We start from the raw sequence: 144179 nt of genomic DNA on the forward strand, positions 1-144179 counted from the left end.
CTCCATGATACACAGGTGGAAGTATTCTTTAAAAAAAGGGGGGAAACAAAGGTAATTTAATGAAGCACCTCCCTAGCTATAGGAGTGATTAGGGACGTTTAGATTCGCACGAAGACAATGGGGATTGCTACGATCGACGTCCTTTTAACGCACTGCCTTGAATGGACGTCACACGTATCAGTTCACGCAAATCTAAAAGTCCCCATAATTTCAAAATTTACAACGTGGGACCTCTTCATGTTTTGAAGGTGGGGATATTAGGGGTCATTTCGGACATGACTGTGCTGACTGGTCTATTGATCACTCTGTCGTAATCGAAAGAGCGCCCTCTATTGATTGTGTCTTCCATTCGTGCTACGCATTGAATTTCTCTTTCATTTTTTTTTACAATTAAATAAAGGTCTATAATTCCTACAAGTGGAATGACCTTAATCTATCAATATGATTGATCTATGGTAAGTGGCGAAGTATGGTTCCAGCCACTGAGGGACACTAGCCATTACAGGGGGTGGGTACACGTTTCTCATGAGGAAGTCCAGGGGCGGTTCCAGGGGGGGGGGGCATAATGTTCAGTTTACGCATGCATTCAGAAATGCCTCAGGATGTACCATTAGAGCAACTTAAGGTTCAACATTTTCCGGACCCTATGCCGTAAAGAATTCGCGCTCGCAATTTCGTCCATTTCTCGCCCCACCCCTTTTAGGAACACCCTGGATCCGCCCCTTAATTGTAGATGGAATGTGAGCAAGCAAGGTGAGCAAGCGGATCGAGATGGAGAGAACCAAGATGTCATAGGCCTATCTCATTTTCTCACTTTTATACCCACCGTCTTATTATAATTTATCCCCCCCCCCCTCCCCCCTCTCTCTCCCCCCTTCTCTCTTCCCCCTCTCTTTCTCTCCCTCCCTCCCTCACTAGCTCTCTCCCTGTTGTTTGGTCGATTATTACTCCGACTGCAACTTATAGGCTACGTCTTCTACTGGTGCTGTTGAGAGTGCTGTTGCTTCTACTGTTATGGTTATGCTAAAAAAACAACTATTGCAATAGGCATAATTATATACCTTTTGTACCTAAACAAGAAGAGTGTAAATAATTTGAAATTTATGATTGAGTAATAATGTAATCAGCAACCACAACCACAACAACAACAATGATAACGACGGTGACATAGTCCTCCACGTGTTATTTCTATATATAGTTGGGAGACTAAATTAGGTCTATAATTATCTCCAGCAACAGGATAACAGATACAAACATCTTGAGACAACAACGATAACTAGGCCTATTTTTGTTTTGTGGCAAATCCATGAGCTTGTCATTTCATGATCAAGTGATCGGTTTGTGTCCACGTGTAAAGCTGTCTACGCGGCAGTTAAGATGGACAATAGATAGAGCCCCCTCTCTCATCAAAGAGCATTAAAGGATACTTAATTCTTTAACAATGGCAAAGTTTTCTCTTACCTCACAACTCACAAGTATACTTGCAGTTGCAAATGTGCAAATAATGGACCCCACCCCCCCCCCCATAAGTGATCGGTTTGTGTCCACGTGTAAAGCTGTCTACGCGGCAGTTAAGATGGACAATAGATAGAGCCCCCTCTCTCATCAAAGAGCATTAAAGGATACTTAATTCTTTAACAATGGCAAAGTTTTCTCTTACCTCACAACTCACAAGTATACTTGCAGTTGCAAATGTGCAAATAATGGACCCCCACCCCCCCCCCATTACAACTTTCAATGGACTATTGTTGGATGACGGCGTTGTTGTTGATGTTGTCCTTTTCGTTATGATAGTTGAAAACGTCGCCCTATTTTCTCATAGTTATACTATACTAAATTGACATTCAAAACAATTTATTGGTCAATGGGCATAATGAGCCACAACGCAAATTTGGTAAATATGGTTGTGATATATATGTTTTTAAGAAGAAGATAATTTTATCAAAACCAGAGATTTACAGAAAGAATGAAACATTTTAATAAAAGAGTATCATTTTTAAAATAAATGTCGGAAATATCCGTGAAAATTATGTGACTACACTGGATTTGAATGTTGTATCAACATTTCAAAGCCCCTCTCTCATTTCTTACTATTTTTATTAATTATATTTTCGACACATTTGGGTATTGCCTTATAAGCGTAATAACGAAAAATTTACTACTTCTGCTACTATATTACTACTTCTACTACTACTACTACTACTACTACTACTACTACTATACTACTACTACTACTACTACTACTATTACTACTACTACTATTATGATGGAAATAATGATAATAATTGTAATAATAATAATAATAACAACAACAATAATAAAAACAATAATTTGTAATAATGATGATGATAATAATAACAGTAATAATCGGGCTTGTACACAAGTAACATTATGCACTTTCTCCAATCCCTTGGGAGGATATCCCAGCTAGGTGCCATTAGACGCTCACATAGTATGAGCAAACTGCAATGGCTGCTTGGGTGGAGATGAAAGAGAAGCAACCGGGGACCTGAACCCGCGACCTTTCCAGTCAAGTGTTTAAACCACTCGACTACAACACCTTTTCATGTGGCGGATCCAGTGGCCTTTAACTGCACAGCAAAGTTGTTTTCATGTTTGTTTTCAACACTTTCTGACCCCCCCCCCCCCCCCCCTCTACCCAGCCAGAGCCTGAATTCAACACCGCATGAGTTAGGATGTGTTTGGGCTTACTATCGGCTGATAAAACCGGGGGGGGGGGGGAACTCAGATTTGATTTAGATGGGGTGTAATGCTCAAGCCTCGAAACCCTTATACCCATTTTTAAGGGTCATCTTGGAAGATTTTTCTAGAAATATTATAGGATTTAATGTTATTTTGTACACATCAAAAGGTGATGGTAAATTTCGTAATCTGCTCCAAACTTCGGTTCCATCGCCTGTAGTTTTGTACGATTGACATTTACGTAGTATTTACATTTCTTTATCTTCCTTAAAGAGGTTCACCTGATTGGCAGTAATTCTTTATCTTATCAACGGAAATAAACCAAAACATTAACCATTAACTAATTCAGCAAAGAGGGTGCGGAGGCCTACTGTACTATAATGTGATATGAAACTCATTTGATGCATAGGCCCTATTGATATTCTTTTTATTAACAAAGTTCATCTTTGCATGTATGTAGCCCGGCCCCCCCACTCAGGTTTCGAAATGACCGCATGCGTGTTGCCAAAATGTCCGGTAAAGGGGTACTTTTCGTGCGACAAAGTCCGGCCCGAGAATTGTAAAAAAAGGGGTGTATTTGACTTTTTACCCGGAGATTTCTTTAAAAAGGGGGTGTTTTTTCTTTTTTTTCTCTCATCTCTTTGGACTCCTGAGAAATTATTCCGAATTTAGGGGGGTACATTGAGCATTTTTCCTGATTTAGGGGGGTCTCCAAGGCAGGAAAAGCCCGCGAAAAGCCCGCGAAAGGGGGGTTCGGAAATGTTGGCAGTCCTCAGATAGGGGGTGCTTTCAAAAAGAGGGAACGAGCATATGCGTACCCTAAATAACACTGAGTGGGGGGGCCGGGGTATGTAGGCCCTAACCCTTTTTAGATAGTCGCGGCACCATTTTGAGAAATAAAAAGTTTCGCGTCACCCCAAACCAAATTTATCATAAACGTTAGGATCTGGGCAAAATGCAATTAATTGTTTATAATTGGTTGCATTTTCTTTGTTTTTGGTATCATGTGGGGGCGGCGACGTACCCTAGCCCCCACTGCGTATAGTCACGATTCAGTGGCTATGCAATGGCCTCGTTACTGTGACGCCACAGGATCAAAACAGTGCCCGATCAGCTATATTAGTGCCCTTTTGTGAGGCATCAATCCTCATTAAAATGTCAGTTATGACTTATGGACGTAGCCGCAGGGGCGGCGATCCCAGGGGGGGGGGGGGGGGGGGGGGGGACACGCCCCCCCTCGATTTTTTTTTTTAGGAGGGGATCGTCCCCCCCCCCCCTCAAAATTTGAAAAAGTGCACACACAAAAATGTATAGCAAATACTGACTAAAGACTACAACACACTTTTAGGCTCTGGAGGGCCCAAGAGTGCAGCGTTTAAACAAATAAAAATGCAAAAATCTTCTCACTGGGTAGCTACGCTCCCTCGCATAATATCCTTCAAAATGAACAAGTAAATACCGAGAAAATTGAAGAGTGAAAAATGGTACATTGCTAACGTTTATACTATAGTTTTGCTAAGGAATGTAATTTTGTTATACAACAAAACTTCAAAAACATGTGAGGGGGTAGTCACTTCCGTCACCTTCACCCCTCTCATTCACTATGCTACCTCGCATTTGCGTACTGATGGGGGCGGGGGGGGGGGGGGGTTGGGGGCAGTTCCCCCAAAATGAAATTCAAACGTGGTTTATTTCTAATTCGATACCAGTGATTTACAAATGTTGTAGAAATGGCATGATTTTCCCCTGACATTCCGGGTGCCCTGCCCCCTGGACCCCACCAAGGGCACTAAGGCGGCCCCTTGATGCTCATCTGATCGTAATTTAATGCCTAAAACCCCTGAGCTTTTGGGGGCTCCGCCCCCTGGACTCCACCCCAATAAGTGACCTGCATGCCAGTGTCACAAATAAGGTATCAAAATATGCTCATCTGACCGTAATTAAATGCCTAAAACCCCTGAGCCTCGATCCGGGGGCTCCGCCCCCAGGATGTTTGTCTAACCTTAATAAATGCATTTAACCCCTGAGCTTCATTAGGCTCCGCCCCTTGACACCAGCCGGGGCTTTGCCCCTGGACCCACGCCAATGTACGCTCCGCTTTGCTTTACTTTGCTCTACCTGATCGTAAATACTTTAGCCCCCCCCCACTTTGAAAAACGTTCCCAGGGCCTGCGTAACATGTCAGAGTGGTGGTGATGCAGATTTTTTTTCTGCCCCCCCCCCCAAAACCCATTTTGGCACTGCTCCCTTGTCCCTCGCATTTCGTCCCCCCCCCCCCCCCCGGTCATCATGAAAAGAAATCGCCGCCCCTGGGCGTAGGTCCCCTAGTTGATTAGCATAGTAGCACAAACATGCTTTAGCAGTCACGAAAAACAAACACTCGCAGATTATTATTCAATAAAATATGAAAGTTTATACTATTATCTAGATCTATTAGGAACAAATCATTGTCAAAATCACTCCATAAATTGGGGTAAAAATAATTATTCCACCTTTATGACCAACAGTGTACATAACACGACATTTTTGTAAGTATAAATTACTTCTTTGTGCAAAGCCATCAAAGTTTGTTATATAGGGTAGTGAAGTTAATTCAGATAAATGTACAAAATTGCTAAAAAGGAAAATCAAAATGAAAACAAAGAACAAAGGTGAATTTTTGTTTGCTTGGCCTTATATGGATGGTCCTATTCAGACACAATTCACAGTCCCTCTTTCGCGTTCCATAGATGTTATTGCAAGCGTTCCCAATTTTCTTGTGCCGCGAAAGGTGGAGGATCTCTCTTTCACGACTTTTTATAATAATCACTTGTATTATATTGTCAGAAGTCGATGTGTCAATAAACCTGCAGTGACTTCAAACTGTACAATTATTGCTGGTAAGTGTATTGAAACTCATATACCGGTATATCGTATAATCGTAGTGTAATGATGTTTGTTTTTTGCACTTCTCTTCGGATCGTCTTCACTTCAAAATCATATTGGCCTTCACAACTCGTCTTGGAATCTTGGATCTTCGATCGCGACTTCGCTTCTTCGCTTTAAAAGTTTTAGTATTTTTACTGGGCCGTAGCCTTTGGCTTGGCTATTGCTCGCTGCTGCTGTCAGCTAGCGCGCAGCGGAGCTGAGCTGAGAAGTAGAACTATTTATGCTTTTTAATTTCAGCCCTTGCTTTCCAAATGACACATTGACAGTCATTGTAAATAAAACACAACATAATCTCACAGTGTTGGAGGATCGATGCTCTCACTCACTGTCTCAGACAGTCTCAAGACTCGGACTCAGTCTCAACAGAGTCAAGTCTCAGTTTTACAAATCTTAATTCTTACTTTTTAACTTAGATTAGAGTCTAGATCTAGATGATAAATCTAGCCTAGACTAGACATTACTAAGAAATAAGAAATGTGGAAATTTGTTAATACTGGAGTAAAAACTAATAAAATAAGCTTTGCCACCGTTTCTGATGATAAACTGATGTGATGTGTGCTTATTATTATGTGACAAAGACATTGACGTCTGCCAAGAGTTTGTGATGTCGATTCTGACCGGAAAATGCATAAAAAATGTAACATTCTGTGTACGAAAAAGGCTGACATCGTATTGCAAATTTAATGCCAATTTTTTTACAATAGAGATTACAAGTGTAACTACATTACAGGCGCAGGGAGTTCATTTTATTAAGTAACACTTAGTCTAGAGGTGGTATTCCGGTAGCGGTTAAAAGTTAGCACACACTAAGTTAGTCCACACTTTTATGGAGTGCCTGTTGCCAACTCATTTACCCTGTACAGATTATTTTAATCCTTCAATGAAAAGTGTCCAAAAAATTAATTTTGCAATGAAATGGGAAGAAAAAGCTAATATGAGTATGAACTTAATTTCAACAAAGTCTTTTGTAGATTATCTTTGTCATGAATATTGAAGGAGGAAGATGACACCTAGCATTCCATAGAAGTGTGAACTAAAATTCTAGTTTAGTCTGGACTTAGTCCCGGCTTAACTTATGAGAATATCACCCAAAGGATTCACCTTAAACACCCTTCAATATTGTTATAAATTTTGCATCAAATTAAAGACTGAATCTCCCAATATCTTCCTGGATTTGTTTGTAATAAATGATAATGCATGTTTTGTTTAAGCATTGTGGGTTCATGCATACATTACATGATGTAGTGTGCATTCATGTGGCTTTGCATTACAATTTTAAGGGTGAAAGCGAAAAAATCTCACCCCTTCTCCCTTACAAAAAAAGAAGACTTTTTGCTCTTGAAGTGAAATTTCTTTCGATCATTTAAAGCCTGTTTTTGTTGGTTCTTTCTACTTGTACAATTCAATCCTTTCATGCAAAGGAAAAATGCCTATAATGTTTACAAAGCCTTTGTATGGGAATGTTTCTTCCATCCACCTTTTGAATAGTTTTTATTAAAGTTTGTGAGCTTGTCAAAGGGCTAGTATTTCCTGTAGATCTAGTTCCTCTTTATCATTGCATCGGCACCAGGAGTGTTTGATGTGTGGTCATGTGTCTGTACAACAAAAAGATCTGTCAATGCCGAGCTACAATGTGTAAGACTAGGAGAGTTTTAAAATATTTTTTGTTTAAATACTCATGAATTTCAATTACAAAAAGGAAGTAGATCTATATCTCGCACAACTTGTATAATATACGCACTATGCACTAATCAATCGTGACCACTACGAGAGACACCACACCACAATATCCTTGTTTAGTTGCTGGAAAGGCTTTTGACGAGTACCAGCATAGACGTAGACTTAGATGGACTCTTAGTGTAATATGATATACACTGTATATTATGGGAAATTGTTGTAATTCAAGTTTTATTGTTGGGCTTACATTTACATTCATTAAACAGGTGTAACAAGTGAAAGAAAATGTTGTGTTAATAATGTACATGAAGACATACATGTACCAGTACATCATGAACATGCCACATAATTTGTATCATATGCATTCAACAAAATATTTTATGTACTGTAATACATCTTATTTTATATTATGTGACATTGGTTGCTGACAGACATGTAGGCCAGGTACATGTATGTATAATATATCTATCCTCCATATCTTCTGCAATATGTTGAATTTTATGCCTTTTAAAACCATATTTATCAACAATCATGAGAATACACATGCAACATCAATAGCCTTAACTGTTTCCACAACATTGGCTCTTGTTATGGTGGTAGTAACAGTACCACTTGTTCCTCGTTCGTTCATTCATTCACTCAGTCATGATACACACACAAACACAAACACACACCCCTTTTATGTGTGTCTCCTATCCCAAAGACTTTGTGTACATGTCATTGTAAAGCTGGTGATAAAATTAAAAACGAGGTCGAAGTGTGGGCTGTGGCCAGATGCCGGTCTCTGATTGGTCAGTCAATATGGGCCCACTCTATAATCTCTTGACACACCTCCACAACAAACCCATCAAAGTTACGGAGTGTCTTTTATGTCAAGATGAGTGTATTGTGTTGTCAATCTACTCACTGTGAAGCTATTCATCCATGCCAATAGTAATAGCTCTCTTCGCTAGAAGTAGGGCAAAATTGTATTCTCGCTGAAGAAGAATTACATGAAGTTTGTACATTTGTATGTACATCAAATAATTTCATTCCTAGAGAAATAAGTCACAATCGACATATATGAGAAAATGAATACAATATAAAACATAGATTTTGTTCCATTAAAATTCCATAATTTCTACATGTACATCCATAAGGAATATATCAAAGGTATTTAGGTATGGAGCGTTTTCAATACTATTTACTAGGAATCTAAGCATTCATACATACTTATAAGGCGATGTTCATGAGCACTCAGGCAGAATTGTAATTTTATAATTCAGGGAATTGCATTCCTATAGAAATGAAAGTCACGAATACGAGGAAATGAATTAATACAAAACTTAGATCCTGTTCAACTAAAAATTCCACAATTTTATGCAGTTATTTGCCAGTTTAATTCCTTAGGGATGTTTGGGAGAATTTTCATTTTGAAGCATTTTTAATGAAGTAGTGGTCTGTAGAGGCAGGTCTACTTGTACTTGTATTTCAAACCTATCAAACTGATGTCATTTGTAGTTATTTATTATTATTAATCAAATGGAACTGGATTACTGGAATTAATGTTTTGTCTTTTTTTTCTGGTTAAGGGGAAAGCACCAGAATAGTATGACTGCTATCGTGTCTACAACAATGTACACATAGTAAATTGTTATGATTTTAGTGATAACAGGTTTGTTCAAATCCATTGAGGAACATGGTAAGACTGCATTTGGCATTTCAAAACAAGCACTAAATAGTGTAACTCTGGGGGATTGGCTTTCAGTATCAGAAGTTGCCTATTCCTTGACTAAAATACCAATTGCAACAAAAGGTCAATGAGAGTTTGTATTTGTTTTCTTCTTCATAGTAAAATAAAGAATAGAGCTGTTTTTCTTTCAGTAGTCTCGATCCTACCCTGGAAAAGAAGGTACTGAAATGATAATATTTGGCTCATCACGTGGACATCCAGGAACACTGGATTCAGGGTTAAGTAACAGACCTAGTGTGATATGGTTACATAACATCATATACTGTAAGGTGAAGGCTTGCAACAAGATACATGAATAGTCTTGAGTTGTCAGACCCAAAAGATATTCATAATGTACCTGGGCTGGAATGTAATGTCATATATATATTTGAATTGTATGCCTGAGTTGTGGGGAAAATAGGCTGAGGATTACAAGACTACCGTATGCTAGACTATAGTATCAAATTGAAAGAATTTGTATCGATCAATATGCCTATACCAAGGCCCTAGGGTATTGATCTGTGTACATGTGGGTCAATTTGATAGACTGCTCTTTAGTCCAGACTAGGTCCTGGTCAAGGAGGCCATGTAAGTCCTTTGCTTGACTTCATTGGTCAGATTATTGACCATTGTCCATGGGTAGGGACCATTTCTCTCCAGGGTCAGCACTGACGTCTTAGCACCCAGGTGTCTAATACCCTTTCCCGCGCTTAGATGTCCGGTTGTTATGAATTGATTATTGACTTTTCAGTGGCACCTTTGATGTGTGTCTGAGCAGCATTTTGTTCATTTGGGCTTCTTGATCAATCTGCATTTGTTATTGTTTGGAGGGAGTCAAAAGGAAAGGTGAGTTGTATGTTTTTGTGGACTGAGGTAAACTTCCCATCGTTTGAAGTTTCTAGGTAATTTTTCATATTTTATCTTATTCACTTCTTTGACCTTTGCACTATACAACAAAATTGCAATTCCATTGATCAGTTGATATTATAGGCGTTTCTATATCCAACACAAGGCATTTGTGTGTATTATGTATGTAGCCACTTGCATATATTTTTCAGTTTTTATAAAAGTGTGCACATTAAAGTAATCTAGTCTCTCTACAAAGATTCCAACAATGTCTAATCAAAATATCAGATTTGCACCCGAAAGTACTCTTGACATCAGTTCAGATGCTTACCACTACAAATGTCTGCAATACTACTGTGATTTTGACCGTAGTAAAAATCTCACTAATTCTGAAGATTATTGGATTTAGTGAGATCCTGAACATGCTCCAAACAACAATGTTTAAATCTTATTGTTTTTAATTTTTTAAATAATTTTAAATTTTGTACATGGTTATATTTGACTTCATATCTTTAATATGGGGATAAAGTTTGACAACATACTGTGAGCCAAACTCGGCTATTAAATACGATATCTTTTAAACTTTGATGAAAACACAAAGATATTGCGGAAGTTCAAAGGTGTAATTGCAGAAGCTATTAGCAATGGAAGCATTGATCAACAATATCAGTTGTTCATCGATCCGTTGCTGATGATAAAGCATTAATATTTGGCTCTAACCCAAGAATCTAACATTCTTCAGAGTAATACTTCCTTGACATACCATGTAACCAGCCGTTTTTGTGTTCTGTATACTTGACTGATTGTAAAGTTTATTGATATGAGAGAGCTCTCTTCACAGTGTATAGGCTACTCTCCGGAAGGTATGTTTTTGAAAAGAACATTCTCTCATATGTATGTTGTATGTGTCCAAGGACTCGACTAAAGAGAAGGGAGAGGGGTGGTTGACATTGATTGATTGATTCATCGATTGTCTGTTTCTTGTTTAATTTCACAGAATCATAAAGCAGAGAAACATTTCCATGAATTCTGAAGGCTTACCTGTAAATGCAGGTCATAAAACTTGTATTCTACATGTACCTTTTTGAAGAATGATTGTTATGTCTTATTTTGAAAACCGACAGAGGAACAAAATTTATTAAAAGTATGTTGAATATATATTTTATGATGACTTACAGTAATCAACTACATGTAAATTATTCATAACCTTACCACCAAGTTTTTGTAATTTTTTAAGTACTAGAGTAGAATGTGAAAAAAAAGGATTTCCCTCAATATATGCTTCTTGAGAATGTGACATATTAAAGCTTATACCATACATCTAAAAGTATTCAACAAAGGCCCTAATTTAATCAGCCCACCTTTGATTCTTGAGCTACGAAAAACAAAAAAGAAACTTAAAATTGATAAGGGGTATGAAAACTATGAATACTTCATTTATTAACTGTACATGAAAAACATGACTTACTTGAGGCACATGTAGCAGTATTCTTGTTATTTTATTTTGCTTTATTAAAACTGTTATATTAGCGTAGTTCTACTGTTATTTCAGGGCAATCCTACACGTGTAATAAGCTCATTTGTGTGAGGAGAAAGTTATATATGTTTTAAATATAAGATCACTTATTCTACACATACATGCATCTGAATCGCAAACTGGAATTTGATCGGTAGATTGTGATATACATGTACATGTATATATTCACGGTCTACTCTCCAATATATCATTATTCTTTGTTTTTCTACTAAAAAGACCGGTAGTGCCTTCTCGACCCTTTGGAAGTTTTCGCACTGTTCTCAATTTATTGATAGCATAACTTTATAAGCCTGACGAAAATAAATAAAACTCTGAATAATATATTTCTCTTATCACAAAAATATCAACTGCAACACAGATATAGCCATCATTCTACTAATCCTTTATGCAAACCCCTGTTTGTCAAATGAATCAATCCAGCTCATCACATGATATTGGCATGGTGTCCTGATGCTTTGGAGTTAGTCTCACACCTAGACCCTGCAGTTCTTGTTTGCCTTTTATAACATGACATTTTCCTCCTATTTATCTTGTTTCCTGAAAGACAATCAAGATTTTGCAGTTTTAAGGTGATTTGTGATATTTGGAATACATAATGAGACTTAAGTTTAATATAAATTCAAATATGAGTGGTTCAGTTATGTTGGGCAAAGAAAGGACTTTGACATAGACTAGTGAGTGTGTATGATGATGGTTGTATGATCAGCTGATAGTGTGGTGGTGCCATATTAGAATGCACATTGAACAGGCTATTATGATGCCATGGTAGTGTGCACTCAATACTATAAATCAGCACTACAATACAACTCGTTCGGTTCAACTATTGTTATTATTGGGCTTTAATCTCTATGTGCATGCCATGTACAATTTATTGCTGTTCTGAAGCAGATGAACTCGTCAAAATTTGAGAAGTGGACATCAGTTTTTAACTTGGACTTCAAATCATTTGGCTTTGCTGCATTGCACTGCATTCAAATGTGCCGAAACTAGTTACCGGTCTACATCCATTAGGAATAAAATATAGTCAAAAAGTCAGCTGATTGCTTGTCGTGTACATTACCATCTTTGATCTGGTGCACTGCACTGCACTGTAAAACTTGTCTTTTGTGGGGTAAGTTATACTTAACTTTGGAAGCTGGAATTTGTGATAACATTTTTGATAATTGTTGATGTAGGTCCTACAGGAGAGTTGTATTTACTATTCTAACTTGTTACAGTTTAACTTGATGATTTTATTAAACAATTTTATTTACATCATAGATACTAGGCAAAGCTACATAACGTCGCTGTTTTCACGAAGTGACGGTAGTGAAACAAAATTGCATTCACTTTGCGTGACAATTTTCCTCACTTCGTGAAAACAAGGACGATATTAGTAACAGAAAACTGTTTAAAGTTATCTCTTGCTTATTCTTTTTATTATTGTTATACCGGTATTCTGTTTCGATCATACTTTTAGTTACCTCTCCCCTTTTTGTGCTTCTCATTTTATGTTTGCCCAAGATCTCGGCAGCGTTTCACAAAGCTGTCATGCATGATACAGTATACTGGCTTTAAGTACAATTTCTCTGACATGTGATTGAAACGTGCATGAAAATTTTCACACGTTTGAATGGGATGTCGGTGAACTTGTACCTAAATGACTGTTTTGTGAAACGATACCCTAGTTTTTTATAGAGTAACTGAGCTAGGTACAACTGCAAGTATGATAGGGGTCAGGACGTTTAACAAAAAATTATGCCAACACTTTTGCCTTTGGATTTAAATGAAATGTATGCAGTAAATTGCATGAATTTTTATCCTTTATGATATTGTCTATTAAATATAAGTCTTAAAACTTATAAGATTTATGAAATGTTGCTTGTGAACTTCTTCAAATCACCGTTTTAAGTTGAATGTCCGGATACGGAACCTGTCCAAAAAAACAAAAAAAAATCCCCACAAATAACATACCCTTTACATTCACCCTAAATGTGAGTATTGTAATTCTTTATACTATTCCGTCATCAATAACTAAGAAGATGAAAGTTTATGAATTTTCTGTACAGACCAAATCAGAGAGGACCTAGGTTTCTCTGATGCATAATGATGCAAAAATGCATACCCGTAACTTTCCTATCTTCAGTGGGATATTGTTCAAACTTTCACTAATTTGTTTCTCTCATTTTTCTGCTTTTAATTAAAACCAACGTAATATCAGAGTAGGCTCTACATGTATTGTACACATCACTAGCCCAACCATCCGCGAGTGGAGCTGTATCAATTTCTGTGGCGGTTGGCCTCTAAAGTTGAAGAAACCAATAACAAAAAGGATGATGGGGAAAAATCCCTGAAAAATACTACCTGTATTTACTATGTACATTGTAAAATATTTTATTTCCATACATTTCCTTCAATTGAATCTGTATCACATTGGTCAGGTGACATTTTCAGTCTGTTTTGGCTGGCAATCTTGTTCCAATGGAATCGTCAAACACTCAAATGAGAATAGTAATGAGAACACACATTTGCCTATTGTGGGCAACCTCGGCAGTACTACAGACGTAAGGTTGACTACTGTATGCGTGAGTGCGTTTTAACCTTGCATAAGTGACTGAGTGGTTACATGTCTGAATTTCTGACATTGGTTGCTAATTGATTCAATTAGCAACTGATCACAACAAAATCTGATTTTTCTTAATTCAATAATTGTTTGGGAAGACAGCTGTTACATTTTGGCACTAAACAGCCATCCTAGTAAATGACAACTTGAAATATACATCTGTAGTTTCAAAAAAATTGTTTGAAGTGGGCTATTTTGTTGAAATTCGACTCTTGAATGTTACTGTAACTTACAGGTGCAGGTAGAACTTGTGAAAATTAAGCCACTGTCAAATTTATCTTTCTTTTTGTTGTTTGAGCTCTTTTGGGGCTTTGTGTAGAGAAGAGGACATCCAACATTTTGTTTCAACTTGCTTACAAAATGTACATCACTGAAAGCCAGAAGGGTGTTAAATCCAATCGGTCTGAGTTAATGTCCTTTTGACTCTAAGCAGATAACTACATGTACATTACATGTTGCTTGTACATGGAATAACGATACGTTACTGAATTAATTAGTGACCTCGGCATTATTGACAAGTGGCATTCCATAGCAGTGTCATCACCTTTTGGAAGGTTGACATACATTTGAGGGGCATTCACACATACAGAAAAAAAGGTGAGATTTAAAATCGATTTTTGCATCGAGATCCAATTTTATTTTTTTTGCGTGTGTGGACAGAATAATTTCACTAATCTTCACGAATCGCACTAAGTCTTGCATAATTTTTTAGAATAATCGCAATAGTTTGCCGGGCGCTGTGTGTGAATGGTATTGAGAATCAAAAATCTATTCATTTAGTCCCAGGATTCCAAGCGCGCATACACCATTTGAGATTCACGCACGTGCAGTTCGAACATTCTTGCCGTTGAGCGAGAATTCTCCTTGTGTTGTGAATGGTCGCCAAAATAAAAAAATAAAAATATATTTGCATCGCGATCTAACTCGCACTAAATTGACATGTGTGAACGGTCTCTAACAAAAATAAATCAATCTTTGCATCGCGATCCAAATTGCACAAGTTGTTATGTGTGAACGGGCCTAATAATGGAGTTGGAACCAATCCAATAGAAAATGTCAAGCTGGCTAGGCATGTGATGTAGATTACACAGGGAGTTCAAATACGTGGGTGGGTTTGTGTACATGGGATGGGAGGGATGTTGGCATGGTGCCAAGGAGAGAGACAGAGACAGAGACACATGCAGAGAGAGAGAGACAGAGACGGAGGCTTTTGAAAATTACAGTTTGAGTTCAAGTGCATACTGTAGACCTGTGCATTACTAATTCATTATAGAGAGGGAGATCGTGCAAAGCAATGGTTTGTTGTCATATTGCGTAGTATGCTGTGCACTGGTGCATGAATTTAATTGATTCCATTCATTCAACAGAATCCTGAAGGATATACAGTGGGTAAGCTTGTACGAGCATGATTGATGATCTCCTTTCTAGTAATTATTTTTTATTTGTTTACAAGTCAGATTCTAGTTTCTACATAATTATATACACGTTTACACATGTACATGCATATTGTGAAGTACATAATTGTAATTGATGAATGCCTGATATTACATGTAACTGCTGTAGGCAGAGCAGGAAATGTTTGTATTTGGTAGGACCTTTACAAGCTTAGATTTTGGAGGATTCAGAGGGGGAGGGGCAGGGGATGGAGGAGTGGGAGGGGCAGGGGAAGGGAGAGGGGGAGGAGATGGGGAGGGGATGGGATAGGGATGGGATGGGGAGAAGGAGAAGGAGCTAGAAGAGAAGGAGAAGGAGAGGAAAATAAAAAACAAAAAGAAGCAGGGGGAAGAGGAGGTTTATATAACGTAAAAATAAATTGACAATATCTCTTTAAGCTAGGCGATATAAATTGCAAGTGTCTTCACATCACAGAAATTCTATAATATTCTATGACTCATAGACACATGATCAATACACACTTGAATGAAGCGATTGATTGCAACACAGGATGTTACACCACTGACTTCATGTCCTCACACCAAACGGCTTCTATTCTTATTTCCTGTCCGCGTCACTCTGAGCAATGCTGATCTTACATCGGATAGTAGTTTGTTGGAAGATACACATTGCTGACCAAGAAGGAGATTCCCCATAGAAATTTTGTGTAGATTTACTGTAGAGTCGCAACTCGCAAGGGTGTTTTACTGTAAGGATGAGTTTCTGAATGATGTTCTATGTTTCAAACAACCAATTGTCATCTCTTTGTTTCACCTAGTACAGGTGTAGATAATGTACTTCTTGGTTCTTAAGTATATTTTAAGTTTTTGCAGTTTGAATTTGTGTTCATGACAGGGCTCAACACTAACCTGTATGTATTGAAGGGGGTCTGATTTCCATTTTCAGGGGGTTCAAGTGCAATGGGCCCCCGTTAAAATTTGTCAATTGTTGGAGTTCGGATGAACTATTGGGGCCAGTGCTTACCAGACTCTTGTTAATGTTTATCCACAGTCACTCTAGAACATTGACGACATGCATTTTACAAAGTTCAAAGGCCTGCTACATGTACCTGAACATGTTCTCAACAATTTGTTTTTCTTTCATGTGTACAGTATCTGTATGTGGAATTTTTTATGTTGAGTTCATTTACGATTTAGTGAGAGGAAACTTTGGGTTTCTGCTGACATCCTATATTCAGTGTATTATGAAGCTTAGAAGATAATAATGATAATAGTAATAATGTCAACTTATAAAGCGCACATATCCTTTCTAAAAGACTGCTGAAGGCGCTCAGATCTAAAATGTTTCAACTCTAAATCTGTTCTTTACTCCATTTCCCTCTTTCTCCAGATCATTCAAGTCAAGTCTGGTTTAATACAATCAGTAGAATGAGCGGACTGTAGCCAACTGAAAATTGGCCACCATGAATTACGTGGGTCGCTTGATATCGGGTGTGAAGACCTTCTACAGTGAGATCAATCCAGCGACGCTGACAGGTGCCATCGATGTCATCGTGGTACAGCAGCCTGATGGCTCCCTCGTCTGTTCTCCGTTCCACGTTCGCTTCGGCAAGATGGGCGTCCTTAGGAGCAGGGAGAAGATTGTAAGTTTACAAAAAAATTATCTAAAAATCACCAGATTTGTAGCATAATTTTGTTGATGTACTGTACTGTTGTTATTATACAGTCAGAAATATTTTGAAAAGTCAGACAAGTTTGAGAAGTCAAATCAGAAACTTTGAGATGTGAAACAGACTCAGGACACATTTACATGTATGTGTGTATTTTAGGGTTTGTTTTCAATAATTTGTTGGTAATTTTGTCTGTGAATCTTGACCTCTTAAAAAAATTGTGAGAATTTGCATGTTCACAGTTTACATGTATTGTTGGCTTCCCGTATACTTAATCCCTGCAAGAAAATCCACACCCTTCAAGTTGCTCTTTTTTGCACATTCATTAAAAACAAATAGCAAGTGGTCAGCACAATTTTCATATCTTTATCCTAAGTGATGACGTCAGTATTAAACCTGGTATCTCCCTATCTCAATGGCTTTTATCAAGAAAATAATCACAAACATGAAGGTTGCTACAGGGACATCGTGTACAGGAAATCAAAGGCACAATGTTGCAATAGCTCTGTACAAAGTCCATGATTATAATGACAAGTGAATCATTCTTGTTAAACATGAAGTCATATCATTAGATAAAGATTGATTGCACAAATCAGCAAATACATGTTTAAGTTCCCCCCCCCCCCCCAAAAAAAAAAAAAAAAGAAAAAAAAAAATATAAATCAATATAGAAATGAAATAATTTATTTTGAACAAACATGAAATATAAACAACTTAATTTAAAAAAGCAGTCCCGTGTACATGTAATGTAATACACTGTCTGCATCGCGACAAAAAAGTGCAAGGAAAGATTTGATCAACTTCAAAATTCAACCCTTTTATAATTAATGTCTGGAAACTGAAACATTGTGACATTTTAGATTACCAGTAGCATGTTCAGAGGAAATTTCTAAATGTAATTACAGACACAAGTGTATTATAATTTTATTTAACCAGTAATTCCTTATCGAATAAAGAAACTGAGTATTTGAGAGTGAAATTAAGAGAGAGAGGAAATGGCGTCTCCTCGTAATTGAGACATAGCCAGGAAGTAAATAACCCAATTAAGGGATTTAATGGATTATTCTAAATCCATGTATGACATGCTTATTCAGTTCATAACTTCATGCATACTAATGTACAAATGTAGGCTACACTGTACGATAGATCTACATTTGGTACTAACTCTATTTGAAGTGATATGAGTTAATGACCTTTTGGCTCTAAACAGATGACATAATGTCGGCTTAGAGCTAAAAGGGTGTTAACTTGATGTTGTATGATATGACTCTCAGCAGATGATACAGTGTATGTAACATTTAGTAGGAAAAGATGTAAGGAAAGGAGGGAATACCCCAAGTTTTTGCAAATTGAAATGCATTTCTCTCCACAGTAATTCTATTTATCTAGAGTATTGCACTACATTCATGGCATTTTAAACAAACTCTTGTTAAAATGTTTTTTATTTCTTTCTTTACTTTATCTGCAGGTTGATATTCAGATCAATGGGGAACCCGTCGATCTGTACATGAAGCTGGGAGAGAGCGGTGAAGCTTTCTTTGTGGAAGAAATAGAGGAAGAGGTATATTCAAACTAAAAATAATGTAATTTCTGTTAAAAGCAACAGCTGATGATAATGAAGGCAATGCTAACAATGTAGATTTCATCATTGATAGCTGTAATCTATTCTGTCCGTCATCTGTACAGCTGATTATTTTCTGGATTTAGATTAAGTGGGCGTTATGGATTTTCATTGATGAATTTGTGAAACCAATAAAAGGAAATCATAGTCGATCTAGCCTTGCTAAAACCATAAAGGTTAAAAAGGACAAGGAATTTCCTGCTTTGTAGTTTAGATTGCATTACCACAATGCCAATGGTTAATTTCTAAACTAGTTTTGTTTTTGATATTATAACACGTATACACATACCCGCACCCCAGTTTTCAGACAGACTAAACCTATCTATATTTGATGGAAACAATCAGGATTACATACTGTTTATGTTACAGTTATGCTTATCATTATTTTCTTATGGCCAATGACAACCATTCTCCTTAATTTCTATGACTACTGATGAAATCTATTTGTGAAACAAAAAAGTCTACCAAGAAGTACTTTTTATATGTCATGGCATCATTTAAGCTTACCACTGCAGCTTGGTTTTTACTTGCACTGGAATTTATAGCATATTGCACTGTAAATTAACAAGTGCCTTGTCCACACACCATTCCAGCACTTCCTAGTATAGCTTCCTGAGTGAGCTGCCAAAGGGATTACCCAACCAAGTACCAAGTATCCCTTTAAATGAAATGCAGTGTTGTAGGATGAAAAACATGCATGTATGTAAACACTAAATATGTATTTATGGGTTTGAAAATCTATTAATAATATTTCTTTTTTCTTTTGTTTTGTTTTTTCTGCAGGATAATGTCCCAGACCACCTTGCTACATCCCCTATCCCCACCTCGGGGAACCTCTTTAAAGAAGGTATGAAAGAGCTTCACAGCCAAAGGCTGGGACGCCACTCCCGCTCCGAGACAGAGAGCAGTCGGGAATCAGAACCACCCAGCAAGACGATGAGTTCATCCAGTCTCCGGAGCAGCAGTTCTCAGGCCCTCGGTAAAGAAACGGGAGTGGACATGCAGTCGGTGGGAGAAAAACTTCGCGATATCAGCATGGAAGCCTCAGGGTCGGGCAAAGCGAAAGAAAAGAAGTTGACAAAGACAAAGAACTCGTTGAAGACACTACAGGATGTGGAAGACGTGGAAGCAGGGTCGAGCCAAGAGGAGGATGTGTCCTCCAAGCTTGAACAGAGACTCTCAGGGTCAAGCCCTCTCACCACAGAAAGCATCACGATCGAAAGCGAATCTAAAGCCAACAACTCCAGAAGCAGGATACGTGCCAAAAGACGGAGGAGGAGAAGCGGGAAGGGTGGCAAGGTCGAAAAGACGCTGCCACAGAACAGTAATGTCAGAAGAGTGGCTTCCATGTCAGAATCCAGCACCTCGTCTTCTCAGCATTCCGATGAGGAGTTGGAAGGCATCTTCCCCATCGATGATGTGGAGGGTGATGAGGGGAACGAAGAGGAAGACGAGCATCAGGTAGATCGTCCAGTCAGCCTGGTGGCCGATGAATTTGTGTCTCAGGAGTGGAACAATCTCACAACGCCAACTCAAAGACCTTTCCATGTCTTCTCTGATGGAGACTACACACCAATTGTCAGGTTTGTTTTAAAGCCACACTGTCCTACTTGTAGCTACTTGCTCCCTCTATATAGAAAACAATGCATAATCGGTGACCATTGGTTCCCATGGTCCCCTTTTTCTCATGTTAATAACCACCTGTCAGTGACCATGTAGGGAGGTCTAATTTCTCCTTTTCAAACTAGTGCAGATAGGCTTCATCATGAATGCATTTCTTCTTTAATATTGGGGTGGTACAGTGTGTTATAATTGCCATTCATTTTCAGCTTGATGTGGGAATGATTTACAGCAGCAAATGTTTGGTATCAAGCTGCTACTTTATATTCTTCCAAATTCTTAAGCGTAACATATCTCAGTGAACTATGTAGGAAAAAATGGCATACTTGAGGTCACATCCATGGATTATGCAAAGGTAATTTAAAGGAAATTAAATACATGTTCCATGTTACAAATGGTTACAGATGCTAGTTTTCATTCCCTGTTGAATTTTGAGCACTGATACCTTTCCATTCTGGCCTTTTGCCCTGGCCTTATTTTGTCACCATTGGGCTTCATCATGAATGCATTTCTTCTTTAATATTGGGGTGGTACAGTGTGTTATAATTGCCATTCATTTTCAGCTTGATGTGGGAATGATTTACAGCAGCAAATGTTTGGTATCAAGCTGCTACTTTATATTCTTCCAAATTCTTAAGCGTAACATATCTCAGTGAACTATGTAGGAAAAAATGGCATACTTGAGGTCACATCCATGGATTATGCAAAGGTAATTTAAAGGAAATTAAATACATGTTCCATATTACAAATGGTTACAGATGCTAGTTTTCATTCCCTGTTGAATTTTGAGCACTGATACTTTACCATTCTGGCCTTTTGCCCTGGCCTTATTTTGTCACCATTGGGCTCCAACTTAACTGGCTATCTTGGCAGGCTCATTGGGTAAATTCAACTTAGATCTAGATGTCTTTGTTGTCAGATTACTTGGAGGAATACATGATATACATGTAGTACATGTAGCTCTGTAATTGACCTCCGAATATGCTTGGTTCTCTTTTATACCCCAGCCCCCAAGCAACCCGTCCATCCACGCCAAAGAGTGACACTGAAGCTGATCATCTACGTCAGTCAAACCTCAGGCAAGCCAACAAGGCAGCTGGCATTGACAAGTTTGAGTGGAACTGGGGAGAACTGCCAGAGGTGAGTCAGCATATATTTCTCTTTCTCTTTCTTTCTCTCTCTCTTCCCTCCTTCTCCCCCTCTCCTCCCTCTCTCCCTCTATCATGTAAAGTATAAATGCACAAATAGCCAATAATGCAATTTTCAGGCACAGCTCTGTATCCACGACTATGGCATTGGTGATATTGCTTGTGGTACAATGATAATGGTGATGGTGTGGAGATGGATGAGCTGTTGGTGCTGGCAGTGTCTGACGAGGTGTGGATAATGTCTACATGTAATTGAAACGGGTGAAGTGAAAGTGGAAATGATAATGCTTCTTGTAGTCATGGCACTGGCCATGTTACTAGTTGGGGAGGTGATGGTAATTGAGAATGAGGGATACAGTGTAGGTGAATTTCTGGTAATAGCTGAAGTTCTGGTAATAGCTATGTCACTATAATTAATTGGAACAACTACATGTGTACATTGTACGGTGTACATTGTAGATGATGGAAGTAAAGGAGAAGTGTAATCAATAAATTACAGAGGGGGAAAACATGAAGATATTGAGGAAAAATAGAATTATTTATTTCAATTGTGAACATGTAGAGTTTGTTTGCAATTTTGTCATCATCACAATTTCTCATCCCATGCTTCTAATATCTAATGCTTAAATAAAATTTGGGACCATTACAGCTACCAAATTACAACTCCAGTGAACAAGGATCATGGGTTCATACAGTTTGAACTGGAGGTTTTGTTTTTGTTAGTTTGTTTATGGCATCATCTGTGAATGCTCTATTTTAGGGTTTTATTTGAATTTTATTTTATTGATAAACATCTGTTATACATGTATTATTTAATGTAAATTATTTAAGAGTGTGGGATTGGAAGGTTAACCTGCTATTTTTCAATGCATAACAGTCACCTCCACATACGCATGATATTTCATTCTCTCACCCATACGGCATAACTCTGAAATATATATCCATTTCACTCTCATCGTGTGTATAATGTTATATAGCGAACGGTCTCGCAACCAACCATAAGTATTCAGATATCTGCTGCCGAATCCATCTCTAAGGTACATATTCATTCAGCCTTGATGTCTTGTCGCTTGCTACATTCATGCTTGCTGCATTTGATCTGCATTTGTTTGAGTTTTTACAGAGGAAATCTTGAGTTCTGAGTACAAAACTATCAAAAATACATGTACCTGTATGAAGACATTGAACTTGATTAAAAAAATAAGTTGTACAAAATATAAAACCCTTGTTTATTAACGGTTACTTTGTTTTAAAAAAAGTAATAAGAATATGACAACAAGAATTTTATGATATTTGAAAGAAGGCCCTTGCATTAATATGCATAATTGAAACCAGATATACCTGCTTTTAGATGCTTATTTCTCAGCTGATTTTATTTTTTGTTCACTATCGGAACTCAAGATTTTTATTAGGTCTCTTGTTTGAGCCTGCTTATTGCTTTTGCCAACTTTGGTGATGTGCATGAATGTGATTCATAATGTGAAAATATAGTTTCAACTTTTTATTTCCTAATGCAATGATTCTTTTTCAGTTTTGTTTCTTAAAATCTTTGTTTTTGTTTGTTTGTTTTTTGTTTTTGTTTAAAGGTTTTTAGTTTTTATTTTCTCTCACTGGCCATGATTTTCTTATTCAGTTGCATTTTGATCTCGATTTAAGATAAAATCATGTCCATTTGTATGCTATCTTGTTCTGCCATGACAAATGCATGCATATTCATTTGCCAAAGAGAGTTTACAACATATGCATATGTATTCATACTGATCTGCATTTTTAAAATTGCCATTGATAGTAAATTGTCTTTACTTTCACAAGAAAACAATTTTGTGACCCTTATGTTCATTTAGTTGAGCAAATTAGCTTTCATAGATGTGATTAGAATCAATGTTTGGTTTTGTTGATGCATGTTTGATCAATATTCTTTGAGACTATTATTTATTAAATGTGAAGGAAAGGAATGGTTGATTTTTGTATTACAAAAGGATATTAACACTTGACTGCCAATTTTAATACAATTCTCTAGTCCTGTCTCCTGTGATTGATTCATATAATGAAATTAATAATTAATGAAAGTGGAAGTAATCTATGATAGTATTAGTTTCTACGTATCTGACTATCTGTGTTTCAACATAGTACTCTTGCTGTGTACAAGGTACATGTACATGTACCGGCAAGAAATACAAAAAGGAGCATCCTGGAAAAGGAAAGTTGGAGATATATCACAGAAAGATTTAATTTACCTATTTAATGGGTATGTTAGAGAATTGCTGGCAAAGTATTGTATAGAAACTACTAATTACATGTAGCAGTACCATTGTGTTGAAGGAAAGTCTGTTATACTAGCGTTGTACATATAACGGACATGTCATTTTGAGTCTGTCAGAAGGTCCACCAAGTAGAAATATAGTGAACCTGTCTATAAAGACCACATTTTTGGTCTCCCTTGGACAAGAAAAGACAAGAAAAGTGGTCTTTATGTGCAGGTGGCCTAAATGTACAGGTTCCTTTAGTACATGTTTCAATAAGAAACCATTTTCAAAGGAAACGAAAATGTCGTCTCTGTAGACAGGTGGTCGCTAAAGCAGGTTTGACTGTATCATCATGCACTTCTGTGTGGTCTGCCAATATGTTCACGCGTTGACTCTATGTTCTTTCTCAATCTTATCCATGTAGCAACCATTGGACGGCAAAAGCAGAAGCGACTCCCAGCCCTCCACCTCCCCCTCCTCCTCGTCCACCTCTCAGGGCAAAGCCGGGGAGGAGAAGAAGTCCTCCATCTGGAGTAAGATCTTCAGCAGTAAGAATGAGGGTCCACGAGAGGAAGGGATGTACCTCCAGGACTTGGCCTCAGAGGAGGTGGACCCAGAGGTTTATGCACTCTACTTCCCAGAGAGGTAGGTATCGCAGCAAAGGATGGTGTTTTAGTTCTTTCATTTTGAGGTGTATTAAAAGATAAAGTTGTGTTCTGGTCATGCAATTGTATTGTGAAAGAAACGTTGTGGAATCGATCAGAAAAGGTTGATCATCTAGCATATAAGTATTGGTGTGTACTGCAAGGTTCTGGCATCATCAAAATGATACAAAATATGGCCCAGTCTTGGTAAAGTAACAAGCACTGTACACAGAAAGATGTATATGGGACTACACAAGCATTTGGCATAAAAATCTGTCCCAATTTTGATGATGTTACACGCCATATTTAGAATATTAAGGCATCCACTCTTGCATAATACAATGATAACGCTCACAAATCAATTTTCACCTCTTCCCAGAACTCAACCTTTGCTCAGTCTCAACCTTCTCTTTAATTATCATCGCAAATCTAAACTATGACTAGCCATTTGTCATAGTTTTTGTCAGTTTCATACCTGGAGGAACCTATGCAAATCTTGTCGAAAAATTGCACTTCAATTTGTTATGTCAATTAAAGTTTCTTCACTTTGGTAAAAGATGACAAATAGAATAACACTACAGGCCTCTAATTCATTAGCATTAAATGTCCTGGTGAGATGCAGCGAGTACGATATACTTGAAGCAAAACTAAATTGTAAATGTGGTTTTCAGGCTGGTTGTAATATATTTTGACAAATAACTTGCCCAAGTGCTTCAAAAAGCATTCTCTGTTGAATCCTGTTCAATTCAATTCAGTTCCAACAAACCATTACAAATCAATTATAAGTATTCACAACAAATGTCAAAATACATGTTGGAAACAGAGGGGTCCACTAAAAAGCAAGATGTAAAGATGTTTTGAAGTTTGAACCCTACACAGTGAAATATAATGTACATATAAATGCCTTCAATTTATGCCTTTCCATATTAAACCAGTGACCCTATGACCTTTGTCCCACCAGCTCTCAAGTCCCTGCAAACCGCATCAAGGCTATCCAGGAAGCCAAAGACGAGGACAAGTCGTCCGATCTCGGCAACTCACTACCTCAGTCGCCCAACACCGTCATGGTGAGCGACTCTGAATCACACCACAGCACGACCGACTCGCATCACAGTGCATCAGATCTCCAACAGAGTATGGACTCAGGGCAGGGATGCCTTGATACACAGTAAGTTCAGCATTTGCATCTTCTTTATTTTTGATATTGGCTGAATTTCTATTGAAACTTAAAGGGGGTGTAGCATGGCAAATACTGGTTAACGCCACCTACGACTTCTTTTGGACAACTGCACATAAACAAGTGGACTTGATTAACGTTCAGCGCGAGCTAGCGTTTACGAAACGAAAGTTTACCTCATGCTTTGGTTTCGCGTATGCTGCACGCACGTAAATACTCCTCTGTAGTATTATACCCGATTGGCCCAGAGTCAGGCCAGGGAAAAGACACGTAATCTCGTCCTGCTACACTCCCTTTAAGAAAGTAAGCAGATGATTGTATAGTTGTAGGGTAGGCTTATTAGACATACTGTGGGTCTGGGATGTTTGAGAGCACAAGTCAGTGTGCACTTGGTAAGCATTTTTGCACAGTATTATATTCTGGAGCTTCTATATGTGCTCTCTTGTCACTCCTGTAAATTAAACAACACTTAAATAGCAGAAATTTGCAGGAAACATACAACTCTAGTTTCTATCCAAAGGACTTGTGTATCGAGGTTTGGCACCTTTCACAGTCTGGGGCCCTGTACAGTTCTGTACAGACTTGTCAGTTTCCCTTGTCAGATAACGCTTATTAAGAGCTGTTTTAAATCAAGTGCAAAAAGGATTTCTTTTCTTCTTCAATATTCCACAAAGCTTTTTGTTCCGCTGGAAATTTGATTAGAATGCCAACATATTCTTGTATTCAGGATTTGGCTCCTAATTGCATTATATGTTTTATATGAGATTGTTTTTACCAGGGTCTTCCTTTACTCATAATGCCTCATGTTTTGTGTATTCAGTGAGAATCTTCGAGAGATGCAGCTTTCTTTGTGCGGGGGACTCAAGGAAGATGAGGACACGATAGAAATAGGTAAGTGCTCTCTAAAAGGAGAGTTATTATACAGTTATTAGATGTTATGGATTTGAATACTATCAAATGATCTTTTCTCTCTATTGATGGGATGGTACTGATTGGTTAGTTCTGTATGTATTGCACAAGATTTTCCTCCTCTAAAGCTAGCCAATATTTCAAAGCTACAATATGTGGTTAATATAAAGTATATTGCAGTGGGCTGCTGAGAAATATGTAACAAAATGTTTACCTCTACTTCATTGTTGTATGCTATTCCATGTAGGAAATATTTTGAACTCAAATGATTAGCAGTATCACAAATAATTGTCAAGGAATGAGCTGTCTGACATGAAAGGCTTGAGTCATGTTTTCTAGTTCATAATGAAAACATTTCCAACCTTATAAACCTGTCACTAATTTAACATCAATGATATTGTTTGGTTGTAAGCAACAAGGGGACCGACGGTTTTAAGTCCTCTCCGAGGGATTTGGTAATGAGGATTGATGCCTTACCAAAGGGCACTAGCGCATTGACGTGTTTTCGTACTGGGGACCACTGCTCTACCACTGAGCCATCATGCCAATTGTGTATTTTTTCATTCTACCAACAGATCATTTCAAGAAGCACCTGATAACCTACGAGGAGTTCATCAAGGACCCGAGCATGTTAACCAACCCTAAGCTGGTGATCAGAATCAATAACAAGTTCTTCAACTGGCAGATGGCTGGACCGGTCATCATCTCACAGCTTGCCTTCCAGAAACCTCTACCAGTAAGTTTCTAAATTGGCCATGTTTTGTAATGTTATCAAATCTAATGCATAAGTCTTTGGTATTGTGCCATGTAAATTATTTCATTCACCTGTTATGAATGATTGTATTTCAATAGTCAGAATGTGAATTGCACACGTTCTGTTTTGCTAGGTAGGACAAGCCATAATGTTTGTCCTACTAGTAACAACTAATGTATACTATTGGCATTCTGACCAAATACAATTATTCATAACAGGTGCATGAAATCATTTGAAATGAAGCACTTATCAAAGATTTGTGCATCAAATTTGATTACATTACAAAAATGGCCTATTGATTTCACTTTCATTTTTACCAAGATAAAGGACTTAAAGGTACTACGTCCCATTTGCAAAAAGGACATAGTATCTTTAACACCATATCTCCCCTGGTATAAATCAACCTATTCAAAAATTGGATTGATAGAATCACATTTGACCTCTATAATCCATGAACTACTTTAATTTGTGAAGCCCCCTAACACAGAGGTCATGACTTGAGAAGTATGTAACAAACTACTCTTCCTGTAATGAACATCCCTTCCTGTAATCAACAACATCCATCCCTCATCCCACATTCCAAATCAATAAGATTGTAGATTACACCTCCACACCTGTCATTCATAATGTCAATTTCACTCCTGTATTTCTAATTAAAATTCCAATGTTCAGATTGCTTGTTAATATCCATCAATCATAGTATATTACAAGATTGAATTTCTCCCCATATCACTTTCAATCATTTTATTGCCAATGGTTTGTACTGTGCTTCAATATTTTCACAGCATGAAACTTTAGGGAATGAGGACCCCTTTGCATACACAATTTTTCTCGTTTTGTAAAATAGGATTTGTTTGTTTAGTCCCTCGGTGGTCAATTCTATGGTCGATACGTGTAATGTAGCATATTTGTATTAATACAAGTTTGTGGTAGTCCAAGTTTTAAGAACTGTCTCCTTTTTGTTTCTCAGGATGTTGCCAGCAACTTGATGAAGGAGAATCTACCTAAAGGAAGGAAGAGTTTGACCTCATGGTTCTGGGGAAGCTCACCCAAGCCATCGACACCAAAGAAGGTATGGTAAACCATGAAGCTGGACTGGACCCTTAGAGGGGCTCAGAGCATGAAAGTCACAATGACTCGCACATTTTTAAAATTATGTCATTAAGAGCTAAAGTACACCACATGACTCCTTGATGTCCATAATATCCTTGAAAATGACCTCAATACTCTGTTTTATACATGTACTATATTATGTATGTAAGATAAAAATAAAAATGAAGATACTATACAATTTACAATAATTCAGATGTTTCTTTTATTATGGGTGAAATTGCCCTTTGTGCATATTTGGTATCACACATCAATTTGTTTGTGGTTGGTTGATTGTGGAATATATCTGCTGAGTTTTCTGTATCCCCAACTTTTAAATGATTCAGTCAATTTTATTTTTATTTTAATAATATGTGTTGTTTTTTATTTGTACAGGAGCTCCCAGCAGGGTCATATCAGGATGATCTCTTGATACAGCAAATTGATGATGAAAGGTAAACTTCATTTACACTGTATCACGATCTCCTGTGAATTTTATATTCTCATGAACACATTTAATACTAAGCCCAAGAGTACTCGGCAGGAATCTATATATAATACTAAATCTATTTACATCCAAGAGTTAGAAAGTAACTCTTGTTGAGCACATCACTTGTAATTTTCCTATCTTTTAGGATACCATGATTAGTTGGAAGTACTCAACTTGTACATTTTGTTAAATTTGTCTTGTTGGTTTTTGTGTTGGTGTTGCATGAGCTTTTTAAAATGTCCAGGATGTACCCATTTCACTGAAATATAGTTGAAGGCAGAACATCTTTGTCTTTGGAATGTCTTGCCTAATTTATACCTCCATAATTATCCATGTTTCAGCATGATATACATGTATGTGTGAAAGATGGGAATATCATGCATTTTCTTGCAAAAGACACTAAGCAATCATGAGTAATGGTCTGGAAAAAATACTCTCCCTCCTGAAGTCAAGAAAAAGTTGAAAATATATATATTTTTTAGCACCATGAACAACTTTCTGAGTGTAGGGTGTTTAATTCTGATTTCAGGATGATGCGGAGAAAGAACTCGATGGAATCTGGTCCAAACTCTGCAGATGAGATGGAGATGACAGGAGGAGAGAAATCACAAAGGATGAGACGAGGGACGGAGAGGTATAAGAAGGCAATCAGACTCTCATCTGAACAACTGGTAAGTTTACTCGCAGAACCCTTTCTCGCCAACAACTTTGATCTATCCCCGGTACTATGATTTATTCTCCTGTGATAATTCTACTACTCTTTTAATGCCAGTTGTGCACCCTACTTCTCTTTCTAATACTCCTGTTACTTGTACGTGTATATGAGAAAAGAGAGAGAGAAGACAAGAAAGAAAGAAATGAGAGAACGATAAGGATAAATGTGTAAGAAACAGACAGAAACATAAGAGAGAGCAAGAGAGAGAGAGAGAGAGAGAGAGGTAGAGGTAGATTACACAAAAGGAAAGAAAGAAAATAACTCAAGAAAGAAACATAGAAAAGAGGAAATAAATATACATAATAAAAGAGGAGAGAATGGAAGAAAGAAAACAGATTGAAATGGGGAGAAGGATGATAGTATGACAGAAATGAGAAAAAAGGTATTAAAAAAAAAGAAGGAAGATAAAAGGTTAATACCAAGTATCATTTGATTTATATTGCTCATAACATATCTTGTTTCCTGTAGGCTAAATTGAACCTCCAGCCCGGACCGAATGAGATTCGCTATTCAGTGACAACTCGCTACCAGGGTACAAGTGTGTGTGAATGTACCATATACTACTGGAACTACAATACCAAGATCATCATCTCAGACATCGACGGTACCATCACCAAGTAAGCTCGTCTAAAGTTTTAACTGATTTTTCTGACAGTACCAAAAGAGCACAATTCCATCAGCAAGTTCTTAAAATAGTATCCACTGTCGTACATTTCTTTTGCTGAAATTCTTGAAGAGCTTTACATTGACAGGCCTTAAATTAATCGACGGCCATCGACGGCCAGGCCGTCGATGCCCCTATGACTGGCCGCGGTGCCCTCCCAAAAAAAGATATATTCACGGCCAAAAAGGCCGTGCCCTTTTTTTCAAACTGGCCGACGTGCCTTTTTTTCCAACTGGACGTGCCCTTTTTATTTTAAATTTGCGCACATAAAACCACCAATTGCGCCCATAATCATCTAAAACTAGACGGCAAGGCGCAAGTGTTTTCCGTGAAAATGCGCCCATAAATTATTAGAACAGTAAAAATACACGAATCACGAACAGTTTGCCGCCCACGAGCTCTCTTCTAGCTTCGTATTTTATTAATATAGGCAATGCGCTAGCGCACGCACGTACGTACGTATTATGCGATCGCATGATATGCATATGGTGCATGCTGTTGACGCACGCACGTACGTACAAATCGAAGGCCAGGATCAAGAAAACAAATCGTCAAATGGAGAAATAAACAAGCATTCAAATAGTCATTAGAGATCTGTCGAGGTTTGTTTGTAGGCCTAGTTTATTATTTTATCTCAAATAGAATTTAGAATTATCTTATTAATAAGTTAAGAACACCTACGATGTTCTCGATCGTAGTTACTCTCATTTTGCCACCAGCCGACCTCGCTTCAAAAAGCTACCCCGCCAGCTTCCCAAGACGAACGTTTCGAGTCCCGGTAAAATTCCGAGGGTGCATCGGTTTCGCTGGCAAACTTCCAGCCCGACAGCTTCCCACCAAAAGTGGCGAGAGTGTGTGTGCGAGGAACGATTTTGGTTTCGTGAATGCACGTTACGCAACTGAGCTGAGCGTGTCACTTTCAGCTGTCGAATGTCTATAAGGACATTTTTACATCTTATTTCATTAGTTAGGCCTATGTAGACCTTTCTATACAACAGTTAAAAAGATAATTTCTTCAAATTTGCTCCTACATGTACTACCGAGAGAGTGGCGGAAGGTTTGTGTGTGAGGTGCGATTTTGATTTGGAATACCCGGCCCGGTAAACTTGCCAATTAAGTCCTTCTGACTTTCGATGTTTGTGAAATTGACAATTTATTTATTCATTTGCTCATCAATATTTTTAGTTACTTTAAAATACTGTTTAATGTGCAAGTTTGATGTTCTTAATCAATCTTTCCTGTTCATATTGTTAAGATTAAAAAGTTATTAAATTGATCGTTCGATCTATTCACATTGTGAAATTAACATTTGTAGACTCTCTTTGAACTTATGATTAGATAAGCGGCCTATCTGTTTTTGGAAAATTGCCCCTTGCTCTGGTAAATTCCCGTGGCAAAGGGCAACTTAAAAAAAAAATTGCCCCTTGCTCCTGGCTGCTAAATCTAAGGCTTGCGGGCCGCCACCTTGTTTGCAGGCGCGTAGCCAGAGTTTGGTGTTTGGGGGGGCACATACATGTAATCGATCGAGGTCAAAAAAAGGGGTCTACAAAATTTCAACCGATCCTGGAAATTTTAGGGGGGGCATGTGCCCCCCCCCCCCCCCCCCCCCCCCCCCCCCCCCCGTGGCTACGCGCCTGCTTGTTTGTATGTACCGTAGACCTCTATACATTCTGTGAAGAAGCTGGTGCTAAAAGTCATGGGAAATTGATCCTGCACAAGTTTCATAAAATACACATGACATCTAACAAAAATAGAATCAATTTTTTGGCCTCATACTCGATGCCCTTTTTGTAAAATATTTTGGCCTCGATGCCCTTTTTGTAAAAATATTTTGGCCTTGGTGCCCTTAAAAATATGAGGTACTCGAGGCCAAACTGGCCTTGCCCTAAAAATGACGAAATTTAAGGCCTGCATTGATCAACATTGTTATCATAGCAGTAAAGTTGAATTATGAAAAAGTTAACTAGCGTATATATGTAACCGATTTGATTAAGATATGCATGTATTGACATTATCATTAACATTTAGTGCTGGACATTAACTTTTATGTTACTTTGTTATTTTGAGGAAAGGATCATGTCTTTAATCTTTGAATAATGGAACAATTAATCAAAATGTCATGACCCTTGTTACTTTCAGAAGGGCCTCTACTCTTGGAATCATATGAATGTGAAAAATGAAATGCACTAAAACTAAAGATGATATTTTGTGGAACTGATTAATGCATATCGATAAAGTAACGTCAATGCTTATCAGTAAAAATATCATTTTTTTGTTTCCTTTCAGATCGGATGTCTTCGGTCAGATCCTGCCGATGGTGGGTAAGGACTGGACGCACATCGGCGTGGCACAGCTCTACTCCAACATCAAGCTCAATGGCTACAACTTCCTCTACCTGTCGTCCAGGGCCATCGGTCAAGCCAGACTGACCAAGGGCTACCTCAACAGTATTCAGCAGGACAAGGCTTCCTTACCGGACGGCCCTCTGCTTCTCAACCCCAGCTCTCTCTTCCAAGCATTCCATAGGTAAGCATGGCATGTATAAATATTTGGTTGCCTGGCAGAAAGACCCTGGTGACAGATCTTGGTGACAGAACGTATTGACAGATCCTGGGCCACTTTTTTCTAGTGGTGATGTGGGGATGAAATAAATCATGAAACCCAATGGACAGTACTGAAATGTGCCATTCATACGGCAAAATCTTGAATTTCCTCAATAATTGTTGCACTAAACATAGATATATTCTCACTTTGAGCCCTTCAAACTGACATTTAAAGCCTAGCCACACTAGTTTGACCAGGAGGGATTAGACCTCCCTGCATGGTCACTGACAGGTAGTTATCTCATTAAATCAGCTCTCAATTAACATAAGAAAAAGGGGACCATGGGGGACCAATGGTCACCGATTAGGCATTGTTGTCTGAATAGAGGGCGCAAGTAACTATAAGTAGTGTAGTGGGGCTTTAAGTCTAAACACCCTCTGTACTTATATCTTATATCCGGTGATATCATCTTCATCATACTCTCTGATAAATTTAACAAAAATGTTGTCATAGAGAGTATTCATACTTGTTCATTATAATATGCTTAGTGAATTGCACGCTCTAAACCGTGGCTGAATTCTCTCCATCTTTTTACACAGTGAGGTGATTATCAGAAAGCCAGAGGAATTCAAGATCAAATGTCTGAAGGATATTGAGTCTCTCTTCCCAGCCAACAACAAGCCATTCTATGCAGGCTATGGCAACAGAATCAATGTGAGTATGGTGATGTAATATGTCTGAAATATTGAATTGTTTCTTCATTAGAAATTGTGAATAGTGACCAGGGGTGTGTTTCACAAAACTTGTCATCAGTTGCAAATGACAGTTTTTGTTATAAGCTACTGAGATCCTTGCTTCTGATTGGTAATGAGCAGATTTGTCACTGATATTTGTCACTTGTCATTTAAAAAAGGCTTTGTGAAACGGGTCCCCGGACCTGTATTGCTCATGTAACATTCATATAAATATGAAATAGTTATTTGGCAAATCCATACCTGTGACAGTTTTGATGTGTATGGGAAATAGCTCACACATTTTCAGATGTTAATTCAAACCCAAGGAAGGTGTCTTCACTCTTGTCAAATAGTTGTCAGATGTCAGTCGACATGAGTGATTCTTTATACTGTTTCTTCACTATTTTCCTGCAGATGTCACCAATATACTTTTTACTTATCTATTTGACTACAATTAATATGATTGCACAGAATTTTTTCTAAATTCAGCCTTCAGGTTACAAAATAATAATTAATACTAAATTTACCTTATATGGTTTGTGTACAAAGGACACTTGGGCTAACTAGTCATTCCAATCATTGCGTTTCTATGTTTACTCTTGATTTAAGTTTGTTTATTGTTTGTTTTGGTTGTTTGTTTGTTTACAGGATACATGGGCGTACCGAGCTGTAGGTATCCCGGTCTCGCGTATCTTCACAATCAACCCTCAGGGAAAGATCACCCACGAAATGACCAAGTCATTCCAATCATCGTAAGTATCCAGAAATTAGAATTGTCCAGCTTTTGATCAAAAGTAGAAAGTCTTATAAATATGATACCTACTACTGCATATGTAAAAGAAAAACAAACAAGATTAGAAAATGCAAATAGTGGAAAGGGAGAATAAATACAAAGATTACATGATGTATTATCAGTATGGTAAATTTATGCAATTGATCAGAAGGATGGAACTTTTTTCTAAATAAAATTCTTCGTGAGTTTCAGTTTGCTATATAAATTTATTAAATTGTACCAAATTTAGTATTTTCTCTAACGAGATAAAGAGATGATAAGTATTCCACAATCAAAGAATAGCTTTGAATGAAAGGACTAAAGCTTTTTTGTATACTCATCAGAATAAAAAGCAATAATTGGGAAAAATTGTCATTAAAAAAGGTTATACTTTGTCTGGTGAGTGCTAGTGATCAGGTTGGGGATATATACAACATTATGTTGCAACAATAGATATGCAATTCTTCCCAGCATTAACAAAGAATTCCATTGAATTATTTGACCTCCAGGTACCCCAGGATGAAAGACTTGGCGGACCACGTGTTTCCTCCTCTCCACCGACAGACCAGAATGGCCTTTGATGCCCCCGCTGAGTACAGCGGCTTCACCTACTGGCGTAGCCCCCTGCCCAACCTAGCACCAGATGATGACCTTCTCTCACCACCCTGAAGCAACAGGCTGTCATTTTGTACTTACAAAGATGGCTACCAAGTTTGGCTAAACCTGGGACCGGTTTCACAAAGCATTTTTTCAATGACAAATTACAAACATTAGTGACAAATCTGCTGATAACCAATCAGAAGCAAGGATTTCAGTAGCTTATAACAACAACAACAACTGTCATTTGTCACTGATGACAAGTTTTATGAAACGCCCCCTGGTGTAGAAAGACTGCTCAGGGTACAAGGCACCAGCTGCCTCTGTGTTTGTAATGGCTGTTGAGAGGTTACAGACAGCTATCACTAAGATATGATTATATACATCTGGGACGGACATTTAATGTCGCAATCAGGAAGATTCAGAGTGGAAGTTTTGAACTACGGACCCTCGTATTTGATTAGCAAGTGAAGACAAAGAGTTGGCGACTAGACGTACACACATCTCTCTAAATTGTTAGTCTATATGAACAGAGGAAAAAATGATGGTCTAGGTAGACGGATCGTCTTTATATACAGGTGGATAAATCTGGAGTACTACTGCGACAAGCATCCATGTGCAGCTCCATAAAGGATGGACTGTTTAAAGAGGGTTTCAAGCCATCTATAAAACACCAAGATAAGTGTTAAAGCATAGCGTCAAAGATATCTATATGTTCATCTCTGTGAGACAAGTTGTTACAACTCATGTTGAATGCTTTCAGAAACAGAAATGGTGAGACGTATAACCGGAATAAAGAAGACATCGTATGTTAACATCCAGAACGGCATTGATTCTTTAAAATGATACAAGATAAAGCTAGGCTCTGAACATATGATATGAATACTGCTTGAGTTCTTTCAGATGATAAAAGGGAAGCCTTTGCGTGTACAGCTGTGAAATAATACGACTCCACACTGCTGCATATGTACCCTGCTGCATCTGTCCGACAGACATTGCCTACTGCATGTCTTTGAAGGAGCCATTCATGTATTCAAAATCTGTGGATGTTTCTTCATCAACCGTGGAATAACGGATCGTCCCATTGGTGTTTGCTGTAGGTCTCTTCAGTGCAAGTACAGATGTTGCCAAATGTTGTTAATGTCTCAGGAAAACATTTTTTTGTCTGTTGTCTGTCTGAAGAACGATTGCAATTTACACATTTATGCAGGAGGTGGAATTTGCTTGTAAGCTGTTTTTAATTGATGTAATTTTGCAATCAAACATGCAATCGGAACTTGTTCCTAATAGGCAAAACATCTCAACTTGATATCCAATGTGAACCCACAAACACATTCACAGAGTGTTTGTATGGCTTCCATGACTAGATTCTGAAGAGGCGATTTGGGGTTTGGATATCATATTTTATTCACTTCACTTACAGCAGTATATCATTAAAGGCAGCTGTTCAATACAGAGGGTTATGTGTATTTGTAATATTGGACTTGACAAAACATTTGCGTTTCTCATTGCAGTATTTCATTGGAAGCAACTGGCTTCCAGCAAGATTTCTATATGTTAATGGTATTATAAATGAATATGCTGCCTATAGATTAATTATATCTATACATGTATGGACATTTATACATATGAATTTTACATGTGCTGCATTTATGTTGGCCATCTATTCATCTCAAAAAAATGCAGGCAAGTTTTGTCAGCTTCTTAGTACAAATTCTATGTTTTCTGCATATTTATTGTACGCTACTTAACATTTCATCAGTTTACCTCATCAATTTCAACTACAACTGCCCATCTAAAGCTCAATATATGCAGATGTACAACTACATGTATGTGCTGTGTGATTTGACAGTAGATTGTGTAGGTTGGGGGAAGGTATCATTAATATGGTAGCTTAGTATAAAGAACTTCAAGGAAAAGATACCGCTGCTGCTGCAAGTTCACGTCTTGACATCCTTTCATCTTCCAGTCATCCAACTTCCCATTTTAAAAAACTTGAGCGAAGTTGCTGCTTGAAAATGCTGCAAAGCCATGCAAGAGATGTGCACAGTAACCATAACCAAGCTGTCCAAGTCTCATGACTAGCCCTGATGAAAGCAAAATGCTTATAGCATTGTGAGGGTATAGTTTGATAATTTAAAAAAAAAACTTGATGCAAGCTGTGAGAAGCACTTCTTCCAGGGAAGTACAGTTGATCGATAATAGTTGGAATAATTACTCAATTTTTGTTCTTCCTCATTTGTTCTGGTCAGAAGAGTAGATAAAGGATTTGTCAAATTACAGAAGTTTGATGCTCAGTTTGAATGATGGATTTTCATTGTTCATTTGTAAATCAAGCATGATAAGGTGAGAGTTTTATTTGTGTTGGAGGAAAGCATGAAAGTTTAAGTAAATCTTTTGCTTGATTTTGTTGTTTTGTCGTAAAATGTGTGTGGAACATAACAGTCCATAATGTTGAGGTAGATATCATGGATTATCTTTATAAGAAAAGAAAGTACTATTCGTCTTTTAGTTAATACCGTTCCATATTTTACTATCACTATTTTGCGTGTGTCGGAGTTTCTATCAAGAACTAGAAAAGCATATGAGAACGTGATTTATTTTGCTTGCTTGCTTTGAATGACGGGCATTTACATTAGGAGGGATTCATTTATCTTTTCCCTCACTTTGCAAAGATTCCTTGTACATTTATCTAGCATAGTACATGGTTTATAGTTTATTTTGATAGATTATGCTTGTGCTTTCTATTATGTTTCTGTATTGGACATCATTACTTTCACAAAGTGTGTTTCTGCATATGTTTTTTGTAAGGAATATTCTTATTATGTGCAAATTATTTTTTGAGCTTCCACAATATCTTTTATTAGATTTTATCATGGATATTTGCCATTCTATAATTTGCAATATCATTTTTTTTATTTCAGCAAATATAAATATATAGATTTTGATTTTGGTGAGAGCTTGAACTGTATTCACAATTTTTCACTCTCCATCATACCTGACTATAATGTAGAGAGAGCAGAAAAAACATATTTCTATCAGATGTTTATTGAACTGGTACCAAGTACAGCAAAGACAAGATTTGAATTTAATACATGGTATGCTTTTCAAGTTACAGAAATCACATCACATGCAATTTTCATGTTGAAAATCAGTATTCTTAAACATGTTTTTTTCTTCATTCTATTTTTACTGTAAAGTATCTGTATAGTATCAATGTATTAGTGACTTCTTTTCAGTTCTCACTGTATATATATATTGATATTTGATGTATGAAAGTGAGAAAAGACGAGGGAATGTTTTGTTCACGGGCAAAGAGAATTAAGGTATTGGCGAATTGATATTTGATGATTTAAAAAGTATTATGTCAGATTTCTGGCTATAATCTTGATTCATTGGATGAAGGAGTGATGTTAAGCGAAGGGCATGGCTGCGTTCGAGAGATATCTTTATTCACATAGACTTCCAATGTAGAAAAAAAGCGAGAGCAATTTAATTTACAGCAATGATAGTCAAACTCCACTTTCCCTAATGCTTGTTTTCTGGGGATGAACTCTTGAAAAGGCACAAAATAAAAGTGACCATTATTCTTTATGTACGTGTGGCTTGTCTATTTAGCCTCAGATATGCTGCAATGATTTTGTTTTGAGGAAGGTTTGGAATAACTTATAAAGGCTATAAATTGCTCACAAGACAAGGTCGCTCTTCAATAGAGATAAGGCAATGCTCTTTATGACTTATTTGCGGTCTTATTGATATTATAGACCTGATGATTGTGGCTTTCAAATTGTAAGGTTATAGATTCAAAGCATCTTTCTTGGCGGATAAAGTTATGACTGTCTTGTCGTTGGTTTTGTGAAACAGGCCCCAGGTGCTTGGTGGCCTTTGGGTAGTCCTCTTTGCTTTCATGTAAAGAAAACTATGAATATCACTGTCGTCCCTCCCTGATTATATGTATATATGTGCAATTTGATTGTAAAATTATGTTTGTGATGTTGGAAAGTCCAAGAAAAATAGTGTTTATTTTGATCTGCTGGTACTACAGCATTGTCCAGTTGTGTAATTTACTATTTTATACAAATTTATGTGTATATGCTTTTGTTATTGTTATTTTGTATGAATCTGTATGATAGGTTGTATGGTGATCGGATAAAAGCGTTTATTGATTGGGACTGAGAAAAGATGATGATGAGAAGATGAAATCTTTGTACAAAATGATATTTTTTGTAATGAATAAAAGAAAATCAATATTGAATACTATTGTTTTGTTGTATTGGATTAGTAGTCAACCTGTTGTTACTATGTTGTATGGGGAATGAGGTAACGTATGTGTTATGGTTTGATGAGACTTTGACCCTGTATGATAGGTTGTATGGTGATCGGATAAAAGCGTTCATTGATTGGGACTGAGAAGAGATGATAAGAAGATGAAATCTTTGTACAAAAATTTTATTTTTTATAAAGAATTATTGAAGACTATAGTTTTGTTGTATTGGATTAGTAGTCGACTTGTTGTCACTGTGTGGTGTGGTTAAGTCAGGAATACATTTTGTTTCGATGAGAAATATGGGGGTGCATTAAAGGTAAAGACCAGTATTGGTAACGCCCCAATTTCAAAAAATGAAATGGAAGCTCTCATTACCAATCATGTGAAAGAATATGTTTTGACTAATACATGATGATAAAAAATTTGCCGGGAAACCGCCTACTAATTCATATATTTGGTAAATTTATTTCTCTCATGGTCGTGTGAGAGAGATAGGGTAGTCCCATATACATCTTTCTGTGTATAGTGCTTGTAACTTTACGAAGAATGGGCCAAATTTCTTATCATTTTGATGATTCCAGAACCTTGCAGATGCTAGATGCTAGATGATCAACCTTTTCTGATCGATTCCACAACGTTTCTTTCACAATGCAATCGCATGACCATTACTGGTCTTTACCTTTAATGGACTGGCTTAGCTGTCGCATCTTTGTTGAATATGTGTCTGTGAGACGACTGTGAAGCCACATATTGAGGTAGAAAAGATATATTTTATCATCTCATTTAAAAATACTATGAACACTGCAGTGAACATAACAATCGTATATCAAGCTATGATGTACATGTACACGTTTGTTCCTGTTTGTTAAGCACATTTTATAATAAGGCTTAAATAGGGCCATTCTTAATTCACATCCCTCTCTTTCTCACATCCCCTCTCATCTCTCCGTCTCTTGGGAACTGTTCAGGACTTTCCTAGCACCAAGAATCACACAAGCTTCCGACAACCATCATCGCCAACTAGTATTGAAACACCTATAGAAGTATAACTTTTGACTCAAACATATGAAAGAATGATAGTGTATTTAATCTACTACGACAATACAAATACAGAACATCACACAATGATATTGTACAATGACATTAATGATAATTATAAGCACTCCTAATCAAAGCTGCAAAGAAATAATCCGAAAAACGGTTGGTCTGATTCACTCATCTGATGTACATAATTGGAACCATTACATACTGTGGAGTGGTCTGTACATAAATCATAAAATCATCAAGAAAACCAACATGGGTTGACCCAGAATGGCTCCACAGGGTGCTTACATCAAATGTGTAACAGAAACGGGTTTGAATTTTAAAATTACATGTTTGAAAATTGGCTGCAGTGTTTGAATTTCGGCATTACATGTTTGAAAATCAGTAATGGGTTAAAATTCATTCATAACCAAAATTATTTCTGAAAAATTATATCTAAAATACAGCTCCGATTGCACCAGAGAGCACACAAGAACCCTAGAGCCCTTATGCGAGCCCTGGACCCTGGCAACGAGAGACTTTGAGGGAGTGGAGAATGTGCATACATTGTGTGCGGGTAAGCCTGAATCCTATGACCGGGGTTATAATATATATATCTGTAAAGCGCTTTGAAGGGCCTTCGGTCCTAAAAAGCGCTATATAAGAACTAGCTATTATTATTACATTAATCTCACATCAGTTCAGTTCAAGTTTCAACTTGACAGGTTTGTATTTGTGTTGGTGGACCACCCTGGTTGATTGTGGTGTGGACAAACATGAAGCCTATCTTTCTTTTCTTCACTCAGCTATTTTTTATAAATATTTATGTCAGGTTAGTATCATTTGTGGTTGTTTATATTTAGTTTATATTTCACTTTAAGATCAAAATTGTTCTTTTATTCTAAGAACTATCGACTCATGCAAGATGAGCTTTCATAGGCCATTTTTGTAGCGTGGAGATGAAATATAAAATTGCAAATAACAAAGTCTACATGTTTTTTGATCAATCAATTTTTTCTTTTACACATTTTTTACAATTCACCTCTTTACAGCCAGAAGGGCGTTAATTCCTCTTTTTCACACAGGGTTATTGCCATTCTGGCTCAAAATAGATGATCGAAAAACAATCTGACCTTAACATTACAGAAAAAAGGGCACACACATGATAGGTATATACATGAAAAGATTGTACACAGCAAGCAAGCAACCTGAAAAATGATTAGAGAACTGAGGTGTAATAAGAAAATTTGATGTGTTTCAGATGCAATAGTGAGTAATTACTGTGAATATAAAATGATCAACGCTACAGAGACTTAACATAAAATTAAAAGATTTCATCAAAAAAGTTTACAAAATTGTTCATTCTTATAAACAAGTTATGTAATAATCCTCAAAATTTGCATTAAAGGCATAATTATAATTTCATTGTTCCATATAAGGCTCAGAAATCAAGGTGGTCAGAATGCATGGACGGCTGTTTTGCATACAAATGCATATACATTATACAGTATTTACACTATTATATGACTGATATAGTTTGTTTTAATCACAAGCACTTAGTACAGCACAGATGTGCAAACAGTGCATGAAGATAAATATGTCTACTAAAAGGATGTCTATGTACACAAAATATTGATCTTTAAGCTCACAATATAGAGAATTACACACGATTCAAGTATCAGTTATCAAAATAAAATCTCTACAATATATAGTTCATCAGTATTATATACAATTCAGGAAAGACATAGAACCACTCCATATATGGACGGAATTTATAGCAAAATATATACAAAGATAAATTTGTCCGAAATCTGAAAGACTAGTTGATTAGATACCAGTATTTATTTATTACAGTGTACATTATTAATCACTTTTTATCTCCCACTCTCGGGTATTTAAAAGAGTTGAAAAAGATCGCACTTCTTCTACCACATGTCTCACAGAAATTTTGCTCTGTCTATCTCTCTCTTTATGTCTGTCAGTCTCTCTCTCTCTCTCCATCTCTCTCTCTCTCTCTCTCTTTCTCTCTCGCTCTCTCTTTCTCTTGTTCTTCTCTCTCACAAACACACAGATTGTATTAAGACAACACTAATTTAAAAAAAATGAGATGTCATACCGGTAGAATATTAAAATCAATACATACAATGTACAGATTATGTAACATTTTTGTACAAAATGGGTGAAAAGGTTAAAAAATTGAATACCGGTAATAGAATGAGTGCGTATTCTCTGAGAAGCGGTCAACCTCAATAGGTGGTAAGTATGAAAAAAAAGGTCAACTCTGATTAGATTGCAGGCACAGACCTTTGTCAGTTGTATTGTTTTATAAAGTGTCTGAACTAAGAGACTATGCCTGCGGTCTAGTGAGCCCCATAGGCTCTATACTTGAGCTGCTCCTGACAAAGACACAGTAAAAGACTGACAGATCTATGCTCTTCCCTGACTGCCTTTGAAGCCTGACTGCGCTACTTGCGCCCTCTATATAGCAAACAATGCCTAAACGGTGACCGTTGTACCCCCATGGTCCCGTTTCTTATGTTAATTGAGAGCTGAGTTGACGAGATAGCCACCTGTCAGTGACCTCACTGCGGGGTCTAATCCCTCCTGGCCAAACTAATGCAGATAGGCTTTAAGACTTTATAGAATTGTGTTTCAGTAACAGATGAGAGTCTGTGCGTGCGGACTAGACTCTGATCACATTCTTACATCTCCTCTACGTCACTGTTGGTGGGCGACGCCCCTCCAAGGTTACGAGGCACATGCAGCGAAGGCTGGGAGGTCATCTTGGATCCCCCTCCCAGTGACCCCATCCCCATTGCCTCCCCCTTCCTCCGGAGGGAAGGGGAAGGGGTCCCAGGGATGTTGAGTAGGTCCTGGGATCCAATGCCTCCTTGTGTCTTGGGGCGGAGGTGGTTGATCCCCGCCCGGTCCAGGGAAAGCAGGTGGATGCTTTCGGCCGACCCCGCCCATTTCTCGTGACCAGAGGCCTGGTTTTGGAGGGCAGCACGGAGGTCTTTGTCTAGTCCCACCACGCCCATTTCACCAAACACCTGTTAGATAAAATTGAAATTAAAATGGATGATTAAAGCCCATTTTTAGTTTAAGGTGAGCCAAAAACATCCATTCATCTGGTTTCTTTGATTTAGAAGATAAAGAAATGGAAAAATGCTAGTAATTCTAAGATGGTATTCCAAATGTTTCCATAGGAGGAATATTAAATCAAAGCACAAAAAAAGATTTGTACCCTAGCCAGGATGTAATTTCCAATAAACTATAGATACATCAGAACACAGCTCTAAACTAAAAAATATGTGCATTTACATCAAACATGAACAGAAGAATATATCTTGTCTGGTGTTTATCACTGTGTCTTATCCAAACAAATTATTACATTACAGTAAAATGAAATGAATAATGTACACGGTTGCAGATGAAGTAGGCTAAAATTTCTGCTGTACTGGAATAATGGGTGGTTCACAAAATAAAAGACATCACAAAATAGGCAAAGCCACAAGCGATTTGCTCATCCTTCACATATTTCCCTCCTTCGCTTTAAAGGGATTAGGAATCTTAATTTGCCTCAGATTCGAAACAAAATCATGGATTTAGCTGATGCTACAATCATAATCATAAAAACCTTCAGGTCAGAAATAAATCCCATGACTTTTACAAGCCAGTCGCATGTCAGATTATCAAGATATTTATGATTGGAATTAGAAATTTCAAAAAACATTTTCCTAATGGTTTTTATAACGCTACAGTCTATTGGGGAAAATGAGTATGGTAAAACCGGTCACTCAAAGATTTTTACTAAGTTCTTTGAAGCACTTCATGATATTTTGAAGCGCAATTTTTTTAGGGCTTCAATATTACACCCTACCCATGAATCTCAGATTTTTGAAACTGGAAACATTGTTAAACAATGTCTTTAATACATGCTAATGTGTCTAATAGATGTATTTACCTCAACAATGGAGCCATCTGGGAGTCGTAAGAAGTGTCGGAAGAGCTCTCGCAAGCCATCCAAGTGAAGAGTGTGGACTGAGACATGAGTGGTGATCTCTCGCTTGCCATCCTGCTTTTCTGAATCCTTTCCAGGCCTCTCCTCAAGATTATCTTCCTCCTACAAAGAACAAACACAACAAATTATTGAATGTAGTATCTTATGATAAGTTTATAAAGCATTAGTCTGCTTGAAAATCCTCTGAACAGAAAAGGTCACTTGTCTCATACAAACAATCCACATACTACTGTATATCGGGGCCCTGTCTTACAAAGAGTTGATATCAATCACAAATTTTTGGTTGCTGTGTTTTCTTATGTAAGAAAACACAGATAGGAGAATGCAAACTTGCAATTGATTTAGATCAATCGTAACTTTTTGTAAGACGGGGCCCTGATCTCTATAAAATCTGGAAAACTCCAGTTCGCAATGTCAGGAATGGGGTTAGGTGTTGGAAATGTGATTTTTAAAGTTTTATACCTTTACGGAATGTGTGATAATTATTATTCTTTTGACTGATTTGGAGATTGTATGACAATTAGCCAAAGTCACTATATACGTAGAAGCATCTTCTCTCATAGTGCATACAAAAAATTGCTCTTTGATCTGGGGAGTGTGATTTTGCTTCTACATGTACCTACTTCACCTTACTGCGCATTTCGAAATGTGCCTGGTCCAAACACACCCAGTAACCTACCAATGCAGCAACCAACATTTTCTTTATGAATTCAATTAACCCACCTTGTAAAGACCAATCAATTGTTCTATCAATCTATCAATACAAATATTAATCAATCAATCTATTCCCATTGAATTAATCACTAAACCACCAAATTAATAAATCAATCAATTAATCAATCAAAGTGATATAATTATCATTTGTTATAATATGATGACATACATCTTAATCCAATGATTGGTTGAAAGCGTACACGTGACCAGGCATTTATTTTGACTAACGCGTAATTTGGATAATAACCGGTCATTATCCAATGGTAAATGACCGGTCATTATCAAAATCATGTTATAAAACATTAATTTATAAAACAAATAAAACATAATCTTATATAACAAATAATACACATTTTGTTCAGGCATCAGTAAGATTACCCACACTCGGTACCTTAAAAAAAGTCCAAATGTACCTCGTGTGGGCAATTCTTACTAATACTCTCACTGACGTGTATTATTTGTATAATACTCACGTCTTCCTCCTCCCATATGTAATCATAGACAGCGACCTTGCGTCTCTCTCCCTCCTCACCCCTCCACTGCTCTGCCTTGTTACAGATGTAAGCCAGCTCCTGGTTACTGATCTCGAGGTCAAAGGGCATGAAGAAATCATCCTCCGCAGCATGGAGACGGTGAAAGATGTCCAGCATGCGACCGTTGTTGTGCAGCCTGTACTCATACATGAGAAATTAAATTAATAAATATTTTTTTGTTATTTACAGAGCTCAAAAGGTTCTCAACAAATCAGCTTTTACTCTTCAAATTGGCAATAGTAATATTCATTCTAATTGTCCAACATACGACCCTTGTTGTGCAGCCTGTCATGCATGAGAAAATTAAGAAATATTTTTTTGTCATTTTTACAGAGCTCAAAAGGTTCTCAACAAATCACCTTTTCATCTTCAAATTGGCAATATCTACTAATATTCATTCCACTTGCATTAATACACAAAAAATGAAAATATTAAAAAAAAAAAAACATAGGAACTAAATTCATGGGAGATGACTGAGTTACTTTCTTCTCTCCATTTTGGCCACTTTTAAAATATGTTTCTTCTGCAAATTAAAAACAGGATAATTTAGACAAAATGTTGTTAGTACTGTTGTAAATTACATATCTTGTTTCCATTGTTTTTGTTTAAAGTTGTCTGGTCTGTCGTAAATCACAGTAAAAAAAAGGAAGAATTACATTGTGATGTTGACAGAGTTACAATAATCGAACATGATCATTCAACTACCTAGACTAGTTCTTACCAAACTGTGTTAAAATAATTGCATGGAAGTATGGGGTAAGTACAGCTACACCTTTTCTTTCTTCTCCTGTCTTTCTAAAAGACTGATAAGTACAAGTCTTACCGCAAGAAGTACATGTAGAAGATGACACAGGTCAAGAAGGAGAGGAAGAGGATGATGGGAACCGTCAACAGAATACCCATCAAGCCGTTGTCATGGATACGGTAGAAATGGTAGTACAGCTTGGCAGCATCTGCTATGGGCACGTCGCTGTTGGTGTTGGCATAACGCTGTTTGGAGATAAGGTGAATAGAAATGTCGCATGTTTATTCAATAGTGATGGCTTAGGAGACAGACGGAGGTGGAAGAGGTCTTTAGGACAGTAATAAAGAGTAAAAATTTGGCACAGATCCTTTCTTTTACTCCATTAACAACCCTTTATCATTCACACAATTTCACTAATAGCAGCAAAAGTATGAGGTTCACTGTCGATGATAACAAGATACTGCCTTGATTTTCAAGAGTAAAATGATTTCATTTCTCTGTAAACACGCAGGAAGTTTTGCAATTTTGTCTGATGAACAGCAAATGAATGAGCAATCAAAATTATAAAACTCTATGACTTTCTCATCTTGTATAATACATGTATATTGCTCAAATATTTAATGCTTTTATTCTCAGATATCATATTCCAAAACATGATCAGAAACTATGCCATAAAGCAGAGAGTTAGGATCTTAATAAATGTTTAATAAGGACTCTTAATCTTATCCCAAGTGGTGCAACCAAGACTATGATTTTCACCATTGAATCAATGAATGACTAAGTCATGTATGCACAGGATGAAAATATCTAATAAACTATCCAATCTCATTCTAAAATATCACAGCCCAATGCTTAGATTCTTAACTAAGACTTCAGATGTTGATACTTTTCAGGGACTCGCTTTCTCACCCCAAGTGGTGCATCGATGATGGCGATGAGGAAGGGGTCGAGCAGGGTCATGATGGCGAAGACGATGACAAACTTGCAGAAGAGGTCCGGGAAGTTTCCCACCACCTTCTGGAAGAGCCAGCAGATGAAGACGAGGAGAGACAGGAACACGACGTTGGTCAGCGGTCCTAGGATGACCACTGCCACCTCTTCCTTGGTCTGCAGGAGAGAGGCCTGATAGTTGAGACTGACCGTGTAAGGCAGGAACTGGAATCTGCATCAGAAGGAGAATGTAATAGCAGCATTTATTTCATATTCAAAATAGACAAGGGTACAGATTGATCATAGTAACACAGAGTCTGAGATATATCACAGGCCCAGCACAATTGATTTGCCAAAGCAGGATATTACATATAGACATGAAGCAGTTGTACAGATATATGTCTGATATAAGGTTCAATGTAATTTAACATTTCAGAAATTTCAATTAAATGGAAATGAATCATATATAAGTGCTGTTTTTATCTTATGTGAATGATGTGATAATTATAGTAATCATAATTTACATATCTCTTTTCATTATGTACATGCTGATATTCCACCTTTCATTCTTGTGTTACGAAAAACAAAAACATAAAATTTACAAAGAGTAACAATTAGTTATTACCCTTTTTTTTTAGCATGATTGATTTAATGTTGAAGTTAAAATTACCGATGGGGGCCCCAAGGGCAATCCCTGAAAGTCGATTTATCATTTTAAAGCCTGTCTGCACTAGTTTGGCTAGGGGGGATTAGACATTCCTGCAAGGTCACTGGCAGGTGGCTATCTCATCAAATCAGCTCTTAATTAACATAGGAAAAAGAGGATCATGGGGGACCAACATGCACCGATAAGGCATTGTTTGCTATATAGAGGGCGCAAGCTAGTATAGCTATACATGTAAGTAGTGCAGTGGGGCTTCAAGGGAACTCACGTGCTGATGGGGACCGCAATGATGTTGAGGAAGGCCCACTGGCCAAGGTAATGGAGGTACATTCTGACGAAGAAGATGACACAGAGGAGGAGGATCAGGGTCCAGAACTCCCTGGACCTCCACTGGGAGAGACCCAGCTCCGAGAAGAGCTGACGACTGATGTACTGCACCTTCTCGTGACCCTGACGAGCCGTGTGGCCCTTTGTAGAGAACGGTTTTCTAAAGAGAGGAAACCAAAGATTATGCAGTCAGAAGGCAACGATACATGGAAGTATATATGGTGAGAGAGATAAAAGTAATAGCCCATTGCATTTTTCTCTGCACTTTCACAAACTTTTCCACAGCCTATTGTGGTAGAGCTGTCAATATCTGTCAATATTTCTGATCTCTTTTGTAACAAAAAATAAAAAAAACAGTTCATCAATATTAAGTTACAACAACTGATGTCTTTACTGATATCATTGATATGAAACAGATCCCTGCATGTATTGTTTTTACAAAAGCGTTTACTATAGTTTTGTTAAACTTCACTGAACCTGAGCATATCATGAGTTTTTAACCTCATACTTTGAAAATCTCTTAATATATACCACATGCAAGGGGGTAAACAAAACAAAATCACAGTTCAGATTTTAGCCGCTGTGCATCTATTAAAGTTGGTTGGTTACCTACAATATAGGTGCAAACAGACACTTCATTTTGAAATGCCTAAAATTTGCCGCTGTAAATAAAACCATTATACTTGTAAATGCATTGCAAGTTGGGTAAAATGGGCCCCTAAAGGGGCTTTCACACCGGGCCTCGCGTAGAGTTGCGTAGAGTTGCGTAGCGACTACGCCGATCGCACGCAACCCTACGCCGATCGTACGCAACCCTACGCAACTGTACGCGGAGGGACGCGAATGGGTACGCGAGATGAACGCAAAAAATTAAACATGTTTAATTTTTTTCGCGTACCTTCGGCGTAGACTTTACTACGCAACTGTACGCCAAGCCTACGCAACTGTACGCCAAGCCTACGCAAATGTACGCCAAGCCTACGCAAGCCTACGCTACCCTACGCCATTCCGACGAAGCATTAAAAACGTATGGTATGAAGATTTTTTTGGTATATACCTGGATGTAAACTTGGCAGGTATTGATCATTGATAATTCTTTCTTGTAATTCTGTTTGTACTACTACAAGGTATTTCAGACTGACATGTTTTGTTTTGTTATGGTTTATTAAATTTGTGATAATTGACATCTAAGGCTGTTGATATAATAAACAGAGATAAGATTCATAAACTGATGCCTCACGCGAAATGTTATTATGTTTTGTGGAAATCTGTATGTATTTGTGTCGGTTTGTTTGCTTGTGTGTACGTTTGTGGTCCTGTTTGAATGTTTGTAATATAATTTTGTTTAATTGAAATGAGCAAAGAAATAATTTTGTCTCACTCTGTTAGTGAGACTGAGTGAGTGTGTATGTCAGAAGTATTTCTTTAAATCTAATAAATGACTAACATTTATATCATTACATTGTCACACACAAATACGCTACGGACCAAGGACAACAGATATCGTCTTCAAACTTTCAGGAAACTGTTATGGAATGATATTGTACAAATGAGTGAAAAAAGGGATATAGTCAACAAATATCAGACTTCTGTCCACATTTATTCACAAATCAAAATAAGCGCTCTCTTTTGTTGGCGTTTTGAGGTATCAAATCACATCACGTGACCTTGCAATGTTCATCAAATGAAAGTTCATGTATTACCTTTTTGAATGATACATAGTACAATAATGTAGTACATCAACAAAAATGTCTGCATTTTTTTGGAAAATAAAATCTTGAACAAATTAACATTACTGCAAAATAACCTCAGCAGTTGCTAAAACCTACTAAAAAACTGAAAATTTAACGGTCAAAAACGTGTACCAAATGGCACTTTTTACTATTAAAACTTATGGCAGGTTTATAAATGTTATTTTCTACACTCACTATTTTACGCAAATTGGCCTTTCAGCCCTATTTCACGCATGCAAAAGAGACCCACTGCCCCTTGGATGTCACAGTTTGTCAGAATGTTATTATTATACTAAGATCAAGTTATGTTCACATGTAATAACATGAACAATTCTTTGTACACTGCACAATTCATATTGAACTGTCTTTTTAACATATTTTTTTTATTATATATGTTTATAAAGCACCAATGGCTATACTCGCAGCTCCTACAAAGCGTCTATTGCATTTTTACATGGCATTTTAGCACATAGTAAGCAACCGTACGCAACCGTAAGCAACCCTACGCCTGGCCTACGCAAGCGTACGTAACCCTACGCCAGGCCTACGCAAGCGTACGTAACCCTACGCCAATTGCCTACGCCGTAGGTACGCGGTGCCTACGCCGATCGTACGCAACCCTACGCCGATCGTACGCAAGCCTACGCAGGGACTACGCCGAAGCATCAATTTATTCATGAGTACGCAGCTTAACTTCGGCGTAGTCGGTACGCAACACTACGCAACTCTACGCAGATCCGGTGTGAAAGGGGCTTTAGTTGACAAATTTACTTGTTACTGAAATATGACATTACCCTACATGTCATTGCACTGCAGCATTTCGTAGCAGTTTACCGCATCATAGGTCTGTATTCATCAGCTCAATTTGGCCAAATAACCCGCTATTTTAACTATCCCCATCGCAAATTAACCAGTTGATCGGCGCTTTTATCGGCCCGCAGTTGCAATTAGCGGGATATTTGGTCTAGAAAATATCCCAAGAAATATTGGTCTTGTTACCAAAATATCCCGCTATTTGGGAAATAGCAGGCTCATTTGCGCTGGTCAGAGCTAGTTTGCGATGAGGGTATCGGTCTGGTGAAAACACAATTTTGAGCTTTAAGATAATTTTCTGAGTCTGAAAATAGCGGGTTGTTTGGCAAACTAAAGCTGATGGGGACAGGCCTCATGAGGATGAAAACTTCAATAGGGTAGAGGAGAGGTAGAAGACTTACTGCACAGCACAGCCATGAGTGGCTAGCTCCTCGAGATGGGTCAGCTTCTTGCGTTTCTTGCGCTGGTTGAGCAGAGTTGTCTTGGGGATCATGGTGTACATGCGACGGATGTAGTCGGTCTGTGGCGGGTTCAGATGTTGCTGTGTGGGTAGAATATACATAGTATTGCAATTTTAAACATCAGTAGTTAAGTTAATTCATATATACATACATGTATACTGTGATGATCACAATGTCTACTAAATAAGAGATAAATAGAACAAATGTAGGAGAAATTTACGGAAGAAGAAAAAAACATGAATAGACAGGGTAAGAAATATGAAGAGCAGGGGAAAGAAAGATAAGAGAGAGAGAGAGAGAGATAAAGAGAGAGGGAAAAAAAGGGGGGGGGGGGAAACATGGGTGAAACAATTTTTATTTCTTATTTGATAGCTCTACAAGGTTCTCAATGAATAAGAAACAATTAAAATTATTTAAAAAAAATAAAAATAAAATTTGCAACAAAATAAGATCACACCTATTCAAATTGGCTATTGAACTCACATTTCCCTCCTTTTAAGGTAGCCTAATTTAAAAAAGAGCTTTTTTGAGCATACACAGAATTCTCACAACATCAGGGCCCTGTTTCACAAAACATGTCATCAGTGACAAATGACAGTTTTTGTTATAAGCTACTGAAATCCTTGCTCCTGATCGGTTATCAGCAGATTTGTCACTGATATTTGTCATTTGTCATTGAAAAAAGGCTTTGTGAAACACCCTCCAGTTAACAAACCTTGTAGAAGAGGCCAGGCTCTCCCTTGACCGCCCGGAACCCATCTTCCTTCTTCTTGATGTAGTCCTCGTCATCATCATCGGACTCCGAGTCTGTGTCGAGGTAAGCCTTCTCGTACTTGCCCAGGAGCTTCCTGGATCCCACGGTGGTCGGAGGCGGATCCTCATCCTTCTGCTTGGTGCCACGGAAACGGACGCCGGCCTCCGATGATTCCAGGGTCTTGGTGGAGGCCTCACTCTCCTGAAATGGGAGGGAGGTTGATCATTATATTCATAATTCTGCTAGCGTAAATGTATTCATATGTAGGTATAACAAATTTCTTTTGGGTAGATTGCAATAATCATTTGAATTCAAGACATATTTTATTTGTTTGTTTGTGTATGTCGGTTGTCTTAATTTGTGTATTGTATAATGTTTAGTAACGATTATACTTCATATTTTTTATTATCAAAAAAGGGTCAACCTTTATAAGATTTATGTTTCCTTTCAGGTTGCAATCTATTCAGTTGATTTCATGTCCTTGTCCAATATGTTCTCAATGTGTACTTTATGTTATATAGCTGATTGTTATAATGAAATGTTGTCTTTTTAACTGAATGAAATAAATTGAATTGAATTGAATTGAATAATGAGGTCAATGGTTCATACACAGTGGAGTTGTTGAGAATGGGAAGAGAAGTAATGTTGAGAATGGCAGAGAGGTTGCAAGTCATTTGAATTCTTGATCCTAAGAGAGATGGGGGATCATCTTAAAAATCAAATCTTTCTTCTTTTCCATACCCTTACCCACCCCTTTAAACACCACCCCAACCCCTTCCAGTAATATCATTTTTTCCTGGCTAGAACTCTTCCTTACCAGTTTAATGCTGTCATTATCTTCCATACTCTCTTTACTGTTTGTGAGGTCAGCCTTGATACTTGCCATTTTGAGTCCACCTCCTCCCAATCTGCAAAATTGCTGCAACATTCCATCAAAGACTAGTACCTTACACTCAACGCTTCCTACACCTACTCTTAAACAACTAACCTGATTATAAGGCTGTCATTATCTTTCATACTGCCCTCACTAGGCCATCCTTGATACTACCAGGACCACTATAATACCACATGCTCTAGGAAATGACTCCATTACCCCCTCTCCTCCCCCCTTTACCCACCCCTTTAAGTATTACTATTTTATTTATCTGGATCTGCCTCCTCCTTACCAGTTTAAGGCTGTCGTTATCTTTCATACTCCCCTCACTGCTAGTGAGGCCAGCCTTGATGCTCCCTGAACCAACGCTGCTGCTACCTTCTCTCGGAGTTGATGACTCTCCTTCCTCACTGCCCAGGCCAAAGCTGACCTTTGACCCCTTCACGTCGGCAGCTGATTGGTTATCAACTGGAAGACATGAACAGATAGAATGATTACAAAACTGAATGCTCATAGGCTTTAATACTAATTATTACCTGTATCAGACATCTGAGCAGTGGTTTTACAAATTCATATTACACTTCTTGTAATCCTAAAAGAGCTAATCAGTAAATATGAGACCATATTACCCTTTTATGAAAAGCCTATGGACTTTACGTGTTAAAAAAGCAGGAAATAAAGTCTCATATTCACCGCACCGTATTTTGTCATTTTCGTTGCGCATCTATTATGCGTACGAGAACCTGCGCACTTTGCGCACACTCTATTGTGACGTAATAATCACAACAAATTAGGTACACTGTTCAATTCAATTCAATTCACTGTTTGCAGTGTATCGAAAATTTTGTCGAGTACTGGATGCACAGTGCTGGTTTGACAAAGTTTTTTCAGTTCTATGAGATTGTCATGGTTGATTTATGTATTTGCTCTAGATGTCTGATTTGGATAACAATAACAATATTGACTAGCTTAACTTTCGGGAGATACCACATATATTGCCCTCACAAGACCCATATTGCCCTCGTCTTTGACTCGGGGCAATATGAGTCTAGTTTGGGAAATATGTGTTGTATCTCCCTCAAGGCTAGTTCCATATAATATAAATGTTTTCATTATTCTCATTATTTACAAAAACTTTGAATGCACATAAAAGTTTTGATTAAAAAAATTCATTAAAGCAAAATGGAAGATGACAACTCTATTGGTGACATGAATGCGTAACAGCATCGATCGGCCCAAAAAACATGATCTCTCTCAATCTTGAAACCCCAACTTCAAACACTTTCCTCAAAATACTGTTTTAGGCCAATATTCAGTCTATATATATCCACATTTTTTAAAGTTTAAGACATTGAGTGGTTGCTAAAAATCTTCACCCAACTACTAGTGTTTATTTGTTTCCATGAAAAAGGAACAACTCCATACAAATAACTGGAATGTTAGAATAATTATTCATTGGAGTGGGCTTATGTTACCATTGGTTGAAGCAATGTCGACCTGTGATCCAGGAATGGGTTCTTCTCCATCAATGGCTTCTTCGGCTCTTTTGATTCTATCGGGATAACCAATCAGGTTGGAGGAGAACTGCAGCTCCACCTCGTATTCCTTCTGACCGGCAAGGTACCTGGTAAAGGTCAAAGGTCAAATCAATTATCTACACGTAGGTGGGTGTTGTGACAGTTGCACTTAAATACGTTATCACCCAAGTCATTTGTTTTTTGTATTATTGATGCATGTCAAGAATACACATATATTTGTAATAGCACTTCCTCAGGCAAGGTGCCTAGTATAGCGCCACCTATTGATAATCACTTGATATCAAACTCTCAGAAGGCTACATTAACATGGTTGTGCTGAAGTCCAAGAATCCCTTTTTTGCCAGCGCATCATGGGGATTTCAGTCATAGTTTTGTCATTATGTCAGGCAAAGAGGTTAGTTTTGTTGTATATTGAATCTATTTCTATGAATGCTGAAACATAAAGGGTAAATTAGTGTGTGTATTTTGTACTTCATACTGAGAGATGTTGATGTTAGTATGTAGTGTAAGACATGCAAGTCCATGCTGGTTTAATATGTACATTTGATTTGATATGAAGAACAATGATGATAGTGAAGATATTGTTAAATACTTTGAAGATATATTATGAGAGTGCTGAAGCACTAAGTAGAAATTCAGAATTTATAATTGTTTAGTAAATTGTTTAAACATGCTATAGTGAAGTCTAGTTGTGATACTTGTAGTGTGAGTTTGTATTTTTGTAAACCCATTTAATGCAGATGGACTAGAATAGAGACTGTGTTATTGCTATATTGATTATGCTATGATGTACTTGTACTTATGATTGTTTATCTGTGATTTATCCACAGTTTTCACGGAATGAATTGGAACGACATGATTACTCCAATTAAAGCAAAGAATTCCCGTAGAAGCCTTTGTTCAGACTTTTGATTTAGTATCGACCTCGCTGCAGCCACAGTGAAAACTCTTTTGTGTGATGACATCAGATCGAGCAGAGTGGTTCATTCCAAGAAGTGAATCTTCCATCACTAGCTAGAGACCGTCATCATGTCTGAAGGAGAAGAAGAGAGCAAAAGGGATAGAAGACCCACAGAGAAGGGTATCAAGCACCAAGTGGATGTCGCAGTGAAGTCATGGAAAGTCGCCAATCGACTTTGGAGTAGAATGGCAAATAAGCATCGTCAGCTTATTGTAGAAGACGACATCCAAGCTGAGGTGATCAAGGAATCCCGCAACAAAGTACAGGAAGCTATGGACAAAGCCATTGTTGTACAACAAGAGCTCGCTGATTTAGATCCTTCAGCAAATCTCGAAGATGATGGCGAAGATAAGCTTGATGAGATGGAAGAGGACCACTCATCCTTGATGAGAGAGACCATGCGAGTCATTATACAGTTAAAAGGCGGAACTCACGCTTCAAAGTCTGGTTCCCGCTCAGCAAAACCAAGAGTTCGAGACTGGGTCAACGAACAAGCACCCGTCTCTCCCATGGAGCCTGCAACCAAGAAAGATGATGAAGTTATTCATCAGCCAGCAGAAAAGCCCAGCAACGAAGATGTTCTTGCCAACAGTTTAAAGGAGCTGCTCTGCTTGAATAGACTACCTCTTCCGGAGCCCGGACATTTCTCAGGCAATCCGCTTGAGTATACATCATGGAAGAGAAGCTACGACGCCTTAATCGAGCATCGAGGAATTCCCATCGAAGAAAGGTTTTACTTTCTTTTAAAGTACCTTACTGGTGAGCCGAGATCCCTGGTTCAAGGTTATTCCATGATTGGAGATGCTGCGGGATACAACGAGGCAAAGAAGGTATTGGACCAGAGATATGGAGATCCATTTGTGGTATCCAATGCCTATCGTGATAAGCTAGACTCCTGGCCAAGAGTGGGTTCCAGAGATGCGTTTGGTCTAAGGAGACTTGGAGACTTTTTGAAGCAGTGTGACACAGCTTCAAAGTATGTTCATCACTTAAGTCATCTTGATGATGAAAGAGAAAACCGGAAGCTACTGATGAAACTCCCAGATTGGTTGGTCGTGAAATGGAGCAGGAAGGTCGTGCAGTGGAGGCGAGAGTGGGGGACATTCCCACCCTTTTCTGTTTTCACCGACTTCATTGAAGAAGAAGCTATAGTAGCTTGTGACCCTGTAACATCTCTTCAATCTCTGCAGACCTCGAATGAAAGGAAGAAATCAGCTACTTCCAGCTTTATGCAAACAGAAACTAATCATCAGAATCAGAGAGATGGCTCTGCTGAGAGAGAGACTTTTTCATGCATCTTCTGCAAGGGTCGACATCACCTCACTGAATGTTCTTCCTTCAACTCAGAGACGATGCAGAAGAAGAGAAAGATTGTTATGGATAATGGACTCTGTTTCGGCTGCCTTCAGAAGGGACATATTTCAAGGAGATGTACGAAGAGAAATACATGCTCTTCATGCAGAGGGAAGCATCCCACTGTTCTACATGATGATGAGTGGAAAGAAAGACGACATGATGCTACAAACAGAGAAAGGGATAACATTGAAACTTTGGAGTCAACATCCTATGCATCGAATTCTGATTCCAGTCACTCTACAAAGTCAACGATGATCGTTCCTGTGTGGCTGTCTCACGAGTCCTGCGACAAGGATAAATTAGTGTATGCCTTGCTGGACACTCAATCTGACACATCTTTTATTCTCACAAAAACTAAGGAGGCGATGGGAATTAAAGGAACAGAGGTAAACCTGCTACTCTCTACCATGACCAAAGCGAATAAGAGAATTGCAAGTGAAAAGGTGACTGGTCTTCAGGTGAAAGCATTCAACGACTCCATCAAGATCATCAGCCTCCCTCCTACCTTCACGAGAGACATCATGCCAGCAGATCGACATAACATACCTACTCCTGACATGACAAGATCCTTCAAACATCTGTCCAGGATTGCTGACATGATAGCTCCTCTTCAAGATGTTGAGATTGGGCTCCTGATCGGCTACGACTGTGCCAAGGCTCTTGCTCCACGTGCTGTTATCCACTCTCCTGATGATAGAGGTCCATACGCAATCCAGACGGTTCTAGGATGGAGCATTGTTGGCACAGTAAAGGCAGGGCATGCCGATGATCACAACGATCCTTTGGGTGTGAGCCATCACACAACAGTACGATTTGTGCCTGATGAGGTACAGCTACATGTAAATGGACATCGATCAGAAATGAACTTCACTCATTCAACGACCATGAAGGAAAAGAAAGCACCTCTTCATGTTGATCGACTTCTAGAGGCCGACTTCACTCCAGATGAGGGAAAGCCAGAAGCTGTAGATCTTTCTAAAGATCCTGAAGTGAAAAGTCGGACCCATGTGCAGAAAGTAGACAAGCTCGAGTTGGAACGATTTGATCATCTCTCTAATTGGTGTCGAGCGAAGAAAGCTGTGGCAAACTGTCTACGCCTCAGATCTTACTTACCGAGACGTTGCTATGCAAGATGGGACAAGAGAGAAGAGAAAGGTGGTGTCAAGAATGTTGTGATGGAACCTCTATCTGCTGAACTACACATGCAAGCTGAAAGGGAGAGCATAAAGTTGACTCAAAGGAAGACCTTTAATGATGTAATGACAGCAGTAGATGGTGATAGACGCCACAATGAAAGAGAAAGAAGACATCAATGTGAGACCACCAGTCACCTGCATCATCTTGACCCCTTCATAGACAATAGTGGCATCTTAAGAGTGAAGGACTTTCTTCTGAGAGAGGAGTGTGACTTCATTGCCTTCAAATGCAATGTACCTACTTTGAGCCACATGGGTGGAGTGAGGGAGAGACAGAGTACCTCAAGTTACCTTGATCGCCCTATTCATGCTAGTTCTTCTTGTTCCGAACGTAGACCAGGAAGAATTCCCGGCCAAGGAGCCACAGGACTGAAGACCGATACTCTTATTCACGAACTTTAACTTAAATGATCAAACTTCAGACATTGCCTTTAATTTGAACTTTAATTCACGAAGAAAATGATTCAGTGAATGTGCAAAGTAAAGACTCAAGTCAAGAATACTGATATCTAATTTATGCATTTGTTTGTTTTTTTCAGGGTCCGAGAGACTACGGATTACTGTTTGAAGAATATGATGTATAATCTAAGATTCGGCATTTAAATGCTTCTTTTTGATTATATGTACTTAATTCCAATTTTGGACAGTGTATTATATATAACATGAGTACTTTGTTCGTACTTGTGTGATTTTGAATTTAAGCGACAGATATTATGCTATTCAAGTTTTAAGCTTTACAATTGTATTCTGATGCTTTAGATTTAGCCGAGGCTGTCGACCATTTTGTTTATTTGTAATGGCGTTCTTAGGGTAAATTAATTCTTAATTTAAAGGAGCCATGTTGTGACAGTTGCACTTAAATACGTTATCACCCAAGTCATTTGTTTTTTGTATTATTGATGCATGTCAAGAATACACATATATTTGTAATAGCACTTCCTCAGGCAAGGTGCCTAGTATAGCGCCACCTATTGATAATCACTTGATATCAAACTCTCAGAAGGCTACATTAACATGGTTGTGCTGAAGTCCAAGAATCCCTTTTTTGCCAGCGCATCATGGGGATTTCAGTCATAGTTTTGTCATTATGTCAGGCAAAGAGGTTAGTTTTGTTGTATATTGAATCTATTTCTATGAATGCTGAAACATAAAGGGTAAATTAGTGTGTGTATTTTGTACTTCATACTGAGAGATGTTGATGTTAGTATGTAGTGTAAGACATGCAAGTCCATGCTGGTTTAATATGTACATTTGATTTGATATGAAGAACAATGATGATAGTGAAGATATTGTTAAATACTTTGAAGATATATTATGAGAGTGCTGAAGCACTAAGTAGAAATTCAGAATTTATAATTGTTTAGTAAATTGTTTAAACATGCTATAGTGAAGTCTAGTTGTGATACTTGTAGTGTGAGTTTGTATTTTTGTAAACCCATTTAATGCAGATGGACTAGAATAGAGACTGTGTTATTGCTATATTGATTATGCTATGATGTACTTGTACTTATGATTGTTTATCTGTGATTTATCCACAGTTTTCACGGAATGAATTGGAACGACATGATTACTCCAATTAAAGCAAAGAATTCCCGTAGAAGCCTTTGTTCAGACTTTTGATTTAGTATCGACCTCGCTGCAGCCACAGTGGGTATTCAGTCAAACGATTGAGAACATTGATCTACATTTGCCACACTCAACCCAGGTGATGGAAATGGGTACCTGGCAGGAATTAATTAATGGACGCCTTGCTAATTAAAGCCATGGTAATAATCGGGCAGCGCCAGGAGTTTCACGACGTGGCGGACATGTGCCCTATATAAGAAGCCATTATTACTATCATTATTATATGAAACGTAATGTATTTTCAATAGTAAGACATGTCATCTTGCTATTTGTGATCTGCTGTAGCTATATCAGGAAGTTGCAATACTCTTTACACCAATCCGTCGGCTAGAGACAGAAGGCAATCTTCACAATTACAAACCAGGATTACAAGTGATATCCTGATTCATTATGCAAAATTAATTTGTAAATTAAAAGTAATCATCATCATCATTACTTCCTCATTATCAATATCGGAAAGGACCTAAAGCTGTCGGTCCTCTGGTTGCTTACTAACAAGCATTTATGTTTTCTTAGCAGTCAGGTAAAATAACCCCCCCCCCCAAAAAAAAAAAAAAAAAAAAACTACTACATCTAACTATCATCATCTTCATCTTTATCACCATCACCATCCTCCTCCTCCTCCTCATCATTATCTCATCAGGCTCACCTTGGTAATCTGACAATCTCAAAGTAGATGTTACAAAGCCAGTGATCCAGATCAGAAGCCATCAGTTTCTCAACTGTCTCATGACGATCGATGCGGGTATCAACCTCCCCTCTCAGCATGGGAGTTATATACCTTCACAAAACAAAAGCAAAGATCAACGTTTAAAAAAAAACTCTTTCTGATTAGAAATTCCTGCATAAATTTAAGGTGAGATGTATATTCACCAAGTCTTTTATATCCACATTTCTGGATGATTATTATTCTAAATATTCTTAAAATGCACTGAAGCTGAACATTTGATTGTTTGGGATGACTATGGGGTAAATTTATGTCTGTAGCATATCAAATGCCAATGGTATATACCTGTTATAAAATTTACTGGTAGTTCTGTCCTTGACTTTCATTAACAGAAAAATGAATGGGTTTACATGCCAAGGGTGTGGATGCTAAATCTAAAGTACCTTTTGTGAAGTTAAAATAAAAAGGGGGTGTTACATTACCACAGGGATGCCATTTAGATTTGATCAGAGGGCCCGAAAATCACCCAGAATGAGCTTTTTAACCAAAAAACCCCTAAACTATGGACTGAAAATACCTCGCCAGGGCCTGAATTCAGGATATTCCCTGAAAATTACTGGCATCCCTGATTACAATTCCAAGGCAATATAAAGTGGATTTTTTTTTCAAGATCACTTTTCGCTTGCTCCTGATCAAACTTACTTTCCCTGAAGGACCTCAAACTGGCCGTCACAGATGGGGAAGACGCCCCAGGCCACCACCTTATCGACTGGTAGGAGGGTACCACGAAGCAGAAAGAGCTCAAACACCAGGACCATGCCAGGACGGATGTCCGGTTTGGATGGACAAACGGTGAACTGGCTCTGATCAATCTGTGTGGTAAAGACGGCAGGGAACAATCTAGAAATTGCCTTGGATGTACGATTGAATGTAATTAAAGCTATTAAAGCCTGTCTGCACTAGTTTGGCAAGGAGAGATTAGACTTCCCTGCATGGTAACTGACAGGCGGTTATCTCATCAGATCAGTTATCAATTAACATAAGAAAAAGTCGATCATGGGAGACCAACAAGTAACACTTAGGCATTGTTTGCTATATAGAGGGCGCAAGTTGCTATAGGAAGTGTAGTTCTGCTTTAAACAAACTTCATCTTAATGATTATGGATGTTAAAGATTACCAAGGTATAAACCAAGAGTTCAAAGTCTGTAAAGTTTCCACAAAAGAGAAAACAAATGTAAGGAATACTTTAGTATGACTAATAAATACAAATCAAAATATCACAATATACATTGTATACTATTTTACCTTACTCTACACCATATCTCTACATTTGCTTAAGGTAATGATTATAAATATGTAATAATGTGTGCAAAAAAGTTGTTTTGCTTTTAGTCTCTCGATCACAATCTGCACATTGTAAATGTGTCTTTCATGATTGAGGCACAGTGTATATATGCAGCCCACTCCTTTAAATTTCAAGTACACAACCAATAAGATCAGCTCCCTCCACCCCTCGCGCTCTCTCTCTCTCTCTCTCTTGCTCTCTCCCTCTTATATCTCCTCACCGGAATCTCTACATTGTAGAAATGTCCATCGTGATTGAGGGGCAGTGTAGACCCAGCCCACTCCTGACCGCGTAGGTTTGACCAGCGCAAGACGTGTCCACCCAGACGGTCATACAGGGACGTCATCAAGATGAATCGTCCAGCTGAGTACAAGAATAAGAAGGAAATTAAGTTTAACTAAAACCTAATGAAAATATTAATCATAAATAATCAAAGCAGTGATCATAGGTGGGGAGAGAACAGTAATATATCAACTATGTGCATTTCATTACCATTGTAGTCCTAGAAATTGGGGTGGAATGACCTATGAGAGTATAAAAACATCACTAAAGTATTACTAACATTGTCAATACTTTAAAGGGGACATCCACACAGGCATCAAATGGCTTTTAATAAACATAAAACAAATGAGGAAATTACATTGGAGAAGTTTGATAATAAAAGGTATAAAAGAGTCTATACAAAGTTGAAATCTAAATAAAAAAATAAAAAATAATAACTATTCTGTAATTTTCCCTTCTGAGTGATTTCATTCGTTTGTGGGAAGAACAAAAAACTATTTATCCCATAAAAAATAATATTCTAGTTTGATAAGCTTAGTAATTTCTTACCAGGTAGCTTATCCTTGACTCCTCTGAGACACTTGAGCTTGATCTGTATTGGCTGTGGAGCTCGATTCCAGTCCACTTTCCAACGACGACCCTTTGACCCGCCGTATTGACCATCAGCCATCATCAGGTCACCATACATAGTCTGGAAACAAGGAGGGAGTATTCACATTAAAAAAAAAAAAAAAAATCTGCTTTTAGAATTAAACAATTACAACATAAACTAAACAGTCATCACCACCATGAGTCCATTTACATGTATAAAAGAGTTATAACATGAATGCTCATTTGCTTTTGAAGCAAAATGGTGCTCTATTTTTTTAAAATAATATATTTTGATGTTTATCACACTTAAAATAGAAGTTGAGTAATAGTGGAAACAAAATGACCCTCCAGGTAAATGGGTTGTTGTAACTCCTCTACAAATGGACCCCAGCAGTGTCCAAACAACAGCAACATCATCAATACAAACAATAAAACCAATAATTTCAACACAAAACCATTTTAAAACCAATTACCACATCCACATATGCGACCATCATCATCATCATCATCATCAACACCATCTCACTATCATCGACACTCTAACCATCGATCCCCTTTAATTATAATAATACTTCAATAACATAACTGAGACCCAAACCAGACAAAAAATAGTCTGTACAAAAATGACATTACCCTAAATGGAAAAGAATTGGTCCGTTTGGATCAATTGATGTGACTAAGGCGTTGATTTTCATGTTTAGCCCTTACTCACCTTGACTTCTCCCTTGCGTATTTCCAGAGATCGTTTGAGGAGATTCTCCGCCTTCTTGAAGCTCTTATGGAGCTGATCTTGGAGCAGACGCTCCCTCTGGAGGCTAAGCTCCTGACGAGGAGAAGAACCAAAGAAAAAACGTTATCTTCCATTCATACATGTATGCCTCGATTGACATTATTTCTACCTGTATGAAGAACTCAATAGTTTTCTTTGTGTTTCTCATATTGTTTTTCTTGATCCATCAATGTGGTGTCATGACTGTAGGCTGCAATGCTATTTTAAAAAGCTCTCTCTTGTTAACTGAAGTTCAAAGATATAACTATGTTGCTATAAGTTGCAGTGATCTTGGATGTTACATGTTTTTTGTCCGTTGCCTCGTAATTGTCAAATTTATTGAGCACAATAAATCAATAAATATATAAATATATAAAGGTGGAAAAAACGTAACAGGCACTTATCTTTTGATGTGAGGGATTTTAATAAACAAGTTGAGACTCACATAAGCTTGTTTTTTTTGCAGAATCTATTTCTCCAGTGTCAAGCAGTAGTGAGTAGAGAAATGAGGAACACCTTTCTACCAGGTGCATAACAAAAGTGTTTTTTGTTTGTACTCGCACATACCTCTCTCAGGGAGAGCTCCTTGCGTTTCTTCTTCATGACATCAGTGACATGCTTCTTGGAGCGCTCTTCCTTGAGCAGAATATTCTCCTGTCTGTTCCTAGCAAGCTGCGCCTCCTGCTGCTGATAGGCAATGTGCTCATCTCTCAAACGCCGTTCCTCTTCCTATAGGAGAAAAATTGTAAATGACACTATTGATATGCTTCTGTTCGGAGGGCTTTAAAACTGAGTTAATGTGAGCAAGCCATTGCTTCGCTGCCTTGCGCATGCTTGCACGCATTCGTAATAACAGTTTTTGTTCATGCCCATTGCACTGTGCTTTGTGTTTCGCACGCGCTATTCACGTTAATCAGATTATCTCAAAATAAACTTGGCACAATGGGGATTAGCCCTGTGGCATGATAAGAGTTAAAATATATGAGTTCATGCCCTTCTGGCTCTAAAGGACGATTTGTTCAATGATTGCTTTTCTTTGAGTAGGATAACCTCCTGCCTGGTCCTAGTAAGCTGTGCCTCTTTCTGTTGAAAGGCAGAGTGATCATCCCTTACAAGAAACTTGTCTTCCTAAAATAACAAACTTTTGGATCTATATTAGATGCCTGTCCTTAGGATGTCATCTTGTCTATTCCTACATATATGTTTATATATCTATCTATTCATATTAATATTATATTATCATAACCAAATTATGAAAACAATAATATGGTAAAAAGCACCTGGCTATATCTAGCAACCCTGATAATTTCCATAAAATCCAGGTTTTCTTATTACTAAACTTCCCACAAGGTACAAAAGGTGCTGTCAAATATGAAGGCTGTTTTGACAACAAAAAGACCTAGAGCATGAGAAGTTGGGTAATTGATGTCATATGCCACAAGGTAGAGCAGTAAGTGTTTTTCCACTGTCTAGCGTGAACATAATTTTTTTTTTGTATTATGAGCGAATATTCCACATTTCAAAATCTGAAGAAAGATATTTTTATTTATTTATTTATTTATTTATTTATTTCGCATCTTTATACAGAGTAACATGTTCAGCTAAAAATCATTACAAAACATTGTTAAAAACATTAAAATAGGCTGGTTTACAACAGGGCTCTGTTACTCTTACTCTGTTATTAATGCCATGACGAAAACTCGTTTAAAATTGAAACCCCCATTTGACTATCACAACTTCTAGAGCTAAGCCTAAAGTAAACACTAGCGCTATACAATGTATCCCCCCTTCCGAGAACTTCGTTCGAACTTTCATTGAGGTCTTCATCTAAATTATGAATGACTTTTGGACATGAACATCTCTTAAAACAAGTAAAATATTTATTTCCTACTTATCATTACCTTTCAGGCAGAGCCCCATGCAGTAAGAGTTTGTTTACACTATTACGTAAGATGATGAAGAGTACAGCTGCAATCCAATATCATAATCTCTCACAGAGCTGCAAGGCTCTGTCCAAGTTTTAACAAGAGAAATGAAACGGGGGTCGTGATACCCCACCTGAATTACATTGGTTCCTGTGTTAGTGGTGGGGTATAGTGGCTCTGTCCAAGTTTTAACGAGAGAAACGAAAGTGGGGTCCTGATACCCCACCTGATTTACATTGGTTCCTGTGTTATAGTGGTGGGGTATAGTTTTAACGAGAGCTTTTCGTAATGATTCTGTTTCTCTGTTATTAATTTTTGATAAGAGCAATCCAGCAAATCTTGACATACCTGGACTTCCTCCAGGGAGATGTTCCCTATCATGAGGACATCATCCCTAACGTTGTCCTCGAAGCGATCGATGTAAGGGTCGATCTTCTCCTCCTCCAGCTCCTGGCGTAGGTGGGAGATTTGGCGGTAGCTGGGCTCGTGCTCCGGTCGGTTGAAGAGGGTCGGTGGCTCCCGCTCCGTGTGGAGCTCACTGTCTCCCTCCTCCAGGGTGCCTATCAGGTTCTCCAGGTTGGGCAGGTCGTCGTTGCTTGGTGGGACTATCAAAGAATAATGTAAATAGTACAGTGAACCTAATTATACAGGGATGCCAGTTAGAATTGATCAGAGGGCCTGAAAATTACCTAGAATTTTTTATTTTGTACAAAAAAAACCCTAAACTATGGCCTGAAAATAAATCACCAGGTCCTGAATTCAGGCTTTTGCCTGAAAACTAGCATCCCTGATTATAGCACCCAGCTGTGTTGCGAGAATACCTGTCTGTAAATAAACACACTATTTCCCCTTGAGCAATGTTTCACATGCACTGTTTCCTGTAAATATGCAAAGACCAACTCTATGCAAAGATTGAGGTATACAGATCTCCTTTGAATGGTCTTTATACACAAGTTTAACGGTGTAAGTTTATCTCACTACACAACATATCATTTGCAGATGGTGTTTCATAGTCAGTCTGTGTGAATCTTTCAAAAATGTGTGAGACAGCCTTTTCACTTAGGGTTTATCATTTCAATTATCAATGTAATCCACCTGTGTGCAACAAGATAAGAAGACCAATTCTCATCTTCATGTCACAAGATCTTGCTTCCCATCTCCTGCAGAGGGCCAAAGGGGGTATGTCTAATAGAGCTCATGCCTTTATGGGTCTCAGCTGATGAAATCTAATATTCATTTATTTGAATCCATCATTTACCTGAACTCGGTTTTCACATACCTTAATTACCATTCCATTCTTTCCAATATCAAAGTCCAATATCTCAAATAAAGTAAAATAGAGTAAAATGTGTAACCAAATTTAGCTGAAGGAGGGGAAAGGACACTTACGATATTTGTACTCATCATCTGATTCCACCTCTATTCCAAAGTCCTTGGGGTCAGCATCGTCATACTCCTCTAGGTTCACACGGCCGAGCGTCTTCTCCTCCGTATCCAGCTTCACGACCATCATCTCAGCCGCATCATCATCATCCGACTTCTTCACCTCCTCTCCGTCCCCCTCTCCATCATCGGTGATGCCTTCCATCATGGGATGCGTGTCTGCCACTGGTATATCTTGACTAGGAGCATGATGAGTATCTTCTCCTTGAAGTGGTAGAGATATAAAGCTTGTCATGAGCACAGAAATGGTCATTAATTCACATTTGCCACTCTTTACCCAGGAGACTGGGGAGAGAACAGAACCTAGCTGTTCTGTGTGGATGCTGTGTATACCAAAGGCCTGTATGCAAATGTGTACACCGTGTGTATAATTCGTCCCTATTTTCACGAAGTGACGGTAGTGAGGAAAATCGTAACGCAAAGTGAATGCAATTTTTTTTCACTACCGTCACTTCGTGAAAACAGCGACGAATTGCATGATAATGCAGTCCTATAGGAATGGAGATTGTGTAGATACTATGATCTGGCTAAAAGAGTATTAATGAAGATAATCATGTTCATGGAAAGCTCTTGGAAATGACAGCAGTGACATTCAAACTAATACAATATTGGTTGTATATTCTGTATAAAAATACATTCCCATTTGGAAGAAATTAAACTGCATTTAAAAAAAAAAAACTCTGTATCAGTATTTCTCATAACTTGCATGGCTGCCCATTTCGCAGTGAAAAGCCAAATCAATTTGACATATTAACAGTATCTCTTACGCCCCTCAATGATTGATCCTAAAACACATAAAGGCAGACTTATTTTACTCCAGAAATTGAGCCTAAAAAGTACATGTGGATTATTAAACCTAGTCTCCTGATGTCTTCAGGCTCCCCCTATCCCAAGGAGCCACAGCAGGACAGAAGCAGTTTGGTCTACAACCAGTTTGTCTGATACCCAATTGGTCTATTCGTATATATGGTCTAAAAACCAGCCTGTCTACTATCCACATGGTCTAATAATCATTTTGTCTACTTTTTTTTTGGTCTAATGACCATTTAGGCTAATAGTCATTTGGTTTAGTTTCTATTTGGTATAATATTCAATAAGTCTACTATGCATTTGGTCTATTGCTCATTTAGTATAATTCCCAGTTTGTCCAATGCTCATTTTGTCTATCCAATTGGTCTAATAATCATTTAATCATGAATAATATTGCATCAAATGATTACTAGACCTTAAGGATGATAGCAGAAATGGGCATTAAACAAACTGGTTATTAGACTATGAACAATAGACCAAACGGGGAGTAGACTAATTGGAGATTGGACCAAATGACTACTTCCCTAACTGGTCATTAGACCAAATGATAAGTAGACAAAATGGTTATTAGACCATGTGGATAGTAGAGGAACTGGTTGTAGACGAAACGACAATTCACCGACAGTACTAGTACTGATCGATGTCCTGATCAATTGGAGTATTTCATATTTCCCCAAATCCCCGCGAGATTAAATACTTACCACCGTCAGGACTAGGATCATTTTGATCTTGAGGTTCATCAGCTCCAGGACCATCCCCATGAGCAGAAGCAGAGGAGTAGTGTTGACGCTGCTTGCTCTCAAGGTCTGGAGCTTCTGTGAATATAAGAAGCATAAAAATGTTTGATTTAGTTAACATTTTGTAATTTAAGTTGGAAAGGAAATAACCATAGAAGGGGAGATATGATAAGATTCAAGAGAGCTAGACAGTGCACATATACTTTGCCACATTTGACGTACCGGTATGTATAAAAATGTACATGACTTTAATATCAAGAGTATGTTGTCAAGAATGAAATAGATCCAGATTATGTAAAAAAACACAGAAAAACAAAATAATATGAATGAGACCGCATCTCAAATATGCCTCTGGCACCTTCAATGGGCGGAAGGCGTAAAAGAAAACACGGTGAGGGAATTTCTTTAAAAAGGTGATGAAATGAGTCGTGACAAAGTTCCAACGTCTCTCTACTTTCATACTCTACCCTTTGGGAAAATAATTGCCTTTTATTTAAAGGTCAACTACATGTATCTCAAACTTAAAATTAAAACTTGGCAATTTCTTAGCGGTATGAATAAAAGAGGGCATAAATGTGTCCATGCTTACCAGTTTCTTCTGCTTCTTTTGTGGCCTTTTCTGCTTCCATCTCTGGGGATTTGACCCTTACTACGTCATCCATCTTTTCCTCTTCTAGTACTGGAATATCACACAGTAATAATGATAGGAGTACAATGTACATGCATGTAAAAGAAGGTGAGCTAAAAAGAATTTTCCTAAATTTTGGAATCACTCTATATTCAGTTTACAAACTATATTCAAAATTTGTTTTTAATAAAGCTATTCAAGTGAAAGACAAAAGAGTCACAAAATATATATATTTTTTGTGAGAAAAACGGATATCACTTTTTATTTTCAAATACATGTAGTTATCAATTTGGGTAAACATTTTGCTGTATACATGTATGTAACACAATCTAGAGCCTTCACAGAAACATTTAACATTATCAGATATGTGAAAGAACTGACTAAATGAACATGTTAAAATGGATACTATGAGATTTTCCCCATGTCCCTCAATTATATCTCATCAACTTCAACCTACATGTACATGTACATGTATAACTGTATCTGATGGAAGTACAGTTTTATATCAATAAAAAGCTGAATGAACGTATAATACAAATATAAAGGAATACAAATTATTTTCCCTCTCAATATTGCACATAAGCCAAAATTAAAACCTCATTTTCCGCACCCCTCCAAATAACAGTTCAACTAGGATTGAATTTGTTGCACATAGATCAAGTCAATAGCTACATGTAGTTTATAGGTCGACAACTTCTTATTCTCAAAGCTTTAGAATTCAAGTTTTCAGAGCACTTTTACTCCTCTGACAGACACTAAAATAGCATATGATTGACAGTATAGTAATCTATGGCTTAAAGCTTTCTGCTGATATATAATTTTGACAGGGTCCTTAACAACCAGTCAGATTCATACATGTGGGGGTTGGGAACTACAGGACAGGGGAACATACACTTAAAGGTAATACAAAGTTTTGGGAAATTTTGAAAATTGGGTGGATAGTGAATCTTTACAATTTTGTTATATTTGGATGCCCCTGTGGATGTATTATAAGCACCAAAAAAATTACCCCCTAAAACACTTCTATTTTCGAGAAAAATTGAATATAAAAATTTACCGGTGCTCCCGGTAAATCTTGATGAATTTCAAATAGCGCCTACGGCCGTACAATGGTAGCTGCGACCATGAAAATCTCAGAACATGTAGTTGTGATATATAATTTCCAATTGGGAATAGCTAATCGGTTGATTTTAGTCAAGAAACATTGTTTAATAGCTAAATTAATATCTTGGCCTTGAGAGGGAACTATACAACATAAAGAGTTTATTTTTTATAATTTCATAACTTTAGACTCGATTTCAACCGGGACAACGACCAATGTATATTGTAGGAACGCATAAGCTTCCAATATGTTCATTTGAACCAAATTCATGACCCCATACCAAAACTTTGTAATACCTTTAAGGACTCGATGCAATATCTTGCTTTGGGGCATATCTGTAAGCAAAATACACAGGACTGGGAAGTGCTTTATAGTTTTCAAAATGTTCCAAAAATCTCTGAAAAGCTCAAAAGAACACTCCAAATTTAAGAAAATTGGTATACAGATTTTCAACTGGGCATTATCATTTTTCCATACACATACGTAAACAATCTAGAGAGAGAGCTCCTAAGAAATGAAAAGTAAAATTTAAACTGCGATATACAATGTACAATGCAGACAATCCTTGAAATTTAACACTTACCAGCGTCCTCTTGCGGCTCTTCAAAGAGCTCATCAGCTTGTACTTCTGGAGCCTCTTCTCCCGCTCCTGATTAAAAAAGAAGAGTGACTTTGAGTAATGACAATCTTCACTTATAATGTACAAGGAATACGTTAAGAGTTATAATAGGACATCTTAGTAATGTAACACAATTTAATGCATGTTTTTGTGAAGTACCTCAATATTCCCCTCGCCTGTTAACAATAGTCTGAATGCAAAATACAGATATTACACAAGCTATAATGTTTGTCCTACCTGGCAATAACTAATTAATGTATGCAGTTCACATTCCGACTACTGACACACAATTATACGTAACAGGGGAATGAAATAATTTGTATTAAGGCACTTCACAAAGACGTGTGCATTTATTAAAGTTGATTACATTACAAAAATGGTCTATTGATTGCTACAGCTATTAAACCTTATCGTCGGTGGGGTGATAAAACCTTGTATCTCAATTTTGTGAGATTTTGATTTTTTTGCATAATTTTGTACCTAATGGCCTACAACACCACTTGATAAATCCATGGAACGCCTCCTGTCTCGGTTTTTTCACAAATTCCACACAAAGGATGGTGTCACAGTACTAAATCCGTTGAGACAGAAAAGTTTTTTCGCTCTCCTGAAAATTCATGATTTTGGAGATACAAGGTTTTGTCAACCCACCGACGTTATGGTCTTTAGGATGATTCCAAGTCAAATATCCTATAACTTTTATTTTAAAGATAATGATTCTTTCAGTATTACCACCAGTAGTCAATGATCACATCAAGAATTTTTAATGAATAACAGTCATATAGTAATTGGACACCCTGCAGGGAACCGCATTATTTTAGTGGTGGTTATTTTACCTGACTGCTAAGAAATCATAAATGCTTGTTAGTAAGCATTACTGTTATTACAAGAGCCAAACAAAGGAAAATCAAAATTATTATATTTGTAAAATTCAGGAAAGTTCCTGGATAACAGTGCATTAACAATGTACATTCATCACATCAAATACATTTCATGTCCCTGTCCTCTTAAATTGCCCACACATATTCATACATATAGAAAAACAAACACAATCAGACATCACTCATTATTTTCTTGACATGCAATTCTGAGACAGGGTTTGGGAATCGAGGCAAAGCTTATTATTTTAATTTGATGGATTTTTTTTAAGCATTGCAACTTACCTGTCCTCAATGATTGCATTGCAAAGGTTAATATTGACATGGTGATACATTTTGAGGTAATGAATTCAAGTAGGGGAGAGAAATGAAAGATGACATCTGTGCTTTCTTTCAATAAATGCAGACTTACGTTTACAAACTACATGTAGCAGCAAACCGATAAGTGTTTTCAAACATTGCTGGACCATCCATAATTTTGAAATAATTAAAACTAAGCAAATAAAATATGATTTTCTCTTTCTTTGTAACTACTTTGTATTTTGTTTATCTGCTGCCAGTGGAGGCCAATTTTTCTATGTTTTAAATATGGATCAATAAAATTATCTATCTATGTATCTATCTATTATACATTACATTTAAAGCACTAAATAAATTAAAATAAAACATTGCATGTGCAGAATTATCTAAAAACAGGGATACCACTGCTACAAATATATGTATGTAACTGCTCACAGTAATTTTATCTTCCATTGCATAACAAAAAAGTGCTGGCATTATTCTTTTGATGAATAGTGGAATGAAAAAATTCTTACAATGTACACATGTACATGTACGAGTCTCAGTGTACTTAATTTTGTTTTGTTTACAAAGCCTGTCTTAACAACATGCATCATCCAGCTATAGACATGTACAGATAGAGTTGTTGGCAATCACACAGAGGGAGGAACAAATGACACGTTTAATACATAAGTGTAAAGGAACCTTACATCTTACATGCATGTACAGCTAAAGCCTGGGTAATAATCTCCAAGTTTGGAAGCGCTTAGTGATTCTAATAAGTGCTTTGTATGATCTACATGTAGGCAAGAAGGGAAGGAGTGGGTGGGGGTCAGGGGGTCAGCATGTACAGTAGGTGTCGTTTTCTTTTAATAATCCAATTCACCAGTACAAGTGTCAAAGCCATGAATATGTTATTTCAAAAAAGCAAACAACAACAAAAAATATTTTCATTAAATAATCTTGGTTGGTAACTTTGTTTGACAAAAATTTCAAACAGTGTATCTTCTGTAAAATGTTTTGTGCTTTAATAATGCCATGCAATTTGAATAACATCACAGAGATATTCATCTGGGCATACATGAAGGGTTAGATGGCTGGGTGCAACTGCAAATCAATTCCAAACAAAACAAATGTGAACTAAAAGCAGTGCAGTGACAGTTAGTGTCCAAGCAAACTAATCCACTGGAACACACATTGTACCTCTGCCTAGTGTCTTAAGCACTGGCCGTGCTCTCGCCTTCTTTCCCTTCCCTTTTTCCTTTTTTCTCACAGTTCTAACTTCATCCTGCTCATCATCTATTCACAAAGACATGATCACAAACATTTATTGGTATATATATATTTGACTATATTTGTTGTCATTTCAAAATTCATTCCTAAATTATTACTGTTTCATAAATTCCCTAACTTTTAGGCATACATGCCTTTAGTCATCAGGGCAGGGTCTCACGAAACCGTCATAAATACAAGTTCGCCGACATCCCATTGAAATGTGTGTTAAACTTAATACACAAATTCAATGGGATGTCGTTGGACTTGTACTTATGACGGTTTCGTGAGACGCTGCCCAGCTGCTCAAAGAAGGCTGTAAGAGCTGTGTATTGCATTGCCAATGACAGTAACTACCTTCTCGTGGAAACCTGACGATTGATGAAGACGTACTTCATTAGCATGATACAGTAGTTTTCTTCACTTACTTGTCATTTTGTCTAGTCAACACCAATCGATTTAGATCTTGTACTGTATTTGATTGGTATATGTACATGTATGGCATATTAAAATGTGAAAAGATGTTGACAAACTTTATATCTATGTCTAAAACATAAATGGAATTAAAAAAATAAATAATTATAAACTGTACATGTATCTAGGGTAGAGTGCCCAGAATTCGGTCACTTAAGGGGAAATCACTAATATTTTGAATTCTTACCTCTTTTATTTGGCAATCTACCCATCAAAAGAAAAGAAATTTATTCCCCTAACAGGATTTTATAGTCACTTAAAATATAGAATAATGATAAGCAAAATACTTCCGAAAGAAGACAGAGCATTTTTCTGCCCAGAATTCGGTCGAAAAACTGCACAAAAAATACCTTCTGAAACTGGTTCTGCAGGGGGAGCGGCCTTCTTCTTCTTTCCCTTCTTTGGCGGCATTTTGTTTTACTCTTAGGCTCTAAACTGTTCAAACTTCAAAGTTATCCTGGTTGAAAACATCAGAGACATACGACCATAGGTTAGTAATAGTTGACAGTATGATTTCAGACAGAGTTCTAAACAATGCACAATGGGCAAGTAATTAAATCTTATGTTCTGTGTTTGTTTTGGAAGAAAAGAGTTAGGCCTAGATCTAGAGTAAATTTCATCATCATCATACATGATTTATTGCAATGAAAGCTAGGTCTGCAAATATAATAAAATGGTTACAAAATATTCCACACAGCAAGACAAAAATAATTCCAGATGAACATGATGAAACATCAAAGAATCTAGGCCTACTTTATTACTTACGAATACGAGTTTCAATTTATAAACAAAACTTAAAAAAAGGGTGAACATTCCAACTGATCAATAATATCTTGATTGATAACATTAACATTAGATCTACTTACATGTAGGTCTAGATCGTAGTAGGCCTAGGCCTAGTAGTAGTAGAAGTCTATGCCAGGCTAGATCTATGATCTACATTTGCTGATTTATTCTTTTTAAAACATCCTACATTGTTTTTATAGTGTTTTTATAGATACTGTACATGTTCTATTATTGTATTGTATCATGTATGTAGGCGCATAGACAACGACCACAACTCCTTCATACAATCCACAACAACCCCGAAAACAGGAAGGTTCTTTCCGGGTACAAAGCGAAGGTGATTCCGATTCCGTGAGCTGCATAAATCCTGAGCTGAGCGGTGACGGAACTGATCGACACGCACGCGATCGACACTGGCATTGCTTTGGAAACCCATTTCATTTAAAAATAAATCCATCCCCAATGTTAAACATGAATCAAAAGTACTCACCTCTCCGAACAGAGGTCTTCAAGGAGATTTCAGGAAGACAACAGCCGTGTAGAACAAGTGATACCGGATCCTTTTCACACGATTCGTAACTCCTCGGCGGCCATGTTGTATACCATTGCCCAGTAACGTTGACGTCATTATGTAAACTAATTGATTGTGTTTACAGAGATTAGTTTGTCCGTTCAGACCCATTTATACATTAGTAAATTAATTCAGCTATGAAATATTATGGAATATAGTGTTTGACCATACAAAAATCTTGAATTTCGAAATTGATACAAAACATTATTACTTTAAATAGTTTTTCAACCATTCAGTCAATAAAAAATAGTTTTATGACTCGTTGCTGGTGCAAAAAAAAGTTAAAACTGTGATATGAAATGAGACTATATGGTATGGGAATTGTGTGTTTTTCCTCATTCCTTTTTTAATGTTAAAAAGAGATCCAAATGAAGATAAAGATCCAGAAATCAATATATTTCCAAAATATTCTATACCCCCCCCAAAAAAAAATATATCTGGTTAAAATGGCGGAAGCCGTAGGCCTATCTATGCCTAGGCTAAACGAAAACAAGGTAGGGGCATAACTGGCAGGATTGGGGTCGTAGGTCTAGACTATAGACCTATATATATTTTTATGAGTTGATCACGGATTGTATATTTTCACATTTTCATTTTTGTCTTCAAACCCCCTACACTGGACTGATATCTGCCAAGGCTTAACGAAAACAAAAAAAGTAGGGGCATAAATGGCAGGTTGGGGTCGTATATTTATTTGTTTATGAGTTGTTTACGGATTATTATTTTCACATTTTTAACATTTGTTTTTCAAACCCCTACCCAGCATTGATTCTGTCAGTCACAGTGGAATATATATTGAAGAGGCTTTATGGCTTGGCTATACAGGCTGACAGTAAAGGACACCACAAGAAAACTAATAATCTTTCTGCAGTTTCACTCTCTCAGCTCTCTCTCTCTCTCTCTCTCCCTATCTCTTTCTCTCTTGCTCTATCTCTCTCTCCTCGCCGAGTCTGAGATGGAACCCCCTGACAATGTCCAGGGGGCGTTATTTTCTTCTGCGGCACAGAGTTGGGGCTTGATTTAACCCTAACCCTAACCCTAAACTTCTCCATAGGCTCAACACGCACCTAACCCCAATCTGTGCCGCCGAAAAAAATAACGCGTCCCGGGGTAATTTTTCTAGGCATAGTTATTCGATGGGTATACATGTTTTTATCCAAAATTATCAAAGGGTAGTGATCCGGGATGGTAGTCGGGTGGGGGGGGGGGGGGGGGGAGTTTTCTGGATACTCATCATTATTGATAGAGGTAGGCCTATACTGTAAATGATGGCGTGGTATGATTTTTTATCCTGAGGGGAAGGTCGACATAATTATTTTTTCATTGCCATTCCTGAATTCTCTATGTGAATCGCTGAATCTTTCCCCCTCCTATTTCTTTTTATCTATCACGCATGGTCAAATACGTACATTTATTTTTTATTATTTATTTATTATAGTTTTATTTTAACAGGGTGGTCTCATTCAAGTTCATTTCTGAGCCTGCTCTCCCAGAGAGCCCTGTATTCACATAAAAAACATGTACAATAATAACATGAATTCAAAACATACATACAAAGGTAAAATATACATGGTATATACAATAATTAAACATGGGTAACGAAAAACACGCATTAACAATAAATTATAAGGAAAAAAAAATACAACTATCAAATTGAAAAAACTAGATGAATGAAATGTAATAAATAAAGGTCAAATTAACGTGAAAATATGTTTACTTGGTACTTGGTACTTGGTACTTGGTAGGATTCCTCCAAAAGACGCCGTAAAGGTGTTTAAACTGGAGGTGTGTCGTTGTGTGCGGTCACCAACTTAAGGTGCTGGTTTTAAGTTGGTTTTAAGCGCAGATTTCATAGTATTTAAGGAAGGTTGGGCTACAATTGAGGGAGAAAGACTGTTCCAGTCCCTAACTGTCCTTGGGAAGAATGAGTAGGCGTATGCGTCCGTCCTGAAAGTTTACAAGGGAAACTGAAAGGCACTGGCGTACTGGTGGGGGAGCTAGGGGGGGCGCCAGCCCCCCCAAATAAAATTGAACCATGACTTATTTTCAATTCCATATAGATCTACAAGTCATGTATAAATGTTGGTGATATCACATGATTTTCAACAAAATGCCCGTTTCTCCATTTCTGTTGCAAACTGACACATTCACAAATGGCCAGGAAAAGCATATGTTTTTTACAGTCACTAAGGGGCCGTGGCCACTAACAGTAACACTAGAAGAAGAAAAAAATCCTTTACAGAAGCAACTGTGACAAGCACTGCCGGGCGTTCCATACTGACATATCATGTAACACTGCATTATGTACCGTTAATAGGGCCCAGTGGGGAAATTGAATTCAGACAAGATTAAGAGTTGGTACAACGAATCGTCTTCTTTAATAATTTAATGAAACGGCAAAGCTTCCGTGCTTCGGGGGGAGGGGGGGGGGGGGTGGGGGAGGAGGGAGCAACTGAATTCAGACTAGGATTAAGAGTCGAGATGGGTACAACGAATCGTCTTCCTTCTTTAATAATTTAATGAAGTGCCAAAGCTTCCTCACTTTACGCGTGAGGGGGGTGGGAAACTGAATTCAGACAAGAACACGATACAACGAATTGTCTTCTTTCTCTGATAATTTAATGCAACGTGAAAGCTACCGCGCTTCGCGCGGAATGGGAGAATATGAATGCAGACAAGGATTAAGAGTAATAGTTTAATGAAACGTCAGAGTTTTCGCGCTTTACGCGAGATGGGCGAAAATCAATTCAGACAAGGATTAATAGTGGAAACCGGTACAATGAATCGTCTTCTTTCTCTAATAATTTAATGAAGTGCCAAAGCTTCCGCGCTGCGCGCGGGAGGGGGGGGGGGGGGGGGAACTGAATTCAGACAAAAACACGATACAACGAATCGTCTTCTTTCTCTAATAATTTAATGAAACGTGAAAGCTTCCGCGCTTTGCGCGGGATGGGCGAAAACGAATTCAGACAAGGATTGAGAGTAATGATTTATTAAAACGTCAAAGCTTCCGCGCTTCGGCTGGGAGGGGGGTGGGGGAACTGGATCCAAACAAGAATTCAGAGTCGAGAACGGTACAACAGGTCGTCTTCTTTCTCTAATAATTTAATGAAGTGTCAAAGTTTCCGCGCTTCGCGTGAGAGGATGGAGACCGAAAATTAACTTAGTTCCTGGCCCCGGGTGTATAGGGTTAAATTTGTAGACATTTGGACATTAGCATTAATATATTTGTCGGTAATTGGGTGCTCGTTTTGTCGGTTATCGGTGGCCTCTACACCCTCCCCACTCCCCCGCTGACAAAGATCTAGCGACGCCCCTGATAACGACACAGTTTATACACTCGAGAACATGTATGCAAGTACTTCACTGATGAAGTACCGGACCACCGACTTTGTGCATTGTGCGGCATCAAAGCATATACAACGTCTCAAGACGTGACAGATCACTTTTCTCTAACTTGTAACCAATCAAAAGGCCTCGTTTTTTTCCAGGAAGTGCAGGTGGACATTAATGCGCCAAATGTGGTTCTCATATTGCAAAAGATCCCTACTCTTGGAAGGGGTAGGAGAAAGCAATTTTACGTCATATTACTCCAGGAAGTGACTGAAAATGCGTCTAATTTGGTTCTGAAATTGCAAATGCTTCTTACTCTGGGAGGGGGCCAGAACCCCCTCCCAGACCCACCCCGCTTGGTCGCTCCGCTCCCTCGCCGCTAAAGCCCCGTTCTGTCGCTTCATCGTTTTACATAATATTTAACGCCATGCCATTTTGTGCCCCCCCCCCCCCGGTAAGAAATTCCTGGATCCGCCACTGATGCCCATACCCCTTGAGCTTTGGGGGCTCCACTCCTTGACCCCCGCCGGTGCTTTGCCCCTAGACCCCACTTTGCGAAACGTTCACCGGGGCCTGCATGTTAGAGTAGGGTGCTGCGGATTTTTTTTGTCAGCACCCCCAAACGTTTTTGCTCATTACGCCACTGCTGAAAGGTTTTGACATTCTTTTTAAAACTTTGCAGCGACTTACAATTTTTAATATGATAGGGTAATTTATTGTATATTTTAGCTCCTGAAACCGCTAAGGTTTTCGTTTTAAAATTTGTTTTACACTTTGGAATGAATAATGGACTGTTTAAAGCATAACGAGTAGAATATAATATCGGTCTTTTACTTATACATGGATTAAGATATGGTGGTGATAGGTCGTTTATGATTTTAAAAATCAAGATGCATTTCTGATATTTGATTCTTTCCTCTAATGACCGCCATTTCAATTTACTCATTAAAACATTTTGGGGTGTAAAATATTCGGCACGAAGAACTAATCGTGCATATCTATTTTGTAATTTTTGCAACTTTGTTAGATTTTGTTTCGAAGTATTCCCCCATACTGAATTACAGTAGTTTAAATGCGGTAGGATAAGAGAATAGTATAATGTAATAAGATTCTTACGGGAAATATAATTGCGTATACGTCTAATGCAGGCAATCGTACCCGATACTTTCTTAACAACTTCTTTTACATGTAACGACCATGTTAAGGTTTTGTCTAGTGTTACACCTAGATATTTCATACTTTCGACTGAGTCGAGTACATTGTCACTGTAACGAATACAAATATTATTATTTTGAATTTTTCTTTTGGAACCAAATAGTATTGTTTTGGTTTTATTTGCATTTAAAAACAGTCCATTGTATTTTAGCCATTTCAAGATACGGGTAAAATCTTTTGGAGATTGTATTCACAAACTTTATAATCCTTTCCATGATGAAATACTGCCGTGTCATCTGCATATAAGGAAATCTTTGTCTTAGAATGGAGTTGCAGGTTACAAATATCATTCACATAGAGGCAGAAAATTAATGGCCCCAGTATTGATCCTTGTGGAATTCCTGATTTCACAGTTAGAAAATTACTCTTAGTCCCTTGCAAGAATACACATTGTTGCCTATTAGATAGATAGGATTCGAACCACTCAAGTTCGACTCCCCCAATACCATACAATAACATTTTCTTAATAATCAATGGGTGTGGTATAACGTCGAACGCCTTTTTCAGGTCAAGAAAAATGGCTCCAGTGACCAGACCTTTGTCCATATTGTCAAGTATACCTTCGACTATTTCAGTCAAGCATGTTAGAGTTGAATGCCCTGGTCTAAAACCTGATTGCCGTTCACTTAACAAAGAATGTTTGTTTAAGTAAGAGTATATCTGATTGTGAACTGCTTTTTCAAATATCTTTGACATTGTGGGGAGAATGGAAATAGGTCGGTAGTTAGTTAATTCCATTTTGTTTCCACCTTTATGAATAGGGGTTATTTTAGCAACTTTAAAGTCATGAGGAACGTACCCTTTCGACAATGAACAATTGAACAATACTGTTAAGACTCTAACAATATGTGGGGCAGCTATTTTAAGTAGCTTTGGAGGAAGATCATCAATACCAACTGCTTTTGAAACATCAAGCTTGAGTAGTTCTTTTAATACAAAACATTCCTCGATCTCTGTAAATTTGAATTCATGTGCTGTTTGCGGTAATGTTTGCAATGCATTTATATTGAGATGAGAATCATTCGCTCCTGTTAGTTGGCTTTGAATATTATTGAAACTTTCATTAAACAATTCTGCTACTTTTTCTTTGTCTACTACAATTTGGTCATTTACAAGAATTTTATGGTCAGAATTGGCATCTTTCTTTGGGAGTAAGTCTTTGAGTACTTTCCAGGATTTTTTCATATCATTACCATTTTCAATGCAAAGATTCTTATAATATTGTTTCTTTAACTTCTTGTTCAGTACATTTGCCCTATTTCTGAATTCTTTAAACTTTTCCCAGTAGTCTGTAGTTTTGTGTTTATCAAATTTGCATTTAAAATAATTCCTATCTCTTGCAATACATAAATATTCGTTGGTAATCCAAGGTGACCCCCTAGAACGTTTTCTTACTGTGACATACGGTGCATGAAGATCACAAATGTCTTTGAATTTACATTTGAAAATATTCCACATATTCTCAACATTGTGATTGTTTAAGTACAAATTATCCCAGTTTATATCTTTAACATCATTTTTGAAAGAATTTTCATTAAAGTTTCTAAATGAACGGTAGGTACTCACAGAACATATAGAGGGCGGTGGTTTTTCTTTCAATACAAGGTATATCAATAAATGATCACTTAGACCGATAGACCGTGTGCCACTCTCCAGTGATTTCAAATTATTTGACACAAGAATTAGATCAATAAGGGTTGTACTATTAACGGTTATACGTGTCGGGGTCCTTATCAGCTGAGACAAATGCATATTGTCACTCAGATCATGTATCTGCTTTGAAAGATTATTCTGAGTTAACATATTACAATTTAAATCACCTAATATTACAATATCATTTGATAACATACATATATTTTCTAAATTAATTTCTAGGTTATTGAAAAAAGCACTTCTACTGTTAGGTGGACGATATACAACTCCAAGATACTTTGGTTTGTGATTGTGTAGTCTTATCTCTAGCCACATAATTTCTAACTCACGGTCTTCAAGATCAGGTCGTCTAATATATGATATATTTTTTTGTATAAAACATCCAACTCCTCCTCCCTTTTCGTCTCTATCTAGTCTTTCAAAATGATACCCATCAATTTGTAACAATGAATTACAAATGTTTTCACTTAGCCATGTTTCTGTATACATCTATACAATTCAAGTATTTGAATTCGTACTTGCATGGGTTAATTAACCATATTTTCAACATAAATCCATGTAACAAATGATGTCAACAAATCAAACTGTAATGGTACAGGCGTTAACCTTTTCACCTTTGTGAATATTTCAACGGACAGCTTAAAAAATAAATTTGGAACGAAGCTTTCGGTAGCTATATCGTGATTGATATTGAGGTTGAAGAATTCAATTGTTTAAATCTTTCTGTGCTATTCAGGGAGATAACAAATACCCCCATTCCTTAGCCTCGAAATTCATTATCGGAACTTTGATTTTATCATGGACCTAGCCATCCATGATTTTATTCTTACAAACCGCTCGATCCCAACGGGCCTATTCTTCTCGTTCCCTAGTTCTGGCTCGCTCACCTCGATCCCTCACTCGCTAAAGTTTGCTTAGAAATATACACGGATGCACTTTAGTCACAAACGTGACGAACAGTCGAGCAACAAGAAAACCAACAAAAAACGGGGGGGGGGGGGGGGGAGAAGAAAAACGGAAATAGAGGGAAAACGTAAACGAAGCAGAACACTGGAAAGAAAAGGAAATAAAGTGACGAACACATAAAGGAACTCTCCACAGTATTTCAGGCAGGGGATATGAATAATATTTAATACATCAATAAAATACATGAATATATAAGGGCTGCATTGTAGCATATTAGTTGACTGATTATTTCAGGGTCCTATTTTGACAATGTCATTCCAAGGCTAGATTCAATTAATACATTCAACAAATAAAAAATTGAAAATGGGAAAGTAAAAAAAGATATATTTATTGACCTACCATAGCATGAAAAGCCTTTCAGCGTGTTTTTTCTTCTCTCTCTCTCTCTCTCTCTTGCACTCCCTTTATCTCTTCCCCTCCATTTTTCGTTGAGGATTCCAGTTTTTGTTTCCCCAAAGTCAAATCGAATGTGTATCTCATGCTAAGTCATAATATACGATATGTTATATTATTTATGTCATAGTACGAGGGAGCAACAATAAATAAACAATAATAATTCAGTGATAATTATTCACATAAAACTTCAAAGATACTGTCTCTTCTGTCCAACTTTTCAGATAGCTTTATATAATACTTAACTGATGATAGCCACACTCTCCTACTTGTAGCTACTTGCTCCCTCTATATAGAAAGAAATGCCTAATCGGTGACCATTGGTCCCCCATGATCCTCTTTTTCTTATGCTAATTGAATCGAGTTGATGAGATAACCACCTGTCCAGTGACCTTGCAGTGTGTTCTAATCCCCTATTAATTAGTACAGATAAGCTTTAAGGAAAACAAAAGTCTATATATCTAATATCAACACATTCGTAAAGGCTTTCGGGAAATTAACTCAAGTACGATATCAAGTCATGTTCGGATTACGTAATGTGTCATGGTAGGCCTAATGTTAGCATATCTGAACAGGTGACGAACTAGGCTATACTACAATTGCCTTTAGGTTGATATTTCGAAAGGCTGTGCCATCGTGTTGTTTATCTGTTGGTGTTGCAATGAAATAAATAAAAAAGCGCATGTTTAAACTGGACCCTATCTACTGTGGGGTTGCCCCAGTCGGTAAGCCGGCAGTCGAGTCACGCCATTGGGAAGAGGCCGCCTTGACGGTGTAGGCGGTGACATCGCCGACACTCGGCCTGAACTTCGCCCTCCACATCCGTCGGATTCGCTTGGTGAGTCCGAAGAAGACAAAGAGAAGGACCCCCTGTAGTGAGGCAAGTGTGACGAAGATGTACATCACAACGCCGTCCTCGGTGAAACTGTAGACGACGCCGAACGTCCACGATGTTCCGAGGACGACCGAAAGCTGTAGAGAGGGAGAGAAAGAGTATACTATATTATAGGCAGAGAAATACACAAAGAGAAAAGAAGAAAAAATGAATTCAGAGAGATTGAGAGAGAGACAGAGAACTGCAATAGAGTCAAAAGTTTTGAGAAACAAAAAGATAGAATGAGAGCCAGAGGGGGGAGAGAACAGATTTCAGTCGATGAGTAATAACATCAGATAAATAGAGGAAGGGAGGAAATAGTCAGAGGTTAAAGAAAAAGAAAGAAAGAGAGAGAGAGAGAGGTTGTCCGAGAGACAGATGGAGAAAAGAGAGAGAAAGAGTGAGTCAGAGAGTATGAAAGAGATTCAGCAAGGTAGGGATTCAATATGAGAGAATGAATGATAGTCGAATCAGAGAAGAAGAACAGGAAACAGAATGAGAGAGTAAGATGAATGAAAAGAAGAGTGGGTATCGTAACATGAAAATGTTGATAAAAAGCTAGAAAGAAATACGGATAAGAAATGTATTGACAGGTTCAATTGAGGAGGTATGCAACAAGATACATACCTTTGCAACAATCATTAGGTTTTCCTTGAAGATGAACGTCTGATTTGCTCTTAAAGACCTTCCCTCCCTCCGATGTCTGATGAGAGACACAGCAGTGTAGGCTAGCAGTAAGACGTTAAGCAAGATGGAACTGTAAATAGGTATACCGACGGCATACATCATGGCTCTACGCTCCCCTTCAATCCAACAGGTCAACGGCCCTCCGTATTGGAAACTCAGCCCGGTGCATTGGCAAAGGTGGAAACAGATCCCGACGGCAACAATGGCCAAAGGCGCACCCCAGCCGTAGAGGATATAAGACACCAGTATCCCTTTAGAACAGCTTCTGGTAGATTGGATGGATGATCCTGAACCAATCCATCCGAACGTGCGTGCCATATTGAAGCCAGCGACGTTCATCCAACTGAAGCAGCCAAGCCAGAAGAAGTGAGCCACAGCGGCCATGATTGAACAGAAGATAGGGTTGTAACTCAACAAGGGGTTCAGGACGAAGATGAGGTTTGCTCCTAGTAGCGCCGATGCGACATTCATCAGGCACTTACCAGCCACGTTTCTAAGCTTCGGCAGGACAGTATAAGTGATCAATGTTGCAATGAGACACAGGATGGACATGCTAGCACCAACAAGATACATTACGCTTTGAATGTCAACAGAGCCATTAAGACTCCCAGCACATACGACGTAACTGCCATTAAGCAAAAGAAAGTATTCATCTAATGTCAATTTTGCACCAGATGGAATATGAACAGCTACGTTTCCATCAATCGCAAATTTCTCCTCCGGAACAACTTGTAGCTCACAAATAAGGGTATTTAAGAGTGCGAACCAACACTTGCCTGAAGGCTGGCTGCTTACGTAGGATGAAGTGTTACTCATGAAATTATATTCGTTGAACATCAAGAGTGTTCTATTTAGATCCCATGCACTGTCTATGTCTGCCCTAAAGGCGGCATCTGCTACTGTAGGTGCAACAGCATCTTCTCTGCAAACGTCTGGTACTGTATCATTGAAAGGAGGAGGGGCAATGAGCATGATGTTACTAAGATTGCACATCACCTGATGAACTTCGTTTGAATATTCAACAATCGCACCTAGGGTCAAGGCAACAGATTGCACGTCATTCACATTTTCAGCGAAAATGACAGCCGAATTCACATTCGAGGTTACATTGTGATCAAGGATGATTTCAGCTACTTCGGTTAAACTTGACGCAATTGCAGATGTCAGACAACTCATTGTGGATTGCAAGGCAGGATCTTCTGGCTCGGACTCCATGGATACGCAAGAATCTACCAAGAACCTTGTGCCAGGTGGACACACAAGAACGCGGCATCTCTCGAGGAACATGTCATATATTTCTCCTAGTCCAGTACATTGGACCTCATCGGAAGTGAAAAAGTCAAAAAGGAGAGTCACCGACGCGAGTCTTCCCGTTCGACCATCCGGACATATCAAGAAGCAAAATGGCTCCTGACACCGGCATCCTGTACAAGACTCGATTGGAAGCTCGTTGATACGTTTGCTATGACACTGAGCACAATGCGGGTTGCGATAGGCAACACCACCAAGATGCACAACCGGCGCCTGGTAGTCATGGCATGCCTTTTCTAACTGTGATCCAGTAAACGCAGCAGGGCAATAGTCCGTTACCAACCCTTCAGCATAGCATGGTCTTGTTGTGCCTAGCTCATCCCACGGCGGGAGTACAACATAATACACTTGCATTTCGTTGGTGTTGAAATTTTCCTCCGGTTCGGCCTCCACCCTCCAGGCAGTGAGGTTCTTTAGATTCCGTCCATGACATACAGCACAGAATACGTTGTAAAAGACGTCACCTTCTTGGTCGTATACGGGCAAGTTACGAAGAACGTCATCTTCCGAACTCGAACCTTCGCACAAATCTCTAAGCGTTTCCTGCGTGGATGTTGGGCATTTCTTGATAAAATAAAACCATTCGGCTCGTTGGTAGACATTACTCAATCCTCCGAGTGGCTTCTGACAAGAATATAATGATAAATCGGAGGTAGTGCTTTGGATCTGATTTAACCCTTCTTGACCGCATTCCTCGGTGAAGTCATAACAGCAATCGTTATAAAGATGACATGCGTTGTCGCACCGACACCAAGCCATTGTTGCATTACCACAGTTTCCTTTGCACGTCATCGCAGAATTGCAGAGGGTGACCTTTCTCTTTTCAGCGGTGATTTCTACAAAACACAAAAAGGAGAAACCACATCAATAATCGATAGCATCAAACACATTCGCTATTAAATTGAAACTTGTTTTCCTTGAAAACTTGAATTATATTGATCAGGGACAACATTCATGCATATAATATTAACTCAATAGAATTCACATGCAATACAAAAATAACTACTTCAGGGATAATGTGTTTTATCACTTTTCAAATCATACATTATATTTTATGTTTCATGCCATGTGATTTGTAATCCGAAAACAGCATGACTGCTTAAATTCTGTAGCATTCTCATTCAGAAGGTTATGACGAATTTGAGGACTCTTCAGTTTACCTAGCCCACAGGTTACAGATGCTGCGTTTCCCGAAATACAACTCTCTTCTGCCATCAGACAGTCGAAAATGTGATCATTCTGTGTCAGGGTTGAGCAGTAGAAGCTGATATTCGCAAGTGATGTTGTTGGCATGGCAACCTGAACATCTTCCACCACTCCTCCGTAGCCGAGCTGGTTGCAGAGTGTGTTTGCCGAGGCAGGATACCAGGTATCAAAGCAAATGTTCAGCCAGTCATCCATACAGCGGTACTCGACGGTGCCCTGCCCCCGAGAGGAACTATTCGTTAGACGCACTCCGATATCATCTTCTACAAGATAAAGAAACGAGAAGACCCACGAGATGGATACAGGTTTCAAGTAATTGTAAGCAGAATTGTGCGGCACAATGAAAACAGGTCCTTAATCAAGGGCGGAAATAAGATTGCCAAACGGAGGGGTCCAATGAAACATTAATTAAAAAGGGGGAGTCCACCGACGCGGTAAATGTAATTTCATCGTTCCATATATTTGAATGTTGCTGGGAGACACAACAAACGTGAAAAGTTGTATCACTTGTCTCCAAAATATCTTTATTTAACATTATTTTTTATCTCTTAAAATGTTAAACGGAATAATAACCAATTCAGGTATATCATAATTCAAGCTGTTCTACTCCACATAGTAATTACTTGTATTCCTTTCACTGTCTTCCTTAAAAGAAGAAATGACTTTCGAGTTTCAAAGCGAGAAAGGCTTCCATTGTACAATGAAGCATGCTTAGATTGAAATCAATGGTTTAAAAATGAAAAATAAAAAGTTATTTTATCATTGAAGGAATGGTATGGTACAAAATCCTTAGATTCCACTCACCCAAGGCACACGTCACTGTGAGGACTGCGGTACTTGAGGGGACTTGTTGGAGAACAGACTGCTGTCGCAAGCTTATGGAGCAATCTTCAAGAGAAAGCTCGTCACCAGTGCATCTTGTATCGAACCAGAAGATGTCATCCGCAGTGACGTTTTCCACAACCTCGACACCCTTATTGCAGACATAAGGGAAGCCAAGCTGACGACAGACCAGTCTTGCCCCAGTGAGGCCTATGGTGTTGGGTTCTAGGAACTGCCAGGCTGGAGTTTCTCCGGATGATGATCGTCGCATCTGTATTATTCCTCGGTTTGTCTCATTTGGGTTTGTTCCATAAAATCGTACCTCATCTGCATCATAATTCATGCAATCAATAAAATAAAACAAAATCAATATTAACTTACATTACGACATTTTCAGGAGCGTCGATCGTCTTTAGGATTCAGGGCAAACGCATGAATCGGAGGCCAACGCTAATATGGCGCACATTTAAATCCAAACTCATTAATAGGGGCCGGTCCTTTATCTCTGGAATCGAATTAAAGTTTATAATGCTTCCATCTCCCAAACAAACACACGAAAATGGGAAACAAAACATATAAACAAATACAGATTTTAAAAACAAAAAACAAACAATTTAAACCCCATTGGGTCTTTGCATACTTCTTATGGGTGCAAAACCATCATCCCTCTTCCAAAAGATCATTTTAGACATTAAAAAATCCCTGGGGAAAATTCCCGATCCTTTTTTTTTTCTTGTTCACTTTAACATTTTATATATTTCAGAAATTGAATTAATACTAAACTCATATTATTCCGAGCGAATGTCGGGATCTTATTTGTCATACATCCCGCCCTTCTTAAAGCCATTGATTAGGAAAGTTCGGCAAATCCGGTTCGATTTGGATTTTGGATACAATATGTCGAATACTGCTTTGCTATGGGCAAACACAAATCAAAAGGCTATAAGCCATGTTGTGACCAAGGGAAACCAAATTGACCAAATTATGTGTACATTATGGCTCTGACCCATGCACCACCAACAAAATCACCACCCACATCATCTTCATTTGGACAGTATGGTAGGAGCCAGACGGGGTTCCTCAATAGCATATTTTGGAAAATAATGATGTCTTGAAAACTTGAAAACACTACCTTGAGAAACTTGGATCCGCCCCTGATACACAAATAAGATATACCAAATATATTTAATCTCGTAATTATTCGGTGTGTAACTGACAATATCATATCACATTGGACATACGATACAGTAATAGTATTGATAATTATTATAGTATTACCAATGATGATGAAAATAATGATTATTAGGATAATGATAAACTTATAACAATAGTAGCAGTTATAATTATGAAATTAGTAATGATAACCACAAAAGCAGCAACAACAATGATAATAATGATAATGATGTTAATTCCGATGTTAGTAATTTTAATACTAATGATAATAATAATAATAATAATATTGATGATAATAATAATAATGATGATGATGATAATAATAATAATAATAATGAACATGCTGGTGAAATAAACTTACACGAAGGTGACTTAGAAGATACGCGACATTGCCCCAGAAGGAGGACAACCATAAATGCAGACAAAATCAACCCAGATGCCATGATTCCACGATCCGCTCAGATAATCCGATAAATTCTCCAAACAAGCTATTTATAAAGAAAATACTTCAATATAGAAATATTAAATGATATAATGCATAAACGCATCCGAGTTAACGTTCTACTAGGAACTCGGTGTATCCAAAGGCTGTAGGTCTCGCCAAATACGAATGTGGAACAACGTCGAAAGAGTTTTCAATATCAAAATGATTTAGCTAAGGTGCGATGGAAATGGTGTTTAATGTCCCAATCACACCGATGATATCAACATTAGACCGAACAAAAAGTTACCTCGCCCCCGTGGTAAAGGACTGGTCTGTTTGGGATCGGTTTGGCGTTGGTTTGGCGTCGTGGCTTGGGTATTAGCAGTGATGTCGATAATGAATTAATCGTCATTTAGGTGAATTTGGTTTTTGTTTGTGATAGTGCCGTCATCACTGACGAAGAATGTGTGAAACTCTTTAAGCAAACAGCGTTCGTGTACATAGATGAGAGTTCGTGTGTACACTTCGAGTTCATTCAAGTGAGCTACAGCGGGTACTCGCTTTTCATATGGAAAGGGAAATGCCAATGGAAATGAGAACAGTAATTTATTAAAAGAGAAAAAAATAATAAATAAATACAAAGAGATAAACGTTCAAAATACCAAAAGTTACTCTCTCTTGAAAGAAGGAAAAGAACTATTCGTGATTTTAATTTTAAGGGACTATCAATTAAGACAGCAATGATATCATTCGTTGAGTTATTCCCTCTATATAGCCCCCTCAATAAACCATTTAATAACATTGTGAATCAGTTGATAAAGGATAAATTGAAGAGGTTACGAGGTTTGATATATAAATACATTTATATACATTTATATATACATATACAAATTGAGAGAGAGAGAGAGGGTGGGGTAGGCAGGTGATAGAGGCGTCAGTGGGGTGTAGGCCTATATATTTGCTAATTGGTTGTTGGATTTAGATCTTATTGATGTTCTCCTAATGATTTCTCTATTCATTGGTATTATAATCTCATCATAGGCAAGTTTCAACGAACTATTACTTGATTAAAGGTAATACAAAGTTTTGTATAGGGTCATGAGTTTAGTTCAAATGAACATATACAGCAGCTACCACAGCACGGCCGTAGGCGCTATTTGAAAATTTTATATTCAATTTTTCTCGAAAGAAGAAGTTTTTTAGGGGGCTAAACTTTCCAGTGCTTATAATACATCCACAGGGGCATCAAAATATATCAAAATGATAAAGAATCCCTATCCACCTAATATTCAAAATGTCCTGACAATGTGTATTACCGTTAAACCAGCAAGATCAAAGCGAGTTTACTGAAACAGTTTTCGCGTAAATTATGCCCTTGGTCGGTCAACACAGATTCAGCAGTTTACGACGGCGGTGCCGGGAGACGGTAATAACTATTTGGAACTCGGACACTTTTGAATTTTTAGAGCTTTGCTATCTTTTTTATAGCCCCTATGATAACACTGATTATAATGATGATGATGAAAATCTTATCTATCTATAATTATAGATTCTACATTGTAAAATATACTTATTTATCAATTTATCTGTATAAAGATAGAAATAATTATATTCGACTTTTTATTTGATTCAATTATTTCGCTTCATGGTATTTTCTCCACCGAAGCTAAAAACTGTAATATATTTGTAAAACATAATCATGAAGAAGAAATGCCACGCCTTCAAGCTTACCTTAAGTGGCTATCCGTTATAAAACTTAGCTAAATGATGTTGGGGGATGGGAGTGCAAAAGATCTATGCTTTTGTATAGGTTACTGCACATTTCACAGTTTTTTGCTTAGCTTGTCTGGGTTTCCTTTAACATGATCAAAGTTGTCAAACCTATTTGGTGATAAATAATTTCGTAGTCCGATTAATTTGTCAATAATACTATAACCATTTTTCAAATAACGAAACAATACGTCTTTTATGTATATTTTGTTATTTGTGTTGAATCTGCATGTGAAACCAATAAACTCAATGATAATACGAATAATAGCTCGTTCTTATATACCGCTTTTCAGGACCGCAGGCCCTCTCAAAGCGCTTTCAGATATATATTATTATTACCCCGGACATCAGATTCAGGCTTACCGCACACAATGTATGCACATTCTCCACCCCATGAGTTTTAGGGGGACGGAGGGAGGGAGGGAGGGAAGGAGAGATAGTGAGAGAGAGAGAGAGAGAGAGCGTCCTCATTTTTAAGCTGTTACATGTTATATTTAGAATATCGAAGACATTTTGAAGAACCATGCTTTTTAGGGAACATTTTTTCTCTGATGTTCTTCGACACTTAAATAATAACGATGAAAATGCTCACAAATTATTCATTACCTCTCCCCAGAACTCAACTTTTTATTTAAGCTGACACCAGTTTAACAGGACAACCTATCCCCTATATATAGGCGGAGTGAGGAAGTCGCTGGTTTGGAGCCAGAATGTTCCAGCATTCAAGCCCTTACGACATTTTAGAAATCTGGCCTTTGTTTGTACTGATGAAATTTATTCACTAACAATTTGTTTTTACTAAATGAAATTAGAGGGCAGTGTACGTTTACCAAATATTTCAGTCCATATTTTCCGACGATATTCTATCTATAGAAATACAGTTAAGAACTAAATTATTCATACCCCAGGCTAAGGAATGAGATGTTTTTGTGTTTCCGTAACTCGAGAATGAAAGGTAGACTGGTTGAATTAGGGCCTTTGTCGGGGGCGGCCGAGCGACTTCCAAAGTGGGGGGGGGGGGGGGACCAAGAAAAAAGGGCACTTTCTATATAAAAAGGGCACCTATAAAGGGAAATCTCACAGCGAAAATATACAATTTTTTAGACATTGGTATATATATGTTTAGATCATATTTTAACTACGATACCTGAAAGACATGCTGTCACCAATGTTGCAAAGATTTCATTAAGTGACCATTATCTCATCTATACATGCATAACTTTTTCAATGACCAAACATAATAATCACAAAGAGGTTACTTTTCGTGATTATCAACGATTTGATAGAGATGTTTTTTTTACAGGACTTAGAAAGAAGCTTTGATACCAGTAATCTTGATTTTGAAGATGATATGTATAATATTGATGAAAAATGGTTTAAATGGAAATCAACTTTTACTAAGGTATGTGATAAACATGCACCTCTTAAAACTATGCGTATGAAACAAAGATATTGTCCCTGGATTTCAAAAGAATTAGTCCAATTGATTTATAAAAGAGATTTTTTAAAGAGGAAATCTGATATCGACCCAGCAATAAAAAAAGATTATAAATGCATAAGAAACCGTATTACTAGATTAAGACGTGATAATAAGAGGGATTATACCAAGGATGTTATTCGAGATTGTAAAAAAGATAGTAAAAAAATATGGCGTGAGCTGAATAAGATCACCGGCAGGAAACGTAAAAATGATGTATTGCCTAATGAATTAAGTGCTGATAAATTGAACAACTTTTTTGCGTCAGTTGGAAAAATGAATAAACCAAAAAATGACGATTTTAGCTGGAAACATCCAAAATGTATTTATAGTTTTGAATTTCAAAGACTAAAGGAAAGTGTTGTTTATGAATTGTTATGCAAATTAGGAAATGTAAGTAATCTTGACCTATTTAATGTAGATTCTAAATTGCTTTGTATTGGAGCATCAGTTCTATCTAAACCATTGGTTTTACTATATAATGCAAGTCTAAGAAATGGCTCAGTTCCGTCTGATTGGAAAATATCAAAAGTAACACCAGATATAAAGGTAAGGGAAAAAAAGATGATCCAACCAATTATAGACCAATATCTGTAACTTGTCATGTAATTAAAATTTTAGAGAAAGTCATCCAAAAACAATTATTGAATTATCTTCGCTTGAATGAATTGATTTCTATTGATCAATCAGCTTTTCTACCCAACCATTCAACCAATACATGTATTCATAGAACTATAGATGATTGGCTGGAATCTTTTAATGAAAAAGAATTAGTAGCTGCGTGCTTTTTAGATATTTCCAAATGTTTTGATTCAATTGACCATAAATTATTACTTAAGAAACTACAATGTTATGGTATAAAGGATGAACAGTTGAAATGGTTTAGTAGTTATTTGTTTGAAAGGAGACAAATGGTTTTCTGTTATGGTATACTCTCAAACTCAATGACATTATCAAATGGAATACCCCAAGGGAGTTTCCTCGGACCAATCTTATTTCTACTTTTTATTAATGATATAGCTCAGTCTTTGAAGACATGTACCTGTAATATGTTTGCTGATGATGTTGTTATATATACTTCTCATAAAAATATTGATGAACTAACCATATTGTTACAAAATGATGTTCATTCAATACATAGATGGTATACTCAGAATAATTTAAAAGTTAATGCTGAAAAGACCAAAATTATGCTTTTAAGTACACGTAAAGCATATAACTTGAATATATACATGGATGGAACGAAAATGGAACAGGTTCATAATTTTAAATATTTAGGGGTGGAAATTGATGAACACCTTACTTGGGATATTCATGTTAAAAGACTTACCAGATTGATTTCTATGAAACTGTTACCATGTATTGACTATTCATGCACAGTCTGGGGAAATTGCTCCAGGCAAAATAAAGAGTTACTCTTAAGATTACAAAAGAGAGCAGCACGTATAATTACATCCAACTATGACTATGAAAATGTTAGAGGTGATGATTTAATAAAATTAATGAAATGGCAATCATTTGACGAAAGGAGAAATTATTTTTTAGCTGTTTTAATGTATAAATCTGTACATGGTATTGCACCAACACATCTGTATAATGCTATTGAAATGGTCTGCGATAGACATAACTTAAATACTAGAGCCGCTGACAAAACAAATGTAATATTACCAAAACCTAATCTAGAATGCTTTAAGAACAGTCTTATGTACTCAGGAGGAGTTATCTGGAACTCATTACCTATTAACTTACAGAATTCTACATCTATTTCTTCATTTAAAGACCTTTATAAAAGATTGTACTTTCATTAATGTTGTAAATAACCAATATCCTCATGGATGTGTGTATATATATATATTTTTTTACCCTACTGTAATAAATACAAGTTTGTTAGTTTTGTTTTTTTCTTACATTGTTTCAAATCATTCTTTTTGTGATCCTGGGTAAACCTTTGAATGTAAATATATGTATCCAGTTGCTGGTTATTTTATAAAATGTTATATTATTCAATATTCATTAATCTATTCATGTTTTGCATATTTCAATGATATTTGTATTTCATTGCTATATTGTATTTCATTGTTTGTATTTTACCATGTATGTATATACAGGACCAATATGAAAAGCAGCCTTGGTTGATATTGTCATCCTGTATAAATATTTTTAAATAAATAAATAAATAAATAAATATACCCCTACATTGTAATTACAATTATCGGGGACGATTTCAATATTTGTTTCACTTTAAACACCATACAAGATATTGCTTTGCAGTTGGGTTTGAATTTCTAAAAAATTGTTTGCGAGCGAGCGAAGCGAGCGAGGAAAAATTTTAAGATGTGTGAGGTCGCAGTGCGATAAATTACATCTTACAAAGAGGAAAAATCCAATCCTAATGGGGATATAAGCACATTTTCATAACGAAAGAGTGAAAAGACCTTTGATAAGAAACATATTATATCATCTATAGATGCGTGCGAGCGTAGCGAGCGAGCTTTGGGGGAAATTGCTCTTAGTCGCTTGAAATTAGCTAGGGCGCGTTTAATGATGAGAGGAAAAGGGAACCTTATCAAGAAAGAAAAGGAGCATGTGCCAAAGTACAAAGAGTAAATATCACAGGTGAAAATTGGGCACTTCTTACAGGGATGAAAAAGGTGAGTCATAAGAATAGGAAATGGGCATTTGTCGACGGAAAAAGGGGCACTTGTAATGAAGGAAAATGTGCATTAGTTGTAAGAAAATGGGTACCGATCAGATTTTAAAGGGGCATTTATCGGAGGTGAAGGGGGCATTTATCTAAAGTGAAAAGAAGTAACTTCTCGTACCTGAAAAGGGTCATTTACCAGAGAAGGGGCACTTATAAAAATGGGAAGGGGCTGTTTTTTTAATGGGGCACTTATCATTGGGAAAAGGGGCACTTATTAGAGAGGGAAAAGGGCACGTGTGAATATATAAGGTGCGCTTATCCGAGTTAAAATGGGGGTGGTTATAAGGGGCACTTCTTACAAAGGAAAAGGGGCACTTGTCAAAGTTAAAGAGGCACCTCTCAGAATTAAATAGGACAATTATCAGAGGTGAAGGGGGCACTTATCAAAAGTGAAAAGAGGCACTTTTCGTACCTAACTGGGGGACACTTACTAGAGATTAAAAAGGGCACTTATGAGAATGGAAAATGGACATTTATTGCAAAGGAAAATGGGAACTTGTCGAAGAAAAAGGGGCACGTGTCCAAATACAAGGGCACTTATCAGAGTTGAAAAGGGGAAGGGGCAATTTTACAAATTAATAGGGGCACTTGTCAAAAAGGGGCACTATTCCTATGTAAAAAGGGGCACTTCTTAAAAAGTAAAAGGGGCATTTTTTCTATGTAAAAAGGGGCACTTTTCGGGTGCTTGAAAAAGTGGGGGGGGGGGCACTGTGCCCCCCTTGCCCCCCCCCCCGGGAGGGCCGCCTCTGGCCTTTGTTGAATACTTATACATTGTGTAGATGTAAACTTCAATTTGTCAAATCTCAAAGGAAAGGGAAGGGTCTGTATTACCATGGACTTAATCCGTAATAGGTCCATGGTATTACAATACAGTTGCCGCGTTTCGTCACTGCCCGGTATAATTATAGACCTCGCAATTCTCTCACACATTCTTCCTATAAATGGCGACGTTTACGGGAGGGCGTTACCAGTGTGTACTCCTGACTGGAATGGTGATCATTAATTATTTGGAGCTTGGCATTCTAAAATCTTTTGGTGTCTTCATCGATGATATCTCATTGAGTCTAGGTGTGTCAACTGGATTGATAGGAACAGCGATTGGCGTGTCACATGGACTCACGCAGTCAATGGGTAAGAAATGCAAGCTTACTTTGTCATAGACCGAATTTTCCGTCTCTTTCGTTCGTTTAGCCAAATAAGAGGCTTAATTTTAACGAACGAAAGAGACGGAAAATACGGTCTAACTAAGTTCAGTGCTTTGTAGGCGCGGATCCAGGATTTACCGATGGGGGGGGGGGGGGGGGGGGGGGGGAGGCGGAAATTTGAAAATCGCGCAGACCGTACCGTTACCTACAAGCGGGCACAATTTTGGAAAGTGGGCAGGCTCACGTCACGTCTCTTGTATCAACATTCCCAGTTTTAAGTTGTAATCCTTTCTTTCTTCAATATAGTCATGAAAAGACATACAGGGTGTATTGAGGTTGGTCATCAAGGGGATTAATATGTAACAGTGACAAGTTTCATTTTTTAATTACATATTGTAAAATCAGCTGCAGGTTTTAGCTTTGAAATTACAGGTTTGAAATATCAGTGATATGTTAAAAGTTCATTCTCAACCAAACTTATTTCTGAAATATATTTAGTCATAACAATTTGTTTGAAAATGCTCAAAAATATGACTCAGTTCGCACCGGAGAGCATATAAAAACACTAAAGCCAGTAAGTTAACCTTTGACTACGACAATGAATTTACACTTCGCACACGTCAGTTCATGCTCCTTCCAAATTTCAATATTAAATGTTGATTTGTTTTGGTTCTGTACCCCCCCCCCCCACCCGCATTATATACATTTATATCACCAGTATGGAGGTTTAGGGTTTCATAATGGACATGTCAGTTATAAAAGTATGCTTTCCAACCTACACTTGACCTTGGCACGTATATACAGTGCGTCCCAGAAAAAAAAGAAACCGAGAATTATCGATGTTTTATCATAACTTAATCACATTTATAATTAATAAATGACACATATTTGGAAAGCTTAGATCCTCTTCTTTCATTTGATGCAACTTATATTTCACGCATGAGTGATTAAATTCAATTTGAAGAGAGGAAACCGAAAAGTCATTTGGCGGGCGGTATCTGAATTTCAAAGAGAAAATCATATTTCTAGAAAGTTGGGTTTCTGTTCTTTCATATGACAGAAATGTGTCAGAAATTTCACTCCGATACACTATGCATAATGTCTTTCTCCCGAATCATCAATGAAGTACTACATCAATTTTCCTTTTTTGATCTTCAGCTATCGTTTGTCCCTGGTTAATGTCACGCGTCTCTATGAGGAAGTTAGTAATTTCTGGAAGTATTGTGGGCTCTTTAGGAATCATCCTGGGGTCTTTTTCACAGACGGGAACCCACTTTTTACTGTGTCTCATCCTGTCAGGTAAGGGAGAGTATTGTGTTCTTTCAATGTTATTGTTCATGCTTCTAACAAAAGTGAAATAACACTTGGATAATATATTTGCAGTTCGCTTCACAGCCTTGGACAAATCTTCCACTTGACACAAGAAAGCCACATTTGTTGCCAGATTCAAAGCCTGTTTGTCAGAAATCTTTCAATAGATTGGTTTTGTATCGTAAAATAGCAATAACATTCTAAGATTATTTCTTTATTACCAAAGCGCAGCTGAGTATATTTATTTAGTAGTTTCGCTATATAAATGGATATTGATATAATTATCATTATTATTATTATAGATGACGTTAATCCAGCACAAACACCCTCATCCACCAACTATCTATTTTTTTTAAACATCACTTTATTGTTCAAACTTGCACAACAAAGGAGAACAATAGCCCAGGACAATTCCATCTTACTGGAAAATGCAGGGCATTAAAAGTACATACATGTAGATATACAGTGAATAATGTTATATAACGTCAACAAAAATTAACTAATTTTACAACATAGTGAAAGTTGAGGAGTGATGGATATTCCTAGCTATAAATAAGAGGAGCTAAATATTGAAATTTCATTTGATATATCAACTTAATAAATACGAAGCATACATAATGAGTATTATAAGAGTTTGATTTGAGTTAATGTGTAATACAAAGAGGATTCTATCAGTGCCAGGCAATGAAAAGAGACGAGCAGTAGAAAGAAAATATAAGACTGGTTACAATGTGTATTAACCAATTTGTGTGTGTGAGTAATTACATACTTGAAATGCGAAGGGGAATTTTGGTTTCCCATTTATTGGCATTCTTTGAGTAGTAGATGACAAACGAAGAAACAATAGATAGTTTGGATAGAGTCTGTCGAACTTGTTTCACATTGACAGGTTTTCCAATTTCTTTCAACAGCTGATTTAGCCTCGTCACATTGTCCGGCGAAATATGACCTCTAGAGCCAATTTCCAAAGGAAGATACACCACAGAATATCCATTAGCCTGACTAACGGGGCATATTTGTTCGATTTATAATTATATTCATGTGCCTTACCTACATTCATTTCAAAGGGAACTGACAATTCAACTATGAGGATTTTCTTTAAGTTCTTCCAAAAAACACAAATGTCTGGGATGAGGTTGGTTTGGGTACACTCTAGTGGAATTGTGGAGATGCCTTCTTTTGTCCACCGCTCTACTTTCATTCACAAAGGAATACTTTCACAAAGGAATCCTGCCAATGCCGTGTTATGATACCATGACGTTTAATGCGCAAAGCGCAAAGCAATGCACAATGACTGAACTTTTGAAGCGAAGTGACGTGTAGTAACCTGAAGTGTGGTTCAATCTGTATACAAACAAACAAAACATAAGCAATAATAAATACCTTGCTTATAAATCAACAATCACAAGCATTATCGAATACTGCTCTATTGTAAGCCAAAAAGTTGTATCTTGTTACCACTTAACTGCTTTAATTAGCTTGACTTCATCGATATTCATGAACATATCATACAAAACGTCCATTTACACCCCGGCCCCCCCCCCCCCCCCCACTCAGGGGTCGGAATGACCGCATGCGTGTTGCCAAAATATCCGGTAGTGGGGTGCTTTTCGTGCGACAAAGTCCGGTCCGAGAATTGTAAAAAGGGGTTGTATATGACTTTTCACCCGGAGATTTCTTTAAAAAGGGGGTGTTTTTCCTTTTTTCTCTCGTCTCTTTGGACTCCTGAGAAGTTATTCAGAATTTAGAGGGGTACATTGAGCATTTTTCCTGATTTAGGGGGGTCTCCAAGGCAGGAAAAGCCCGCGAAAAGCCCGCGAAGGGGGGGGGGGGGGTTCGGAAATGTTGGCAGTCCTCAGATAGGGGGTGCTTTCAAAAAGAGGGAACGAGCATATGCGTACCCTAAATAACACTGAGTGGGGATTTACACCCACTGACTGTCAATGTCACGAGTCAAATTCTACACAACTCAAAATTAACCATGCCAGTTTTGTGGCTAAATCACCCTTTCACATTACTAAGTAATTTATCTACGGTTATCTTGCCTGTTAACCTCATAACATTTATATCCCTAACCTTACATGTCATTATTTATGTTTCATACGTGCCTTTATCAACTCACATACATGTACAATCCTATGCACTTGTTTATACATGCTCATGCGAGCAGCCATTTTGAAATGCCCAACCATATGTAGCTATTTCATAACACTTTCATCTATACAGTCACTAATAATCCTTAAATTATCACAAATTAATAATCATACTACTCTTTAACATCTTAACTACAGGATTTGACATGAATTAACACTTACAACATTGGGTCTCGACAGGATTGACTTGATTAATAGTCGGCGGAATCACTGGGTAAATCTTCCCACTCACAGAAGAATTTGCTGTCTGCAGTGGTAAACGCCCCCACCGGCCAAACTAAGTTATTACGAAAATGACGACAAAATTCTGTCCGCAACAATTGTTAATAATATTATTATTATTATTGTTATCATCATTGATATTATCAATTTTAATAAGTCCTGCACTATCCGAACTTATTCACTTCGTTTTTATGTTTTTCTTTCTTCAAACTTATCACCTGCCACGGGAAGGATGTTATGGGAGGACAAGGAACGGGGGCTTCAATAGAGGGGGTCACTTGTGACGTACGTGTTAAAATCGTAATTATATTGAGATAGGCTTATTTCTCTAGAAGAAGACAAATTGATAGCATAGAACTTGTCATGTTTGACAACTTTTTCGTACAACAGCATTACGAGGGTTATGATATTTCCCCAATTTATAGCTGATGATCTTCCAATTCTATCTTTTAGGTATAGGGTATGGTGTGGTTATGTTTCCAGCATACGCGAGTCTTCTCTACTACTTCCCTGCCAAATACAAGACTGTGACTGCCGTGATTTTTACTGCTGGGGGTGTCGGGATGATGACCTTACCAATCCTTACTGAAGCACTCCGACGGGTCTACTCCTGGCGTGGTGCTATGCTTCTGTTGGGTGGAATCAGTACCAACTGTGTAGCATGTTGTGCCCTCCTGCAGCCCATAAGATATCCGTCCTCTCGTTTAGACAATGATGGAGATATATCAGGTTCAAATGTTAGTTGATGAATAATTTGTTTGACATATTATACAGACTGTATAAAACCTTTATGTTACAGAGGTTTTTTATGTTAACATTTTGGGCGTATCCCAGAAACCTCCGAGTTGAAAGTCCATGTGTAAATACTTAGACATTCGAAGGATTTTTTGTTATCTTTGTATAATCATTTTGATTTCTTTCTGAGCCATACATTGATGTAGGATTGAGGTACCATGGGCTTAATTTTAATGGCAATGTAAAACGCCAATATGCGTAACAAGTAGCTAAGAATAAATTCTAATCAAGTCTTAAAAGTATGCGTGCGAAAATATTGTCTCGATCTTGAATAGTCTGAATATGAAAGAATAAAAACCAATATCAGGTGGTACATTGGTGTTTCACCCCGCGAAGTTTGAATAAAAATAGACCAGTTTACCTTTGAAAGATAAGATCCGCCAATTTGTTTCCACAGAGTATCCATGCTGGAGAGGCTATCGGCGATGACGACGATGGCGCTGAATCAAATACTTTGCCGCTCCTCAACTCGAATGGCAACAGAATGTCATCTTCCAACGAGAGAGAACCACAATCCCCACTCAAAGAACTTTGCCGAAGACACCCTCTTTACCTGACCATCGTAGTCTCCATCGTACTAACCGTACTAACATTTTCATTTGACAATTAATTTTGTTTCCTTTCCAATCAATTCATTAATAATCTCCCAGGTAGATTTCATATTACATTTTACGAGAATTTCGAACAATGTTAGTTAATTTATTCCGGTATGTGTTATATTTGTTTTTGTTATGAATGGTAGAGTTCGTTTTAAATAAGCCTCATACAATGTATCCCTTGTTTGTATCGATCGTAGAATTGCTTTTTATCCATGGCCTTTTACAACGCTTATTTTCCTTGTTAGCTGATACTAGAGGAAAATATTTCATAATATATCTGTAATTTTTTTAATTAAAATTGTTGTATGTCATTTCTGAATTAAATTCAGATACGTCCAACCATAATTATGTTGCTAGATCACTTTAGAATGATTCAGTATTTCTTTTTTGTACATGTTTCATATAGCTGACTTTTTCATTGTAGTTTCATTATTACATATTACAAAAATCGGCAAATGATCAGATATACCTTGTGAGTCAAAAAAAAGTTTACCCCTCGGCAATTGCTAATTATTTTAAAAATCATCTATGAACAGTATATTATTTTACATCTTATGAACGAGTGTGTTATCCCAAAGCATTTGGTATCATTTTTATGTGGTATATGCTCACGCTTGGATGAACAGGAGGCATTGTTTGCGAGAGTGCAAAAATCGACTTGCGGCAAAGTGATGCCTACAGTATGTATTATGTTCGGATGAGCGGAATGAGAGAATGAATTGAAGGTATTAAATGAAATGCATTCCATTATGCTTTTTGCAGAAGCAAAGTCACACACATCACACACGTGCGCACAAATGTTCATTGATATTTGATATGTGTGGCATGAATAATTTTGTTAGGGATGTTATTTGGATCTGTAAAGACCGAATTAATTCCCAAATCCTAATTGTTGTGTTCAAACTTCACATAAGCAACTTTGGCACAAATAACTGCCAAGTCGATTTTTGCACTCTCACAAACAATGCCTCCTGTTCATCCAAGCGTGAACACATACCACTAAAAATGATACCAAATGATTTGAAATAAAACACTCTTTCATGAGATGTATAATAAGTTACTGTTCATATATGATTTTTAAATGATTAGCAATTTTCTAGGTGTAAACTTCTTTTTGACTCACACTGTATATGTGCAATGTGTAATAATGTTGCTAATCTTAATCCAGGAAGCCTGAAAACGTGGATAATACGACTTTTCAAGGGTTTTATATGACGAGGAATTCATTTACGACACCGGTTTTTTTATTCCATTGTCTTAAATAGCATAATTAGCATAATGAACTAATAAGCATGTGTACAATATATGGACTTCATTGTCATCGTTTATCTATAAAGCCTAAAAATGGTGCAATGCAACATTGTAAATCACTTTTGAAAGACTAATCATTAATTCACGAGAAGATATTCCATGTAGATGTAGTTTAATTAGCTTAATTAGCATAATGATCTAATTAGCATATATGTGCAATATGTAATAATATTGCTAATCTTATTCCAGGAAGGCTGAAAACATGGATAATATGACTTTTCCAGGAATTCTGCCACAAGTTTGAGCTACGTTGGGCTTGGCTTCGGTAAACATAGACAGATCATATTTCGCACTGTTGTATTCAACATCCCTGGCCTATGTACGTACATGTCTCACCACATCATCAATTCCATCACTATCATATGCTTTAACCATCTTGAGTGTGTTTCCGACAGTCTCTCTAAATCCAATGACTGAAGCCCAACCCTCAATGCGTATGATGACCCCGTCATTTCCTCGACATTTCATGAGGTTTGACAACATTGCCTTGCGACCAAGATAACCACCACATTGGACTTGCAATTTGTGAAACTCAATAGAGTCCTTAATAATCGATATTCTACAAATATGCTAATTAGGCTAATTATACTACATCTACATGGAATATCTTCTCATGAATTAATGTGTAGTCTTTCAAAAGGTGATTTACAATGTTGCATTGCACCCTTTTTAGGCTTTATAGATAAACAATGACAATGAAGTCCATATATCGTACATAATTATGCTAAATTAGCTCATTATGCTCTTTGAGACAATTGCGTTACTTAAAAATAAATACTGGTGTCATAAATGAATTCCTCTTCATAGAAAATCCTTGAAAAGTCGTATTATCCATCTTTTCAGGCTTCCTGGATTGAGATTAGCAACATTATTACATATTGCACATATGCTAATTAGATGATTATGCTAATATGGCTCTATACAAAAAGTTGCCTAAGGTTGCCAAGCTGGCAACCAAGCTGAAGTTACTTCAATACCGATCTAGAACACAAATAAAAAAAAACCTTGTACTTATCAACTTTTCCAGGTCATGTTGATTGTATATAGTACCGTCTACTGGACTAAATCCCAACATAATACATGCTGTATCATCACTTTGGCGCAAGTCGATTTTGCACTCTAAAACATTTTGGAACGACATAAGTATGAAATCGCATTCTCCTGAATTAAATTGAACGAGAACAATGGTTTTTTCAATGATTTCGCACGAAATTGAATGAAGTAATATTATGTTGAATGCTAGTTTAATTCAATTCAATTCAATTCAATTCAATTCAATTCATTTTATTCCATTCATCATATAAAAACATACATAATTATAACATTGATATATACAGATAAGTAAAGAACATACAAATAACATAACGAAAGATAAACATAAAATACAAATATATATACGAATGAGGAACCAGCAAGAAAGAACAATTAAGTCTTAGTTAGGGCTGGTCCCTTGTGACATAAAAAGAATTTTAACCTATAACACTTAACACTTTACAGCTAACACCTACCAACTAACACCTAACATCTAACACCTGATTGCACATATATATATATATATATATATAAAAATGATAAAATACTATTCATAAAAACGTAATTTTTTGTATCTCCTTTTAAATGTATTCAGAGTTGGGCTTGGTTTAAGACTAGAAGGTAACTCATTCCATAAAATTGGTCCTTTAAAGAAAATTGAATTTTTAGAGACAGAAGTTTAATTTAGAAAATAAGAGTAAAACGTGAAGAAAGACACTACAGACACTCACTAAAAATCACTACAAATGGAATGAAGACAATGATGGCCCTATCCATCATATAAAGCCGAAAGATTTAACATAAAAAAGGAAGGAAAAAGGCCAATAAATGCTTGATGATAACTTTCACAAGAAAAATATATAAACAAATTATTTACCAAAAAAATCATAGAAATGCCATTATATAAAATAAAAAACGAACGAAATTCGAGGAAAAAAATGTGAGAAGTAAACCCTATGTTTCTAAAAACAGAAGTAATCTCCTAATCATGTTCTAAACATAATGGCCAAAATGCGAAAAAGGCTGCCCTTTTTGGCATGTTTTTCCGAGAACCAATTTGAATACAACAAGGAATCAATCTTCCTGTTAAACTCCGCGATATAGAATGACGAGGCATTTCGAATTGGAACAAAACTCGCTGTTATTTGAAAGTAAAAATAAGGGAATAATTCACCGACATAAAAAAAAACTGAGTGAAAAATGTTCGAAATTGAAGCGCGGTAGCGATTAGCGACCATAATTTGTCAGAAATTGAATTTGTGTTGATGAAATTGAATGATTTATTGACGAAATTGAATGATTTATTGACGAATTCGGACGGGTAAATCAAACCACGCTAGTTTCTCCTCGTTTATCTCAGCGAGCAATGTGTTGCTGTTTATAGTGGATTCACCTTCCACCGGCTAAATTCGTAAAAATCAATAGAGACTGGGAGGTAATACATATCCAGATGATTGATGTCTCAATCAAATTTCCGGGGAATTTCCATCAACTTTTCTCCTAAATTAAAGATAAAAAATGATCTGTTATAGAAAACAATAGACAATCTGGATAAAATGAGTGTCCCTTGGAGTGTCAACGACATTTTTCAAGTGTAGATGATTACATTTTGTCATGTTCATTAAAGAAACCTTAAACTAAATACCGACTAGATGCTCTTCACACGGCTGCTAAGTAATGATCACATGTTGTCAAGTGTAGATGATTACATTGTGTCATATTCATGAAAGAAACCTTAAACTAAATACCGACTAGATGCTCTTCACACGGCTGCTAAGTAATGATCACATGTTGCCAAGTCTAGATGAAAGAAACCTTAAACTAAATACCGACTAGATGCTCTTCACACGTCTGCTAAGTATAATTATCACATGTTGTCAAGTCGAGAGGATTAGATTTTGTCACGCACTTGACTGCTATTGTCTTAATAGACGTTCACACCCCTCTGTGCTATAGCGTTATATAAATTATATCAGCTCACAGAAGAGCCTAAAGATTCCAATATATTTTGTTATATATCGCCATTTATTGTTCAGACTCTTTATATCATCAAATCAGTGCTATTTACATCTTGGGGGTAACGTATGGAGCAGTGCTGTTACTTTGAAAAAGTAATGTCCTAAACACGTTTATAAACGTGGTGCGCACGGGAAGGAAAAAGCAGGGAGAGAAAGTGAGAAACATTAACCTTAATACAGACTAGAAGTTCTTCACACGACTGCTAAGTAATGATCACATGTTTGTCAAGTCTAGATGATTAGACTTTGTCATATTCATTGAAACATACACCTCAATCTCGACTAAATGCTCTCCACATGACTGCTACGTAATGATCACATGTTCCCATAGGTGTTAGGAGGCGGGGGGACTGGGGATAGGAGTGCAGCTCCCACCCCTCTCGGTTTATTAAAGTTCCGATATTCGAGCATCCATCAATTCATATTTTGGTAGCGAGGTGGATAACTAATTCGGGCAGGGAGGTGCCCCAATATATCAATTCAACAAATCTAAGCTAGCGTATCTTGGTGACAGAGTAACACATCGGAGATAGTAATTCAAGAGTGCCTTTTTAAAGAAAGAGAATAGTTTCGGGCAGCGAAATAATGGAATATCCTCATATTAGGGCAGTAATAGCACCTGAATATCCTTATATTCGCCAACGACGTACCCCCAAATCGATTTTATTTTATGTTTATATTTCTATATATATCACCGCACATTTAACATCTAAGGTCACATGGGAGCGGTCATCGTCGCCCGAATAACTTCAATTGACGTCACCATCTTAACATCATGAATAACATGTTCATACAATAAGAATCTATGAAAATGTATTGATGCATAAAGGTAAAATGTCCAACAGAGAATAACAAAATCAGACAGAAATAAAATTTACTTTTTTTGAAAACCATTACAAGATGATTCTCCGTAACAAGATCATCATACTCTGGTAAATAGGTACCAAAACGTTCTCGTATTAGGCAGCGAAGTGTCCTAAAATGTCATTGTGATTTAATTATAATGATTTTGTTTTACATCAAAAAAGTCTCTCTAGCTCTTAAAATTGGCAAACATGGAGATTTATAAAAAAAAAAAATCAGGTAGCGAGATTTCCGAATATATAACTTGTATGTCATAAGAAGTTTACTTTAATGACGAAATTACATTTTTATCATAACAAAACATCTCTTTGCTCACTCGCTCGCATATTTAGAAACAGGATGGATGGTATTCATGCAGGAGGCGTCAGTCCCCCTCCCGAAAATGTGCCAGTACGCCTGTGTGTTACACATCGAGGTTCACGTAGACCCATGTATCTCTAAAGCCTACCATTTAATGACTGATACTGATAATAGAAACAAGAAACAAAGGTTAGTTGGATTGTTTTCTTGATAAAGTGTTTTTTTTTTTTTACTAAATTGTAAAGAATACAACGAATAATCACTCAAAATTCACATTCGTTTGAAGAAGAGATAAATAATGCTCCAAAGCAGTGTCGATGAAGTTTCTCGTATGGATGATAAGCGGGAAAAAAAACTGTGCAAGACTTTGGCGTCTGAAAAGTAAAATTAGCCAACAAGTCCCCGCCGTACACGTAAAATCCCAAGACTTAACAAATTTCAGTCAGAGCCTACAATCTTGTTTCAGTCAAATTAATTACAGTAAATGCCCCCCCAACCCGTTCCACTGTTTATTAATTTGGGCGATTAACGTTTTTATGAGCCCCTACTTGCGAAGAGTTATTTAGCTAGCATGATCAATATATTTGTTAATGTCGATCACATTTGTGATTGACATTTTTATGAGCCCCGCCTATTTTAAATAGTTTAAATAAATCACTCGCATGATCATGATATATCTCCCCCTTCAAATAATAGTAATCGTAGAAATATAGTAAACATTATGTTATGTTTTCACAACATTTGAACATATTAAATAAGGACCTCATTTGATTGACATATTCAAGTATTCAGCAAACTTATTCATAAGCGATTATGGATCACTTTGAAACATTTTGTTTGCAGAATATTTGACACGTCAATGCATTTTGTATACTTTCCACAAATGATAGATGAGAAGAGATACCAGCTATTTGGATAGTTGCCAATTTGAGATAATTACTGTACCTTGGATTGTCAATGACTCTTTGTCCCATCAACATCATTAGCTTTGGCCGTGTTTGTCCCTAGAGTGGTTCACCGAGAGACCGATAACAAACTCTTCACATGCCCAAGATTTTTTGTTCACATGATACTCCAAAGGTTAGACTTGTGACAAGCTGTTAAGTCGATGCGGTCTAAGATATGTCTCTTAATCAACACGAATTCATCAGGAGCTAGATCAAATAAGATTTTAAAGTCTATTTTGAGTCTAGCCAAGCATGTGAACAAAATACCAGTGCGTCTGGTTGAATCGCGCGTTATTCCTGGTTTGGCAAGCTATTAATTGTTATCGCTAATTACACATGGACCACTCCATATTCTAGACGGTGTAAATTGTATAGTCGTCATGCTTTCAGTGCGAGCATGCTCACAACACATATGCCCTTGCATCCCTATTTCTGAAATGGATAACCCCCGCTCGAAGCTGATTACATCACGAATAAGATTATTTCTCCTGCTACAAATTTAAGTTGACAATTGTAACAATAGCTAGTAGCTGATAAGTATTTTGATATAGTTTGCAAGCCGAATCCTTCAAGACATTTCCCCAGGTGATATTGACAAGATCGGGTGTTGTAGCTCTGCTGGAGGTTAACAGTGAGGCAAGGTGCCTCATCAAATCATCAAACAGTACATCACATCTCTTCCTTTTCAGATTGTATTGTCCAAGGTAAACTATTTCATTTGTTCGTATTACTTCCCAGTAATAAAATAATGTACAATACTTTAATTTGATAATTGATTGGCATCTTTTGGGCATTTTGCTTCTCCCAACAAATGTCATTCCGACTCAGGTATCGGTCTCCTAATTCTCTTCTCCGCTTTTGCCGCATTGTGTTAAAATTAGTAATACATCTCCTATCCAATATCCAAGTGCTATAATTACATCAGATATCTGATATATCATCAATATGAAGGATAGTTGTTGTTGTTCTTGTTGTTGAGATTAATGGCGTTTTCATCATCATTGGATGATTTTTGCCAGATAGATTTGATAACTAGTTAACGTACATTGACAAGTCATGGTTATTCGACCACTATTGTTTCAGTATCTGTTCTAATTAAGGGTTATTTTCGTTTGCGTTCTTGTTATATTTTGATGCGCTGTGAAATATTTTTACCATGTAAATTGCTTTTTAATCAGTAATAAATCAACAAAGTTTGATCAGTTTTGTCAGATTCTAGCCAATTCTATTTCTATGACCTAATATTTGAGGGTTTCACATTGGATTTTTATCAAAGTATTTAAGTACTTTCACCTTTTTCCTAAATTTAAATCAAATTTGTTTGAAACAATTTTTTAAATGCATAATGAACATTTTATACATATAGGACTATGCATCTTTATTCCATATATTCCAATAATCTTTTTTTATCGAGCTGTAAAAACTGGCTCGCAACTGTAAATTCCTTTTTGTTTAAATACAAATCAACAATGAGTTAATTTTCAAGGTTTTAATTTTGCCACAAAGTATACAATGGTTCCGTCTCTACACGGTGAATGATGCATATAATGTTCATTGTACCTCAAAAGGTTCGTTGGAAAAATGAAAATTCATATATCATAAAAACGTTATTGGTTCATGTACTTTTAGACCTATATTGTCATGTAAATGATTAAAAAAAATAAACTCGAATTTTAGGTATCCTTTGCAGACATCAGGTGGTGCATTGATATGCTTAAATTGTGCTGAAAATGTTGGAAAAAATATTAGGCTGTAGGTACATCACACCAAGAGAGACAGACAAAAAATGGTCTAAATTTCCTTGGAGGTAAACACACAATTAAAAGTCGAAAATAGATCATCAAAAAACAAAGCAATATCTTTTTAGATAATTAGTTTCTGCATGAAATTATCTTAACTTATTGTTAATGGTGAAAGGTTTCAGAACTAAAACCATGCCGTCATGCTCCGTTTATAAAATACCTATTTCTAAAATGCTAGAGAAAATGAGTACAAGAAAAGATCTCTAGATATCATCTTCTCAATTCTGATTTGTTTTTCTTTGTTTTACAGCTAATAAAATTGTCATGTTTGGAAGAGTGCGAAATCCTAAATATTCAAAAAGCTTAGTACTGTGGCGCTTCTGGCTAAAAGAAAAGCTAACTGTAAATTGTTATTAAGTATGATTTTATCTGTAATATCACATATGAATGCGTTCGTTAGCATAAACTTATGCAAAATAATAAGTAAGAAATTTACTGGGTTGTATATAATTACAGTCGTAGCTTCTTTTGCAACATGCTTTTATGAAAATAACTAAATATCATCCTAGAAAGATAAATTAATTCATAATAAGAATGCATCCACTTTGGCATTCCTAAAAAAAAAAAAATCCCTCAAGTCTCTTTTCGAATATAGAGTAATGGATTATTTAACGATAGAGCATTACTAAACTACAAATATATGCACGGTCTACCGCTTTGTGAGAGTTGGCAAAAATATAAAGTATCAATCATTATTGCTTTTAGAATGTTTAGCTTGGTAATTTTCAGTACTTGGTAGTGTCGGGTTTGCCACCATTTACCATTGCAATTTGGATGTTGACACTATCCAATCTTGGAGCAATTGTTATATATTTGGCAATGCATTTACAAAATGTATTGTTTAATGTTGACCATAAAGTTGGAATAATTTTTCCTAATCTTTTTACACGAAATGATTGTGACATTCTATATTTCTATTGATAGATAAAGTAGATATATTTGCAGAACTTAATTGAACAATCTAAAGAGTCATAAAGATCGATTAATAAAGTTCTGAGAAGATATAAACTCTACCTATCAAGAATGAACAGTATTGTGACAGTCATTTCATGAAAAGAGATTGGGAAAAAATATTCCAACATTATGGGCAACATTAAACAATACATTTTGTAAATGCATTGCCAAATATATAACAATTGCTCCAAGATTGGATAGTGTCAACATCCAAACATATCATCTAGAGTTAGAAACTAATAATTAAGACAATGAGTTGATGTATGTATCATTTAGATGATTGATATTCTATAGTGGCTGAAAGCATATACTTGTTACACACCAGGGGGCAACCTGCTACGTTGACCTTAAAGTTTTATGTTCGAAATACCGAACTTGGAGGACAACTTTTATTACACAGCATAGCTTTTGCAGTTGATTTTACGGTTCGCCATATGCGGCCAAATGACCAGCAATCCACCATAAAATGCTTAAAGTGCATGTTTGATTAGAGGAAATTCTGTATTTCCTATGCACAGTCTTATATTTTTTGCTGAACGACAAGTTCAACTAGTGCTTGGGCCGATTCCTACGTGAACGACACGGAAAGTGAAAACCGTCATTTTATATCATTACATCTACAGAAACTCCCTTCATTCAAAATGTCTCACTATTATGCTGGAGATTCGACGGTAATATGGATAGTCGTCATAAGCTTCATCGTCGCCTTCGTGCTAGCCATGGGCCTCGGAGCCAACGATGTCGCCAATTCCTTCGGTACTTCAGTCGGCGCTGGGGTTCTGACGCTCTACCAAGCGTGCGTGGTGGCCGCCATCTTTGAAACGGCTGGCGCCATATTGCTTGGGTACAGGGTGTCGGATACCATTCGGAAAGGCATCTTCGATCCCCTTCTCTACAATGGCCGTGATGAGCTACTTCTCATAGGAAACCTGTGTGCTTTGTCAGGTGAGAGTTTATTTTGTTTGAGTACAGAGAGAACATACGTCAGTAAATTGAGTCATGTATCCTAATTAAGCCGATTAAGTAAAAATGGAAACATCACATGCTGATGTTAGCATGAAAACCAGACAATTAAAACTTTCCTTAAAACAGATTTCTATGGTTAATGCAAGGATGCCTCTAGCCTATAATCTCGCCGTATCAGACGTTCTGCTTAAGGTTAGTCTAGCAGCAAAGAAAAAAGCTCGGCACTCCGCCTAGATTATAGGCTAGGATGCCTCTAGATAAATGACATAATGATAAAGTTCAAAAATAAAGCAAAAATAAATGAGTGATGGAAATATCTATCAATACGTGCAGAAGTGTGTACTTATTTCTTTTTGTTCTGTTAAATGTTATCATGAAGTACGATCTAGTAAGCCTTTTATTCATTTGTTTGTTTGTTTTTCCTTTTTCTAAAATTACAATTAAAAGGAGCGTGCTACACGACTTTTTGAATATCTAATGAATCGTTCTTTATGTTGCAGTTGACGAGCCGTGCTAAAAACCCACAACACATTACTTTTTGCATTTATTCTAAATTTTCTAAAATATATTTTCCGTCTTTTACGTTTCATAACACTTTGTTTGCTACAATGAGAGCCCCCTGGTGCAATATACGCTGCAAAAATGTCAAATTTGAACGAATATTTCTAATGCTTTAAAAGTGATGATTTCAAACTCATTTCATTGATGCAATTGGCATGTCTAGCGCTGATAAGGGCTACAAAGTAAGGATATACAATTATTGAACGTGTCAAAATATATCTTAAAGACCGTCAATACTACTGGGCCAGAAGGGATTAGACCACACAGCGAGGCCACTGACAGGTGGCTATCTCATTAACTCAGTTCTCAACTAACATAAGCAAAAGAGGATCATGGGGGACCAACAGGCACCGATTGGGGAAGTTTTCTATATAGAGGGAGCAAGTAGCTACAAGTAGGACAATGGGGCTTTAAGTATATTTAGGTGAGGTATGCTCGACTCACATTTGATGTTTCTATGTTGACGGTCCCCCATATTCAAAATGTAGTGATGATTGTTTTAAAGGGAATTTGATAATTGCCTCATTAATAGGCACAGATAATTTGTTACACATCTTGTTTGTGATCATGATTAAGAAAATGTATTCTGAAATCATGACTTTCTTATTCAATAATTTGAAAGTTACGGATATCAACGAATTTCATATCCAGTTAGCAACTCTAGCTTTAAACTCTTTTTTTTTAATGCAGCTCCCGATTCTTGTCCCATGGTGAAATACTTAATATTCATTGAGAATTGAGACCCCCAAAATACATAAAATTTCATATTTTTTCTTTAACGACAGCTTCCGGTATATGGCTCTTTACTGCCACTATCCTCAGTGTACCAGTTTCTGCTACACACAGCATTGTTGGTGCAACACTGGGCTTCCATATGGTGGTCTACGGAGGGGTTGGAGTCAACTGGAACACTGTTGTTGCCATTGGTGAGACATTAATCTACATTTCCCACTCTGCATCCAGTAGTAGTAAATGGATACCTGGAAGATATTTCTGCCATTAATTCGCTAGATCCAGACCCCTTGAAAATCGCTTGGGATGGATTTGAGCACACAATACATGTAGATATTATTATTAAAATCATAATTCTTGCTCTCATTATATTATCATTAAAATCATTATTCCTATTCTTCTTATTTGCCTTCATTACTTCTTAGGTGCAAGGTAAAGTACGAATTTGTCTGATGGAACATGTTTTGTAGACCAGTCTCTCCATCTCTTCTCATAGTTTTCTATGATCGTTGGGATATATATATATATATATATATATATATATATTTCGGAGACAATAGCTTAAAGGTAAAGACCAGTTTTGGAAACGCCTCCATTTTAAAAAATGAAATGGAAGCTCTTATTACCAATCATGTGAAAAAATATGTTTTGACTAATACGTGATGATACAAATGTTGCTGGAAAACCGCCCACTAATGTACATTGCATGTAACTTTACCAAGACTGGGCCAATTTTCTTATCATTTTGGTGATTCCAGAAACCTTGCAGTACACACCAATACTATATGCTAGATGATCAACCTATTCTGATCGATTCCACAACGTTTCCTTCACAATGTAATTGCATGACCAGAACTGGTCTATACCTTTAATAACGCGGTACCAGTGTGTGGTGTATACCAAAGTGTAAGTATACACCCACACGCGCAGAACGCACACAACCACACCCCTACCCACCTAACACGTACACGCATGCACACATTATGATGAGAGATTACCGTCTTGTAAATACAGCTATTCAAAAGAAAGAAAATTTCCAAAACGTGTTTTGCATTTTTTTCCTGTACAGAATATTTATGTTTACATAGGCTTTGAATGTAGGAACATAAACAATATGTTATGTTTTCATATTTAGATTTTTTATCAATTAGGACATGAATAAACAACAAATGATAGCGGCCTACGTGAGCAATTAATGATAAATGAATTATTAATGTTGAAGATACCATGAAGTGCCCTCCATATGACTTGCATGTGATTACCATGCATTGGGAAAGACAAATCACCTGTAGGATCTTTATCAGTTGCGTATTAAGTACCCATATCGAACCGTTGTAGACGCACTGTTGTTAATCAGTAATTAATCCTTCTTACCGGGTCTGGTTGATAAATTCACCAACATTTTGTTTAATCTGACTGATAAAACCAGTGTATCCATTGTTCCTCGACCAACTTTACGGGTCACGCAAGTCAATGGGCTGTGAGTTATCCCCCTAAAAATTGTATGATGTAAGAAGTACAAATGAACTGTGAATGACAATCGAAACCATAGCATAGGCGTTCGGGGGACATAATTTATTTTTATAAAAAAAAATGCCACTATGGTGTCAAATAAGGTGGTTCCTTCTTGTAGTATTTGGTAGTTTCATTAAAACTTGCCAAGTGATTCCAATGCTTATGATGACGGACACCGTTATCGTCATGCTTAGCTAGGGCAGAGTGGACTTAGCTCGATAATATTTCAATCCCATTTTAATGTTCTTCGACCAGTTCAAAATTAAGCTTGCAAGCTCTTACATTCAAATCATAGTTTGTTGTTTTGGGTGGTTTGTGTGACTCCACAGACATAACATGCCTAAAACTATTATTTGTTATCATAAAAATTATGATAAGCATAATCGATAATATGAATTCAAATCGGTGATAGTTCTTCTATCCGAAAATCCGCTAGGAAGCAATATTTGCCGCCGCACCTTTGCCTTCCGAAACGTTGATATATTGAACATAAAACCATGTAAACCACTTTTAAATATCATTATTTCATCCTCTTTCAAAATATTGGTCTATGACGTCCTGGGGGAGGGGTTGGGGTTGGCGCGTAAAGGTAGACACACAGTCAAGGTTTAACCTAGTTTATACCGCCACCTTGTACGTGAAGCACATAACATCGTGCAAAGATCATACATCTGGTAATCAGCTAAGAAAAGTTAAAGGCCGATTTGATGAAGACACCATTTTATCCCTGTCACACCAAAAAAACCGACAGCAAACTGACAGCAGGCCGAAAACAAAATGACACTGTCTCCTATGGCCATGAGCCGGTCAATTTGGAGTCGGTTTTGGCGGTGCAGGTATTACCACTAGTAAACACTTATTTCCGTATCTGTCTTGGTATGATTAAGCATTCTGAAATCGGCCTGGTTTCAGGCACAGACTTTGGACGCTTCCCGACATTGTTTTCAAGGCTTTTAAAAAAGTGACTTCTTAAAAATTTAACCAATATCTAGTTCACTTATCTGATTAACATCCTTCTCTAGGATGATTTGTTTTTGCCAGTGAAATAGTCAGATATTAAAATCGAGATGTGATCTACTTAACCATATATGAATATGTATATTATTACGCTTTAGAAGATATATGAAATAAATCTTCTTTGAAGTGCATTACGAACGAAACTGCTTCTGCTATGGGTATTAACATGTTTCCCAAAAAATGAAAGATTCGTTTATGATCTGCAGAGAAGTGTCAAGTTTCTGCTCACGATACACTAACATTAACATTTTTTCTTCTTCTGTGTTAGTATGATCAGAATTAGTTGAAATTTAGTGGTTTTCTCTATTGATTTTGTGAACGGAAATGTTGTTGTATTGGATTTATTCTCAACAATGGCGGAGTATGATTCCACCCATTGAAGGGGCACTGGAATCAGGCACGGATCCATAGGAGTAACTCATTATTTAGCATCCATCGTAAAATCCCAGTACAAGTTAATGTGCCAAAATCCGATTATTATACAAAATTGTTTCTTTTTGTGGTCTCTTTTCCAGTAATCTCATGGTTCGTGTCACCCGTGCTGTCTGGTTTCATCTCATCGTGTATCTACGGTCTCCTCTATTTCTCCGTCATAAAAAGGGTAATTAAGTGCTCTTAATGCGATATTGTTCCGTTTTTTTACTAATTCAGTAAGACGCAACAGTGGGTCAAAAGTCGCGTTTAACAAAAGGAAAACTTGGACATCAGACCAACTTCCTCTGTGTAACTTCAGTTATACCGCCAAAGCGGTCGAATCTTGTAAAGCCTTTTTTTCAATGGCGATCTGTTGTCGGTCTTGTGACTGGGATGTTAAACCCAATTTTGATCATAATCCTTAACCCACAGCTGGGTTGGAATTATTTAATTTGTGACGTGATAGGGCAGCGGGTCAAAAATATTCACCGGAAGAATTTAACATATAATGACACGAACTATAAAACGGTAATCGATGTCTGGTTTAGCTAACGTGGCAGCTAAGACATAAGATAATCGCATATAATGTCGATTTCATTTTCCGTATTGCCACTTTGAATACTCCTAGACCTATTATTGCTATGATACCTAAATTTAGGTAAGTCAGTTGTTTGGTATAACCTGTTTTATTTTTTTTACAGGACGACCCTCTGAAGTGGGGTATATACACTGTTCCGATGTGGTACTTCTTCCTCATCTTTATCAATTTCTTCTCCATCTTCTACGGATCATCAGTATGTAAGTTTGTGCAAGGATTACTATCATGGAGATGCGATTGAAGATGATTATAGAATTGTAGAATTGGCTCAGGCTTAAAGTAAACCCAATAACCCTACTAATTCTGAGAGATTTATTATATTCTTGCTCATCAAACTACAATATTCCCGACCAAAGTGTATGCGAGAGGCATAGAGCAAAAATATGTACAGTTTCTAAAAACAACATGGGCAGCGCCATTTTCTTGATAACATGATGTACTATGTGAAGTCGTTTATCAAGTAATTGTATTCAGATTTATGGATGCTTCCTTCCCCGATGTGGGTGGTGATGAAGCGTTTCATTCACCTGCTATTTTCATTCACCTGCTATTATCTTTTATACTAAAATTACCGGAACGCAAATTTAATAAATAAGTTGGTGCTTTTCTAGGATGAAGGTTTCTCATAAATGAAATAGATTTGTCAACTGCTAAATTTTACTATTTTAAAGTTAATTAGTTACAATTGTTTCCCTGTTATATATTTTTCACCAAATATAATTTCAATCTTCCTAGCTATGATTTGTCCTGATTGAAAAGTAAGGATTTTTTTTATTGTTTAAAAAGTCTTTACAACTAAAGCTTGGTGCATGATACATGTACACCTTCAACTGGTACGTCACATATTCAAGTAATTGGCTGCGCCCATTTCATGCTAAAAGGCATCACATCATGCCAAGAATATCTTTGTTTATATATCTCTTTTTTTTGTCCATTTTTGTAAGGAATATTGTACATCAAAAGGCAGGAGTACATCTCATTTTTTCAGAATACCTTCACTTTTTCTTTAGGGTGAGGTTTCCTTTAACTTACTCTTTATACCTCCGAAAATACCCCCTTTATATTCGCCACAATGCACAATAGTATTGTTAGTCTTGTCGATCCGAACAGGACAGTTAAATTAACCCCCTGCTGCTTCAAATTCTACTATTACTACGACTACTGCTGCTTCTAATTCTACTATTACTACGACTACTGCTGCTTCTAATTCTACTATTACTACGACTACTGCTGCTTCTCTTACTACTGCTACTACTAATTATGCTGCTGCTGCTACTACTACTACTACTACTTGTATTACTACTAATTTGTTTACTGATAATAAAAAAACAACTGCTGCTACCTCTCCTACCACCATCACCACCACAACAAGCCTACTGATGTTGCTACTCCTACTATCACCACTCGCGCCTATACTATTACAACTTCTTCTTCTACTACTACTACTACTACTACTACTATTGCTACTACTACTACTACTACTATTGCTACTACTACTGCTATTACTACTACTACTACTACTACTACTACTACTACTACTACTACTACTACTACTAATACTGCTTCTACCCCTCTTGCTACAACCACGACTATTATTATTATTATTATTATTTATTCGGCAAAGGAAAACATTACATATCAGTGTACACAATACAAAATAAGACATAATTATCAACCATTGGAACGCCAGGGACAGAAAAAGTTAACTAAATTACTGTGGCATAAAGCCTCCTGTCCCAATTCCAATGGATGATTTACATAAAACAGAAATAAGAAGTTTAGCCTTGGGTTACCTTCAAAGTTGAAAAGTAATTAGGGCCTATTAAACAATTATAAGTGATGTAATTAAATGCAAGATGCGGTATCATTATTTCAGATACATTATATAATATTAATCAATTACAAACAAATGTATAGGCTAATTAACATTTGACACATTCAATAAGTGTAGGAGATGTTGCTGTATAGGGCAACATATTAAAATATAAAATAGCATATTAAATAGCATATTATAACCGTATCTCCCCTGACAGCAAGGAATAGAAGATACTATAGAAAATGAAAGGAAACTAAAAGAGACAAAGGGGGAGAGAGAGAGAGAGAGAGAGAGCAAAAAGAGAGGGAAAAGTAAAGCAAACAGAGAGGAGAGAAGTACATATTTATCAGTGATACATTTTCTTGAAATCAAAATTACAGTGTATATTTAGGCCTGTACCATAACAGGATTCGACATGACCACACAATCCCAATATATATATATCCCATTCAAGGTTACAAATATTCATAACACTGACCTATACCAAAAGATAAAATTCCAATGAAATATATATAACCCATTAAAGATACAGGTTACAAATATCTATAATACTGACCTATACCCATGATACCGGAAGAACAGTTCCATAACAAAAGAACATCGTTATTTTGCAATTATAAACACGTGCGTGTTAACAATATAATAAGCGGACTACTAATACAATTATAAATACTGTACCAAAATCATATCATTATTTCGTTTGAGGAAATTAAATATTTGAATATATTTTATACTCTAGTGTTCGGATTTGATGAGCTTTGGATTGTGATGGTCATCTCAATCGGTGGTGGACTAGTTGTCGCTGGATTTGGATTCTTCTTCATCATACCTTGGATTAAAAAGAGAGTTTATAGTAAGTTTGTAATACAATTGTTTGCTTTTCATGAAAGTTCCAACAAAAATATTCTTAAACAGTCATATATATGTAATTTGTTGGTGAAACTGTCATCGCAGATTAAACGATCGCGTGCTTAACATATTGAATATAAACAGTTAAAAAAGAAGCCAACAGTTTTACCTTAAAAACACAGAAAGACGGAGAGGAAAAAAGGGACGATTATAATAAAAATATTCCTAAAAGACATTCCCATCAAAGCGCAGTTTAAACAGTGCATTAATATGTTATAATGAATATTAATTACTCAACTTGAACTCTTGCATATTCTGTATCTCCATTATGTAACATAAAAGGTTAAATAAGTAGCGGTGTGTATTTCCTATTTGCCGCGGAGGTTTTTCATTATTCCATGTTTCCCTATAACTTACACTTAATAAATAATTAACAATTAAATTCAACAAATATTTTATTAATCTAATGAATAATCAGTCAATAATATTAATACCCCCTTCAAATACAGAGATTTTTCTTACGAGTCCTTTCGGATCGCATAAATTGACGGATCTTTCACGGATCCTTACGATTTGGCCACTTTTACGACATGTTTAAGAGTTATTACGAGCTGTTTAAGGCGAAAGTCTACGATTTGTTACGAGTTGTCCCGGATAACTACGAGCAACTAACGTGTTAGTTACGACCTGTTTACGTGTTGTTACGAATAGTTATGAGTAAGTTACGAGTATTTCGAGTCCTTACAATTTTTAGCCAAAAAATTACAACTGAAAATGAAGTGTTCGAATTTGCAGTTTTTATACCTTTCCCCAAATCGTAAACAGTTCGTAAGCAAACGTAAAGTATACGTATCTATTCGATAAGTACTCGTAACTACACGTAACGTGCTCGTAATAACCCGTAACAATCTGTAAAGCCACGTAAAATGACCCGAATGAAATGGTAAACACACGTAAGCACTCGTAATAATCCGTAAATAAATCGTAAACTAACCGTAAAGAATCGTTACAAAATTCTGTTACGAGTCATTTACGGATTCTTGCGAGCAGTTTACGGATGGTTACGTGTTGTTGCGAGCGATTTACGGATGGTAATGAATTGTTACGAGCTATTTACGGACAATCAATCCGTGGACAATCGTAAGAAGATTTAAGACATGTCAAAAAATTTGCCTCTCCTTTCACGATCCTTAAGAGCGTCTACGAGTTGTTGCAAGTTGTGACGATTTATTTACGGATACCAGCGAGTTATTTACGGATGCTTGCGATTGACTACGAGTTGGCGATCCGTACGGACTCGCAAGAAAAATCCGTGTTTGTGAAGGGGGTATAATCAATCAGTTTATTAATTGATAAACAAATAATAATACAAAAATAAAGACTCTATGATCGTTCTATCAAATTTTGTTGTAGAATTAAAAAAACAGGAGAAACTAGAAAAAGCAGAGGAAGGACACACACAGATTGATCAAGAACAAGAGACTGAATTAAAAGGTGAGATATTGATATTTAAGTGTTTTTTCCCCCTTTTTTTTCCTTCTTCTTACGGGGTAAGATAATATTATATTAATGTAAGAGCTGTTCACCTGCAACATTGACGTCCTTTCTATACTTTTAACTACTAGGTTTACCCAATGCCCACAACGCTGGTGATGCCGCCTCACTAGAGAAGAAAAACCCTGACGATCCAGACGCCATTTTGGTTCCCGAACCCCCGATGACTAATGGCATAGGCAACGGAATGACCAGTGGAATGACCAATGGAATGTCCACTGGAATGTCCAATGGAATGGGCAACGGAGGTAAGAATATTACCAATAGATCTTAGATTTAGAAATTCTTAAGCCTTGCTCAGATATGAAATGTTGAATCCAATGTGTATTTTTTTATGATGACTTAAGAGTTTAATACGCCTCATATTCCTGTATCTTATAATACAAGAGTTCAGTGAATACGTGTAGGTGCTGTGTTGGAACTTACATGGTGCATTACAAATGTATACTAGTATTGCCTTGTATCCTCTGAAAAAAGGCGCTATATAAGTCAAATTATTATCATTATTACTATCGTATAGATTCGTATTAAGTAATGGTGACTCGTAGTCGAGTGGTTGAAGCACTTGACTTTAAATTTTGAAGGTCGTGGTTCGATCCCCGACACTGCACTAATGCCCTTTGGCAAGGCATAAGTCTACAATTCCCGCTCAATACCCAACATAGAAATGGGGACCCGGTAGGAGGACGAAAGCATTTGTATTAGTAATTGCCTATGCCCCCACGGTGACCATATTTAGGAATACTCCCCAGGGAGTGGAGATGGTGCACATTGAGCGTGAATGAATTCGATTATATACGAGGGTATTAATATTTGTAAAGCGCTTTAGAGATGGTATTCCGTATTTAATAAGCGCTATATCAATCCCAATTTGTATTCACAGCTGTGCCAGACTACGACAGAGCAATAATGGTCGAGATGACTGTAAATGACGAAGGCGAGGGTAACTCTGATAAATGGCTGGTTAAGAAGGGATCCAAGGAATGGGACTCCGTCAAAGACACGACAGAGGTTCGGGCCATCTGCTCTCCGTTGCAGGTGGTATCCGCCTGCTTTGCCGCTTTCTCACACGGAGGAAATGATGTCAGGTAGGCTGCGATTTAGTTAGATGTAGCCTTGATTACGGATACAACCCACAAAACTGACAATATCTGTGTTTTAGGCCGAGTGCGACAGCCCACGATAATGATATATCTTGGGGTCTTTTTTCTAAAAGTTCGCGAGATCGAGACCATTATTTCCGATCTCGGGTGCTGTGGTCTTGTGGGAATTCGGTCCCGTGACTTCAGGTTTACTGTGATGTCCCCTTAGTATCTAGTAATGACCGAATGTTAAAGTTCCACAAACTTCGTATCACATGTTATTCTCCATATTAATTGACCCAATCTATCCATCCTTCTCTTTGGACAGCTTCCCTTTCTTCTTCTTTCTTCCTTAGCTTTGCAGCCAATCTCATCAATTCCTTTGTATGTATGTATTGTATTCATCAAATCACTGGCAATGATAGTTCAGTCTAGCGCGCGCTAGATGTGCTCCAGTGGCACGCCGTTTTGGCTCGCCATGGCTCGCTGTTGGGCGGACCGAAACGACGTTGTACCTTCCACACCGCAGAGATAGCGCGGTCTAGCGCGCGCTAGACCGCGCTATCTCTACCGGTGTGAACAGGCTCTAGGAGCTGTTAAGGCTCTCTTCCTTGCATCTTCCATTTGCCTAATGTTCTTTTGTTTACCACCTGTGTCTTTCCGCCATCCATAGTTTCTATTACACGATTTTATTATCATTTTCTTTTTCTCTCTCTTCACCATGTTTAATCACTAAACGACTTTATCATCATTTAAAAAAAAAATATACTTACAGCAACGCCATCGGTCCCCTGATCAGTATCTGGACCATCTTTACCACCGGTTCTGTAGACCAGGAGACCCTTACCCCTATCTGGATCCTACTCTACGGAGGTGTAGGCATCTCACTGGGTCTCTTCCTATTCGGCCGTCGCGTTATCAAGACAATCGGAGAAGATCTCACCCCAATGACCCCGTCCAGGTTAGTTGATCAAAGATGGTCGCAAAGAATATAGGAAAGAATTGACATTTTGAAGAATACGCCGGCAATGTGATGGTTTTAATGATGATGGCCGATGACGTTGTCAATAAAATATCGAGCGGGGGATCCAAATCTTAAAGCTAAAGTGATAAAATATAGTAACAGAGGTCGTGATATTATGTTTAAAATTCGTTTTCTCTCCTTGTGATTGCGTAAGATGTGGAAAAGAGAGAGAGAGAGAGAGAGAGGATGTGAGAGAGAGAGAGAGAGAGAGAGAGAGGGGTGTGAGATCTATTCAACATCATCAGATTTTTGTTTGTTGACAGTTAAATTGAATATGTGTGCAAAAGAGGTAGCTGTAAAGTGTATTTCTACACGCTCATCTTCAATGTACATCTCTCATCACATTCTTCTTTCAGTGGCTTCTGTGTCGAGCTTGGGTCTGCCTCCACGGTACTCTTAGCATCCAACCTAGGCATCCCTATCTCCACCACCCATTGTCAAGTTGGCTCCGTCTGCGGCGTGGGCTGGCTGAGGACGCGTAAGGCTGTTGACTGGCCTCTGTTCTCAGGGATCTTCTTTGCCTGGGTGGTGACCCTTCCAGCTACCATGATGCTTAGTTCAGGTCTCATGGGATTCCTGCAGCACGTCGTTCCCGGGGGTTGCGAACTGGTTCCCATCCCACTGGACAATTCCACCGCAATGGCAACTACTCTGGGATTGGTGTAAAGAAACGCATTTTTTTATGCTGATTGTAGATCTGGTTGGAAGGAACAATCCGACAATGCATGGTGTCTCACTGGTGGAGCAGTGGTCTCGTAACTGCAAGGCAACGGGTCCGAAAACAATTTGGTGCCGTTGCGTCTTTTGCTAATAAATGCATGGATCTTCAACTGCCAAGTACCCTAGAAGAGGATTTAAAGTTATAAGTCCCCTGATACTTACCGATCTACAATCATCGGGTAAATCAAATCATCATCAAATACATTTATAGATCAGACCAGATCACTCCCTGTAAACGCCAGAATCAATAACTGCCCTTAGTATTGGAACTTTCAGATACACAGAAATCTTTAAAAGCTGCATACTAAAGACCTGTGATGTGCAGTTGAGGAATCACTAATTAAACTCCTGGCATTAACATCAAGTGATTTGATGTATATTATTTTAGAAAATTGATTGGATGCTATCACATATATGTACATGTCGTTATATGCCATCATTAAGTAATTTGATTTGGACTTTAGGTTTTTTTTTTGGAACAGGGTATCTAATTTATGTACATGCCTTCTTTGTGTAAAAGTCCACTTAAAATGATGTGATGATCTTATTGTTAAAACAGATTAAAACATATTATAAGAGAAAATACGTCGACAGAGGTTTATAAAGCAATTTATTATCGATTGCTAGACTGATGAAGATTGTTTAATGTCCAAAATACCAGACATGAAATGAGCAGTTTTTCGTATTAAAACAAAACGATCATGCACACAGAACAAGGGGGTGAGGGCGCATGATATACATGTACTTTCTAGTGACCAAATGAAATTGAACATGCAAAACCTTCATGTGAATTCGAGTCACTAATGAAGAAGAGTCTTGCGAAATCTTAATCTGTTGACACGTTAAAAAGAAAACTTAGAATAGGTATAAGTTCAGACGGAGGCAAGTAACCCTGGGGGTAAAGGTCGGTGTTAAGAGCTAGTCGGGGTAAATATGGTGAGGTTGGTGTAAAGGTGACCGTCTGAACGATGATCGTGTTAGCTACGCCTACCTTTACCCCGACCTATTTACTCCCGGATTTTTCCAGGAGTAATCCGCTAACACGACTGGAGGGTAGCGTAAGTTGACCGTGTGGATGCTCTCACTCACACCCGGGAGTATCCGTGACCTTTGACGAGCCATCTATACACAGAGTTTGGCCAACTTGGTTTCACTGGGTCACATCATGGCGTATATTCTTTTGTTTTGTGCTTGTCCAACGAAGCAGTAGTCGACATATTTCGTCCAACGCTGGTCGGTTGAAGGTCGTGTTAACTTAATCTTGGCAAGTTGGTCCGAGTAAGAGCGTGCGGACAACTAATGGTGTCAGTGAAATATACATGAGGTATCTACTGCTGCAGGGGTTGCCTTACGCCGACTAGCAAAATGCCGTCTGAATAAGACTATTACCTAGTAGAAAGTCGATTGCTTGTGACAATAGACTTGTATAGAAAAAAAAAGAGGATATATGAATTAAAGTTGAAAACCGAATACCGAGGAATTTTTTGAATCGACTGAGATGATCTAGTTTGCTAGACTCTTGTACAACTAATGTAAAATATCCTAAGAGGCTAAAGAATTTATTTCATCACTTAAAACAATTTGTTATAAACTCCTATAAATTTTTGAACGAACTCTTTTTATCTCTACTTCCCCAGAGAAATATGGATTGGCGACACATATCATTTACTTTAAAAAGCATTAATATGTATTTTAGTAAAATTGTTGGTATGGTTGTATGGTTAACAGTATTTTTTAACTAAGAAACGCTGATTTAAAATCACCAATTTAAATCATGTTAAAAAAAAAAATACATTATTTTTTAAAAACATATTTTGATCGGTTGGATTAAATCCCGATTTGCAGAGTGCTTTAATACTATCCCCAATGGATTTCCCTTATACAGGCCCACTTTGTTGTCATGTTTTGAGCAAATCCTAAGACAACGTTTAAAGAGAAGGTTGAGTTCTGGGAAGAGGTGACAAATAATTTGTGAGCGTTCTCATTGTTATTCTGCAAGTGTGGAAAAACATTAAAAATGTTTCCTGAAAAGCATTGCTCTTCGAATGCATTAATATTCTAAATATGGCATGTAACAGCACAACAATCGGGACGGATTTTTACGCCACATGTTCGTGTAGTCCCATATACATATTTCTGTGTACTGTGCTTGTAACTTTACCAAGACTGGGCCGAATTTCTTTTCATTTTGATGATAACAGAATCTTGCAGTACACACCAATACTTATATGCTAGATGATCAATCTTTTCTGTTTGATCGAGTCCACACTGTTTCTTTCACCTGCAATCGCATGACAAGAACTCAACTTTATCTTTAAGTCCTCCCAACTGCCAATCTACACACGAATCGTGAAACAAAAATCCGAATAGGAAGTTTAATTAATTTTCTTTCATACTACTAAACAAGAAGCTGACAAAAAAAATATACGTTTTTGTTTGAACATCCTCTTCTCTATTCCAATATGCGTTTAGAGATTCATATTTGACAGTAAAGGGAATTGGAAAATGGACATATTCAGTATTAAAAAAACATCCCACAAGTAAAAGGGTGACCTCTGGATAAGTGTTTTCCGTTTCAATACAGAAGATACTCGTTTTCATAATTAGTTTATTCTGTCCTGTATGTGACAAGTTCCTTTAATCATGTTAATGAATGTTAAATGTTAATTTGCGATGAGTTTTGTCATTAGAGGGACAAGTTTTATCCTTTAACTATTTGATTATCCAAATAAAAGAAGTTAGAATTTCCGTGTGTTTTATACCTTATAAACCTTATAAAGGTATTTGTATATATTTTGTACATTTGAGTCATATATATTTATGTAAGCCAAGCTATATTGATATATTTGATATGATGATTCAATACTATGGCATCAAAACGCAGATTCGTGTAAATAAAATGAACAACAAAAGAATATTGCAATTTGCGTCACTCGGTTTCCTTTGTCTTTCGCCCTCATTAGTTCTGGCTATTATGCTTCGGATCATAATGTGCAACCATGTTAAAATGTTGTTTCCTAAGGCCTAAACAAAACATGTTGTATTGCCCTTTAAGTGTCAAAACATGGGTCGGTCGGTCGGATTTTTTTTTGTGTCCCCCTCTTTGGTCTGATATTTTTCAGTTTTGAATGCTTTGATATATTTTTTTCTAAAAAAAAACGATAAAATAATTAAAACTTTTTTAAAAAGCCGACCGTAGATTTCAACATTTTGGGTCAGTCGCAAAGGGCAATACAACATCTTTTATTTAAACGCCTAATGGAATGTTGATGTTGGTGTTCTAAAAACTAAAATGTTATAGAAATGCAGTACTCAGTCTTTGGTAAAAGCAGTTTTTGGAGACAAGTTGAGAGCAGGGGCATCGCTAAAGAAGGGGGGGGGGGGTGCGAAAAGAAAATGCCACCCTCCCTCCCCTCCATGCATTGTGGCAGCACTAAATTGAGATCACCCCATCTCCCCTCCCCCTCCCCATAAAAAAGATACTAAATGATTTAATGATTATGATAACTAAGCTTTGATTTGTTCTGTGTTTTGTTATATTGCGTGATTGTCAGTGAATGTTCAGAGTCATGTGCCCTTTCCCACCGCCCCCCCCCCCCTCAAGAGGGTCCTGGATTGCCACTGTCTATTTGACCAGTGCAGCAGGAAGCTGTGACGCCTTGCTTTTAAAAAGTGAACGATTACGTACAAATTGTAAATACAAATCTAGATTTTTTAAAATCAAATAGTGTTTTATTTAAAATATATAATGATTGATTGATTGATTTTATTCGTCAAGTATAGTACAATGAATGCATACATAAAGCAAAATGAAACGAGAAGATACAATTGACAGGATAACCCATGAAAGCCGGAAAAGACTTATTTCCAACGGGGTCCTATAAAGTACGTGTACAGTACGGCATGAGAATAAAATATCACAACTAATAACTACTACGAATATTACGAATAAATAATATAACATAAACAACAACAAAAATTTCTAGAACTTATAGCAAACAATGATCTACGGTATATTATGCAAGATTAAACTTAAAAACATGCGCTACACATAATGAACTGTGATTTAAGATAACTGATATTACTGTTCTTGAAGGGATTCATGCTTTAGGTATTGTTTTAATACACTTTTAAAGTGTGAAAAATTCTTAACTATTTTGACATGTTTTGGGAGAGAATTCCAAAATTGGATACCATTAAAATAAAAAGAGTTTCCAATTTGTCCTTTTCGCTTGGGTAAAACAAAATTAAAATGACTATTTCTTGTATCGTATCCATGGATATTTGAGACACGGGTAAAATTATTAGTAATATAATGATCTACATCTGAGTAGTATATTTTATGGACATGGTGTAACACGAGTAAGGCATCAAAATACCACGATAACAACGAAATGAATACAATGAATATAAATGTCATATATAAAGGAATACTCAACCATGGAATTTACCTTTTTAAACATAAATATACAAAAATAAATGTGCATCTCACCCAAAATAAAAAATATTTGAACAAAAACGATATATAGTTATGATGAAGAATACAATGATAACATTCATATGCAATTGAAATTATTTCTTTCCTATATATTTCTCCCCCCCCCCCAGCATACACTTATACCGACAAACTCACAGACATGTTATAAGAACCACACAAAGCTAACAAGAGAAGGAGGAAGGAAAGGTAGAGGTGGTTCGTTCATTTTGAGACGAATGTTTCTTTCTTTCGGGGGGGGGGGGGGGAATGCATCTCCCGAGAATTTAGTAACTACCAATTCTTTGGTCAGCGACGGAATGACCTCCCTATCATCCATCCTTGCACATGTATACATAAAACAGAATTATCCATAGGTAACTGAAATTTAAATAATATAGCCTTGATAAACAGTAGAGAGAAAAGACTCTGATAATAAATTGTATTCCTATAATAATGTAATAGCATAATGATACAAAAATGCAGAATTTTGAAACAAAATAATGTTAGGCCTAATTTCTATCAACTCGTAGATATGATAGTTTATCATATAACGAAACGGTTAAACATCTGAGGATGATTCCCCCCGATGTGCTTCATTAATAATTGTGCCAATTTTCTACTACAGCAGCCTTAAAAAATGCTGGGGGGGGGGGGGAGATGGGGAGCGAACCTGATTTTTGTTGCTCTTCTATTGCTTCGTTAAACGTAAAACTACTTGTTGTTTCTTTTCTTTGGCATTATCTTGTCAAAGAAGATTTGACTAATTTCTCATTATTTCGTTGTAAAAACTCCACTAAATCTACAGTTCAAGTATCAAGTATCGATGACGTATAAAGATTAAAAGGGGGGGGGGGGGTGCAGGTTTACGGTCGTTCAAGGCAGTTAAAATGGATCGTAGAGTTTAAAACATGGTTCGAAAACTGGCGATCATTATTGGAGATGGTCGCACTAATGGACCTCACTCAGCTAGACGTACTGTCCATCACATTAATAACCAGAACCTAGGTTCAGACAACTTATAGGCATATTGAGACTGATTACTGCCGGGTTAAAGAAAAGGATAACAAATCCAGAAATGACCTGATCAGGACTGTTCATTCATATGGCTAGGTATCCTTCGCCTGCAAAGATATCAATCAAATGATCGGAAAGAGAAGGTGGTTATTATCATTTTCAGTATTATTTGTTGTTATTTCAATTTTCACAATTGATATTATATTATTATTTTTATTATTTTTATTATCATAATTACAAGTAATAGTAGTAGTAGTAGTATCTCTACTGGTGGCGGATCCAGAATTCTGTAAAAGTGACTTTAAAAAAGGGAAAACAAAAAGGTGGGGGTTCCAAAATTCTGAGAAAAAAAACTCTGTTTGCCTGTTTATCTAAAACTTGAAAGGGTAAGAAAAATGCTGCTGTCATTACTGCTACTTCTACTGTATAATATTCTCTCTCTCTCTCTCTAAGTGCCATATCGATTGACTTTGGCGATCATGCTGTTCCACAAACCTCGGTTCCTAGCCTTCTGTATTAGTACCACTCCCAGTTCTTTCACTCCTCTCTCTTCCAACAATTTCTGCAGACTGTCCATCCAAAGTATCCTCCTTCTTCCCCTACTCCTTCTTCCCACAAAATTTCCCTGTCAAAGCAAGATTCTCTAGGCCTTCTTTACGTATAATGTGACGCATGAACTTCAACTGCCTAATCAACATCTTACGTATCATTTTCCTTTGCACTCCAGCTCGTGTAAGAACTTCCTCATTACTAACTCTGTCAGTCCAGGGGATTTTCATCATTCTTCTTAAGAACCACATTTCGCAACTTTCCAAACGCTTTTTAGTATCAGAGGCTAAAGTCCACATTTCACTACCATACATAAGTACTGGGTATATGTAACAATTCAATACCCTTAATCTGGTCCTCATACTCATTGTTCGATTTGTCAGAATTTTGCCTAGCTTTGAAAATGCAGATTTAGCGAGAGCTATCCTTCTCTTGATCTCTGTCTCACATCTGGCATCCTCGGTGATCATGCTGCCGAGGTAATTAAATGAGGAGACTTGTTTAATAATCTGTTCTTTCAGTTTCAAGTTACATTTTGGACTGCTCTTCTTAGAGACCACCAGGCACTTTGTCTTGGTATAGTTGATCTCTAGTCCCATTCTCTCGATCACTTTCTTTTACAACTACATTCAGGAGTCTCTGGAGATCTTTCTCTGATTCAGAAAATAAAACAGTGTCATCAGCATATCTGATATTTGTGATTGAATGGCCACCCAATTGTATCCCATTTTCATCTTCCAATTCTCTTAGAATGATTTCACTATACATATTGAACAGGTCCGACGACATAACACAACCCTGTCTGACTCCCCGTCTGATGTTAATATATTCACTACACTCTTCTTCTACCCTGATGCATGCAAACTGATTCCAATAGACTTTGTAGCAGTTTTAGATCTTTCCTATATATATCAAGCTTTTTCACCTCTTCAAAAAGTTCTGAATGTTTTACTTTATCAAAAGCCTTTGAATAATCAATAAAACACATGTCCTTTTGCATTTCGACTGCTCTCTCCATTATATTTCTAACCACAAATATTGCATTTCTTGTGCCCGCATCCTTTACAAAACCAAATTGTTCCCTTCCGACCATGGGAGATATTCTACTTCTTGCTCTCAAAAGCAAAATCCTCAAAATAATCTTAGTGATATGGCAAATAAGGCTGATTGTCCTATATCGAGGGCGCTGTCATAGCTGCGACCAACATTCGTGTCTCTGTTTCTCTTCTGTTAATTTCATTTTTCTTCCAGATTTGCTCTATTTGTGATTCAAACTGGTCATCAATGTCTTTCTTATAAGTTGGAGGACCCACAGGATTCTTTTAGTGTGAAAATATGATTCTGCTATCCGTTTGTCGAAAGGAATGAAATGGAGTCTGAACCTGAAGGTACGTCGAGTTATAGGCAGAGTAACTTTACATGTAGATTTATATCTACCCGGTTTGACGCGGGAACTCGAACCCTAGCTTTGTTATGCAAAGTGGTTTTGCTTTGTGTGTGTTGTGTGTCATTCATTGTCATGACTGAGGATCGTCACATTATGAGTTACTCCAGACTCGAACTCTATGAGCTACGTAATCGCTCAGATACTAGCAAAGTTCGTTTGCCCTCTTGATGTATGTGTAAACATTAATTCGCTTGGGATCTCGCGGTCGAAACCCCGACAACGCGGTCGTCGAGCAGGATCTCACATTCGTAGACCCATTGATGTAGTTCAGCCACTCTCTAGAAAGACACGAACTTCCGGACCTCGTGGAATAAACACTTCGAATCTTATCAATACAAAGCAACTGCATCTAAAACCAACCTTACCGTCGGTACTTCTGTTTAATGCAAGATCGCTTAACAACAAATTCAGTGATCTACAGGTAGTCATTAAATCATTCCACTGCAACTATCAACTAATTGCTGTTACTGAAACCTGGTTTTCAGTCGATAATCCCGCTTCTTCTTGTCAGCTACCGAACTTTTGTCAATTTCATCGCGATCGTCAACATCGATTGGGCGGTGAAATTGCTTTGTTTGTGAGAGATGACATTAATGCTACGGAAGTGTTTTCTGATCTTGTCCCCGAGTGTCTTGAAGTTTTGTGGGTGAAACTTCGATCATCTAGTACTGTTCGCCTGCTTAATGACATCTTTGTGTGTGTGGTGTACTCGCCTCCTCGATCTCAATACCAGGAGCAATTGTTGGATCACATCATTGCTACGGTGGATACAGTGAAATCGATGTCTGATCGATCTTCTTTTATCATCATGGGTGACTTCAATGACGTTGATACCTCAACAATCACGCAGCACACTTTGATGTCTCAAGTGGTTACCAAACCTACCCGTACGTGGTTCCTCAATTCTTAACAAGATCATAACTGATCTCGCGGATCATTATGAGGAACCAGTTATATCGGCTACGATTTCTACAAGTGATCATGCGATGGTCGCTTTCAGTTCCAGATGTGCCATTTCTCCTGCATCACGTGTTTCCTTTCGACCGTTTCGAGACTCTGCTTTACGCGCTTTCGGCCAGTGGATAACTCGGACTGATTGGTCGTGCGTCACCGATTGTGCTGATGCTAATTCGACGGCTGAGCAATTACAACGTCTACTGACCCGTCAACATGAACTTTTCTTTGAACTTGTCACGACTAAGCGTCGTCCAAGCGACAGAACTTGGATTTATACGAACAATCTCCGCAGATTAATTTTGCGACGTGACAAGGCGTTCAAGACTAACTGCGTCTCCTATAAACGATTACGTAACGCCGTCCAAAGGGAGATCAAAGTTGCCAAGAAGAATTTCTACGAACGGAAAACTGCCAATCTAAGAAACGCTGAACCAGGCAAATGGCATCAGCAAATTCGACACATGGCTGGCCTTCGTAAACAATCACTGCGTCTCCCTGAAGACGAGAAATCTACTGTAGAAATTGCCAACGAACTGAATCAACATTTCGCCCAGATTTGCACTACACTTCCTCTTTGAACACATATCAACTTCCTGCTTATCTGTCAGCTGCTTCTTGCCCGCCAATCATCGACCGTCGGCAGGTATTTGAGCGGCTTCGTCAGTTGAATGTGTCGAAGGCATGTCATCCTAGGGATCTACCGCCTCGGTTGATTAACGAGTTCGCTTATGAGATTTCAGAACCCCTTACAGTTCTTTTCAACTTATGTCTGAGATCTGGATGCTTTCCTGATGCCTGGAAAGATTCTTCTGTCTGTCCTATTCCAAAGGGCAGTCGTGTTACCGGATATGACCAATTACGACCAATATCCATCACACCCATTTTGGCTCGTCTCTTCGAGGGATTTCTTGCTGACTGGGTAATGGAGGACATTAAGCCCCTTGTGGATTCTCACCAATTTGGAAACATGAAGGGTTCTTCGGTCGATCACTACCTTGTTGTAATGCTTGACCATATTCACAAAGGCCTTGACCGGCCAGGCTTGGTCGCCAATGTCTGTGCCATCGACTTTTGTAAAGCTTTCGACAAGATCAATCACACTATTGCCATCAAGAAAATGATCAATCTCGGTGTTGATAGGTCCATTCTGCCAACCATCTGCAGTTTTCTTTCGCGGAGAACGCAGTCTGTTCGCTTCAAGGGTGTATCGTCTGAATCCCGACAGCTCTCTTGCGGTGTTCCACAAGGGACGAAACTTGGCCCTATCACATTCCTTGTTATGATCAACGATGCTGCTGAAAATTGTGACTATACTGGAAGTATGTCGATGATTTGTCACTTGTGGAAGTTGTTCATCACTCGCGGCCGTCAGAAATGCAGTCGAATCTCGATTCCTTAAGTCGCTGGTGTGATGACAACGATATAGTACCCACGTATATCGGGCATTACCAGGCACCGTCTTTCTCACAAGAGACTTTGAATTTGGACAGAACAATGGATGTTCATACTCCCGTATCGAGAACCTCTTACAGCCCCGAACAACTCCTTTCATTACGTAATACAACAATAAAACCATCGGAGGAAGTTCGTCATGTTGCTAAGGAACTAGGAATCACCAGACGGGGCTGTCGTGCTGGGCGTCGAGTACGTCGCCCGATCAAAACACGAATTTCTTGCAGGAAAAATGAGCTTAAAACTGTCAAGGAACCTCCACACAAATTGAATCCTAATTTGAGACACATACAAGTCGTCAACAAGAGATGTAAAGATAGACATCCAACTATTATGCTAACAAACGAACGGTCGATGAATAAAAAGATTGATGAAATGACTGCAACAGTTAATCATTATGATGCCGACATTGTCGGTGTAACTGAAACCTGGTTTGGTGATTCAAATCCTGCTGTAGCCAATACCATGCAGGGCTACAAACTTTTCCATCGAGACAGAACTGCTCAAAGGGGTGGAGGGGTTGCCCTCTACTTGCGAGAGGACTTACATCCTGTTGAATTCGAACTTGACCGGGTCCCACCTCATCTTGAAATAATCTGGATTAAAGTTAATGTGTATGACTATGTGAAAGGTAATGCCAACCTCTTTGTATGCGTCGTGTACTCTCCACCCCGTACACCGCACCAAGATGACATAATCACCCATCTGATTACCATGGGGGACCATATCAGAAGCACTCATCCAGACTCTTCCATGTTGATAGTTGGAGACTTCAACGATCTCGATGTTTCTGTGTTTGAGAGACATCTCAATTTATCGCAGATGGTTAAGCAACACACCCGCAACAATCGCATTCTAGACATGATTTTTACTGATCATCCAGAGCATTATAGCGAACCCCTTATCAAAGCTCCAATAGCCAACTCTGACCATGCTACCGTGCTGATGACTGGATCATCTCAACTTTCTTCAGACAACGTCGTCAAGACCTACAGACGCCCTCTTCGGGACTCCAATATTAGATCCTTTGGGAGATGGATAACGGCCTATAAGTTTGATTGGTTACATCACATTGATACTACTACGGATGAAATGGCAGAGGCCTTTCAGGAAGTGCTCATCCAGGCGTATCATGAACACTTCCCATTAGTCGCATCTAAACGAGCAAAATATGACAAACCATGGATCACGCGTCGCATCCGAGCCCTCATCGAGAATAGGCAACGAGCGTATGATTCCGGGAACTTGGACAGCTTTCGTGCTGTAAGGAATCTAGTCCAGCGAGAGATAGCAAAAAGCAAGGCATCTTTCTACCCTCGGAAGGTTCAAATGTTGAAACAAAGTGAACCTTCCCAATGGCATCGGCAAATTCGTAGCATGGCTGGAGTTACCAAGTCTTCGCTAACCCTTCCACCCTGCCTTGGGCATAACGACTCGCAGAAAGCTGCCAGGGTTAATGAACACTTCGCTAACATCTGTAACCAGCTCCCATCACTGGACTGGACATCTCTACCATCTTATCTTCCACCCTTACCACCACCGATTATTCATGCCCATCAAGTGTATAACGTCTTACGTCGGCTGAATGCATCCAAGGCAGCGGCACCGGGCGATATTCCAATCAAACTTATCAAGGAGTTTGCAATGGAACTCTCGGACCCCCTCTCGGTGATATTCAATGCCATTCTTCACACTGGGAACTACCCTTCGAGTTGGAAACGAGCAGTTATCACTCCTATTCCGAAAAAACAGCAAGTTTCACAACTATCAGACTTACGGCCCATCTCCATCACTGCAATGTTCTCACGCGTGATGGAAACCTTCATCTGTAGATGGGTTACTCACGACCTCTCACCTGTTATTGACCAGAAGCAGTTTGGTAATGTTGCTGGAAGCTCCACGTCACATTACCTCATCAGCCTTCTTGACACGATCGGAAAGAATCTAGACAGACCTGGCCACTGTGCATCTTTGTGCGCGATCGACTTCGCAAAGGCGTTTGATAACGTGAATCACAATGTTGTAATTGGAAAGTTAATCAACTACGGAGTACAACCTGCACTGATTCCAGCGATTTGTAGTTTTTTGAATGAGCGCAAACAGGCAGTTAGAGTTGGTTCGAGCATATCCTGTGATCTGGGAGTTACATGCGGAGTCCCCCAGGGCACAAAATTAGGTCCCGTGATTTTTCTTGTCATGATTAATGATGCGCTGAATGAATTCAACCACAGATGGAAATATGTGGATGACCTCAGTGTAGTAGAAATCCGCCGAGCGAATGAACCCTCTACTGTCCAACTTCAACTTGATAGTCTTGTCCAGTGGTGTGAGTCGAATGACATGAAGCCCAACCCTACTAAATGTTGCGTCATGAATATCTCGTTCGTAAAGCAAGTGCAGTTTCCTAAGCTCCAAGTCGCTGATACCAGCTTATCCGTGGTCGACCACCTCACGCTACTTGGTGTCCATCTTCAAGCCGACTTAAAGTGGGACACCAATGTTTCAGCGATGGTTTCGAAGGCTAGCAGACGTCTCTACATTGTATATCGCCTCAGAAAATGTAGACTTCCGACCTCTGATTTGGTTGCTATTTATGCTATGTACATCAGACCTGTACTTGAATACGCATCGCCTGTCTGGTCCTCGTCACTGACCACTGCTCAATCCAATGACATTGAACGTGTGCAGAAAAGGGTCTGTCGAGTCATCCTTGGTGGGTATGACTCCTACCGCGTTGCTTTGGATCACCTCCGTCTTGATTCTCTCCACTCACGACGAGAAGGTCTTCTCCTCTCTTTTGCACGTGACCTTCTCACGTCAGCTCGCCATCGTGACTTTCTTCCAAAGTCCCGACGATCACTGTCTGGAAGGCAGTTACGGAACTCAAATCTTCTCCATGAACCAAAATGCAGGACCACAAGATATTACAATTCTAGTATCCCATCAATTGTTCGTTTACTAAATAAGAATCCCGACCTCCTCATATAGGTCTAGCTATTTAATCCTGAACCTCTATGTGAATTTGTATCTAGTTTTATGAATATAGTTGTGATAAATATGATTTTATTAAATAGAACTTTGATAAAATGCATTTTTTAAGAATTTGATTTTGTGAAAAGAAATGTAATTTTTAGAGATATAATTTAGTTAAATGCAATTTTTATCCGATAAATTATTATAAAAGATATTTTCATTGCCAATTTATGCAACTCAAAGGAACAATGTATATTATCTGACTTTTTAAATTCAACTTTGATAAATGCAAGTTGATCAATGCAATAATTATTAATGTTATTTCAATAAATTTAATTTAATAAATGTAATTTTATGTTTTCAAGCCAGGTTTTACATCACGTATTCATGAAGATCATACATAACAATATTTAATAATTGTATTTTATCGAATTATTTTGTATATATACTTCATGTAAATGTTACAGTTTAATCATTTAATTTCAATTTTTTAATGATCAATAATAATTTTTCTCTTAATACATTATCAAAATGTCCTGCTCCGACTCTCAAACTGTATACCTGATCTTACACCCTTTGAATTTCTATTTATTTCATATCCAAGTATGCAAACCGAACTCAATATTATTATTGTTTTCATTATCTATGATTTATTTACTATGTACTGTTTATATCTGGATTCATTTAAAAGTGTTTAAGCATATAATTATATTTTTTATGTCTATGGAATTATTTTTACCTTGTAAATTCACTTGTATCAGCCTCCAGCTGTATTGTTGAATATTCGAATAAAATCTTATCAAAATATGGCTCCTAAACCGGAAAAGTGTCAAGTGTTGCAAGTCTCTTTTCTTCGTCATGCTCCTCCCCCTGTTCATTTGTCCATTCGTGATGTATACCCTTGCAATCCTGCTCATCTTTTAAACTTCTTGGTGTTATCGTTCAGGATGATCTAAAATGGAAAGAGCAGGTGAAACGCATGGTTGGAAATGCATCACGTCGCCTCTTCATTCTATGTAAACTCAAAAAGTTTGGTGTGAAACCGGAGGATCTCGTGTTCATATACTCTGTGTACATACGACCAACACTTGAGTATGCAGTACCTGTTTGGGGGAACAAGTTTAACCCTGCGCCAGTCTGCTGAAATTGAACGAGTACAGAAGAGAGCTCTTCGCATGATTTGTTACCCGACTGACTCTCACTATGATGACCTTCTTCACCAATTTGACATTTCATCTCTTGATAGTCGACGTGTTGAGATCCTCACGCGATTTGCGAAATCACTTCTGGGTTCTCAAAGACACCGCCATCTCCTGCCACAACCGCGCCATGTGACTACTTGCCGCAGTTTAAGAAACTCCGATCATTTGTCCCTTCCACGTTGCAGAACCCAGCGTTACAAACAGTCAGCAGTTCCCTCTCTTGTTCGTTTGCTAAATTCGATCAACTGAAATCTTGTTAGATCTGTTTTATGTATTGTCATTTTTCGAACTCTCTCCCTCTCTCCGTCTCTCTCTCTCCGTCTCTCTCTCTCTCTTCCTCCCTTTCTCTAGCTCTTTTTTTCTCCTTCTCCTTTCCCTCCTCCCCTCTCCCACTGTTTCTCTATTTCTGTCTTGTATTTCCTCTCCTCAATTTTCTGACAATGTGATAATTACTCATTAATAATGTTCACCAATATGTATAGGTCATTGACATTCACCAATTTTAAACAGTATAATAACAATTCCATAATGGCATTCTTTATATTCATGTAGCATTTGACATTTCTGTATTATGTGCATTTTACTTTTACAATGCTTCATTAAGCTGAATCAACTCAATTTTCGTTCAATTGCTTACATTTTTTTGTCATGAATTGAACTCTCTTTTTTCTCGTTATCCTTTCCCTCTCCCTCTCTTCCACTTTTCACTCTTTATTTCTTCTTTATTCTCTCCTTCTCCTTTCCCTCCTCCCCTCTCCCACTGTTTCTATATTTCTGTCTCGTATTTTCTCTTCTCAATTTTCTGACGATGTGATAATTACTCATTAATAATGTTTACTAATATGTATAGGTCGTTGACATTCACCAATTTTAAACAGTATAATATCAATTCCACAATGGCATTCGTATTAATGTATCATTTGACATTTCCGTATTATGTGCATTTTACTTTTACATATGCTTCATTAAGCTGAATCAACTCAATTCTCGTTCATTTGCTTCCTTTTTTTGTCATGAATTGAACTTTTTTTTTCTCTCGTTATCCTTTCCCTCTCCCTCTCTTCCACTTTTCACTCTTTATTTCTTCTCTCTTCTCAATTCACTGACAAACTGATTATCACCATTTTATAACTTACAATCTTTCTTTTTTTCTTCATACTTTAAGTTATTACTGAATTTTTAATTCAACTGTTTTTAATGCATTTTTATATAATACAATGTGAGCAATGTACTTTAACTTATTACTGAATTTTTAAATCTACTGTTTTTAATGCATTTTTATATGATACATTGTAAGCCAATTATTGTTAGTCTTTGGACTTTTTATTTGGTATATTTATAATAAAACCGAGAAATTGAATTGAATATTGCATACAATCCACGGCTCCCGGTTTCTTTGGGAGAGTAATGAAAATGGTTCTGCCCAACTCATTTGGAAATGTTCCGTCATGATATATTTTGTTAATAATTTCTGTTAATCTATCAACACCATATTCCTCTAATGCTTCAAACATTTCAGTGACCACACCATCTGGTCCAGCTGCTTTGTTCTTCTTCATCTTTGACATTGCCCAACGGACTTCAGATTTAAGAATTTTCTCCCCTTTGACTTCATCTGCAAAACTTGGCATTGCTCCCCTACTATCTTCAAAAAGTTCGCCAATGTATTCCGTCCACCTACTCATTTTGTCCTTCATTTCAAACAGGATTGACCCATCTTTTCCTTTGATACAGCCAGGGTTTGAACAACCGGGCTTTTAACCTGAAATTTAATTTATTCTTTGGTAAACATTACTATTCTTATCGAATTGATTTTCAATTTCTACACATTGTTTGTTTAGCCAGCTCTCTTTTGCCTCATTACACTTTTGCTTAATTTGTTTGTCTAGGTCCCTATATTTCTTGCATTGTCTATTTCCAATTTTCGGTCTATCTTTCATCATTAAAAGAATCTCCTCTGTCATCCATTTTTTCCTTCTTTTTCTCTCCTTTTTCGGCACATACTCTTCCGCTGTTTCTACCAGAATGTGTTTTCTTCACCTTCATCTATGAGCAACTCAAACCTATTCTTTACTTGTACAGTAAATTCTAAATTCTTGACGTATGTCCGGATTACTCAACTGTTTAAAATCCAATATTTTCACAACTTTTGGTCTCTTGAGTTTCTTTAATTTGCACTGAAGTGTACATATCACCGGCACATGATCACTTCCGCAGTCAGCCCCTGGATATGTTTTTATCGTTTCACTGCTCTTTGAAATCTACTATTTATGGCAATATCGTCTATCTGGTTTCTGACGATGTCGCCATGACTCTTCCAAGTGTATAATCGTCTAGGGTGTTCTTTGAACCAAGTATTAGTGATGACCATGTTCTTCCCCTCACACCACTGAACCCATCTGTCCCCTCGTTCATTTCGTTCACCACTACTATTACTACTACAATATCTAGTACTACTACTACTACTACTACTACTACTACTACTACTACTACTACTACTTCTTCTACTAACTACTACTACCACTACTGCTGCTGCTGCTACTACTACTACTACTAGGCCTACTTTACCCCGAGGGTAGTCATATTGGTATGTAGGTATGCCAGTAATGGACGGGGGAGGGGGGGGGGGGGGACACAGGCCACCCGTGTTCCCACTGACTCGATCCGTCACTGAATCTCTACCTATATTCATATAGTGAGGAAAGGACCACGCTTCGGTATTAGGGTTGCAAGACCGAAATTCTCATTCTGCTGACCGTCAGTTTGATCATATCGGTCAATTATCTGACCCGACGGGCCAATGCGAGACCGACAGCCCACGAGATCGACACTGTTGGTTTTGGAGCCTTCTGAAGAGAATCATGAAGGTTCTAAAGATCGACGGGCCTGACAAGACTGAAGGCCAATGAGACTGACAAGTGCGATCTCAGGAGCATCCTGATAAACAAAACTTATCTGGGGAATCAAGAATGACAGTGTTTTGGTCTATTGGCCTGTCGGTCTATTGGCCTGTCGGTCTACTAGAATATCGATGCCCCCAACTAGGATGCGCCCCCAAACAATGTCTCCTCTACAATCTTACCCTTTTCCACATTTAAACTCCCACGCTCTAAACAGACTGATCATAATCACGTTGACAAAACATCCACAAGCACTAAATGTTGATGTCCAATTAAATCCAATCTGCTCAACTAGGGCAACTGCTACGATTGACCCTATAAAAGAGCTGGGGAAAAAATTTAATATCAAAAGTAATTTTTCTTTTGGTCGAAAAAGCGCTATCCGTTACAAAAATGTGAGCACAATAAGTTTTGAATATGAAGCCGAGGATAATTAGTTTTATATTCCACATACTAGGAATCTTGCTCTACGATTGGTCAAAAGTAAATCACGTGATGAAAGATAGTTCGTTCATCATTGATAAGAGAAGAAAAGTTCGTTACACTGTGTAGATAGTAGTGCTACATGTATCTACACAGTGTACCACCCTTTAAAAAAAAAAATCAAATACCCCAAAAGTGCCCCTTTTTAATATAGGTTTCCGTTTCACAATCTTATAAGTGCCCCTTACCACCTCTGAAACATATCTCCTTTATCTCTTTTAATTGCCTCTATTTAAACTGAGAGGTGTCCCTTTCGTTTTGACAAATGCCACTTTTATTTTGTATTAAGTGCCCTTCCCCCTTCTAACGAGCCCCCCTTTTCATCTCTAACAAGTGCCCCTTTGCATTCTGATAAGTGCACCTTTTAATAATAGCTCCGCCTTCTCCTCATAAATGCCCGTTTTCCTTGATCAATTGCCCCTTATCCTTAAGGGCCCCTTTTCCATTCGCATAAGTGCCTCTATATAAACGTCCAAATTAGCAATTGTCATATATTTGTGTGAAATAATTGCTTTTGCCACTACTTGAGGTTTACGATAACTTCAATTATCCTCTTAATGAAATAGACGAAAGGTGATTTAAACAATGTGTCATGAAAATATATTTCTTAGAATAACAAGAACACGGTACCCCAATGTAATAGAACTATTGAAGAGTCCCGATATAAGAGACTGTGTTGCCAGGTTGTCAGGGAGTCCATACCAACTATATAGAATGAAAGAAAAAAAAGGAAAAAATAATAAATCATGAAAACACTCTAATTAATTAGTGGGGTATCCAGCATATAAAAGAAGCCAGTGTAGACCCCTTAAGCGCTGGAGTGACCCCTTATATATTTTAGAATACGCCCCTCTCAGGTGTTCTGCCAAAGGCAGGCCAAACATACCACTGAAACCAGAGTATTCTTTAGTTCTTTGTACACCCCTCTCTATCTTCAGCTTTCTTCTTGATTATGTCATACGAATTGTCATCTTCCAAGTTTTACACCATCCCAATTCTTCCCAGTTTACCATCCATCTTCACTTCCAGGATGTCACTGAGCATGTCATTATCCCTTAATAATAATAATAACTAGACATGTAATACTTGTTTGAAACAAGTAAAGGTGGGCTGGTCAACTAAAATTTGAGACAAAATAGAGCCAAGAAAAAGCGAGATACTGCTTAAAAATTCTTAAAAAACAATATCATGTAGATTCATGACGTGAACGAAATTCACCTTTTATAGGCATAACACGCAAATTATGAAATTTCTGACATGGGGCCTTTAAAGGGATAGTTGAGTTCTGTTTTCAGACCGCAAATGCCTTCAAATTGCATGGTTATTGCTCTTATTCTTATCTATAACATTTTCAGTGCTCTTTTAGAACCTAAAATTGCTATGAAGGTAATTTTAGACCCTAAAATGTGTGAAATTTAGCCAATACGACTATACCAATTCAGCTCCACTTTCAAAAAAACAAACAAAATTATTTAATTAAAAATCACAATACATGAGCCGGCTAATGGTGGGTAATATAAGCAACACAAAAATGCCAACAAAAAAGCCAAAATTGGTATTGGCTGAAATACGACGTAAAAGGCGTTATTTCGTTTTTTCAAACGGTTTTTTCAAATTTTCAAAATATCTAATATTTGTGGTGGTACACAAGTATTAGAAATCGTTATATTTCAGCCGTCTGTGAACCGATTTTGATCAAACAAAGATGATTTTGTTATTTGAATATTATGTTCTTTCAAACTTGACACTCAGTTTTTCATTGTCTCACAACAAAATTATTTTGTGTAGCGCCCTCTGCAACAGAACTCAACTATCCCTTTAATAGAAATTTTCACTATAATGGCGTCATCAAAATGAAAAATGGTGACATTGAGCTTGAAGAGAATTGTCTTAGCTACAACATATCAAAATTTTAAAGAAAATCGATCAATATTTACAGAGATACAATCAATAAATATGCTGACTTCATTATATGCAAATTCGTATTTTTAGTTCGAAAGCCATTATGATGATGTCAGAATATATTTAATAGCCAAATGAGACATTAAATCATATTTCCGACTCATTCTCTATCAAAATATGAAACAAAATTAGGATTCCAGTTCCATCCCAAAGAGCTATAATAGATTTTGTATTGGCATGTTTTTGCCCATACATGCTATGTATTACAAGAGCTTGCGCGCACGGACATTTATCTTGAATGGACGCTCATCTTGTTCCCAATGGTCATAAAGAGATAAACGTGGTATCATATTGTTCGAAAAAATATGGGAAATATCATGAAAGAAAAAAAAAATAGCGATTCTATGTTATGTAATGGTGTTACGCGCGAAAACGCGCGCGCATGCGCGTGTTGGCGATTTTTTATGAAATGCTTAAAATGGCCTAAAACGTATGCAAAATAAATTTGAGACGATTTTGAGCATTTTTTAATTTTGCACGCGGACGTACGCGCACGCGCGCGTTTTTTGACCTGAAATTGACCGGACAGATATTGACCTTGATCATGACAAATATGAATGAGAAATGCCTTTTGGTTATGAAGATATGATCATGATGTGATTTTCAGAAAATTTCACAAAATTGCGCCTAGGTGACGTCATCAGTCAAGGTCAAGGTTGAAAACTTTACTGTGTTTTGTCCATATGCCTATACTATGTGTGCTAAATTTCAAGGCTTTTGATTGAGCCATTTTTAAGTTATCTTGTTAACAAAAAAGTGGTTAGAAATAAAATAAATTAACTAGATTTGTAATACTTGTTTGGAACAAGTATAGGTGGGCTGATCCAACAAAAAATTGAGACAAAATAAAGGGTACATTTGAGATAGCTTTTTGTCTCAGCTACAACATACTCGAAGTTCAGCGTAAATGAAGCAAAAACAACGTAGATATTGCTCGCGAAAGACGGGAATGTAGAATCGAGTTTTGAGAAAAAATCATGTCCCATAGAGAATACACGCAAAATGTGAAAATTGACATGCCTCCTTTAATCACAAAAATACGCCATGATGCTTTTGTCAAAATTAACAATTGTGATGATTTCATTTGTAGAAAATTGTCTCAGCTAGAACATTTCAAAATTTGGAAGAAAATCAATCACTATTTACAGAGATACAATCAATTTTCCATAAATATGCTGACGTCATAATATGCAAATTGGAATTTTGAGTTCGGAGGCCATTATGATGAATTCATGAGTTAATTGAAGGTCAAATGTGACATGAAACAATATCTCCGAATCATACTCTATCAAAATATGAAAAAAAATTGGGGTCACCTTGCATCCTAAAGAGCTACAATGGATTTTGTATAGGTATGTTTTTGCCCATATATGCTATGTATTACAAGAGTTCGCGCGCACGGAGATTTATGTTAAACGGTCGATTATTCCGTTATTAATAGTCATAAAGAGACAAACATGGTATCAATTTGTTTGTATATATATGTGGAATATTATAAAAGAAAAAAAAATTGCGAATCTATGTTGTGTAATACTTTTACGCGCGAAAACGCGCGCGCGATTTTTTATAAAATGCTTAGAATGGCCTAAAACGTATGCAAAATTAATTTGAGACGATTTTGAGCATTTACAATTTTTGCGCGCGCACTGACGCGCGCATTTTTTGACCGGAAATTGACCGGACTGATATTGACCTTGATCATGATAAATATGAATGAGAAATGAATTTTGATTATGAAGATATGATCATGAGTTGATTTTCGTAAAATTTTACAAAATGGCGCCTAGATGACGTCATCAGTGAAGGTCAATGTTGAAAACGTTATTGTGCTTTGTACATATGCCTATACATATGTGTGCCAAATTTCAAATTATTTGATTGAGCCATTTCCAAGTTATCTTGCCAACAAAAAAGTGGTTAGAAATAAGAAAAATATATAAATAATTA

General features: G+C 37.4%; 5 protein-coding genes and 1 long non-coding RNA gene across 13 annotated transcripts; 3 read left to right on the forward strand and 3 right to left on the reverse strand.

Moving 5' to 3' along the window:
• The first annotated feature begins 5480 nt into the window (after positions 1–5480).
• LOC582841 (phosphatidate phosphatase LPIN3) lies at positions 5481–38873 on the forward strand. Of its 5 annotated transcripts, none has more exons than XM_011662074.2 (18): positions 5481–5582; positions 16789–17041; positions 18537–18629; positions 19473–20272; positions 21317–21449; positions 22435–22494; positions 24128–24348; positions 25309–25515; positions 26345–26415; positions 27009–27169; positions 28158–28259; positions 28673–28731; positions 29296–29437; positions 29950–30098; positions 32432–32671; positions 33289–33403; positions 34072–34175; positions 34705–38873. In XM_011662074.2, exons 2-18 carry the CDS (start codon positions 16862–16864, stop codon positions 34862–34864), a joined length of 2997 nt encoding a protein of 998 aa, XP_011660376.1. In that variant the 5' UTR covers positions 5481–5582; positions 16789–16861; the 3' UTR covers positions 34865–38873. The 5 variants fall into 5 exon arrangements, with proteins under 5 accessions (XP_011660376.1, XP_011660378.1, XP_011660375.1 ...); XM_011662076.2 differs by lacking the exon at positions 5481–5582 and adding an exon at positions 9724–9865; XM_011662073.2 differs by lacking the exon at positions 5481–5582 and adding an exon at positions 12189–12513.
• Positions 38874–40125: 1252 nt separating this feature from the next.
• Positions 40126–74919, reverse strand: LOC582863. 4 transcript variants are annotated; one of them, XR_004061992.1, is made up of 25 exons: positions 74427–74919; positions 73501–73607; positions 72608–72703; positions 70212–70277; positions 68488–68577; positions 67863–67976; positions 66298–66555; positions 65257–65513; positions 63551–63712; positions 62927–63037; positions 62173–62314; positions 61562–61704; positions 60698–60867; positions 59978–60109; positions 54127–54275; positions 52944–53119; positions 51739–51978; positions 50964–51103; positions 47958–48176; positions 47005–47257; positions 46174–46340; positions 45291–45486; positions 44047–44205; positions 42702–43132; positions 40126–42661 (listed from the first exon to the last, which is right to left on the reverse strand). XR_004061992.1 is itself a non-coding variant. In XM_030973755.1 (24 exons), the coding sequence occupies exons 2-24, from the start codon at positions 73559–73561 to the stop codon at positions 42785–42787; spliced, it is 3849 nt and encodes a 1282-aa protein (XP_030829615.1). In that variant the 5' UTR covers positions 73562–73607; positions 74427–74919; the 3' UTR covers positions 40126–42784. The 4 variants fall into 4 exon arrangements, 3 of the variants coding, with proteins under 3 accessions (XP_030829615.1, XP_030829616.1, XP_030829617.1); XM_030973755.1 differs by having other exon boundaries at positions 40126–43132; XM_030973756.1 differs by lacking the exon at positions 72608–72703 and having other exon boundaries at positions 40126–43132.
• Positions 74920–82401: 7482 nt separating this feature from the next.
• Positions 82402–89209, reverse strand: LOC105444343. The gene is made up of 5 exons (XM_011678475.2): positions 88502–89209; positions 86950–87294; positions 86100–86408; positions 83569–85775; positions 82402–83039 (listed from the first exon to the last, which is right to left on the reverse strand). Exons 1-5 carry the CDS (start codon positions 88581–88583, stop codon positions 82770–82772), a joined length of 3213 nt encoding a protein of 1070 aa, XP_011676777.2. The 5' UTR covers positions 88584–89209; the 3' UTR covers positions 82402–82769.
• Positions 89210–95433: 6224 nt separating this feature from the next.
• Positions 95434–100751, forward strand: LOC756794 (monocarboxylate transporter 13-like). The gene is made up of 4 exons (XM_030974492.1): positions 95434–95646; positions 96819–96959; positions 99800–100083; positions 100539–100751. Exons 1-4 carry the CDS (start codon positions 95457–95459, stop codon positions 100749–100751), a joined length of 828 nt encoding a protein of 275 aa, XP_030830352.1. The 5' UTR covers positions 95434–95456.
• Positions 98216–99404, reverse strand: LOC115919975. The gene is made up of 2 exons (XR_004062096.1): positions 99287–99404; positions 98216–98315 (listed from the first exon to the last, which is right to left on the reverse strand). It is a non-coding gene; the product is annotated as an uncharacterized LOC115919975 (long non-coding RNA).
• Positions 100752–107699: 6948 nt separating the features above from the next.
• On the forward strand, positions 107700–124208 carry LOC588010 (sodium-dependent phosphate transporter 2). The gene is made up of 11 exons (XM_030974622.1): positions 107700–107916; positions 110592–110913; positions 112281–112421; positions 115275–115360; positions 115875–115971; positions 118327–118440; positions 119850–119930; positions 120062–120238; positions 120874–121078; positions 121848–122033; positions 122453–124208. The coding sequence occupies exons 2-11, from the start codon at positions 110610–110612 to the stop codon at positions 122760–122762; spliced, it is 1701 nt and encodes a 566-aa protein (XP_030830482.1). The 5' UTR covers positions 107700–107916; positions 110592–110609; the 3' UTR covers positions 122763–124208.
• Positions 124209–144179: the final 19971 nt, after the last annotated feature.

The sequence above is a fragment of the Strongylocentrotus purpuratus genome, unplaced genomic scaffold (assembly GCF_000002235.5).
Source record: "Strongylocentrotus purpuratus isolate Spur 01 unplaced genomic scaffold, Spur_5.0 spur5_scaffold_7, whole genome shotgun sequence".
NCBI lineage: Eukaryota > Metazoa > Echinodermata > Echinoidea > Camarodonta > Strongylocentrotidae > Strongylocentrotus > Strongylocentrotus purpuratus.

Coding starts and splice junctions, on each gene's coding strand:
- LOC582841 (XM_011662074.2), top strand. CDS start 16,862: ATGAATTACGTGGGTCGCTTGATATCGGGTGTGAAGACCTTCTACAGT. Junction 27,170..28,157: donor CCTTCCAGAAACCTCTACCA/GTAAGTTTCTAA, acceptor TTTGTTTCTCAG/GATGTTGCCAGCAACTTGAT. Junction 28,732..29,295: donor CAGCAAATTGATGATGAAAG/GTAAACTTCATT, acceptor TTCTGATTTCAG/GATGATGCGGAGAAAGAACT.
- LOC582863 (XM_030973755.1), bottom strand. CDS start 73,561: ATGCCGCCAAAGAAGGGAAAGAAGAAGAAGGCCGCTCCCCCTGCAGAA. Junction 44,206..45,290: donor ACATATGGGAGGAGGAAGAC/GTGAGTATTATA, acceptor TGTTCTTTGTAG/GAGGAAGATAATCTTGAGGA. Junction 43,133..44,046: donor CAGATGGCTCCATTGTTGAG/GTAAATACATCT, acceptor TTTATCTAACAG/GTGTTTGGTGAAATGGGCGT.
- LOC105444343 (XM_011678475.2), bottom strand. CDS start 88,583: ATGGCATCTGGGTTGATTTTGTCTGCATTTATGGTTGTCCTCCTTCTG. Junction 86,409..86,949: donor CACAGTGACGTGTGCCTTGG/GTGAGTGGAATC, acceptor TTTATCTTGTAG/AAGATGATATCGGAGTGCGT. Junction 85,776..86,099: donor ATCTGTAACCTGTGGGCTAG/GTAAACTGAAGA, acceptor TGTGTTTTGTAG/AAATCACCGCTGAAAAGAGA.
- LOC756794 (XM_030974492.1), top strand. CDS start 95,457: ATGGCGACGTTTACGGGAGGGCGTTACCAGTGTGTACTCCTGACTGGA. Junction 95,647..96,818: donor TGGACTCACGCAGTCAATGG/GTAAGAAATGCA, acceptor TTTGATCTTCAG/CTATCGTTTGTCCCTGGTTA. Junction 96,960..99,799: donor ACTGTGTCTCATCCTGTCAG/GTAAGGGAGAGT, acceptor TCTATCTTTTAG/GTATAGGGTATGGTGTGGTT.
- LOC588010 (XM_030974622.1), top strand. CDS start 110,610: ATGTCTCACTATTATGCTGGAGATTCGACGGTAATATGGATAGTCGTC. Junction 119,931..120,061: donor ACAAGAGACTGAATTAAAAG/GTGAGATATTGA, acceptor TTTAACTACTAG/GTTTACCCAATGCCCACAAC. Junction 122,034..122,452: donor ACCCCAATGACCCCGTCCAG/GTTAGTTGATCA, acceptor TTCTTCTTTCAG/TGGCTTCTGTGTCGAGCTTG.